At 33.4% G+C, this 140,551-nt stretch overlaps 15 protein-coding genes across 25 annotated transcripts; 9 read left to right on the forward strand and 6 right to left on the reverse strand.

The window, feature by feature from the left end:
• Positions 1 to 4,029: 4,029 nt before the first annotated feature.
• On the forward strand, positions 4,030 to 8,847 carry LOC25501054 (disease resistance protein RPV1). Its single transcript, XM_013589602.3, has 5 exons — positions 4,030 to 4,625; positions 4,720 to 5,782; positions 6,057 to 6,260; positions 6,362 to 6,973; positions 7,774 to 8,847. Exons 1-5 carry the CDS (start codon positions 4,132 to 4,134, stop codon positions 8,623 to 8,625), a joined length of 3,225 nt encoding a protein of 1,074 aa, XP_013445056.1. The 5' UTR covers positions 4,030 to 4,131; the 3' UTR covers positions 8,626 to 8,847.
• Positions 8,848 to 13,976: 5,129 nt separating this feature from the next.
• LOC112417320 (uncharacterized) lies at positions 13,977 to 14,456 on the reverse strand. Its single transcript, XM_024772884.1, has one exon. It carries the CDS (start codon positions 14,454 to 14,456, stop codon positions 13,977 to 13,979), a length of 480 nt encoding a protein of 159 aa, XP_024628652.1.
• Positions 14,457 to 18,947: 4,491 nt separating this feature from the next.
• LOC112417321 (uncharacterized) lies at positions 18,948 to 19,557 on the forward strand. The gene is made up of 2 exons (XM_024772885.1): positions 18,948 to 19,005; positions 19,091 to 19,557. Exons 1-2 carry the CDS (start codon positions 18,948 to 18,950, stop codon positions 19,555 to 19,557), a joined length of 525 nt encoding a protein of 174 aa, XP_024628653.1.
• Positions 19,558 to 20,240: 683 nt separating this feature from the next.
• LOC25501056 (cellulose synthase A catalytic subunit 3 [UDP-forming]) lies at positions 20,241 to 28,423 on the reverse strand. 4 transcript variants are annotated; one of them, XM_013589604.3, is made up of 15 exons: positions 28,214 to 28,423; positions 27,517 to 27,603; positions 27,151 to 27,346; positions 26,079 to 26,305; positions 25,880 to 25,994; positions 25,591 to 25,768; positions 24,636 to 24,902; positions 24,204 to 24,549; positions 23,950 to 24,087; positions 23,664 to 23,789; positions 23,362 to 23,574; positions 22,976 to 23,240; positions 22,550 to 22,752; positions 21,707 to 22,057; positions 20,488 to 21,072 (listed from the first exon to the last, which is right to left on the reverse strand). In XM_013589604.3, exons 2-15 carry the CDS (start codon positions 27,541 to 27,543, stop codon positions 20,488 to 20,490), a joined length of 3,237 nt encoding a protein of 1,078 aa, XP_013445058.1. In that variant the 5' UTR covers positions 27,544 to 27,603; positions 28,214 to 28,423. The 4 variants fall into 4 exon arrangements, with proteins under 4 accessions (XP_024628974.1, XP_013445058.1, XP_024628972.1 ...); XM_024773204.1 differs by lacking the exon at positions 28,214 to 28,423 and adding an exon at positions 28,022 to 28,087; XM_024773205.2 differs by lacking the exon at positions 28,214 to 28,423 and adding an exon at positions 27,822 to 27,974.
• A 4,480-nt stretch (positions 28,424 to 32,903) lies between these two features.
• Positions 32,904 to 39,399, forward strand: LOC25501057 (protein FRA10AC1). Its single transcript, XM_013589605.3, has 11 exons — positions 32,904 to 33,118; positions 33,201 to 33,268; positions 34,111 to 34,195; positions 34,800 to 34,883; positions 35,539 to 35,578; positions 35,769 to 35,814; positions 36,404 to 36,462; positions 37,006 to 37,073; positions 38,033 to 38,116; positions 38,201 to 38,268; positions 38,916 to 39,399. Exons 1-11 carry the CDS (start codon positions 33,063 to 33,065, stop codon positions 39,002 to 39,004), a joined length of 747 nt encoding a protein of 248 aa, XP_013445059.1. The 5' UTR covers positions 32,904 to 33,062; the 3' UTR covers positions 39,005 to 39,399.
• Positions 39,400 to 42,191: 2,792 nt separating this feature from the next.
• On the forward strand, positions 42,192 to 46,705 carry LOC25501058 (nuclear transcription factor Y subunit A-4). 2 transcript variants are annotated; one of them, XM_024771874.1, is made up of 7 exons: positions 42,192 to 42,303; positions 42,881 to 43,108; positions 43,786 to 43,901; positions 43,975 to 44,043; positions 45,349 to 45,513; positions 45,859 to 46,199; positions 46,367 to 46,705. In XM_024771874.1, exons 2-6 carry the CDS (start codon positions 42,898 to 42,900, stop codon positions 46,180 to 46,182), a joined length of 885 nt encoding a protein of 294 aa, XP_024627642.1. In that variant the 5' UTR covers positions 42,192 to 42,303; positions 42,881 to 42,897; the 3' UTR covers positions 46,183 to 46,199; positions 46,367 to 46,705. The 2 variants fall into 2 exon arrangements, with proteins under 2 accessions (XP_024627642.1, XP_013445060.1); XM_013589606.3 differs by lacking the exon at positions 42,192 to 42,303 and adding an exon at positions 42,705 to 42,781 and having other exon boundaries at positions 46,367 to 46,604.
• Positions 46,706 to 47,507: 802 nt separating this feature from the next.
• LOC25501059 (carotenoid 9,10(9',10')-cleavage dioxygenase 1) lies at positions 47,508 to 52,791 on the reverse strand. The gene is made up of 16 exons (XM_024772087.2): positions 52,652 to 52,791; positions 52,494 to 52,543; positions 51,775 to 52,093; positions 51,415 to 51,485; positions 51,216 to 51,230; positions 50,965 to 51,076; positions 50,787 to 50,886; positions 50,597 to 50,659; positions 50,353 to 50,463; positions 49,968 to 50,152; positions 49,725 to 49,863; positions 49,462 to 49,579; positions 49,260 to 49,361; positions 48,629 to 48,874; positions 48,420 to 48,531; positions 47,508 to 47,854 (listed from the first exon to the last, which is right to left on the reverse strand). Exons 2-16 carry the CDS (start codon positions 52,496 to 52,498, stop codon positions 47,825 to 47,827), a joined length of 1,728 nt encoding a protein of 575 aa, XP_024627855.2. The 5' UTR covers positions 52,499 to 52,543; positions 52,652 to 52,791; the 3' UTR covers positions 47,508 to 47,824.
• Positions 47,508 to 71,506, reverse strand: LOC25501062 (carotenoid 9,10(9',10')-cleavage dioxygenase 1). 5 transcript variants are annotated; one of them, XR_005643592.1, is made up of 17 exons: positions 71,371 to 71,506; positions 71,200 to 71,253; positions 70,624 to 70,942; positions 70,312 to 70,382; positions 70,112 to 70,126; positions 69,839 to 69,950; positions 69,659 to 69,758; positions 69,488 to 69,550; positions 69,210 to 69,320; positions 68,820 to 69,004; positions 68,569 to 68,707; positions 68,305 to 68,422; positions 68,104 to 68,205; positions 67,429 to 67,674; positions 67,219 to 67,330; positions 66,997 to 67,105; positions 47,508 to 47,656 (listed from the first exon to the last, which is right to left on the reverse strand). XR_005643592.1 is itself a non-coding variant. In XM_039829229.1 (16 exons), the coding sequence occupies exons 2-16, from the start codon at positions 71,202 to 71,204 to the stop codon at positions 67,076 to 67,078; spliced, it is 1,650 nt and encodes a 549-aa protein (XP_039685163.1). In that variant the 5' UTR covers positions 71,205 to 71,253; positions 71,371 to 71,506; the 3' UTR covers positions 66,886 to 67,075. The 5 variants fall into 5 exon arrangements, 4 of the variants coding, with proteins under 4 accessions (XP_039685163.1, XP_039685161.1, XP_039685162.1 ...); XM_039829229.1 differs by lacking the exon at positions 47,508 to 47,656 and having other exon boundaries at positions 66,886 to 67,105; positions 69,279 to 69,320; positions 69,488 to 69,541; XM_039829227.1 differs by lacking the exon at positions 47,508 to 47,656 and having other exon boundaries at positions 66,886 to 67,105; positions 69,488 to 69,541.
• Positions 71,507 to 74,422: 2,916 nt separating this feature from the next.
• Positions 74,423 to 75,163, forward strand: LOC112417322 (DNA-(apurinic or apyrimidinic site) endonuclease-like). The gene has a single exon (XM_024772886.1). It carries the CDS (start codon positions 74,423 to 74,425, stop codon positions 75,161 to 75,163), a length of 741 nt encoding a protein of 246 aa, XP_024628654.1.
• Positions 75,164 to 75,177: 14 nt separating this feature from the next.
• LOC112417323 (uncharacterized) lies at positions 75,178 to 78,114 on the forward strand. Its single transcript, XM_024772887.2, has 4 exons — positions 75,178 to 75,403; positions 75,746 to 76,877; positions 76,989 to 77,544; positions 77,617 to 78,114. The coding sequence occupies exons 1-4, from the start codon at positions 75,178 to 75,180 to the stop codon at positions 78,112 to 78,114; spliced, it is 2,412 nt and encodes an 803-aa protein (XP_024628655.2).
• Positions 78,115 to 88,721: 10,607 nt separating this feature from the next.
• On the reverse strand, positions 88,722 to 93,855 carry LOC25501064 (carotenoid 9,10(9',10')-cleavage dioxygenase 1). Its single transcript, XM_024772085.2, has 15 exons — positions 93,540 to 93,855; positions 93,099 to 93,420; positions 92,771 to 92,841; positions 92,633 to 92,647; positions 92,322 to 92,433; positions 92,121 to 92,220; positions 91,906 to 91,968; positions 91,595 to 91,705; positions 91,246 to 91,430; positions 91,018 to 91,156; positions 90,813 to 90,930; positions 90,622 to 90,723; positions 89,938 to 90,183; positions 89,725 to 89,836; positions 88,722 to 88,930 (listed from the first exon to the last, which is right to left on the reverse strand). Exons 1-15 carry the CDS (start codon positions 93,542 to 93,544, stop codon positions 88,901 to 88,903), a joined length of 1,731 nt encoding a protein of 576 aa, XP_024627853.1. The 5' UTR covers positions 93,545 to 93,855; the 3' UTR covers positions 88,722 to 88,900.
• Positions 93,856 to 94,713: 858 nt separating this feature from the next.
• LOC25501065 (carotenoid 9,10(9',10')-cleavage dioxygenase 1) lies at positions 94,714 to 101,181 on the reverse strand. The gene is made up of 14 exons (XM_013589613.3): positions 100,864 to 101,181; positions 99,983 to 100,053; positions 99,799 to 99,813; positions 99,600 to 99,711; positions 99,390 to 99,489; positions 98,924 to 98,986; positions 98,222 to 98,332; positions 97,951 to 98,135; positions 97,640 to 97,778; positions 97,239 to 97,356; positions 97,052 to 97,153; positions 96,214 to 96,465; positions 95,749 to 95,860; positions 94,714 to 95,025 (listed from the first exon to the last, which is right to left on the reverse strand). Exons 1-14 carry the CDS (start codon positions 101,074 to 101,076, stop codon positions 94,996 to 94,998), a joined length of 1,623 nt encoding a protein of 540 aa, XP_013445067.1. The 5' UTR covers positions 101,077 to 101,181; the 3' UTR covers positions 94,714 to 94,995.
• Positions 101,182 to 108,758: 7,577 nt separating this feature from the next.
• On the forward strand, positions 108,759 to 120,925 carry LOC25501067 (structural maintenance of chromosomes protein 2-1). 2 transcript variants are annotated; one of them, XM_024772791.2, is made up of 21 exons: positions 108,759 to 109,293; positions 110,811 to 111,491; positions 111,642 to 111,785; positions 111,895 to 112,185; positions 112,283 to 112,468; positions 112,583 to 112,747; positions 112,848 to 112,907; positions 113,148 to 113,210; positions 114,199 to 114,290; positions 114,898 to 114,994; positions 115,377 to 115,493; positions 115,610 to 115,828; positions 116,581 to 116,721; positions 116,797 to 116,964; positions 117,214 to 117,398; positions 117,514 to 117,607; positions 117,680 to 117,768; positions 118,165 to 118,213; positions 118,404 to 118,580; positions 120,097 to 120,171; positions 120,448 to 120,925. In XM_024772791.2, the coding sequence occupies exons 1-21, from the start codon at positions 108,976 to 108,978 to the stop codon at positions 120,562 to 120,564; spliced, it is 3,528 nt and encodes a 1,175-aa protein (XP_024628559.2). In that variant the 5' UTR covers positions 108,759 to 108,975; the 3' UTR covers positions 120,565 to 120,925. The 2 variants fall into 2 exon arrangements, with proteins under 2 accessions (XP_024628559.2, XP_013445069.1); XM_013589615.2 differs by lacking the exon at positions 118,165 to 118,213 and having other exon boundaries at positions 108,976 to 109,293; positions 118,355 to 118,580.
• Positions 120,926 to 127,554: 6,629 nt separating this feature from the next.
• Positions 127,555 to 129,678, forward strand: LOC120577682 (60S ribosomal protein L32-1). Of its 2 annotated transcripts, none has more exons than XM_039829466.1 (4): positions 127,555 to 127,703; positions 127,983 to 128,082; positions 129,055 to 129,236; positions 129,333 to 129,678. In XM_039829466.1, the coding sequence occupies exons 2-4, from the start codon at positions 127,993 to 127,995 to the stop codon at positions 129,460 to 129,462; spliced, it is 402 nt and encodes a 133-aa protein (XP_039685400.1). In that variant the 5' UTR covers positions 127,555 to 127,703; positions 127,983 to 127,992; the 3' UTR covers positions 129,463 to 129,678. The 2 variants fall into 2 exon arrangements, with proteins under 2 accessions (XP_039685400.1, XP_039685401.1); XM_039829467.1 differs by having other exon boundaries at positions 127,635 to 127,703; positions 127,988 to 128,082.
• Positions 129,679 to 132,024: 2,346 nt separating this feature from the next.
• LOC25501070 (WD repeat-containing protein 13) lies at positions 132,025 to 140,438 on the forward strand. The gene is made up of 12 exons (XM_013589618.3): positions 132,025 to 132,391; positions 133,882 to 133,994; positions 134,552 to 134,621; positions 135,654 to 135,807; positions 135,908 to 136,045; positions 137,174 to 137,313; positions 138,106 to 138,153; positions 138,920 to 139,030; positions 139,120 to 139,301; positions 139,398 to 139,519; positions 139,828 to 139,904; positions 139,977 to 140,438. Exons 1-12 carry the CDS (start codon positions 132,179 to 132,181, stop codon positions 140,100 to 140,102), a joined length of 1,494 nt encoding a protein of 497 aa, XP_013445072.1. The 5' UTR covers positions 132,025 to 132,178; the 3' UTR covers positions 140,103 to 140,438.
• Positions 140,439 to 140,551: the final 113 nt, after the last annotated feature.

Genomic DNA, 140,551 nt, shown 5'->3' on the forward strand with positions numbered 1-140,551 from the left:
TTTTCATATTCAACGATTCGAATAATTATATTTGATACCGTTGAGTCCGTTTTATTCGTCCGAATAATGTCATTCCATGATTCACTTTATAAAACAATAGACAATTAATTTAAATTTAAGCAATTGTACGATCAAATTCTTAAGAATATATATATATATATATATATTAATTGATCCCATTAGTGCTTGATTAAATTAACTAGTTAATATCTTAAAGCAACCTATCATAAAATTAATGATTTTTTTTGACAAATCATAAGATGATGATTGATTTTTTATGTTGGTTGTGAAAATAAGCCAAACGAATCAGTTCTGAAGACTTTGAAACAGTCAGGGTACTACAATTAAACTAATGTGATTAATTGTAATTTTTTTTAAATTAAGTAATTTAATATATTTTTAATTTTTGGGTTTTTTTTTCTTCTTTCTTTCTCATGAAGATGATGAATAAGTTGATGAAAATGATGAATGTATGATGAAGATGTTGTTAAAAATCTGGAAGAGAGAAAATATGTAAATAAAGAAAGAGAAATAAATATGAGAGAGATGAATAAGTGATAGGGTGGAGAGAGAATTGAAATTAGACAAAAAATTATGTGTAGATGGTGTACCATAATACGATAGAGACCAAACAAATCTAACCATTAAGATCATCAAGTAAATCTGTCTATGGTGGAACATATGGAGCAAGTGATCCATATTATAATTTGTCCTTACTTCTGACGTGTCATCACTTAAAATCTGATTGGTTCATTCAAACGACTTTACCGAAAAAGTCATTTTACTGACTTCTTCGTAGAAGCTCCCCCTAAAATAACGAATGAAATAAAACAAACTGCCTAATACTTAAGAAATCGCTAATCCTAAAAAAGAAAGACTAAAAACTGAAAATTAAAAACAATAAAAAGAAAAACTTGCCTATTTCTAATCCTAATTATTTACGAAAATAAGTTCCACCCCTTGTCGAAATATCAACAATCATCGATAATGGCGCTAAAAATTTGATGGACGAAATTGACAAGTGCATCAAATCGTAACAAGTAATAAAATAGTAACCTAGTTCCACCTAAATTGGTATCATAGTGGCAAGATCTTGCAAGTTCCACCTACCATTCTCCCACGCATCCTTCAAACACATAACTGAATCACTGATGTTAACAAATGGGACCAATTGGCAAAGGGGACTGAGTTATGTCCAGTCAATATTCCAAATCGATGAGTTTTCGGAGCCTACACGAAAACTATACCCTGCAGCAAAATTTGTAATGGCATGTTGAATATCACGCCAAGTAATTGATGGTTTGTTATGTTTCTTATTCATCCATAAAGATGTGCTGCCCATGTATTTATGGGAAAGAACTTTCACCGATAATTTATCTATATTATGAAGCATGTTCCACACTAACTCTAGATGGAGTAAAATGATCAGTTTTGACACCATTCCAAAGAACACTCAAATTGCTAGATCGAACACAACTCATGTTGAGAGATATAGTTGTTGAAGGGAAACCAAAACCATGGAGAGTGAGTTCCAAGAAGTCCCAATTATGTCTATCATATGCCTTTTCATGATCAATTTTCGACACAATACAACCCTTTTTTGCATGAGAATGATGTATGAAATGAACAACCTCCTGGGCCAGGATGGCATTATCAGTAATACCTCGACCGGGGATGAAGCTACTTTGAAGAGGGCTTATCATGTCAACAAGAAGCGGTCGCAAGCGACTAACCAAAAATTTTGTGATTAACTTAAAAATGACATTACAAAAACTGATGGGTCTAAAATTCTTTAACCTTTGGGGATTGCTCTTCTTAGGTATTAGAAAAATTAATGTCTTTGCAATTGAAGCATTAATAGAACCCATATTGAAAGTTGTATGCACGAGACGCCGTATGTCATCACCAATTCTTTCCCAAAAATGTTTAAAAAATATGGGTTGGAAGCCATCAGGGCCAGGAGCTTTATATGACTTCATACTAAACACGGTGCTCCCCACCTCATCCTTAAGGATCAGTGTTGTAAGAGAATCTCTGCATTGTTCACTTAAACGAGGCATATCATTAATTAATAAAGTATTTGGAGTAGTGGAGTGGTCTACCTCAAATAACTATTTAAAGTAATTTATGGCCTCTGCTTGGAGGATAACATCATCAGTACTCCATTGACCATTTTCAAGAAAGAGACCTTGGATCTTATTTTGTTTTCTCCTTACTAGTGTCTGAGTGTGGAAAAACCTCGTGTCACGGTCTCCCAATTTCACCCAACTCTCCCTCGACTTTTGATACCAAAGGATATCTTCATGTCTCAAAACATCATTATATTCTTTTTGGAGTGATGCTTCAGTCATAGTGAGGTGGGTTGAATCGACCGTTTCTAAATTGTGTTGTACCTGCATTAATTTCTCTGCAAGAGTACTCTTCCTTTTATTAATGTCACCAAACACCTCTTTGTTGAATGTAGTCGCATCTAACCGAACATGCTCAAGACTCGCGGGTACAATATGTTCACCTTTATCCCAAGCTTTATAGACTACCTCTGGAAAATCTTTATGGGTTAGCCATGCAGCTTGAAAGCAAAAAGGTCGCACGCGTTTAGCTGTAACAAATTCGACACCCTTAAGAGGATAGGGCGATGGTCGGAATAATTATGTGTCAAATTCTCTACATAAGCTTCTGGAAAAGTAGTACGCCACACACAATCACCAAGGGCCCTATCCAACCTTCAGAATCCCTCATTCCTTATGAGTCCAAGTATAAGCACTATCCGTAGCTCCAAGGTCAATAAGATTACATTGCTCCACCATATTCGAGAATTTCTCAGCTTGTCTAGCTGTAAAGATGCCCCCCTTTATCTAAGAGGGATGGAGCACTTCATTGAAATCTCCTGTTATAACCCAAGGACTCAAAATATCTTCGCGAATAGAAATAAGATAACTCTATATATTGTAGTGTGATCACAACAACATCCTCTCACAATGGGGAGAGAAAAACCAAAACTCTCACAAGAAGGAGATAAAAACCAAAGCTCTCACAACAGGAGAGAAAAACCAAAACTCTCACAATGATGAGAGAAAAACCGTGTTTAATAAAAGCAAAGTATTATCCTTACACTAACATCACCAGGAGAGAGAAATGCTTTTCATAGAAAGAGAAAAAATCGAACACTAATGCTAGGTTTATAGTGATATCAATTGAGGACGGAACAACAAGAAACACACGAGATTGAATTACCAAATAGAAAAGACACCGAGAACAATTTCAATCATGTTGCAACAAAAGAAAAATTGCTCACGGTTTCATATAATCATGGCAGAAATGGCAATTGGTGATAAAATAAACAAGCATAAAAAGAAAAAGGCAATCAATGGACAAAGGAATTCAATCGATTGGAATTTGGTCTATGGATTTATTATTGGAATCAATAGAAACAAGGGTTCATAGTAGATAAAACTTATTATATTATCTCAATTAGCAGATATGCTACTAGAAAACTACTACTACGTACTTAACAAAAACACATTAGAAAGATGCCGTTGTCAGTTTTTGTTATCATTATTAGTTTCATTTGTTATAACTATAGAGAAACAAACATTTTGTTTTTTTAATTTTAATAAAAATCAAAATTTCATAAAAAAAACACCATTCATAATTTTCAAACGTTTGTGCAATAAAAAGAACGGAAAGACGAGCACGTGAGATGATATATATAATAAATTTTATATAATTTTAATTTGGACAAAACTTAAATACAATATACTTGTTCTTATAGTCTCCCAGAGGTGATACTCCACGAGGTCCTTATTATAAGAAACAAAAGAAAAAAACATCAAAATCTATATTATCATTAATTATTGAAACTTTTTGAACAGTAAATACACTGTCTAATATTAAAAATAGAAGTAGTAAATGAGGGATAGAAGGAGTAAAATTTTATAATTCAAACTAAAATAAAATTGTAAAACTGGAGCGCGCAAGAGGCCAAAAGAGTGGGAAAAAAATAATATTGACAAGTGGACCAAACCAAACAATCCACATTAGTTATCCATATTCAGCATTCATACTCTGTTTTTCTTCTTACTTTCTAAGAGTTGACTTCAAATCCTGTCATCGATCGAACACGGTACGTCAATGGCTTCTTCTTCATCATCCTCCACTTCTCAATGGGTTTACGACGTGTTCCTCAGCTTCAGGGGGGAAGATACTCGTCGTAATTTTGTTGCTCATCTCAATGCAGCACTCTCTAATGCTGAAATCAACACTTACATCGATGATCGGATTCAAAAAGGGACAGATCTGGAACCCGAACTATTCCGAGCCATTGAAGACTCTCGTATTTCCATCGTCGTCTTCTCCGAAAACTACGTCCATTCTAGTTGGTGTCTTAAAGAGCTTGAACAAATCATGAAATGCCGCGTAAATTGTGGCCAGATTGTTGAGCCCGTTTTTTACCACGTTGAACCATCGGTTTTGCGTCATCAAGCAGGTGATTTTGGAAAAGCTCTGGAAGAAACTGCTAAAAGAAGTTCCTCAGAAGGGGAAAAGATGAATACTGTGTTGTCCACCTGGCAGATTGCACTAACTGAAGTTGCAAATATATCTGGTTGGGATACAAAAAATTTCAAGTTAGTTTACTGTTTCCTTTTTCTTTTATTACCATGCATACTTTTCAGCTTATAATAATAATTAATGCTGTGTGTCTTTTTTCTTTTATTAAAGGGATGACGTTGAACTAATTTCTCAAATTGTTAAAGACATTAAGAGAAAGCTAAAGAACAGATTATTGAATATTACCAAATTTCCAGTTGGATTAGATACCCATGTGCAACAAATTATTGCATTTATTAAAAATCAATCAAGCAAAGTTTGCTTGATAGGGATCTGGGGGATGGGTGGATCAGGTAAAACAACAACAGCCACAGCCTTCTACAACCAATTTCATGGGAAATTCGTGGTTCACAGATTCATTGAAAATATTAGAGAAGTTTGTGAAAAGGAAGGTAGAGGGAATATTCATTTAAAACAACAACTTCTTTTGGATAACATGAAAACAATTGAGAAGAGATTTATGAGGGAAAAGGCACTCGTTGTACTCGATGATGTGAGCGCATTAGAGCAAGTAAATGCCCTATGTGGAAAACATAAATGTTTTGGTACCGGGAGTGTATTGATTGTTACATCCAGGGATGTACGCATACTTAAGTTACTTGAAGTTGACCATGTCTATAGCATGACGGAAATGGACGAATATGAGTCCCTCGAGCTTTTCAATTTACATGCTTTTAGAAAGTCAAGTGCAAAAGAAGACTTCAATCAACTGTCAAGAAGCATAATTGATTATTGTGGAGGATTACCACTAGCTCTTGAAGAAATTGGATCTTACTTATTTGATAGGACAAAACAACAGTGGAAAAGTACACTATCAAACTTGAGGAGAATTCCTAATGATAAAGTGCAAAAAAAACTGAAAATAAGCTATGATGGTTTAGATTGTGATTCCGAAAGGGGTATATTTCTTGACATTTGTTGTTTCTTTATCGGAAAGAAGAGAGCCTATGTTTCAGAGATTCTAGATGGTTGTGGACTTAATGCTGATATGGGAATAACTATCCTCATAGAGCGGAGCCTTCTAAAAGTCGAAAAGAATGATAAACTTGGAATGCATGGTTTACTACGAGACATGGGAAGAGAGATTGTTTGTAAAAGATCAGAAGAGGAGCTTGGGAAGCGTAGTCGATTGTGGTCTGATGAGGATGTACATGATGTTTTGAATCAAAATTGTGTAAGAACTTTCTCTACTTCAAATTTGAATGAAACTTCTGATCTTCCTCCATCACCTTTTCAAGATTCTTTGTTTATTTGTAATTATATCACTCTTATTAATATATTGGCTGTAAATTGTTGGACACATGATCTGAGTGTGTTTGCATTGTCATGTTCATTTGTTCATTACAAGTACGTTTGAGATGCTCCTTTGCAGCATTTTGTATCATTTTCTAACAAGCAAACATAAAAGGGGTTTCCCCTTCTAATCTCGATCTTTTCTTTACATGTAGGGAACAAAATTTGTGGAAGGATTGGTTTTGAAGTCCCAAAGCACCGAAAATGTTAGCTTCAATGCTGATTCTTTCAAGAAGATGAACAATTTGAGACTTTTGCAACTTGATCATGTTGATCTTACTGGAGACTTTTATCAGGAAAATCTAGCTGTTTTTGAGTTAAAACACAGCAATATTAAACTGGTCTGGAATGAAACTAAGGTGTGATGTAAATATTTTCTTTAGAAACTAAAATTTGATGACTATAATAATTGTTGCAACCATTAATTTCATTTTTATTTTAAACATTTATCTTTTTGCAGTTGATGAATAAGCTGAAAATTCTCAATCTCAGTCATTCCAAGCACTTGACAAGCACCCCAGACTTTTCAAAATTACCAAATCTAGAAAAGCTCATTATGAAGAACTGTCCAAACTTGTCCAAGTTACACCACTCGATTGGGGATCTCAAGAATATTCTACTGCTCAATCTGAAGGACTGTACAAGTCTTGCCAGTCTCCCAGAGGTGATATATCAGTTGAAATCATTGAAAACTCTAATCTTTTCTGGTTGTTCAAAGATTGACAAGTTGGAAGAAGACATAGTCCAGATGGAATCCTTGACAACACTGATCGCAAAAGATACAGGTGTAAAAGAGATGCCATACTCAATACTAGGATTGAAAGGCATCGCATATATATCCCTATGTGGATGTGAAGGATTGTCATTTGAAGTTCTTCCTTCTGTCATTTGGTCTTGCGTGCCACCAACCATGAATTCTTCACCTCGTATTTCCCCATTTGATAACCAATACGATGTAGATTTTACTGAATCGGAAACATCACAAATCTCAAACCTTCCTTTGAGACCGCTTTTGATTGGAATAGGAAGTTGCCACATTGTCATTGATATTCTTAGCAGGAGCATATCACAGGTTCTTTCTCTATCCTCTTGGATTTTCTACCCTTTATATTATAGTATGCTAAAGCTCAATTGCATAACATATACAATCAATGTCTTACTTCTCTTTAGTTTTACTTTGTCAATATTTTAGATTATGAAACAATTTTTCTTGAAGTATCCTAATAGATGGCTACTATAACACAAGAACTAGATTTCTAGATTTCTAGATTATTCTTTACAACTAGTGAAAATTGAAACTGTCTCTCACTTTTAGTAGGAACCCAGAACCTTGCATTGTATGTTATTCTCTATTTTCATTTCCTAAAACAAGTCTTCATTTTAACTTGCTAATAAGATGTTAGACTCTTAAAAGTGAACTGTTATGATGGAGAGAAGATGAGATAACTGCTAGGAATGATGTAGTTTGTGAAATAGTGAAAACAAGTATTTTGCATTTTCATTGTTTCCAAAAAAGGCACACAGTTGTTCACTTCAAGAGTATATATCATCTCTTTATTAGCAAGTAAAACTAACACAAATTTTAGAAAATGTTTTACTAAGTAAATGTGGTCTAAGAGTTTTAAAACACAGAAGTCATGAAGTATAGGAGAAATCTAAGTATATTGAGGTTTAATAGAATAGAATATGCAAGCTTACGAGAAAACAATAGCTCAAAAGGGAAATAAACTTTTCAATCAATATATGATTTATGAGCATTGCCATGTATCTATTTATCTATAGATACATTACAGATGTATGGGCTGTTTTGTTTGGACTAGCTTCCTAGTTTGAGTAGCATAATTACATAATTAACATATACTTATCATACAGGGATTAACAAGCAATGATTCAGGCCATTTTTCTCTTCCGGTCGGTGACAATTATCCTTCTTGGTTAGCCTATAGATGTGATGGACCTTCAACACAATTTCACGTTCCTGAGAATATTGATTGTCACTTGAAGGGAATAATCTTATGTGTTGTTTATTCATCAGCACCTGAAAACATGGGAGCCGAATGTCTTATTAGTGTCTTGATTGTTAATTACACAAAATTCACCATCCAGATATACAAGCGAGGTACATTGAGGTCCTTTAATGATGAAGATTGGAAGAATGTAACATCAAATCTTGGACCAGGTGACAAAGTGGAGATTTTTGTACTTTTTGGGTGTGGATTGATTGTTAAGGAGACAGCTGTCTATCTACTTTATGGTCAGTCAATTACTACGGAATTCGAACAATCTATTTTCATGGAAGTTGAGCCATCAACTAACATGGAAATGGAGCCATCAGCGGAATTGAACGTGCAGCCGTCACCTAAAGTGAGCATGCAACCATCACCTAACGTGAAAGTGGAGGCATTAATTACTATGGAAATTGAACAATCAATTACTGTGGAAGTTGAGTCATTGACTAACATGGAAATGAAGACATCGGAGGAAGTGAACTTGCAACAGTCACCTAAAGTGGACGCGGAAGCATCAATTACTATGGAAATTGAACAGTCAATTACTATGGAAGTTGAGTCCTCAACTATCGTGGAAATGGTGCCGTTAGCCGAAGTAAACGTGCGTCCGCCACCTGAAGTGGACATGCAACCTTCACCAAAGCCGAATAATAGTAGCTTTACAAGACTTGCAAAAAGAATAGGTGCATGCTTATGCTTCAACCACCAGAGTTAAAGGTTTGAACAATTTTGATTGGGTATGCCTTTGTCTTACAATGGGATTCCCTTGTTTCATGTTTCTCAATATTTTTTCGGAGGGAGGAGGGATATCCCTTTCTTTTATAAGCATAAAAAGGGGAATTCGTGTGCTTGCTATTTGTTTCGATTAATGAGATTATAAAGCCATAATGAAATATTTACTTGAGCACGATAATTTTAGGTCCTTTCATTTCTTTTACATGTCATTGGTGGTATTCATTTTTCTTAAATCCAACTAATTTACTCTATCAAATCATAGACAAGACATGCTAAGTATTAGAAATCTTCATTATTATGCTGTATTTTAATTTTATTTCTAGTAAAAAACATTACAAAATAAATTGATATTATCCCTACAGTACTAACTCGTCGGTATTAAGCAAAGCTCGACATTTATAGAACGAAACGACGTCACAGATAGAGACAAAACTCACAAACATTTAACTTTCAACCCTTTACTCACAGTTGAATTATAATGAAAGATATTAAAGGTTAAGAAGAGGAAAACCAAGTTTGATATTGACAAAGAAATGAAGGTTAAGAAGAGGAAAAAGATGAAGAAGAAAATAGTGGAGAACCAAGTGCATATGATTTCTTTGGATGACATCCTTGAAAAGGAGCAACTGTAATAACACTATTACAAAGATGTTGTGGTTGTTCAAATATTGACAAATTAGAAAATATAGTACAAATGGAATCCTTGATCACTCTAATTTGGGAAAATATTGTTAATATGTCAAGTGTGAGTTCTACATTGAATGAAAAAGTAGATGTTGAGTAGTGACATATAATTGAGAATATCTATATATCTAATGTCTTAATGTTTTGAGTGAAGATGGTGTGCTCAAACTTACTTTTTTTTGAAGGAAAGATGCTTATAGCATTTCATTTATAATAATAGATTCAATACATTGTGGGATTACATAATAAATATCGGGACTAGCTAAGGAAGTGGCTTCTCTTGCTAAAGCATGAGCCGCCGCATTCGCTTGTCGCCTAATAAACTCAACCCTAGAGTTTGTGAAAGAGGAGAAAAATTGCACCCAACACTCATCAATAATATTGCCAAACTCTATAACATCTGTCTTACGGGAGTGGAAAGCATCCCTCGTAATCTTAGAATCTAGCTCAAAATCCACATTGTCGAAATGCATGTCTTGCATCCATTGAATGGCATGGTAAAGACCTAGTGCTTCGCCAACAGCTACCGGATAAACTTGATCATATTGCAGCACTTTAGTTAAAACAAACGTTCCATGATCATCCCTGAGACACACTCCAATACGTCCGTTGGAAAGTTTCCGAGAAAGCCGCGTCGATGTTGCATTTGAATCTCCCGCTGCTAGGTGGCACCCATTGCTGCACATCAGGACCAGATTGGGCATTTTGGGACTGCACACCAGTCTGTAGCGTGATGGCAGCCTGCTGCTGCTGTGCAGACTGCTGCATATGCCCAGCTTGGCTAGGCCGATTTGCATCCTTCCAGTCATCAATCAGCTGCCTTGCTCTATCCACAACTTGCGCACTACTCTCGATAGCATTCTCCCAAATTTTGAGGTTCCGATGCTTCCATAAACTCCAACAAATGGCTGCAATTCGCTGCTGAATATCCTTGGGCAGATTCTGCAGAATATGGAAAATGGAATTTGCAGCCGTATCCGTATAAATAGGCCTGTTGAACATCATTCCAAACACCAGCAGCATTCCAAACCTGGATAGAAAAAGGGCACTCAAAAAGCAAGTGATTTAAATCCTCATAATCAGAATCGCAACTTGCACAATTTGTCGGACATGAAACTCCTTTATCTTGCAAACGAACTCTAGTTGGAAGGCATCCCCTACACATTCGCCATAACAGATTTTTGACTTTCGGAGGAACCTTTAAACGCCAAATATCATTCCAATTACCTGGGCGATGGTGATGAGAAACATCCACTAATTCTTCCACACATAAGTGATAAGCACTCCTTACCGAATAACAACCATTCCTTTCCGCTTTCCAAATGAAACGATCATGCTGGACCTGCTCATACAGTGGTGTTTGCAGAATGGTATCGGCTATGTCAGAACTAAAAACCTGTCGAACAAGAGGCACATTCCATCGCTTACCCTGCTCAGATATTAAACTTTGCACTTTGAAATCACGGACATAAAAGCCTCCCGCAATACTGCCATCTATAATCCCACCATTCAACAACCATGGTGCATCAAGAATATGGATTGATGCACCCGAACCGATACTCCATCTTGCACCGCTGCGAACAATGAAACGAGCGTGTAAGATACTCCGCCACACATAGCTCGGGTTATGGCCTATTTTGGCATTGAGAAAGGATGTAGATGGAAAGTATTTAGCCTTAAAAATACGCGTGACAAGAGAATGAGGCTCCGAAAGGAATTTCCACCCTTGTTTTCCCAACATCGCAAGATTAAAGGCCGTAAGTTCTTTAAAACCCATTCCACCACGAGACTTATGCATGGAAAACTTTTCCCAACTCAACCAGTTAATACCTCTATGTGTAGTTCGACCATGCCCCCACCAAAACAAATTCATCATCCTTTCGATGGTGGTGATAAGCGTAGTGGGAAGCTGAAAAAGACTCATAACATAAGACGGAATAGCTTGTAAAAAGGAATTTATTCTTGCTGCTCCAAGAATTTATTCTTTGCCACACACGGTCCTTGATATAAGCAAAAGTGGCCGTCCTATCCCGTCCAATCATGGAAGGCATACCTAAATACTTACCCGTCCCTAGAATGGCTTGAACTCCCAAAATGTTGGTAATATTATTTTTCAGAGTATCGGGTACATTCCTACTATAAAAAATTTCAGACTTCGGTAAGATAATAGCTTGACCGGACGCCGCCTCATAAGTGTTAAGAATGTCTTTCATAACATGCACCTGACTTTCCTCCGCCTTGAAAAAAAGGAAACAATCGTCAGCAAAAAGAAGGTGTGATACAGGTGGAGCTCCACGACAAATACTAGTACCCGAGATAGCATTACGCTCTTCAGCATCCCTAATTAGAGAAGAGAGACCCTCTGCACAAATAATAAAGAGGTACGGGGAAAGAGGATCCCCCTATCGAAGACCTCGCCCTGGAATAACTGGTCCAACATGTTCCCCATTAACCAGAACGCTATAATCAACAGAGGAAATAATGTCGATTAGAAATTCAACCGACTTAAAAATTTAAAAAATTTCTTGATCAATATAAGATAGAGTGCTAGAGAGTGTTTAAAAATAAGTGTTATTAGCATTCCTCTTTGTTGAACAGTAAAAAATTGCGAATTCCGACATACTTGAGGGACATTTATTTTGTTTTTTTATATTGGCCCATTTATATTAAACATTTATCCATTTCAACTTTTAAGTGATAAATAATCTTCTCCCCTCCTACAAAAAAGTAAATTTTCTCAAAAAAAAGAAGTGATAAATAACTTTCCTCCAACAAAAGTGATAAATAATTTTAAATATATGTAAACTAACTGTAAACACAAGTTAAATAAATAAAATTATATTAAAATTTCTCTATTCTAGAAAATATTGGCCGATCCAACTTGTCCATAGCATGTGTAAAGCCAGGTTGCCCAACAATATGTTAAATGAATGAAATTGTTTATATAAGCTTGCATAAATGGAATTGTATCACAAACAACTTCTAAAATAAAAATGAAATTATTTTGTCAAAAAAGAAGGAAAGTAAAAAAAAAACACACACACACTCACATTTTCAACAACTATTGAGGTAAAATATTTTCAGTTTCAAAAGTCATTTCAAAATTTCTTAAATTTATGAACCAAAATGTCTAACAAACCATTTAAGGAACTAAATTACACAAATAAATAAATTATCTAGGGCATGTTTGGAATAGTTTATTTGAGCTTATATTTGGGAAAATTTACGAAAACAATTTATGACGGTATTCATAAGCTTTTTCAAGTTTTTTTTTTTTTTAAGAAAGCTTTTTTTAAAGTTATTTTCACAAGTTTTCCAATATAGTTTATAAAGACAACATATAACATGTACAAAAACTATTTAATGTTATTTTATCTTTTGCAAACAAAATAGCTTATGCATAAACACTTATTATGATAGGTGCTTGTGCTATTAGCTCCAATTAAGCTGTCTATCCAAACAGGTCCATATTCCGCTGCAGTGTACGTAATATAAGATCATCCCCAATGGTTTTTACTATTCAACACTACTTTTTCAATTTCCAACACTCCACATCATTTTCTCTCTCTTATTGCTTGTGCTATTAGCTCCAATTAAGCTGTCTATCCAAACAGGTCCATATTCCGCTGCAGTGTACGTAATATAAGATCATCCCCAATGGTTTTTACTATTCAACACTACTTTTTCAATTTCCAACACTCCACATCATTTTCTCTCTCTTATTCAACACTAATTCAACATTTACCCTCTCCAATGGTTTTTCATTCAACATTCTACCCCACCACTTTTTATTTCCTATTCTTATTTAATTTTTGTTTTTATAATTACATAAAATTATCGATTATAATTAAATTAAAATAATACAATTAACTATTTATTTTTTAGTATTTTTGGAAAATAAAAAATTATAAAATAATTTATTTTTATTTTCTTAATTTAAAATGCAAGTACAACAAACTAAGCACGCGGCACACAAATAACTTAAAATGCAATACAACAAACTAAGCATAAAACACACAAGTAATTTATTTAGTAGGATACAAATCATCTTCAATCACGATACATTTCAAACTTTGTCCATATGTGTTTCACTAGATCTGCTTGCAATTCGTGATGAACATCTGGATCACGCAACTCGGATCTAGCACGCACATGATTTGCAAAAGCTAGTAACACCTCGGTCGAGTATGATTGCGATGTACTTGATCCACTTCCCCCAGGTTGCTCAAAATCGGTCCAACGTTGAGCATATGTATCTCGTTCATCCTCAACAATCATATTATGTAATATGATGCATGACCTCATGATGATACCCAAATCGGCTATGTCCCACAAGTGAGCTGGTTCACGGATGATTTTAAATCGAGTTTGAAGCACTCCAAAAGCACATTCGATGTCTTTCCGACACCCCTCTTGATGTTTTGCAAATAACTTATCAGGTTCACTTTGAGGAAGTCTGATTGATTTGACGAAAGTTGGATACGAAGGGTAGATACCATCAACTAGATAGTATGTCATATTATAGGGACGTTGATTCACAAAGTAATTCACCCTCGGAGCCTTTCCCTGTTCCACATCATCAAACACTGGTGACCGGTCTAGAACGTTTATATCGTTCAACGTTCCCGGACATCCAAAAAATGCATGCTAGATCCATAGATCATGAGATGCAACTGCTTCCAGAATAACTGTGGTGGTTCCCTTATCCCCCTTGGTAAATTGACCTTCCCATGCTTTAGGACAATTTTTCCACTCCCAGTGCATGCAGTCAATACTGCCGATCATCCCTGGGAACCCCCGCATTTCACTAACATGTAGTATTCTTTGCAGGTCATCTTGGGTTGGTGCTCGCAAATACACTTCCTCATAGAGTCGTATGATTCCTTTGCAGAATCTAAGTATGCATTCCAATGATGTACTACTTCCTATTTTGATGTATGCATCGACCGCATCTGCTGCCACACCATATGCTAACATTCGCATTGTTGTGGTACATTTTGCTAACGGTGATATACCTTCTTTATTGGCTGCATCAATTCGTTGGGTGAAGTAGTTATCACTACATGAAAGGTCTCCAACGATTCGAAGGAAAACATGTTTTTGCATCCGGTACCGACGACGAAACATTGCATCATCGTATGTAGGCTCATTGGCAAAGTAGTCGTCAATTAGTCTTTGGTTTGCCGCTGCATGATCTCTATTGAAATATTTTCTAGTACGAGATGCACTACCTTCCTTTAGTTTTTCCTACAGAGTCCTCGTGAGATCTCTTAGATCCACTACTTCCTGACCCAACATTTCCTCCCATCTGACTACCATAACGTGGTTGATCACAGAGAGCGTGCCATTTTTCATTTAAAGTAAATTGAATATTCTTCCCACATGCAAATAATTCCTGCACTTTTGTCAAAACATCATCTTCCGACCAACCGCTTCCTTGCATTCGCTTAGCGCTTTCATAAGCACCAATCCATTTATTTATTATTTTGCTCATATAATTAAAACGGTTTCGGCATGCAACTAGATCGCGGGGAGAATCGAATGAGCAATACTCATTACAATACTCAGCAATTTTACCCAAATATGTTTCTCCTCTCTGGTTTCTCCCGACAACACTGCTTGTTCCATATTTAATCCATGCACTAATTAGAACCAAATTATGTTGAGTGTTCCATGCTGGTTCCTTACTTCTCTTGCTCTTAGGAGTTGAATCTTCTGGAGTGACTTCATTAGCAACTGCCATGCCACCAGGAGTTATTTGTGTTGAAAATTCAGGATATTGAGTTGCACCAACACTAGGAAAATTTTCATTCTCCATTGGCATATAACCATTAAATTGGGGTGTTTGAGATGCATATCTCATCATAGATCCATAATATGGATGAAAGTTTGGAACAGAGGATGACTGGTTGAAATTTGGTGGAAACCTAAAATTAGGTACGTTTTGATGTATGTTTTGAGGACGTTGGTTGAAAAATTGATTTGGATTTGGATAATTGTTGGGATTTTCATAGTTATATGGATAATTAGAAAAATTTTGGGTGTTGAAATGGTTATTATTGGGATCCATTTCACAAAAAATAAGATTAAAACTTCACTTAGTTTGCTAATAGAAAGATAATAATAAGATGAAGATAGTGAAAAACTTGGTTTTTTTTTCTGTGTCCAAATCAAATGATCCAAGTCTCTATTTATAGAGAAAAAAAAATCATGAATTTTGGTTTTTTTTTTTTAAATTAATTTACAACGAAATAATTGAGGTCAAATTATTAAAATGATAAGAATTCGGACAACCAATTAAAACGCGCCACATGTCCTTATCTATCCAAAAACCGTTTCTCTCTCCGACCCTCTGACCGTTCACGCGCCTTGTCAGCGCGTGTGATGCACGCGCCCGTTTTGGGCCAATTTGCTTGCGCCGCGTGGCATCCGTGGCAGGATTAATTGGTGTTGAATGTATTCATCTTCTCTCTCTCCTATTCCCCCATTCAACACACATTAAACAAACCATTGGAGACAAAGAAGGAGTTGAATGGCCCGTTAAACATACCATTGGAGATGGTAACAAGTTTACAACTTCATTAATTTGAGTTCTCATGTATATACTATAAACTGCAACTGCACATGACTTGAAAGACACATGCAAATAAAAAACCTACCATAATTATATAATTACAATCCCTAACTTACATAGTTTATTGCTTATAAACAGAAGTTGATACTAATTAATTAGATGATTGGTACATTTAAATACATAAATCTAGTTAAATTCCATGACCTGAGAAACATGCAGGTAGAAATAGCCATAATAACAAAGTTCCAATACAAAAACTTTTCTTTTCTTTCTTATGATAAAAGTTTCGACAATTTTGGTCCCGGAGCTCACTAGAGTTGGGAAAAGCTTCAAGGCTCAATGAACACTAACAAATTTACATATTACTTGCTAACGAAGTTCTTATATCAACGGCGGAATTTAAACTTAAGTCCGTATACGATTTGAGTTGAATCCTTACTAACTAAATCGTTAACATGTCCTAACTTTTTTTTCAAAGGGTGGGTGGCTCTTCCCTATCATATTTTTTAGTGAATCTTATTATGCAAAACATACAATTACCTAAACTAATTTCTCTACTCTCATCTTATCCATGGTTAGAGTAACATCCACGAGGTTAGAGTAATATACACGTTTTAAGAAAATCGTCAACTATATTAATTGTAAAATAAAATAATTTTGAGTAATATACTTGTTCCATCTCTAATCTTTAGTCTTTTTATGTTTTGACATATAAATTAAGAAACAATCAATTTATACAAACATAAACTAATTTATTCTTAAGGAACTATCCTAAAAATAAAAAATCAAACACAAAAATCCACGATCAAACCCAAGAAATTGCAAAATCAAACACAAAACAATGATAGATATTTAGGCTCTCTAGACATTTTATCGAGCATTCAATTTTTAGATTGGTATTTTTCTCACTCTATGAGTTTCTTGCACGATCTATTTGGATTTTAAAATTCAAAATATTTCAACGTGTTTTGGTGGTTTATATGGGGTGTTTATGAAGTTTGGATTCTATAATCCGAACTACATAGAACGCGCGAGAAACTCATATAATGGGGAAAGAAGCAGCTCAACTCCTAACGAATTGATTTATAGCAAACCAATTTTCCACTCGACCGTGCATATAACGAATTCAAAAGCCAAAGAGGACGAAAAAGGAATTATCTTGTCTTAAATAATGAGGAGGAATAAGAATTGGGTCTATTTGCAATTAGGGTTCATGTTCCTCAATTTGATTTCATTCCTTTTTATGTTTCAATTTTTTTTAATAATTAATCAATAAGTTTTCACTATGTATATAAATTAATTATTATTATAAATGACATAGAAAATGAAAAAAGCAACACATATATATATGGAACGTTATTAAGTGACAAAACACCAAAAATGAAATATAAGACAAAACCAAATTAGTGGCTTCAGAAATAATGGGACTAAAATTTGAGTTAAATTAAAATAAAGAAACCAAAAATACATTTAAGCTTGTATATAATACATAAATAATAAAAGCTTATATAGAAAGAAAAAAAAAATAGAAAACGAAAGTAACACTAGCTTGAGCCCAGCTTTCCGTAAACATTAGGGGCAGTTAAAATAATAACAAGCTTACACAAATTAAAATAACAATTAACAATAATCTAAGGTCCTATCTTTAAAAAAAAAATAATCGAAGGCCCTATATCATTTAAGACATTGAAAGCTTAGCTTCGTAGTGCAGAAACATGATGAAATAGAGGAGAAAGAAAGATGGCTATGAGATAAGAACTAAGGAAGAAAAATTATTGTAGAAACAAAGGAGGAAGAAAGAGGGAACCTTAACCAATAGATAATTTCTCCTCTTTTTCCATTTTGTTCCTATTTATACTAAAAAACTAAATACTATGATCCTTGTTGGACAAACAAGATGCCAAAATTGAAAAGTTGATGGGGCCAAAGATCAAAATTGTAGTAAAATAATATAAGGTAGTTGGTATCTGCATCATTATGAAGCATGGTGGAAAAAGTAAAAAGTAAATGATAAATAAGAATTGGGATGATACTCAAAATATCAAAATAGTTGTTAGGGCACATGCTTATTGTTTTTCTTTTGATTGTCATTTGGTGAAAGAGGGAACATAGACATACAACCTTGCATTGGAAAAAGTGTTACGATAGATTGGTTAATTCATTACGTAAACTTGAGATGTTCTTGAAGTGTGGGTGTCTAAAATTTCTTACCGTTCTGAATTGGTGCACATATTGTAGACTAGATACTTGTGCATTGAATATCCATATGTTAATAGAATGTCTATGTTTAGTTCATTTTATGTAGAGAAAGACTAAGGACTGTATATATATTTTTTTCGATAGTTAAAATTTTATTGATAAAGGTTCAAACTTAGCATCAAAGCAAGCAAAACTCTACCCGCCTTTTTGTGAAGGGTTGTAGAGAGCTCACAGAATCATGTGCTTGTAAGTTGGACAAAATATCATACAAATATTTTGATACACCAAAATTGTCACAGTCCTAAAGGCTACACTTAGCCAACAAGATAAATAACAATTAAGCCAAAGACACCGAAGGCACCAAGATGTTTGGTCTGATAAATTACAGATAGCAAAACTCAAGTGACTACCCTATGGCACACATGGTACAACCTGTTAGAAATGAGAAGTAATTAATCACCAAGCCAAAGCCACACCTTATAATTAAGAGTTTAAGGATGATTATATTTGGCCTCATCAAAAAAAGGGTATTTATTCTACTAAAAACGGATACAATTGGCTAATCTCTCATCACAATCTTGATACTCAAGTTACTGATTCATGGAGCTGGATTTGGAGATTAAAAGTACTTGAAAAATTCAAATTCTTGATTTGGTTGGCATGTCACAACACTGTCCCCACTTTATCATTGCTCCATCACCAGAACATGGTAAATTCAGCAATTTACTCTAGATGCGGTGTCCATGAAGAAACTTTATTTCACTGTTTAAGGGAGTGTATTTTTTCTGCTGCAATTTTGGAACAAAATCGGTTTCTCCTACCATCCTTTCTTCTTCTCCATTTCGATGTCAGATTGGTTGAGGGAAGGATCCAGCTGCACGCGTTCAACGGTTTTTCTTGCTGGTTTATGGTGGATTTGGCGGCACCGTAACAACATGTGTCTCGGCAATAGAATTCTAGCTCAGCAATAACATCTTCAATTTGGCAGATTCCATCACTAATGCTTTCCGTAAAGCTGAAGTCACTGCCCCTTCACCTAGGCTGATCTGCTGGAACAATAACAACTGTCAGTGTACTATTTTGAATGTTGATGGCAGTTGTCTCGATGTTCCCATTCGCACAGGTTTTGGAGGTGTCTTTCGTGACAACACAGGAACATACATAGCAGGTTATTCGAGCTACATCAGTCATTCTCAGGAATTTGCAGAGCTCACAGCTCTTTATCAATGGTTAAGGTTGGCGATCAACTTAAATTGTGAGGAATTGACGTGCTATTCAGACTCCCTTCTTGCAGTCAACCTCATCAAAGATGATTTAAATCATTTTCATGTTTATGTTGTTCTCATACAAAGCATCATGGTTTCTCGTAATTTCAACCTTCATCAATCACTCATAGAGGGAAATCAGTGTGCGAACTTTATGGCTAAATTGGAGCATCGAATGATGTTGAATTGACTCTCCACTCTTCTCCGAGAGGACCTGCTGCCTCTGCTTAGGACGAATGAATTAGGAGTCATCTTTATGAGACGCTAGCCTCTTTTCTTTTGTCTGTTTTTTTTTTTTTCATGTTCTATTTTTAGCCTTGTAGCCAAAAAAATAAATATCCATAGTGATAATTGGCCGATCCAAATAGTCCATAGCATGTATAACGCCAGGTTGCATAACAATCTGTTAACTGAATGAAGTTTTTTTTTTGAAAGAAACTGAATGAAGCTTATATAAACTTGAATAAATTGAGTTGCATCACAAGTTATATATAAAATTGAAAAAAACATTTTCTATAACTTTCAATTACAAAATTTCTTTAAATTTATGAACCAAATTGTCTAACAAACCAGGTAAGGAACTAATTAATTTACTCAACACCTAATAAGTACAAAAATAAATTATCTAGGACATGTTTGGATTGGATTATTTTAGCTTATCTAGTCACATAAGTTATTATCTAGTGACATAAGTTTTGTGAGACTGTTTGAGAAAATTTATAAAAAATGAAATAAAAATTATGACAATATTCATATGCTTTTTTCAAGTTATTATCATAAGTTTTTCAATTAGTTTACAAAAACAACTTATATACAAAAACTATTTAAAGTTAGTTTATCTTTTGCTATTGAAATAGCTTATGCAAGCGCTTATAATGATAAGTGTTTGTGCTATAAGTTCCAGTTAAGTTGTTTATCCTAACGGGACCCTAATAAACAAGTTTACAACTAAAACAACTTCAATTGTCAATAAAAAAAACTAAAACAACTTCACTAATTTTAGTTCTCATGTATCTACAATAAACTGCACATGACTTGAAAGACACATGCAAATATAAAACCTACCACAATTATATAATTACAATCCCAAACACCAAAGCCTATGCTTTTTTATTTCGGTCTAGCAGTTAATTCCACACTCCTCAGCTTTAGGACCAGTGACTCTTGTAGTAAACGGATCAACTCGAACCCATAATAGAGAGAAAATGGATGCAAGAAGAATCGACCAGACCACAACAATGGTTGGCGTTCGATTCTGGCGTCCCATAAGACCTTTAAGGAAAGGGTAGAGATGAACGATAACCCAAAATGCAAAGAAAAGTTTACCAAAGAGTGGACCCCATGATTGGTAACCACTATTGATAGCATAAGATATACCAGCAACAACTCCTACCAAGTTTATTATAAGAAGCGTTGTTGGAGGAATGAGAAGTGTTGTCCATTTAATCATGTAAAGTTCTGCGGAGTCTCCGTCTTCATCTGATGCTTTGGAGGTGACGGTGAAGTTTGTGTCGATTCCAGCAAGTACTTTTAGTAGACCTTGGAACACGGCGAAAAGATGTGCTGACACACCACCGATAACCCAAAACTGTTCGTTTCTCCACCACTCATCAATTCCAACACCACTCCATCTCATCTCTAGGATTCCAGTTGCGAAGATGGAAAGAAAGAGAGAGATAAACCATATACTAGCTAAGTTGCTAATCTGCAAGCAAAATAAAATTAGGTTAGATTGTTAAGTTCTGTTTTACATAAGATAAGAAGACGGATTTAGATTCTTGTCTCGCATTCGCACAGTTGTTGAGCCCGACCATTGGAATAAGATCAGACCGCTCATATTTCGGAATGTATTTTAGTCAAGATGCAAGTAGTCCAATCATCATCCAAAGGTCAGGAACTCTAGATTTTGTGACTGCGTCTTTTCTTTGAGCTCAGCAGTCAAGGCAAGTCTACTAAGCACTGACACAAACACGAACATCTGACTGCCACTAACACATAGGCACCCGTAATAATTTAGAAGTGATTGGATGTAACCACATGTGTCAGTGTCATGTCGGTGCTACATAGATCTGAGTCCATAAAACGACAGTTTCAGTTCACAAAGTCATGTTGGTTATGAAAATATTTTCTTGGAGTCCATAAAATATTTTCTTCAAAATTTCTCAATTACTTCATCCAAACACACTCTAAGGATATCCTACTTAATGCATTTCAATTTTAGGATAAATTCAACAAAAAAATTATTTACTAACTATAGTAACATTAACTATATCTGATTGTTTGTCCTTAATCACTTGTTTAGTTGCTGGATTTTGCGTATGAAGAAAGAAAAAACAAACCTGAGGGATGATGAACTTGTTTGTGAGAAGACAGACAGCTGGCAAGGTACAATACATGAGAAGGGGAATGGCAGTGACTGGATAGATCGTGGTGTTAATGTATGCAAACCTTTCAAGCCACTTTAGTCTTCCACCATAACCATACCAGATGGGACAATGTCGGCTAAAAAGAATTTCAACAGAACCTAAAGCCCATCGAAGCACTTGGTTTAGACGATCAGAAAGATTGATGGGTGCAGAACCTTTAAATGCTGGCCGCTTAGGCATGCAGTATATAGACCGCCAACCACGGGCGTGCATCTTGAATCCAGTAAGAATATCTTCTGTGACGGAACCGTAAATCCATCCTATCTGTAGAACAGAAAACAAATAGTGATTTACCATTTCAAAACATTGCTAGTTTATAGTTTAATTTTTTTTTTTTTTTTTTGGTAGAGGTTTATAGTTTAATTTATTGGATCAGTAATCACTAAATGAACTAGAAAACAAATAGTGATTTACCATTTGAAAACATTGCTAGTTTATAGTTTAATTTATTGGATCAGTAATCACTAAATGAACTATATGTTAGAAATAATCTGCTCAGTTGATAGTATTAGAATGTGGCTGAGAACAAAAGCAAACATCAAATATTATCTATGAATCAATGTCAAAGACATGAACACTGAACAAGACATGACCCTCCTTTGGTTTTTTTTATTCATTCGTGCAGACACCGATAAAAATTTAAGAAAGTGGAAGTGATTGAATGTAATCGCATTGTCGATCCCCAGACACACTTTCGATCTGAAGTGTCGTGCTACATAAAATATTATTTAACATAATGATAAGATAACAACGCACCTCTGTTCCCCATTCTGATTTATCCTCATAACCACAGCTGATAACATGAATAGCCTCCTTCAGAAGAGTTTCTGGAGTAGCACTCTGAGGAACACCACCATTCTCCATCAGCGTAGAGTCAACAAAAACAGTTGATTGGCCAAATCTTTTCTCATGGTCCTCTCGTGACATACGTTGTGCTCTCTCATCATCAAATCCAGAACCTGAAAAAATATCCATATCAATTGCTAAAATAAAATACCTAAATCATATTTTAGGAAAACTGTACATGTATGATTAGGTTAACATGATTTTAACATGAGATACAACACTCCAAAGAAGCAAGAAAGCAAGCTACATTTCTTTTCAGCAACTGGAAATGACAACGATAAATATGGCAAAAATAGTTTGAACTATGGAACTATTATGCAACGGATGCAGGCCTACCTTCTACTCCTTCTTCAATATCCTCCAGACTGAAGATCGGCACAGTTGGATCGACGTGCTTGTTATAATTTTTCTTGTCTGATCCTTTCTTACTAGATTTTGAACTCTTCTTTCTACTTCCACCACAGAGTGATGACAGAAACCCAGGCTTTTTATGTTTCAGTTTAAGAGGAGGTTCTTCGCCGTATAAAGCCGTCCTATTGAAGACACATCCAGTACCGACATAAACAGGACCTTGAATGCCATCCAAACCTCTCAGATTTATCTGTTCAAGAAGTGTAAAGTTTGATGAAAACAAGTTCTCAGAAAAGGAAAAAAAAAGGTTAAGAAAACATCAAAAATAGAAAACAGTCACAGAAATCATACAACATGGTTAAGATGCTTACGTCAAAGAAAACAGTATTACGATTGGCATATCGATCGTTCCTATCAATACCATCAAACCTCTGTGGAAACTGGACATAGCAAACATGTTTACCGAGGTTAGGATCCATCATAAAGCACATAGCCTCCCTCAAGGCCTTGCTGTTGTTTATGTAGTGATCACAATCAAGATTCAATAAGAAAGGTCCATTAGTAAGGACAGCAGATACTCGAACCTGCACAAATTAGATTAACCACAACCAGTGAGATAACTATGTCCAGATACCGAATTCCATGTTGTCTATTGAATGGAAATGATACTCACAAGTGCATTCATGGCACCAGCTTTCTTGTGATGTTGGAAACCTGGACGCTTTTCACGAGAAACATAGACTAAACGTGGAAGTTCGTTGCCATCAGTGTCAAGTCCTCCACTTTGGCCTAAGAAAACCTGCAGGAGATATCGAATGTAACATTAGTAAATGACATGTTTGCACTTCTGTTTACTCATATGCAATCCGGTACAAATTAGAAATTTACACAATTGGTTCGAAAGGTCAAGGGTAAATGTAGAAATAATTTGCGCCACTCATCAAAAAAATTCAACCAACCTGGATCATTCCCGGATGGTCTCTGACATTATTTCCAGGCCACGGTGTACCATCTTGCATTACCCACCCTTCTTCCGGAACTTTTGTTGCCTTCGCAACAAGTCCATTAATACGAATTTTAAATTCTTCGTATTCTCTCTGTGAAAAGTAAAAGGGAAGTAAAATAGATACACTTATAAAATCCAATACTTGTGCAAGTAGCATAGACGAATGTCGAGCCAGCAGAATAATATATTTGTATGTCAACCTCTTACCTTCATTGCTCTACGATCCTTGACAAATGATGTCTGAACCTTATCCTTCAAGTAATCAATCTTCTGTGCAAAGTACCACTCGGGTGCGCGGGGTTCAATATTATACTTCTTGGTGAATGGAACCCATTTTCTTGCAAACTCTGATGTTTCAGCAAGAGCTTCAAATGTCAACATAGCGGCGCCGTCATCAGAAACATAGCAGGAAACCTTATCCACTGGATAGTCAACTGAAAGAATAGAAAGTACAGTATTGGCAGTCACGAGTGGAGGCTCCTTTAACGGGTCAACGGTACTGACAAAAATGTCGACAGCCGCTAGTTGAGATGGTTCTCCTTCCCGATCATATCTGTACATGACACAGATTGTGTATCAAAAAAATATCAGAATGAATGAGAAAGAATACAAATTGTGATGATGTTTAAAAGGCTGTACCTCAGTGCAAGTCTGTCGAGATATGTTTCGCGGTTGACAGGAAGCCACTTAGGGAATTGATCCAATATCCAGGATATGGCAAACCAAATCTCGCATATAACTGATACCAACCATAATGCATATGCATTGCGGACCGGATTTGTTAATCGATAATGCAAGAAAATGCAAAGGACAACCAGTCGCAGAACAATGACCAATCGATAAGGATTTATCCTAGATGATGGAATAGAAACCTTCCTGGAAAGAGGCTGCCGAGCTTCATCATTCCTGCATAACAAAGAAAACTGAGCTCACGCATGAAATTTTAATTGAAAGATTTTGGTTAAAGAACAACGAAAAACTAAAGTTTCTACAAGACTACATCTGGTCACTATTATAAGCAAAAAAACCATTTTTTAGGTTCAATAAATAACTGATGTATTTGGTCAATATTGACCAGATACATCAATTCTTCATTGAACCTAAGTGACTTTTTGCTTATAATAGTGATGGGACGGTGTATAACAGTGTCGATTACCAAACCTTCCTGGAATGAGTCATGAATATGATATAATATTACAACAGATTACTAACAACAGAAGAATAATCAATAGTCTCAGTCACACATGCCGTTGAAATAGGCACTTGATGCCAATAGACCAATGGGTCAGGAAGAGGCTGCCAATAGTGATAGACCATCATGGTTTCTAGCGATTAAATGCTACCTCTGTCCCTAAATCTAAGCACTCTTTGGGAAAAAATTGTCCCTAAATACAAGTCCTACTTCAAATTACTAGATAGTAGATACTAATAACTTGGGAGACAAGAAGTTAGAGTTGAACACATCATCTGTATATAAATGAGCCTCTATATATGAAATGGACACATTGAATACATTATCTACTTTTCTTGATATATGTGAAAATTGGAAAAGGGGCATATAATAAATAACAGAGATAGTAAAGGAAATACTCACAACAATGAATCATCAGCAAGGACATCAGATCTGCCATCAATATCTCCAGCCCCTCTTTCAGAAGCAGCTTGGCCTGTGCTCATCGGAGCAGCATTCTTTTCTGGCTTCATCTTCCAGCCGTCAACTCTTTCTCTCCATGCTACATTGCCCAATTTTGCGTCGACAATCCTTGTATTTGCTGCACAAGAATATAACCAAACATCTCAAATCACAATCATACAGCTAAAGAAAGAAAAACAGCTATCATAAGAAATGAAAATGAGCATAGTAAGAAGGGGTAGAAAGATACGAGATTGATTAACATCAGACGAATATGGAAGACTATGGACACGCTTCCCCCCACCAGCTACGGGTGATGACATTGAGAGCCTCTCAGGGGAGCCTGCAGAAAATTCTCCAGACACCTGAAATTGAAAACATGCCAAATTTCATTCAGAGGCCCGTAGTTGAAGGAGAAAGACTGTCATTTAGGAAACTAATTGAATGACCTCTTGTCCACTTGTCAGTCTAGGAATGTGATTGTGAGAAACTTCCTTATCGTAATTTAGGGTGCCAAGCTCTCCTGATCGCCCGAGTGTTAACTGCCACCCCAACATGCGCTCTGAAATCTTCTGCTTTTGTTTTTGGTTTAGGTTTTCCAAATCATAATTGAATTCAAGAGCAACATCATCACCGCCTACCTCCTCTTCACTATCTCCAATAACTGCAGGACTACCTGTAACAATAAGTGAACTAATTACCAACGGAAATATCACACGAGTATATAAATGACATCTTCTGCAAATCATCTAGTAATTAGTAATCCTTTCCAAAAAAAAATCTAGTAATTAGTAACAATAGCACTGCTGTGATCTACTCCTAACCAACAACTCTCCTTCACATGTTCATTTGTTGAGTCAAATAAAGCGTATACGCTATCTTTGTCTGGTCTCTAGAAATGGTCTATAGAGATAGAATATCCTTTTCGGTGGTTCATTGAGTAAATAGCCTTAAAGCTAAAAGGATATATTCTCTCATCTGGTTTCCTGGAAATTGGTCAATTAGATTACAAGCAAAGGTCATATTTTTCAAATGTATTTACAATGTTCCTTTGTTTTTGTAAAATATGAACTCATACAGAAGATAACTACGATTACAAAGAATTGGATAATAAGGAATCCTCCTTCTCATAACTACTTCATTCTTCAACATGTTTATAAGGGAAAGCCCCTTTAAAAGACATTGTACTGCACACCAACTAAAAGCTTAACACCTGATTAATATCTAACCATACTCTGCCATAGTCTTTTGCAGCTTCCCCATATGAAGAATGGTGAGAGCTAACACAAGAATATATGACAGATAATACGTTTCGGATTTAATTCAGATACACTGCCGCTGTAAAGATTTTTACACCATCAATCAATCATAACTATTAAATCGTTAAAAACGTTTTAATTACAACTACTTCTAAAATCACAAATACCATTGTATGTGATTTGCTGACTGCGTAAAACTTTTTACACTGACAAACTAAGGTGTATATCAAAATTAAACTAAAACATTTAAGGTTTCGTTTACCTTTATGCTTCTTGTATCGGGTTTTACACTGAAGGCAAGATTGCTTCCCATCTTTCCTTTCATACTCATAGCAAAGCCGACAAACAGGAAAAGCACAAGCATCACATGCAATGAATGGTTCACCATCAACCGTCTTCCCAATATTTTCCCCACAAATCTTGCATACTTGATCACCCAATGTTGTCATTGGCTTTCCCTAAGTAATTAGAAATGACATTAAAAAAACTTCGCAAAGAGATCAAATAGTACAATTCAAATCATTCATCAATAACTACACCTTAATAGCATAGCAACATCAAACATTTGCAAGAAATCAAAATCATCAAATAAAATAAAAAGATTCTTGCTTTACTAATAATTACTCACCCCAGCTTCCCCTTCTGGCTCCATCATGGTGATGAACTCTACTTAAACTTTTGATACACTCCCACTTCAGAAACAGCTCCCTATTCTCTGTATAATTTGAAGCCATATCAATCCAATATAAGAAGAAGAAAAAAACACTTTCATCATCAAAGACAATAAAAATAATCTAAAAAAAAAAAAGTTTCTTAATATCATCGCATTATAATTAATTTAGAAACAATAGTCATTGATAAGGTCTTAACATTGATAATATAAGTGTATGTTTGGTACACTGTATTTAGAATGCAGCTTTGTAGAATGCTCACCGTCATTCTGACATATCCACCGCGATTTCAAACATACAAAAAAAAAGAGTCATTTCTCATTTTTCTTCACGGTGACCGAAACACGATGGTTCACAGAACATATCTACAGTGATACCAACCATGCATTTAAAAATAGACCCATTTTTTCGTTCTTTTTTCACAGCAACCAAAAAAAATTGCACGTGCAAACACAACTTTACCTTAAAAAAAACAACCTTTTTCAGAAGTTTTCCTTGAAAGTTGAAAACAAACAGATTACTCAAAATCTAAAAAAAAAAAAAAAAAAAAACCCAGATGGGTTTTTGAGTTGTTGAGTAATGAAACCAAATAAACACAATAAAAATCTAAACTTTACACCTCCCAGAAGGAAATAGATAAAGAAAGTGACTCACCCGAGGAACAACACAGTAATGATGATGATGATGTTTATGTGTGAGTGTGTGAATGAATAATGAGAGAGAGAGAGAAGAAGAAGCTTTGTGAAGAAGGAAGAGACAAATGTCACTCATCCGGAGTTCACAACTGACAGGTTTCAGGTACACATAGAGAGACACACTTGTGTTGAAACGGCTTTGTTGTGTTGTGAATGTGTAACGCACACACATCACACATAAAACTTTTTTATTTATTTATCCCCAACATTTATTCTCCAAAATCTTACATTAATTATTAAAAAATAAAACTATATATATTTCTGACTTTTCTGACAAAAAATAAATAAATAAATAATGCTTATTTCATATATTTCTTATATTTTGTTCGATTTGGTTCATCAGTTTGAAAATACAATTAAAAATTATTTTTCACATATATTCAGATATTACATGAAACTTTATATTTTATATTTTGTTTTTTATGTTCTTAGTTTTTCAAACAACTTCGTAGAACTAAAAGCACGTTGAATCGAATGGATATCTCTACAAAGGGATATTTTGTAGGTTCTATTAACACGTCATTTTGAAGCACTCGCTCATTTTTTAACTTTAATCGTGAACTCTAAAGAACTAATAATATTAGATGAGATGAATAATTGAATAAACGGTATTGTGAAAAGAAGACCAAAGTGATGAAAATGTGAGTTAAAACTATGAGAGACAAATTGTGTGTAAAAATAAGAGCAAAGAGACAAATTTGTGAGAAAAGATTGAGTGTAGTTTATTACTCGATCAATCATTTATTTTTAGTTATTTATGTAAGTGTAAAAAAAAAAAAAAAAAGTAGCACTGTCATCTTAATTTTACTTTTTGGCTTTCATAACGGTTTCCAACCTACCAAAGATGGGTGACTAATCCGACTTATGTGTAGAGGCATGCGCATTGGTCAAACGTTGTTTTCCTGAAAATCGAACCTGATATTCTCTGGGTGCGTTCTTGGAGGAACTTCTTGCCCTTTGAAAGGAACTAATATTTAAACAATTAATAAAGATAGAAATTTCAAAATTTGAAGTTAAGATAACGTCCGTAGTAAAGTCAAGTGCTGCAGTGCCAAAGAGGTGTTGTACACTTGTGTTGTACTTTGGAATACTTGTGTTGTTGTGTTCGATTAAACCAGTAAAACATACCCTCCCAGGTTGCTTTTCGTTACTTCTTCTGTCTTATACTTCCTCCGATCCTATTTATAAGAAACAATTTTATTTTTATTCATTAAATAATTGATGTATTCGGTCTATTTTTAGACTAAATACATCAATTATTTAATGAATCTAAAAAGTCAATTTTTTTCTTATAAATAGGACTGGAGGGAGTACTATGTAACTTGTATGATGTATTTTGGAATCCCCTAAAAAAAATACTCACTTTGTCTAATTTTAGTAGTCGTTTTAAAATTGTACGCAATTTTTAAAGAAATGATTAGTTGATTTTAATGGTAAAATTAATATTATTTATTAAAATACCTTTTATAGTGGAGTGGAATTCATCAAATTAAGATATATATAGTAAAAATAATGATAAATGTTGCATTGATATTCTAAAGTGACAGTTCTTTTGAGATATGAAAAAAATAATATTAAAATGACAATCAAAACGAGACAATGGAGTGACTATTTTAAAATATGCATAGGTAAGTAATCAACTTTCTAAATATAAAAATACTCCCTCCTTTTTTAAATACTCCCTTCGGTCCTTATTATAAGAAACAATTAACTTTTTTGGTTCATTGTATAAGTGATGTATATAGTCTATATTTACAATAAGATACATTAATTATTCTATGAACCTAAAAAGTCAACTTTTTCTTATAATAAGGACCGGAGGGAGTATAAACAAATTTGACTTTTTTGATTCATTCAATTAATGATGTATGTGGTCCATAATATGAACCACATATATCATTAATTGAATGAATTTAAGAAGTCAAATTTATTTATATTTAAAAACGGAGGAAGCAGTTATTTTCAATACAAAATTTACTTATGTGGTTTCATTAACTATGGTCCAAAACCATTAGTCAGTATTACTCATTTAATATAAGAATAATTCTTAGTTATCTTAGGAGTTAGGATGACTCGTTTAATATAGCAAGAATTCTTACTACGACTCATTCAAAATTTGATTTTATTATTAAACAAATTAATAGAAAAATGGGACATTATAAATTGGATGATTGGAACCGTTGATGGGATAAGAATTTAGTCGAGGTTGGACTAAATGTCATCAATTGTGATTTCAATCGATTTGGCCACCAACCACCATGTCCATATTCATACTCCCTCCGTTTCAAAATATAAGTAAAATTTATTTTTTAGATTCATTCATTCAAAGATGTATGTGGTTCATATTCTGAACCACATACATCATTAAATAAATAAACCTAAAAAGTGAATTTTACTTATATTTTGAAATGGATGGAGTATTTCTTCTATCATATTTTCCTCGGAAAACATTGCACCAGAGAGATTGCTCCCCGCTTCTTAATTTCCATTCTATCTTTAATAAACAAACTTCATTCATTTCCTCGAGTCTTATCTCATAACAATTCTGAGCCCTCTCAGCTAGGCTTTTTACCACCGTACAATTTATCTCATAACAATTTTGAGCCCTCCCAACTAGGCTTTTTACCACTGTACAATTATTATTAAAAAAAATATATACCAACCTACCACTCTTTCAAGATTATGTACACTACTACCATTTTTTTTTTATGACTTGACAAGCCTTCTACTAAATGTATGACGACTTAAACTACGATGCATGATCTCTTTAGATCTCCTACCGTATGAGACTTTCCAAACACGGGAAATACAACTTTTGGTCTCTTAAAAAAATGTCGTATCTTGAAAATGAAAAGATAAATAGTTCTACTTAGTATCCATCTTGTTTGATTCAAGGAAGAAGGGTTTGTAACACTTCAATGTTTAGTAGGAATCCTTAGGTTGATAATCTAACTCCAAGTTTATATGTTAGTCTACTATCTCAAATATATGCCACCTTACCCTAAGCCACGTTACAACCCTGAAAGACCTCAAAGTGTGTATATAGTATGATCTTGATTGTCTGTTTAGAATTGTTTCAAATTTACAATAAGGTACATTCATGTGACGATTGGATTGGGCAAATGTTGTGACCAACCCTACTAGCTTTAGGAGATACATACACGTATCCTTTAGGAGATAGATACATGTATCATAGAAAAGAGTGTGGTTGAGAGTATGAGCTATCTTCTCTAAGCATGTCCCGTTTGGATGGAAATTGGTAAGTAAGTAAGTATGTAAATAGGTCAAGATGACGATCTGAGCAAACTCTTGAGAAAGGTATGTTTTTCTGAAGAAAAAATGCAAAGAATAAAATTTATTTTCTTTCGTTACCTGAGGACAGGCAACAATTTAAGTTTGGCATTGTGATGACAAGTAATCTTACGTTATTCTTTGCATGTTTTTCAGTCATTTTCAGTATGCTTTTCATCCATAATAGTGGAGTATTAGAGCAATTGCTTATGATTTCGGGACATTTGTAATGTTTTCTATATTTTAGTCATATAATTATACTTTTCCCAAAACATAACAATTCTAAGGTGTTTTGATGTAATTCACAAATAAATCATGCAACTCGATAAAGCAAGACATCTGAAGACTTGCGAAGACGTTGGGAAGAGCATGATTGAAGATTCAAGAGGCCTCATAAGACTTTACAAATGGATGAATTTTGTTTTCAAGTCCTAACACATTTTATATGGAAGCAAAAACCCACTGGGGCGCACGTGGACCATGCGCCCAAGCATGCCCATGCACCCCAAGTCTGGAAAGATTAATACTTGAGCTTCTCAAGTGTGGCAAATGTGAGTAAAAACTGCTTTTTGCTACTTTGAAGTGGAAAAAGCCCAATTATTAAGCCGAACTCATATTGGGTAATTTTCACACTCATTGTGTCTCCTAGCATAACCTTAGGAGGAAGGTGGCTCAGAGGAAAGTCATATGCTTGAGAAACAGTTTGTTCAAAGGTTTTACTTGAAGAAGACCTTGACAAACCATGACAAACATGCTTGAGAACCAATTTATGTAAAGGTTCGACGCCGACGATCCTAGAAAGGTACAAGGATAAATCATGACACCATACGAGACTTCGAAGCCACCGAGAAACGTAAGATAACGCTACCAAAGACCAAGTTAGCGAAAGGCACCTAAGGAACTTCAGTGAAGAAAGAACCATATCGGTGAGAAAACGGAAAAACCCAATGAGAAAGCTCAGTAGATGATGAATCAAATTAAATGAGTTGCGAAAAGCTCCTAGAATCGAGAAAAATGCCTGAAACCACAACGCCGGAGAGCCATCGATATAATGATTTTGTTACCGAAAATATACGATTATAGAGAAAGAAGATATCATTTTTGCTAAAAAAATCTCAGATTTCGTAGATACTCTAAATATACCATACCATCTTGTGTTGATATAAATAAGTGAACAATTGAATATTTTAACTTCAACTTCTACATATATTACAATACATTATCTCTATTGACAAGAAGAAATCAACTCCTTATAACACCACTAGTTTAAGTAGTGATTTTTTTTTTTTAAGCACGCTAAAATAAAATAGTTGAAAAATTGAAAATAAGACAAGGGTATTTTCGTTAATCCCTTACTTGTATGTATAACCAGCAGAAAAATCTAATTTTTTTGGTAGAATCGAAGAGAGGAATGAAAAAATGAACACCATTTAATCGTGTTCTTTCCCAATCAATTCACAAACCCTAGTTCCCAAAATCTGATCGTAGCTCCTTCTTCTTCTTCTTCTTCATTCAGCATGACATCGTTGGGATCTCTGAAATCAACGATATTCGACAGAGAAGAGAGAAAACAGTGCGTTCCGTTCCTTTTCATTCACCCCTTCTTCATTCTTCGTTAAAACCTAACTTTTTTCTCATTCTAATTCTTATTGCAGGCAGTATCAAGCACATATTCTTGGCCTCAATGCATATGATCGCCACAAAAAGTTTATCAATGATTACGGTGAATATCATTTACCTCTTTCTTTTCAAATGCAAAATGTGCTTTAGATTGTTTTTGAACCGATTTCATTGGTTACTGTAATCTCAGAAAGAAAGAAAAAAATGCTTAATTGTTTCAGACATGTTTCAAATGATGTCATTCTAACTGTTTTTTCGGATGCCATTTTTTATTTTTTATTTTTTCATTGTTTGGGAATGGACAATAAGGATTAATCAAATTTTGAGCTATTGATTTGGTTAGTCTTAATGTCCTAAAGTAAATGGATGATGAACAGTCTTCTCCATTAAGGAAAAGGAAGGAGGCTACAGTCATCCGGAAATTCAAACAACCCCTTGCTATTAAACATGCATGTGATTTTTTTTATTTTTTTATTTATTTTTTATTTTTTTTATCTAGTTCCACCAATTCAAGAACAAAAAGATTGGTTAATAATAGATACAATTTGGTAATGGGTTTGTGATGGGATGCTTAAATTACTTTCCTTGGGCTTGGTATTTTGTTTTTCATTTTTTGTGATCTGTCAGAAGTCTGATGGAGAGATAATATACTGAGATTTGATTCAAATGGCCTTCAGGATTTGGTTGTCCACATTGAAAAAGGACTTTTATTGTTCATGCCGTTGTCATTCATGTCTTGTTTTGACCGAAGTTTTTATCATATTGTAGTTGATTGCAATAATGCTCAGTTAAAAATGCTTCAAGTTCCTTTTACCATCTTGGTACTGTTAGAAAATATCTCAGAATCAGATTTCCATGATATTTCAGCTTACTGTGAATTTCGTTTAGCTGTACTATTATATTCAACCGATCAATTCTTCTAAGATTAATTTATCGTGCCTACAGTTACTTTCTATGGGAAAGAAGAAAAACCTTCAACCTTAAAGTTGCCCATTAAAACAGATAAAGACACGCTAAGAGAGGGATATAGGTAAGCTTGTTATCTCGCCGTATTGTAGGATAACCCTGGTGCCAATTTCATGCACTATATTCCTTAATTTTGTCTTATTTTTCCTCTTTTGTAACACAAAACTTATCATATGTAAGATAAGCATGTCATAATTTTCTTTTATATTTTAATTATCATCCTCACTTTCCATTTTCATTATTGATACCATTAGCCATCTCTTGTAGCCTGTTGGGTTTTCCTTTGGTATATAGTACAATTTCATGCATTCTGCAAACTTTGTATGAGACGTTTGACCTTGCTATAAGAGAAAAATCGGGATCTTTTGAGTATTTTATTTGGCACACTTGTGAATATAGCTTTGCGTAGAAATAGAAAAACACGCTTATGTGTGTGTGTGTGTGTAAGAAAGAAAGAAAGAAAAAAAAAACCAGAACCCCATGGCATGACTATTGAAATCACGAATATGAGTAAATTGTCCACCCTACTCAGGATCCCTTTGGAGCTTCCATATGAATATCTTTTATTATTGGAAAAATACTTTGCCTTTCTTCCTTGCCATCTTTTCTATCAACTTGTCTGTTTCTGTGTCAGAATTTTAATGTTGTTTATCCAAACGTTTTGCAAGATTTATACGTTCAGAGGAAGATGATATGGATCCATCATGGGAGCAAAGGCTGGTGAAGCGTTATTATGCTAAGCTTTTTAAGGAGTATCCTTTGCACAATTCATTTTTTTACTAAAAATATTTATATCGAGGAGTATTGATTTCTTTATTCCTTTGTTAGTGTTACCAGTATTTTTAGTTCCTAGAAATTGGGCAAACGTTGATTTTGGTGTTATAAACAATTTATTCATTTAATCCATGTTTTTAACAAAAATAGTGTTTATAGCCTATTATTAGGAGATTTAAAACACAACTTTTGTATTTTTTTCAGGACTGAAGACACTATCTGGTTAAAGGCACAAACTAAAAATTTATAATTTTTTATAGTGATCAGAATCAACATTTGCCTAATTTTGATCATTGGGACCAAAAATATCACCCTGTTTTTATACTTATGTGATATTGGCATTGGGTTTTTATTATAGATTTGGTTTAATTAGTTGGAGGAGTCCACATGTAAGAGCTAATGCATTGCAACGCAAATTTAGAAAGCTCTGTTTACTAGATTTTGCTTTCCATTCACTGAATTTGTTCGTACATAAAATATTTTATCTAAAATGGCTTATATGAAAGGTCAGAAAGGATATATAAAGTTGTCATTGAAATTGCTTTTGATACACAAATATAGGGGATGTATTCTAATTATACTCTATCAAAATTTAGTATTACTTATTTTCTGGTTGCCTTAAATCCTTTTAAGATACTGTCTTGCTGACATGTCGCAGTACAAGAGTGGTAAGGTAGTCACTCGTTGCATTTAGAATTTTTTTTTTTGGTCGTTAGCTAAATATTGCACCTTTAAGTAATTTTGAACCTTGTGATTTTTCAATTTCCCCATACCTTTTTTTTTTTTTTTTGTAGTCTGAGATCTCATTTTATGCAGATTATATCTTTCACGGTTTTATGCTGATAAATTGCTTAATTTTGTAGATTGGTCTCAGATGGAGAACAGAGAAGGAAGTCATGTCTGGCAAGGGTATTGGTTATTCTTTCACTGACTAGTTTTGCTTAATTATGACTCGCTTGCCTCCATTCCATGTTTAACTAGAACTATTTCATAAAACAAATGCTTTTTAGATTTGTTCTCTCTGTAGTCTAAATTAAACTGTTACGCAAAGAAGTTCATCCATTAAACTCATAGTTAACATCTGTTTTAGTAAAATTTATGTTGAGTTGACCTATTTTTCATATGCAAATAGAATTTAACGGAAAGAACTTCTTAATATCATCCATCCACATGAATCCCATGGTTTACATCTATTTCCTTGTCATTTCCTATGAGGGTCACCCAAGATACTTAAGTGTTGAACTTGTACAAATTATTCCAATTCCAATTTTTAATTTTCTTCATAAACATTGTCTACAGACAATTTAAAACTTAACTCTGGAGGGACATATAGACTTTTGCTGTAGATCATGCTTGCACAAGCTAGAATCCTATATTTTTCATTGACCTGTCCTATTCTAACTGCATAGTTGCAGAGGTAGTGCGAGCTGTCTTTAATTTGTTATATGATTTAGAATCCTATTCAATTGTAAAGTTAACGTATCACATAATTTTGCAGGCCAATTTTTATGCGGTAACAAGCATTGCAATGAGAAAGATGGATTAGCAAGCTATGAGGTAAGGTATTCTTTTCATTACCATTAATTTATCTATTTGACTAGTCTGGTGGAGAGGGAGATGGATTGAAGATAACCCAATCAAAAGGGAAGGTGAAGAATGTAGCAAACATTAGGAAAAACCACTAGGAAGAACCCTTATTATTTCTGAAGATCAGGCTTTAGATATAATGTAAACTACAGTGGTTAATCCATGAAGCTGTCCCTATTTAGTGGGTAAGGGCATCATTGTTGTTTTCCCTGTTTTTTGAATGCATTATGTTATTTATTAGGAAACATATGTTTACGTCTCTGTCTATAGTTCCAGTTTGTCATGTAAATTCATAATTAGATAAAAATGATCTTTGCTACAATATTTATTGATTTAGTTTGTGATATAGTTCATGCACGATATTCAGCATATATGCTTCTCTTTTTTCTCTCTCTCAAACACTACTCTTGATTGATCATTCTATGACTAACTTCAGCTCTACTTGAGGGCCAAGGATTCATAATTTGTATATATGTCGTTACATGTTTCCACTTTATTTGCTTCACGTTACAGGTGAACTTTTGTTACTTTGAAGCTGGAGAGAACAAACAAGCTCTAGTTAAATTGGTAGCATGTGAGAGGTGAGTTAGTATGAAACATTACCGGTTTTGTTGCCCATGTCATTGTTTTCTTATGAATCCATATCCTCTAGTAAAGTGACTAATATCAATTATCAATCATTTGATGATGAAATTAAGCATTGGTATCATAAATGTGTATAACAAATTATGGGTTATTCAAATATCAATCCTTCTCTTCTATACTGAATTTCTTTGTTTACATTCTACAATTTTCCTGCTGGATACTGGTTCCCCGTCATATTTGTCAAATGCTTGGTCCTCTTTTGGTTATTGTATATAACACGACTTGTTTATATGAAATTGGAACACATTTAAGGTCATGACTTGGGAAACATCAGTATCTGCTGGACTTTGGAAATGTATTATTCTTAAAACATTTCTGCTGTAAGATTCCATAAAAAAATGAATCTCTCGTTGGCTTCTTAAATTACCTTCAATCAAAATTAAAAATATGATAATGCAAGTCCATGGGATCGGATCTAGAAATAGTGTAAGATTTCCTGTATTAGTTGAATTAAATTGGTTTTGAAACTCGCTGACGTAGGTACCTCAAGAATATTACAAGTTGTTTTGTTATCTTATCATTATTTATTGAAAAACAAACCATTTCCATATACTGTTGTTGTAATTTGACACCATTAATTTGTTTCTATAACAATACCTGAAGAAGTAATTTTACCTGGGCAGTTGACATATCACTCCCAAACTTGAGGCTGATTCTTTTGAAAGTGATTCTTTCAGTAATAATTGTCTTCGATTTGATTTATAATAAACTGCCAATATGCTTATTTAGGAGAATCCTTTTTAAAAAGTTGAGGTTATTCATCTCTTTGATTGAGAGTGTCTCCTTTCAAGTCATTATCGAGGGTTTTACATGTTTTCAGTTTTTCAATAATTTAAGGTTGTCTGGTAGTAAATCAAATTTCTGTTCTATTTATTTATTGGTTATTTTTCAATAGATGTGCAGGGAAACTTAACTACAAGAGGCAGAAAGAGAAGGAGCAATTAGAAAAAAGACAACAAAAGCATGATAGAAGAAAGAGGTGAGAATCGAGAACATTGCTGCCCCCAACCCCTTCTTTCACTTATTGAATGAAAATACATAAATTGAATCCTTTCAATTGTAGGAGCCGTTCAAAGAGTGATGATGATGATCTAGATGAGAGCCAAGAAAGTGAAGAGAGAAGACGAAAAGGTTCGGAGTTGTCACATTTTTATGGCTATTTTACATCAGGATATGAAAAACTCTATTTTTGGTTCATCATTTCTTTTTGTTGCAGGAAACTCATTGTTTTGCAATTGATTTTTTTTTTTCCTTCATGAAAATATATATGCAAAGCATTAATAATAACACATCAATTTTTGCGCTTGATGAAGTAATTAATCCATTCAACGCAGTGTATGCCGTTTCTTTTAGCAAGAAGTAGGAAGGCCTAGATTTAGAATGACCAGTGCTTGTTTTCTTCGTGAAATTATTTGTTGTTGTGATTGACTTTGGCATATGAGGTTGTTGTCTCTTCTAGTTTTGCAACTATATTGGTTTTATTGGCTTTATCTTTTGTTGCTGTATTTGCATCTTTTGTAATGCTTTGCCAAACTTCCATGGTTATTTTTGTTGTCACTTACAATATTGTCTAATGGGAAGCGAGTTTGGTTAGAAAAGTAAAATCTTTCCTATTATGACGTGAAACGGTGTCTACCAATACAGGAAAGCACATTTTGCCTGCTCGGCTTGCTTTTTAATAGTTAACTTAAATGTTTGGAAATCCTTTTTCTACTCTGAAAATTTTGTTCTGACATTTGCTGCTATGAGCTTAAACTTTATTTAACATGTATTTTCAGGAAAGAGGGCGTTGGTGTCATCCAGTGATCATAAAATTGACGAGGATGATGATAACATAGACGAGTTTCTCGAGGGGATGTTTCCCTGATTTTTTACTCTGATTCATTGCTATATCTGAAAAGTATATCTTGAGACCAAAGCTGGGAAAGATGGAAAAAGGTTAGACAGTGCTGGGAGCAAGTGGGTACTGCAGGTGGATGCCTATAATATAGGAATATGGTGAGACCATTGATGCTTGAGACAAAACTCTGTTTAGCCTATGGAGTCCTTCGAAATTGTGCACACTATAATTGCTTAACATATGCTGGATGCTTAGGAGCTTGTATTCTGTACAGTTTACTATATATTATATTTATATCTCCTTGTAATCGCAGTTATAAATATGCGAAGTAGAAGGATCTGTTCCATGTTCTGGGCTTTGTTTTAAAATTATCCATTTATTGAGCTTTAATAAAATATGGTGAAAAATGACCATTCATCAAATGTTTGATGCCGGGGTTTGTTGTTTCTTGTACCCTCTTTGAGGGTATTTTTTTGTAGTTTCAACTTTTGAAATGATTTACATACACGTAGTTTGGACATTCCCAAGTTGTGTTCAAAGTCACTTTGTCACAAAATTGCAAGTTAAAATCAATTCAAAATCATGATTGCAATGACTGGCGATTGCAGTTGATTAGAAGAGAAGTCTACCACGTACTGTTTTAACTTTTAATTCCTTTCCTTCATTCTATGCTTGTTTGTTGGCTTGTCGCTGAACTACATGACCATACTACTAGTACTGTACTATTAATAACTTTTTTGAATGCCAAGATAACTCTTAAGAAATGTGCCATCGTTCCACCAAATTCTTATTTTGATCATTCTTTTGGTGCCATTTGTAATAATACATCAGTGACTTTGAAGGGTACGGGTTATCATAGTAATGAATGATGCATCCCCTTGGTGGCCACATTGACAATAGCCACGTATAAACTTTCTTTGCTACTCCATTCGGTCACTATTATAAGCAAAAATTTACTTTTTAAATTCATTCAATAAATGATGTATTTAGTCTACATATAAACTACATACATCATTTATTGAATGAACCTAAAAAGGTCAATATTTATTTATAATAGTGACCGTAGGGAGTATTACGGGTGATTTTTCAGCAACTTGTTAGATTTGTGGCGTCAAGACAAAACCTTTAAATAGATTAAATTTATATTGCCACATCATCTTGAATCCTATAGTCTAATTAATAATAAGGTCCATATCAATATCCATATGATGCTTTAGTTTCCAATTCAACCAATATGAACAAAAGTGTGACCAGTATCACAAGAAGTCATGGCTTGAGACAAGAAATTGAAGAATAAGTTTGACCTTATTTTTTGATTAAAAAAACTCTAACTTAACATGTTAATAAGGTCAGATTAGGTTTACAAAGATCTTTATTAAGTGTAGTAGTTAACATTTCTAGCTAAAGACTCAGCTTTTAGAATACATCAGACATGTTAAACGAAAGTCTTATTAAACTCAACTTACTTCCACATCTTGCCATAGCCTCTAGTGTAGTCTCCCACCCGTCAAACTCAATATTGCATTATAACATTAGAGCAATTTTTCAACATACACTCTTTTAGACATATTTCTAATTATGACGCCATTTTGAGCAATCTATTGTTACACGAAGTTCAACATGCATCATTTATATGTAAGAATTTAATGAAATGATGTCTTAATAGATAACTCCAAATGCAATGTAAAACTTATACTTTTTTAGAAAATTAATCACAAGTGACAACCATCCTTTTGGCACCATTAAAAAAAATCCTTTTGGCAGCTAAACCCCACTTCTAATAACAAAATTCTTAGTTTACTTTTTCACTATAACATAACTTTCTTAATATTTAGATTAGATTAGATTAGAAGCATGACACAACACAAGTGACATTAACTTAGTGCTAATAGATTAAACATAGTTGTCGTTTCTTATTTAACTCAATTTTTAAAACAAAAAGATGGTTAAACGAAATAAGCAAGTATATTAATTAATGATAACGGCGTAAAACTTACATCTAAGACAACACATTAAAAATAAAAAATGAATTTTAAAATATCATTATTTATTTATTGTTATCCATGTGATGCATTCGTCATATTCCATATATATTTTATGTTGTACTAGGAAACACAAGGATAAGGATTGACAAACTTGTTAAACAATGTTTCTGTTGAGGTCACATTCTAAAGTAAAGTAAAGTAAAGAAAATGAGATAAGAGGGACCATTTTTGTCAACACATCATTGTTCTTACATTACACTCAATTAAATTAGGTAATTAAGGTTACATATTTTATTTTGGTTTTCTCCGACAAGGACAAAGACCTTTGCGTGAAGTAGAAAATAATAAAATATATTTCTTGCATTTTCATTTTCTCAAAACAAAACAAAACCAACCAACTAAGATTATTCATACAAGCAAGTGTGGATGAAAAACAAATAATACGAGAGAAGAAAATATTGCAAACAAAATACATACATAATGTAAAACCAAGAGAAATTAGAACATGAGGTTAATCAAAGATCATGAGGTTTTTTTTTTTTTGACAATCAAAGATCATGAGGTTGAATTCAGCTATAATAATATAACAATATTGAATCTTTTAACGAGAATTTTATCATCTATTATGATCATATATACTAAGCTAAAAGAATTAGTCTTTGTTGTAGCACACAAAAACACTCTATTTGAAGAAAAAAAATACATAATATAAGACTATAAGACTGATTGTACCTAATTTAATTGACAATATTATGTATTTTTTTTAAAGCTGATTGTTCTATTAGAAATTAGAAATTTAATTAAAGTTTATATTGTTAGGTCTAGCACCTTTAAGATGCAGTTGTTTGTGCATTTCAATAAAAAAATGTTATTTGGACAACAATTTAGTTCTTCAACAGCGTATTTATATACTGTATAGATACAATTTCATTTTTATATATATATATTTTTTATCTTTTCTTGAATCAAATCAACAATTATAAATAATATTTTTTTATATAGTTGTCAAATAAATTGTAAATTTTGATTGTTCAAATATTATTTCTCTTAGCTAAAACCAACCTTTTGAAAAATGATTTAAAATGCTCATTCATATATCACTTAAATTAATACTCATTTCCTAATTTTTATAAAAAAATTAAAAATCTAAGTTTTTATTAAATAAAATAATATAATTTGTTTTTTGATTCCTTGTTATTCTTATATTCTCTTCAATTCAAATTCAATGTAATGATGCTTCATTGTCTCTGCTAATAATAACATAGAAAGAGAGAGAGAGAGAGAGAGAGAAATAGTCTGACCTCAATGCAACTCAGCTTCTGAAAACCAAACCTTCCAATAGTAAGTTCTTCTAAAGTTTCTAACTTTATGCTTTTAAATCACCAAATCTATAGTTTTGATTCAAATTTGACCACAATTTTGTAAATGGTGTTTCTCTGTTTGCATGTTTTTGTTTTCCTTTATGAAAAAATGAGAATTTTCTGTTAAGTATGTATATTTGGTTTGCATCAAAGTGATAGAAAAATAAAATTTGAGTTTTGAGTTTTCATTCAAGTAAATGAAAAAGGGCTGTGTAGTAATCACTTTGTTTTCATACTTTGGTATTCAATTTCTAAGCTTAAGAACACAGAGCTTGATCAAGCTCAAGCTATGAAGCACGGACACTTCTTATATTAGCCGACAAGTGTCCGACACCGACACATATAATTACACTCAATTATGTGATTTTCTCAAATTATTAGCAGTGTCGGCGTGTCCGTGTCGTGTCTGTATTCGTGCTTCACAGAGCTCAAGTGTTTTTGAGCTTATCTGAGTAAGGGTAAATGTTCAAACAATTATTTATTTTTATTTATTTTTAATATAATTTGATTATGTTTCTTGTGATTTGGAATTTGTTGTATCTTTGTTTGGTTCAAAGGAAAAAGCTGTGAAAGGATGCCAGGGAAACCAGAAACTGATGATTGGAGAATAGAGCATAGTGAGCAGGTTCAGTTGCCATCTTCCATTTACTCTCATCATCAGCCTTGGTGGCTTGAAAATGGCTCCAAACCATCTTCAGCTGATCAGCTAAATGGTTCAATCATGAATGATGTCACACATTCAGAGCCTTTGGTTTCTCCTTCACTTTCTTTAACTGATAACTCAGGTGTCTGTATTTTTATGCCTCTTCAAACTTTTTCTTGTTTATAAATCATAATGTATTTTTGTTATTACTTCCTTTTGCACACACATCTTTTTTAATTCTAACTATTTGCATCAGCCAGCATGCTTGTGTAAGCTGTAGTAATTTATCTGTTTTGATCTATGAAGCACGGACACCGAACACCGACACAAATAATAATTTGAGAAAATGATATAATTTAGAGTAATCATAGGTGTCGTGTCTGTGTCGGTGTCGGACACTGACGCGTGTCCGGTGTCGGACACGCCTAATCCTAGGAGTATCAGTACTTCATAGGTTTTGATAGATTACGTTGACATAATTTTAGGCCATTTGCATTTTGGTATCTAGATTTGTCATTTGTCAAACCAATTGGACTTTTTCATCTTAATGAACATATAACATTAAGCATTTTACCCCCTTATTTACTATGATTGTTTATAATCAATGGAAGCTTATAGATGACACAAGTAACTTTTCGAAGGAAATTTCCCTCTAAATGATATTCTAGTTGTGTTCAAAGTGAGAGAATTGTGTCTTCAATGATGAATTTTGAATGATAGATTGAGAATTCACAATCACAAACTTAATGTGTCTCTTTACATGTATTGTCATTGTATATGCATTTAATATTCATGAAAAAAATGTCTTATTGGTCTCAGGCGGGGACGTTGCCAAGGAGCACCGAAACATCAAACACACCCTGTCCTCAACCACAGCTAGCATGGACAAACACCTTTATCCAAATTCGCAGAGGGAACTTGTTGGTCATTCGATTGTAAGACCTTTAACATTACATTTTTCCAAGATATGTACACATCATGGTGAACTTTTGTCATATCTGGTTACAGGTTTTAACATCTCCTTATTCAAACGCACAATTCGGTCAAATCTTGAATGCGTATGGACAACAAGCTATGGTATGCTATTAAAATATTGCTATGTCGATGTGATTGAAAATCAAACTTACTTGATTTAGTCTCTTTTTTAATCTATAGACCGGAACTTACCTTCTTTTCATTCATTGGAAAGATAATTTGTTTACTTCTTGTGTTTGGTGTCTAGGATAGATATTGTGTGCATCTATATCTGCGCATGATAGGCTTATTCACAACATAAAATACAATCAGCTTATTCATCTATTCCTTGCAAGGATATGGCATATTAATATTTATAATTATTACAAATACTCTCAGCAAATATGTTTGTTTGAAAAAAAACTTACAAATATGTTGTAATGATAAAATAGTTCATAAAGTGAATATGTGTGTAATCTATGAAGCCCAGATGCTTCAGAAATAGAAGATTATCGGTGTCCGGCACATATTCAATACTGATGCACATCTGATACTATCCGTTACATACCGAAAAAATATCCGATAAAAAATTACATTACTTTTAAAGATACTTTCATCGATATTTCTCAGATAATTTTTTTGTACTTCTTACTAACTAAAGAAACAATTGTCATCTAGATATGAATCATGATACATGTTTGATATGTCTTACTAACTAAAAACAAACAATTGTATGTTTTTTCTGACCGATTCATAGTATAAGAATATGTGCTGATATAGGTAGGTAGAAATTATGTAGCTATGCGTACTTGTTATGATTACAGTTTTAAAAAAATTGTAATCATCATATATTGACTACTGATAGTATTTGTTTATTAGTAACTTGAGCAATAAATAATGTGAATGTCTCTGTACAATCATTATGTATCTGTACTCTACTATGCACCTGGGTTTCTTAGTGTGTAATATGAATTCTTATTTTGGTAATAAAAAAATATTATGTATTGATTGATTGCATGTTCTTAATTGTGTGTAGATTAATGTTCATAGTAATATTTGTAGTTAGTTTTTTCGGACTATAATTTATATATATTTATGTATATTTTTTTGTTTTATGAACTAAACTATTGAGAATATACAACTAGTCACTCATTCAGTTTGAAGTAATTTGACCATGTTTGTACTTAGTTGTAACAATAAGCTTGAATGTATCTTTAGCTGTAAGCTTTGTCTCTCTTGTTTCCCTCATTACCTTGTTTCCCTCTCTGTGGACTTTCACATCTAAATTTAAATTATACCTCTCTTCCTTTTTTTGTCCAAGACGTTTTTTTATTTTTATGGGCCTATCAGTCTTTTAATGTTCTTAATAGTTAATACTGCTCTGTTGCTAATTTACTCGAGTCCTAACAGCTATTGGCATTATGCTAGATGAATCCTCAGCTATACCAAATGCATCATGCTAGAATGCTTTTGCCACTTAAAATGGAAGAGGAGCCTGTGTATGTCAATGCAAAGCAGTATCATGGTATTTTGAGACGAAGACAGTCGCGCGCTAAGGCTGAACTTGAAAAGAAAGTTATTAAAGTTAGAAAGGTATGACTGATATCTACAGCATCATCACTGATATGATGAAAAAATGGCTGTAAAGTTAAAATTCATTGTGTTTAATACTTGACTATCATATTTGTGCATCTGTTGGTATCCAAAACCTACTTCTCTAAAAGATTAAGCAGTTTGGAAAAGGCACCTCAGTCCTCAAGAGTTTATATTAAGAAATATGTAAAATATATCCCTTAGGAATGGTTTCTATATTTTATCGTTATTTGTTTTCTTATTTAATGAAGATTAGGACTCTAGTACTAGTATAAATATGTATTACTGCTTTTCCATTTGTGTAGAATTGATCATAATCACAGCTGTATCATTCATTTATAACAGCCATATCTTCATGAATCCCGTCACCAACATGCTTTGAGAAGGGCAAGGGGAAATGGCGGCCGTTTTCTCAATACAAAAAAGCCCGAACACAACGATTCTAATGCCGCTCTAGAAAAAGGCAACAATACTGGCACAACATCGGGTACCAACAATGAGAATCAAGGCTCATCTAATGTGTCGCAGCACATGCACAAAATGCAGGGTTTCAACATCGGTTACCATGATGGAAATGGCTTTACAGCACTATGTCATTCACAGGCAAATGGAAAACAGGAGGGTGACTTCTTTGGTAAAAAGAGGGAATCAAATGGTGCTATTAAATGACCCTCATACCGCACGAGGTAGATATTATAAACTTGATACTAGAAAATAGTAATTATTCTCGTCTGCTCCATTTTCTAACAACTAAATACTACTTAAAAGGGAAATAATATGAGATGGGGGAGTACATGACAGTAAGGTTTAGTTGAATATATTTCAATTCTTACACGTCTCACATGTATTGCAGGTGAAGATGAAGGGCTTTGCCTCATCCAACTCATGATGCTGTAATTCGAAGGCAACTCATTCTTGGCTAAATTAGATAGACTACAGTGGTGAAACCAGTGGCATGGTACACGTCATGCCTCGTTCAGTCTCCCCTTACTTGTGTTTCTCTTTACATTCCATTTGCAAAATGAGTGAGACAAATAAAAGAAAAATCACTTTGGTTTGTGAACTTTACAACAAGAATCACTTGTGTGTCATATACTCATATATACTCCTCAAAATCTTAAACCTTTGTTTTATCCTATTTATCCTTCCACACATTATCTTTGAATGGAAAGTTAGACTTTTGTTCCATAAATTGTTGACTTATTGTTATTCATGGCGTGTGCATCATCCCTGATGTAAGATTTTTACATGTCATAAAACTATTTACAAGTGAGTATAATAGGATCGTTTCCGCAGGGAGTTGCGTATATCTTAAGCAATTCAACATCATTTATCATATTAAGTGTTTGGGTATAAAAGTTTGTTTGTGTAAAACTATTTTAACTATTTGACATAAAAGTAAATCGAGTAGAGATAGGGCTATTTCGCTTGGGGTCAGAGACACTCAACCAAGCGTAACAACTGCAACCTCTCGATCAAATAACGGATTCTAGCTTTTTAAGTGATATTATCACAATCACTCAACAATACCATTCATGTTCAAATGATAGCGTTATTTCTAAGGGATTGTTTAAATGTCGATTTTCCAAACTATTTAAATGATCACAAAATCGATTGGATCATTTAATCGATGATTTCCCAATCTATTAATTGATCTAAAAGCATTAAGTTCTAGATTAAAAGTGATTATCAAAGATTAACATCTATGTATAGAATGAAAACTTAGATAGATTGTTATTCTACTCCTAGATTCAAAAGTATTTGTCAATATCATTTCAAATCTCAATAAAGCTTTAAATACAAGAATAATAACAATATTGAGTATACATTTGGAGAGCAAAAAGACATAGTTTTTTTGGAAAGTATACTTTCAAAATCACATCAAGATGCAATCAACTAAGTAAAGAAAAACAATATTATCTAATAGAGCAACCACTAACTAATATTACCATTCTTGATAAAAGTCACAAATAAGAGAATATGATAGAGAAAAGTAAAATGTAAATTATATATGAATAATGAGAATAAATTTACATCAAGAGTACACAAGACTTGTATTTGAGAAACTGTTTTAACTAACTAACTAACTAGTATAACTTTGGTAAAAAGAAAAGCTAATCAGTATAACTAACTGTTAGATCTAACAACTTGCTCCCCCTTACGATGTTATCTACTCGAGCAATCATTTCTCAAATAATAGAATAATGAGACCTTTATTCTATAATCAAATATTCAAAAAATATCCTACAAATATGTGTAAACAGATCGACGCAGCGTTGTACGGTGAAGTACGGTGAAGCTGTCAACATAGTTATAGTTTGGCTTGTTCTTGCAGTTGGTCCTGTGAAGAGAGTCATGAAGAAACAATTAACAGAATGCACTTGATTTATGTAGTATCAAATGAATGAATGTTCAAATATATCTAACTTTCTGATTTCTACACTATCTGATATAGGACAGAATAAACTATACTCATGAACTCATCTTTTCTAAAGAGAAAGACAAGAGTTAAGATAAAATGAAAGCAAATTACTTCTTTTTTAGCTATATATTTTCATATAATGTGCTTATTGTACTACATTTTGCATTTTCAAGATATGGTTTTCGAAAATTTCAAATCAGTCAAGTGACCAACTCTAATAAACTTGCATTCCATTGTTCATATTTTAGTGATGAAATGGGAAAGTACAAAAATAAATGTTCTATGCTGTTCCGCCCAAATCAATGCAAAAGAAAAGGGAGAGGATTGGATGGAATGGAATGCATTCTATCACGTCCCGATCTTTTCTGTTCTATTTGAAATGAATCAAATAATATAACCTTTTTATGATCCATTACATCTCTTTCAGCCAATCTAAACATAGTCTAAATAGAGAGGAAGAAATGCAAGGTGAAATAACACAAACCTCTGTCATAAAGAAGGAATGGAAACCATATGGAACTCTTTGAGGCAATTCTACAACTGCAACAGGATCTGCTGACATTGTTTTTGCATCTATGACATGTACGAACGATTTCCTGTGGTATTGTTGTTTAAACTCACTCTATTAGGGGAAAAAATCTAAAAAGAAACTAAAATTAAATCATTTCATAGTAAATATAGAGAATTTGGTACCTAGTATTCTCATCATGTACAAAAAAGATCAAGTATCCATCATCTTCATCGGAATCAGTTCCAGGGACGCGTGGGACATAAATAGGATCAGAGCAAAATGTTCCTTGTCCCAAGTCATAGATACCATGAACATTTCCTCCAATTTCAAGCTTTGTTTTGCCGAAATCAGGTTTGGCACTCAAATCAAATTTTACAATCCCAGTTGGAATGCTGTCTAATATGGTTCCATAAACATACTTCTGTTTCCTGATGAAATGATTATAGTAAAATACATGTTATGGACTTTTGGTAGACATGCATAAACATGTTATTATTCTGACTGTCTTAAAACATAATTAGAAAAGCGCATATCAGTGTTGTCGATCACAGATTGCGCAAAATAGGGTTAGTTTAATTTTCATTATGCAACAAAAATGCCATAGCACCTCTATTGCCACTATTTGATAACATTTTGTACTAAATAGTATATCACAAAAATAGCAACTTGCTCAAATTCCTCTACGCTATTCAACAATATTGAAATACGCACATAAGAAAAAAGAATATGACAATTAATATAGCAAATATCAAACTCACATCAGTATTATGCCTACCCTAATTTTCAACATGGAAAGTATAATCGTAATCTTACCTTCCGGTATATCTTTCATTCACCCTCGGAAAATCTACAGAAAATGCTGATAGTTTCTTTTGAGAAGCTTTACCGGTTTTCATGTTAAACCTCATTTCATACCTGGAAAGATTTCATTCAAATTATTCAATATGTGTAGACATAGAATAACATCTATCAAAATTTTGCTACATAAATTACAAATAAGAACAAGTCTTTTTACAATTGAGTTGAGAAACTTTCAAGTTTATCCTTGACATCCTCGCTGACCATATCCAAATCTAGATTATTCAGTCGGCACGTGATCAAAACAACTTGATCCTCCTCCTCCCAAGCATTAGCTAGTGAAAAAAAGTCATAGAAAAGGTTACAATTAACAAGTCAATCAGAATTAATGAATTTAAAGTACAAATAATACACTGCTCCTATTCTGTCTTGCATCAATCATCATATTATATAAGAGGAACTAAAAGCAAATAAACACACCATTATGGAATATGAAGCAATTTGGCAATTCAAACCATCTTATGAGCTTATCATCTTTAGCATATCGAGGTAGGACACCAAAACGAGCTTTCTTGGTTGAATCAAAAGAGAATATGAGTTTATTATTCTTCACCATTTCCTGAAAAATGGAATTCAATTCAAGATTCATTTGATTTCCATCAAGTGATATAATTAACAAATTAGTCTTTAGTCAGATTACATCAACAGAAAAACTTGACATACCTTTGGCCTAAAGTACACAGGAAGATCCATAAAAATTGCGTAATTTTCGGTTATGGCAAAGTCATGCACCATGATGGGATCTGATATTGTTATTGGAACAGGATCATACATATAACCATCTTTTGAAATTACTCTGTATGTGATATATGGTGGTGTTTGTGAATATCCAAATGTAAACATCTCCCCTGCACAAAAGATATTTATTTGCTCGAATGAGAACAAGTATGATGCACATACACCCCTAATAGTTTAAGAAAATGAAATTAATTGAATATGTGCCAATCTCAAAAATCAGACATGACATCAATCTGAGGTGCCGGAGCTACATATGAATTTTCCATTACATCAGTCAAGTTAATCACTTATGCGAAGATGATGGATTTACCAGTAAAAGGATCAACTTTTGGATGAGCGGTGAAATAATGGTCAAGTCTCTTTTCATAATCTAACATACCAAGTGTATGCAAATCACCATCTTCAAAAACTTTAATAGCATCTGCAAACTTCAAAACAACACTACTTGAGTTCTATAGCACATGTAGTAAATACACACTGCAAAATTTAGAATACATACTGAGTTCTATGTAATCCACGGCATTTCAGATATAATAGAAACGAAAAGTACTAACATGGTTTGTCTCGTTCTGAGAGCGCTAGAAGCTTCCCATTGTGATATACAAGACCTGTATTTGCTGAAATGGGACATACATTAAGAAACATTATGAAACACTATTTGATTGTACTGAAAAAAGTGCAGAATGTAAAAAAAAGTTCTAGGATTTTGAATTTGACAAAAAATTACCTAGTTGAACAAGTTACCTGTTCCAGTTCCATAAGAAACATCAAGTATTTTCAACTTTTCTCTCAACGTTTGTATGGTAACCATTAAAAGTCCAAGTAGACCCTTGACATCTCCAATCTGAAAAGGACATACAAGAAGTAATATCTTTAGTATATTCATCACTAAGCTTCTATATTTTTCACTTTCTTTTCATACCTTCATAAATTTACAGCCTCCAAAGTATTCTTCTTGTTTAAGGCGAGAAGTTCTCACAAAATGGGAAACATATGTAGCTTTTCCATCTTTGATACGCAAACCATGAATCATTCTGCAATTCATTGATACCAAAATTGTAAGGTATTCTGCATTAAATTTTTATACCGTGCTTAATCAAGCATCAAATATTGCTAACTTATTGATATGAAAAATCCATTAATAACAAACTTGAAAGGAAGAGAATCACGCACCCATCTCCATCAAACCTGCAAAAAATAGAAATGGAAAGCTTGATATGAGTCCAGATAAACTTAAATACCAAACCTTCCTAAAAGTAACTATATGTAAATGAAAATCAACTTACACCTAGATCTGTGCAAGTTCTCATGCTATGCTGTTGAATTTAAATCATATAACTATACAAGGAAAAAAAGACAAGACAAAGTTTACCAATGATATCCAGCAACGGGAGAAAACTTCGGATTAGGTCCCACCCTAACAAACTCTCCATTCAAGCAATCCTGCAATAGACTTCAAATGGTTAGTGATGAGTGACAGGACCTGATATTGTTCTAAATGTCAGATTGCATTACAGGTAAACATTAATCTGATTCACAAGAATAAAGATATACAATAAACACAAACAATGATTCCACGATATATATTTGAACATCTAAAAATCGTGATTAATGAGTTGCGACACTTTATATACTCATTAACCACATATTTGAACTATATCAACCATTTAATTTGTTGTCAAAGAAACACATCTCCAACAACATTAACAAAACAACCAATTATGTCACTAACCGGAAGGTGTCCCTTAACAGGAAGATCCTTAATAGGAGGTGTCTCATCTTGAACAGGTGCAAAATTACCAGCAAGCCAATGATGACAAAGTGAAGAATCATAAAAGAATTTCACAACAAGCTTTTCCAACAAGTCAACAGCTTTTGAACTGAAACATTTTCTTGGTTTTGGTTCCACTTTCACAATCCCTCGTCTAAGTGAAAATGATTTGATCTTTACACAAATGGGTTTGTGAGAATGGATAGTAGTAGTGCTAAACTTGAAGACTTGGCTACCACGGTAACTTCTCAAGGTGTTTAACATGTTACTACTTATGTTACTGCATGTTAAAATAAACTTACTTTATTTACAGTTCAGTCCATTAAACTCTAAAAAATATGGAAAATGGGCATTGGAAATTGTGTGTATTTATTTCTTAAAAAGTTAGAAATTAATTTTTCATAATAAATATTTGCTATTAATAGAATTCTTAACATGTGCCTTAAGGGCACCAAGTTAGTATGACCCAAAAAATATTTAATAAACTAAATTTTTTAATTGATTTACACTCTTGGTGTACACATGCATTCGATCGCAACTTATCATATTCATATAGATATTAGTAGAGATATTTTACGTAATAATAAAGTAAATGACATAATTGTAAGATATGACGGAATGTATGTGTAAAAGTTTTTTTTATCAACAGCGAGTACGAATTAAATTCCAAGCAAAATTACCTCATGAGCCTGTTATCTTAATTTTCAATTTTATATTTGGCATTGTTTACCTACAAATTCATGTAAAAACATAATAGGATTAAGTTGAAATAAGATAAAATAGAGGAGCTAGTAACTTGAAATGAAAAATTTAGATATGTGGAGGAAGGTTTGCCAACCTAGATGTAAAGGGGGCCTCGGTGTTAGAGATATTAGATTGGTTAATGTTAGCCTCTTAGCTAAGTGGTGGTGGCGGCTCCTACAAGATCAATCGTCTTTGTGGAAAGAGGTGCTTGAAGATATTTATGGACCTAGGGTGAGTTCTAGGACCATGATGGTGGGGAGAATTGGCCGGCTTATGCTTCAAGATGGTGGAAAGATTTGATGAGTTTGGAGGAGGTGGGTAGGGTTAGGTGGTTTCCAAGGGAGTTGATTAGGAAGGTGGGTGATGGTAGGAGCTCGTTTTTTTGGAAGGACGCTTGGGACTCTAGTGTGCCTTTAAGGGAGTCTTTTCCGCGCGCCTTTTTTCCCTATCGCTTGCTCAAGATGGGATGCGGGGATTTGTGGGATATGAATGCGGAGGGGGTGAGATGGAGGTTGTATTGGCGTAGACTAGAGTTGTTTGAGTGGGAAAAGGAGAGGCTCCTTGAGCTTTTGGGACGGTTGGAAGGGGTGGTCCTAAGGTACTGGGCGGATATTTGGGTGTGGAAACCGGATAAAGAGGGAGTTTTTTCTGTTAATTCTTGCTATTTTCTACTTCAAAATTTGAGGCTTTTAGAAGATCGGTTGAGCTATGAGGAGGAAGTTATTTTCCGTGAGTTATGGAAGAGTAAGGCGCCGGCAAAGGTATTGGCTTTTTCGTGGACTTTATTTCTAGATAGGATCCCGACTATGGTGAACCTTGGGAAGAGAAGGCTACTGAGGGTGGAAGATTCTAAGAGGTGTGTGTTTTGTGGGTGTCAAGACGAAACGGTGGTGCACCTATTCCTTCATTGCGATGTCATTTCTAAAGTTTAGAGGGAGGTGATGAGGTGGTTGAATTTTAATCTTATTTCTCCTCCAAATCTATTAATTCATGCGATTTGTTGGTCTAGAGAAGTAAGAGCTAAGAAGCTTAGACAAGGGGCGTGGTTGATTAGGCATGCGGTGGTTTGGTTGTCTCGTAATAGTTGTATTTTTAATAATAAGATTATTGAGGTGGAGGAAATGGTGGATCAAATCAAAGTGTTGTCGTGACAATGGAGTTTGGCTAGATTGAACATTGCGACGTGTTTATTCTATGAGTGGTGTTGGAATCCTCATTTTTGCCTTGGTGGGTGATTCGCGGCTGTGGTTTTGGTCCGGACAGAACTGTATAGGTTCTGCTGTATTTTCTAGTTTTTTGGTTTTGCTGGGTGCTGATAGCAGCAGTTCCTGCGGCAGTTTTGGTCCGGACAGAAGTGTTAGTTTTTTCGTTCCCTGTTTGTTTGTTCAGGTGCAGGGCCTGGCTTTGGTTCCTTTTTGCCCGGTGTTCTCTTCCTGAGAATGCTTTGTTGTTGGCCTAATAAATTTATCAGCTGTTTAAAAAAAAAATAATGAAAATAATTTTACCTATAATACAATATTGGAAGAAACAAAACAGTGGAAAAATCTAATTAATCTTGGAATACTATATGAAAATATTAATATTGATAAAGTACATTGCATGGTTTGCATCATTTTATGAAGATGCAAATGTTTGCTTGTCCTTGGCATTCAAATGTTCGGTCTCATTTATAGAGATATATAAGCAATTTGATGATTTGATTTGAAGTCAGTGTCATTTAATGCCTAGCTGGCCTATCTTCAACACTTGGCAACTCGACATAATAATTTTGGAACTATTTGGCAGCTTAAAACCTAATTCCTTACAAAAAAAAATTTATCTTTTTTATTTTTATTTTTTTTATTTTTATAAATAAGTCAGTTATTAGGGAACCGAAGATATATAATATATCAAAGGATGTTTATTGGTTTGAGTATCTTGTTTAACCTGTTGAACCAAACTAATTCAATATGAGTAATGTTAACAACACTTTTTTTTGAACATTTACTCACTTTCTTATTGGTTTACATTGATTTCATCCAATAAAAGAGTGGGTGTTAGAGAGAGTGTTGAGAAGTGGATGTTACTAGCATTCCTCAACTCAATATATATTTCATTTGAATCCGTTCAATTTAAGATTTGACCCGAATCAACTTGCATTAGAGATATAGATTAGTGGCATATTAGTCCTAGTAGAGAGTAGTATAAATAACTTGTAACCACCCCATTAGAGGGTTACTTTCACTCATTTGTAGTATTCCATTTCTATCAATACAAAGTGTTCGTTAGTTTTCTCTCCTTCTTTCCATGGATGTCATGTTTCATAACATGGTATCAGAGCGCTATGGAGATAGCGATTTTGATCCAGTTTCTAATGAAGAAGATGATTATGATGGTGATGACGAAGAAGATCTTGAAGCTCCCGCATCAGCAACCTCGCATTCTTCAGCTTCGCAAGTTTTAGTTATTTTCAATAGTTCTGGTAATTCAGTTTCTACTCCTCCTCCTTCACCATGGATCGCACCAGTCATTGAAGGATTCACCATCAAGGTCGGTGACATCCCTAGTTTTCTGGATGATTCGTGTTGCATCGATCACGAATCCGCGTTTGATGCTTCAGATAAAAACCAGAAGATGCAAGATCGTGATTCAAAGTTAATTGTTTCTGCCAAATCCAAAAATTCGACAAATCGCGACTCTGAGTTCACAGTTTCTGAACCCGCGATCAGGAATTTGAAGCATCTCATCATCGATACCTTTATCATATGCTTTACACTTGTTTACGGTGTTTTCTGCTTTGCCGGAAAATAGGAACCAATTGCTTCTGCCGTCAACAACAAGATTCAAATTTTTCAGTTACATGACAAATTTATTGTCGATTTCGATCCAGAAGGAAATCTTTGTGGTTCGTTGCCCTCTTCTCTGTCAATTTCAATTTTATTCTTGCCCTTTGTTGCTTGCAAAGCCTCTACACGGATTCGATTGTGGTGGTTTCCCTGGGATAGAGGAAAGAAAAGCTTCTTTTCGATCGATTTAACACAAGCATTTGTTCAACAAGCTCCTTTTTGGTTCAGAATTTCGATGCCTAAGGTTTATGTTAGAATGATGATCGAGTTTTGGATGCAATCACTTGTGTAGAAAGTTGTTTGCAGAATCATGTTACAAAAGCTTTACAACATCACGTTTTCGTTTCCCTTGCAGAAGCGCGTTTTGACGCGATTTTTTGTTCCGTCTTCGTTTGTGTTTTGTTCTGTTCAGAATCGTGTTTGGATTTTCTTCACAGAAGTGTGTTTCAGAATTTTGTTTTCAATAAGTTGATTTTGGAAAAAGCGTGTTTCAATTAAGTTGTTTCAGAAAAGCTCGTTTTGCAAAAGTGCTTCTAGAGAGGCTGTTTGAAGAAGTTCGGGATCGAGAAGGAGAAGAAGCGTGTTGTGGTCTCAGTTTCAGATTCTCAGGCTTCTTCTCACTGCTTGGGCTTGGGCCTCCTGAAGATCGGGGTTCTGTTACCGCATTGTTTCTTACTTGGTTTACCCTTTTTTCTTATTGTTTAACATGTTCAAATCTAAATTGGTTTGGTTTGGGTAACATGTTCATGAATTCAAATTTGAGTATATGTGAACCCGATCCGTTCAGAAAGAATGTGACTTTAGACTATTATATGTTGATTTGAAAGTGTTTCAAATTAATTCAAATGTAAAAATTTGAAATTGTAAAAGTTATTCTAAATATTGAAATTTTCATAAGAAAAAATATTGGATAGATTTAGTGGAAGCACACTTCGAATAGTGTATTGTGATAGATTTGAACGTATAAGAGATGGATTGAGAAGCCATACAAATAATCTCATGAATCCTGTTGTAAATTCGATGAAAAATCACACCAATAAGAAACTTGATGTGTGGAGCAAGTGATAATCAAGCAACCAAAACAAAGTGTATGGAAGTTATAAACACAAGCCAAAAGTAGAAAACAGTGAGAGAAAGAAAGGGAGAACACAAAGAATTTGTTTACCCAGTTCTGTCCAAATTGACCTAGTCTGGGGGAGAGAGCAGCCCTCTGTTTCACTATAATGATGAGTAACTTTACAAAAGAGATATAATGGGCTGCAAGAATAAGTCTCCCGCTTAATTCTACCCAAAGCCCCAATCTCTTCCCGTAACCAAGAAACTCAATCCTAATAGTGTTTCCCAAGGTGAATCAACCCTCAAACCCTAGTGTTTGTTGTCAAGAGACAAACTCTATACAAACCCTAGTTTTGTTGTTGCCTTTCTAAACCCTTGTTTCATCCCCCTCTATCTCAAGGTTTACTCTGATACAAAGTCTATATTTATAGTAAAAGTATCCCTCATAAATTGGAACAAAATCTCAGCCCAAAAATATGTTTATGTATATTTTCTGCTGGCAAATTCGGGTCCCGAATTCCTCCATTCAGCCACCGATTTTTTCCGAACCAACAGACAAAAAACATCACTCAAATTCAGGCCCCGATTTTGACAGATTCAACAAACTTTAATTTCTCCAATTTTTAGTCATTTTCACAACAAATCCAATGATCCAAGTCAAATCAACTCGCTCATCACTGGATTGGATAGGGTTGGGGTTTAATGGAGAAAATATTAGTTATTTTGACCCAACCTAAATTTTATTAAAATTGATCGAACCCGACTTGTGAACATCTATAAATAAATCACAGTGATAGATCTTTTTTTATAGGACATGTTAAGAATTCCACAAATAACAAGTATTTATTGATTTTTTTTTAATCTTTAAAAAAATAGATTGACACAATTTTCAATATATAAATTATATTTTCCATATAACTAAAGTGTATTTTTTTTGTTGATGTAATAGTAAAAGCCTATTTTAACTAATGTTATAATCTTGTCAAAAATAAAACTAATGTTATAATGAAGATATATATGACAGAAAGGAATACGTTACAGGGTTACAGCAAACACATGCTCCCTCTAATCTCAAAAATGAAAAAAAAAAAAACTAAACTCACATTGATTAAATGTTAATTAACCTTAAATTAGTTGAAAGTTACTATTATTCTAGATCTTAAACATGATATTTTTTTTATGGAGAACATGAGATTTTGTTACTTGTATTTAAGACCTAAATAGTAGTGGTATATTAATTTATGGTGATTTTGAATACACAATTGACCACCTGAAGGCTATCTAGAATATAATTTAGTTTTAAAAATATTTGATTCCTTCTAGAATATTTCCACTCAAAATATCAAGTAAGATTAGCTACTGTAAGAAGTTTGAAAAAATGAGCCTTTATATTTTTGGGAAAAGACAAAATGATTGTGAATTATCTTAATAAGTTGGCAACTTCAATTACATCAAAATAAAGAAAACTTTAAAATAGGGGAAATGAATTGAAAAGAAATTAAAATGACAAGATGAACATAAAGTGAGAAAAATCCATAGAATTTAAGACAAGAACATGAATAATTGAATTAAAATAGTTGGGAATGAATTTGGATTCTCTCCTCTTTTCTTTAATTATCATTATCAATTGTGCATTGATTTGTTGGTCCGTTTATGGTTAGAATGATTAGACTTTAGAGCAACCTTTTTTTTTTTTTTTTGAAGGAGACTTTAGAGCAACCTATAGACAAAAGAAAGAAAATTGCAATTTTGGTTTTCCTATTTGATAAAATCTTGATTTTTTAGTCTCTATTTTTGATTGCACAATTACGGTCTCTCATTATAAAAATTTGTCCAACTCATGATTTTTACCTTTTAATTTCATGAAGCAACGATATATGATTTAACATGAAAACAAATGGCTTAATCGCTAAGAGTCTTAAAAAACAGAGCGATAAATTAAGTTTTGATCAAGTATATGACGTCAAAAGAAGTTCAGTGTAATGATATAAGGGGTTAACATTGAACAATTTATTGTTTGTGTCATCAAATTGAAAGGTTAAAATTGTAGATTGAGCAAAATTTTGAAATTTAGGATCAAAATTGCATTTGATTAAATATGAGGAATAATATTTGTACAATTATTTTTTAGGCAATATTTTTTTCCCTCTTCATTTGAGACAAAAACGATAGAGAGAGTAATTTTCTATAACATCTTTGTATCATTCAATTTATAGTAGGTGGATTAGAGAGCTGCTCTCTATATGTAGGTTAAATTTGTCAAATGGAATAAATAAACTAGTACGTCTACCCGTGCGGTCAAAAATAGTAAAAAACGTAAGTTGAATCAGTCACAAATGGTAAATGTGGTAATTGTTTGTTTTTGCTAAAATATAGTTTATGTAATATGGTAAATTTGGTGAATACATGTAATATAAGTTTGGTAATATCTGGTTTACTTCGCCACGGAATTGATAACACAACTCTTTGTTATAGAACCGTAACGGAATATAATAACTTAAAACGACAGTTAATAATACTGTAAATGTGGCTACGACAATATAGCATAACAACTTGGATTAAAAATTTAATTCTATAGACTTGAAATATATGTATAAAAGAATTAGGCAAAAAATTGCATTGATATCAAAGCAAGGAGAATTAGCGGTCAAGAATATTCTCATCAGTTAACTCAATAACAGTTTTCCAATGAATTTACCAAGACTGAAGCATATAATATTGCAGCTATAGTTCCATCAAAATAAAATTTCAAAACATCAAATAAGTTCATATGTATATATTAAAACAACTTAACGCGATCCATCCAATTTAAGGGGAATGTGTCTTACATGATAGGGGTATTGATGGACCAAGCAGCACCATTCTATGTTATCAGAATCGTTCACGGTGGTCTATTGATTCGTTAGGAGCTGCGGTGAGATGGCGGCTCAACCGCTTCCTGGTTTTGAACCCAAGTACCTCTTTTTTGTTGCTCAGCCCCACCATTCAACTTCATTTGGTTCCACTTTATGCTGTTAATAACAATTTTATAAGAAATTCAGAATAAATATATAAAATTTCATCTATAAGTTAGAAAACAATGTGAATTAGTCATATAAAAGAATGATTTTGAATAGAGGAGGGATATATTGTCGCTGGTGCGCCGGAGACATTGGATTAATGTTGCTTAACTACATCATCTTGTCACCGGAAAATACATAATCAAACGTGGAGAAGAAATTTAACGCATAGATGGAAGTCTCAATCTAAATCTCAGATGTCAAAAACTGATCAATCTACAATTTTAAAGATACACTGTGCATGAAGTAAAAAGAAAGAAACACAGGAATTCAAGTCACAAAATAAAGTTGTGTTTGAGCAGTGTGTATAATAATGGCCTGATTACACATAATTAGAAAAGAGTAATTCAATCGTACAGTGATAGTTTTGTAAGCAATTCAGTCTAACCACTTAAAACGCATCTTTAAAGGAAAAATCATAGGAATTCAGATCCAATTTGAGCTGGGAACACATCCAGTAATATCATAGTGATAGAGTTTTAAGATTTTGACAGACATACATAAAGCGACAGAATTATTCAGGAATCTTAAAATTCCAAAGTTTTATTGATGTGTACATTCAAAGCTAAGCTAAACTACCTTGGATAAAAAGAAGTTATAATGGGAAAGCTACCCCAAGGAACTACATGTGGCGGAAACATGGCCTAAATGAGACTGGCATAAGATTGTATTAGTGAAATGAGGTTTTTCTTATAGAAAGTGAAATGAATTCACATACACTCTTATGATTTTTCCTTTAAAATGCGTTTTAAGTGGTTAGAATAATAATGCATCCTTTATTTTGCAACATCAAAGAGGCGTCCATGAAGAATTTACAGATAATTAGACATTATACAATTACAGATCAGCCAATGACATGTTGGTATTAAGCATAAGTACAGTATTAATTTATACAGTTCTCAATTTGGTGATGCATTTTCAAGAGCATCAATTGCTTTACTCAATCAAATTACATATATAGAACTCAATCAAATCTTAAGATAAAATCCTACAACAGCAAATCATTCTCTATTTTAAAATAAAGCAAATTAAATGGCAATAAACCTTACAACAATTTCTTAAAATAAATCAACCAAATAGAGAACTGTCCAAAAATCAAGAGCATGTTGGCATTAAGCTCATATCCAATTCATTGTATACACATGAATCATTACCATTAACAAAATAATACACATCTATATAAAACTCTCACCTACATTTCAGATATCAAAGTCTACATGATATGGACACAGCTTCACCATTTTTTTTACATAGACAATTTGTAGTCATCTTCAATATTCGTTGGCATCTCGCAAGAAGCAGTTATCCAGTCATAAATGTGATCAACAAACATAAAAACATAAAGATTAAACAATTTCAAAATCCCAAATCAAAGTAACTATTCAGTAACCTTGTTAGAGAAAGTAATGAAATAGAAATTTTGGACTTGTTTGGTTGAAAGGGAGGCCACAACAGGGGAAACCCAAATATATCAAACATTAGTGTTTCAAAATTTCTCTGAGTACCCTCTTACAGTAAAATCCTAGAAAACCAAATTGCACAATCATATTCAAAAACAATAAGGAGAAAACCAAGGTTTCAATTGCTGGAAATAAAAATTGATATGTGAATAGGATAAAATAGCATTAAATTCAATGGCGCAACACAACACAACACAACAGGAAGAACAAAACAAAAAACCCTAAAAAATTAGAAATGGTTAAAGGAAGAACAAAACAAACCTATCACTGGGATACCGTCGAAGAGGTGTTTGATTTTTCAACGGAGAGGACATGGTGGGAATGGTGTGGTTGATTTCTGATTTGCAACAGGGGTGTTTCTGATTATGATTCATCCAATCACGTGACCCTCCACATCCACATCTTCGTAAACAAAAAGTACCTTAAGCCCAAAATTCTCCTTAGCAAGCATTCTCACGGTGGTCGCAGTTTCTCGCAGCTTCTCGCCGCTTCACCGAATCATCTTCCTCATGCAAATCCTTCACATGCCGCTTCAGTTCCTCCGATGCTTCTTCCTTCTTCTCCGCCTCCGCCATGTTCAGAAGATCGGAAAGCTTCTCCAATTTCACATTCGGTTTCGAGATTTGATTCGGTTTCACATTCGCATTTGGGTACCAGAGAGAGTAGATGGGAAGGAAACGTGGATTGGGAAATTGAGAAGGGGAAAAAAATGACAATTGAGAATGATTAAGATTTTTTTTTTTTTTTTGAAGAAGAAGAAAGAAGGATGAATGATGGAAAGGGTTTCAAGGAAAGGAGTATTTTACGATCTGTGTTACAATGCTTTCTTTTTCCAGTGTTAGAAGATAGTGGAATGCATCATTGGAAATAGCTCATAATGGAAATGTGGGATTTGAATTTCAAATTTTTGGAGCCAATTTTTTAGGTTTAGGGTTATGGAATTAGGGTTTGTATGTTTCCTAGGATTAGATATAAAGGATATTGATTCAGTTATGCATGTGGTGTTGCTTAGATTTAAGTCTCTTTGTTGTTATTGTTGTTGTTGTTGTTTGAGACTACTTTACTCTTTTATTAAAATTTTCTTTGCTCCAAACATCTAAGTTTCGTTGGTCTGATTTTATTGTTCAAATTCACAACAACTATTTATTTTAATATAATATTATATATAAATTATTGTTGTATTATCAATATGTAAATTATATCCCAAATAATATATACTCACACATGTACATACATTTCTTAGAGAGAGAAAAAAAAACATATACATGCAAACAACCAAATCTCTTCGAGTAGAAGGTCTAATAGTTTAGAGACGAGAATTTCACATGTTATACATGATCTCTCTCTCTCTCTCTCTCTCTCTCTCTCTCTCTCTCTCTCTCTCTCTCTCTCTCTCTCGTGAATCGTTACCAAAACCCTAGTTTCTTCTCCTTCATTTATCAAAGAGGGGTGATTTAAGGTCAACTTTTGAGCCAAAATCACCTATGTAACTCGTTTTTTTATTTCCCTTTTATTGAAATAAGTGATTTTCACATCTATTTCGTTTTTTCGTTCGTGATTCTGTCGCCTTAGTGCGACGTTGTTTTGTTCTTTATCTTTCTGCGGCGTTGTTTGTCTTTCTTGTTTTATGCAGGTATTTCTTCAGTTCAGATTGTCAGATCAGCTTCGATACAGTGCATATTCAATCCATGACTTTGGTGTCGTCAATATTGCAAATCTAAATACATGAATATTCTGAAGACTTGAATATAATCATATACGTAGACTTTTAGTATCAAGAGTTCTTATTCGAAGACTACAATAAAAAAGAAGGTTTACTATCATCTATTATTTATTATTTTGGCCCCGTATAATATGTTTTTGGATTTGTCCCTAAGTCCAAGATAATGACATTTGTCCTAAATTAAAATAACTAATCTTATCATTAAGTAAGGTCCGCCGTAAGAATTAAGCTGCTTCATAATTTTCTTTTAAATAAATGTAAAAGTAATATAACCCTTAATCTTAGGCTTTGTTTGAAAGTTTGGATGGGAAAGGAGGGGAGGGCTTTAGAGGGTTGGAAATATATAGATAAATGAATAAAAAATTCACATTTTTTGAAAGAACAGTTTTTTAGAAAATGATAAATTAATACTTATGATTAATATACTTTTAATTTTAAGAATATTATAACAACATAGATTAAATTTGAAAAATTCATATAAACCCTTCATAACCCCCCAAAACCCTCCCCCAATACAATTTTTGAGTTCCCCAAATAAGGGGGATTTTTTATTATGAGTAAAAAATTAACCTTCAAAGTCCTTTCCTCCGAATGTCTTCTATTTCTTCCACTTGCTCCTTCATTTTTTCCAAAATCCTCCCCTCCAAACTCCCAAACAACGCATTAATCTTTAAACGGTGACTTTAAAAATAAGTTTAAAAATTTACAGGCATAGCACATAAAAGTTTAGTTGTAAGAGATAAAAAAAAGGATATAGGAAAATGCACAGTTCATCTTGTTCCGTTCACTTTGCAAATCACAAATTGGAAACTCTACTCCATCGTATAATTGTAGAATATGTACGCAGATTATGGTAGTGCAGGTGCAATGAGGTTGTCAACAAGTTCTTGAAGTTGATCCTGTCAAGAGAGCCAGAAGAAGAAGAAAATTAACACCATGCATTTAAATGTAAATTTAATTTATATTTACTGTGTGTGTAAATATGTTTTACACTAACATTCGGATCATTGAAAATATTTGACTTTTATTGTAACTTCTTTTAAAGTCGCATATTGATTGGTTGTGATTTATTGAGAGTATAATAACTTTTTATGGTAGTGTGTACAACCTCCAATCTCATATATACGTAAAGATTTTTTTTTTCATATTTACCGAATAATTAATGTATTGACTTTATAATATAGATCAAATACAATAGTTATTCAATGAATCAGAAGAAGAAAAAAAACATAGTGAAGAAAAGTGTTTGTTTACAGCTTTCTAAACTCAAAGATAACACACCAAGACTAAAATATACATGGAACATTTAGGTTTTGTTTGAAAGTTAAGAGGGATTGGAAGAAACAGAAGCGAACGAAATGGAGAGGAAGGTAGCATACCTAACTCCCAAACTTGCATGGAGGTTGATTTTTCTACCTAGGATTAAAAAACCTCCCTAATTTGATGGAACTCAATAAATTGGAAGAAGACTTGGTTTTGGTTTTGGAGGGCTTCAAAAAATTGTTTAAATTCTTTCGGTTTTTTAGGTAAAAGACTAATGTAATATTAGGGCAAGGATTCTCTAAAGTGAATAAAGTGTAAAGTCAGAAAATCAAGGGTTGTTATTTTAAACAACTCAGATTTGTTGTTATCATGTACCAACAATATGTACTTTTAATTTATTAATTAACGGTTGATATTGCTCAATTTACACTTTAAAGTGAGTTGCTCACTTTAAAGGAGTTGAATCAATGATAAAATGAAAGGGAAAAAAAATTGTTTCGGTCTATTTTATAGAATAGGCAAAAAATTTTTCTCTTCATGGCAATAATACATGCACAAGGCAACCCGTAGCTTGTCTTTTGCACACAACCACAATCTTCTTTAGCAAAGCCGAATGTCATGGAGCGTGTTAATTCGTCATTGATAAAATCCAATGCGGCTTTAGATACATAACCCTCCAACTCAGAGAATAAAAAGTGTCTTTTGTATTTGTGTTCCATGACAATTATGTTCCTCCCAAAACTTCCTTGTATTGCACCTAACTGGATAGCCAACATTTTGTCTATTTCGTCCCAACATGATGCTAAATCTCCCACACTACTCCTCAAATATTTTTTCAACTTTCCATGAGCCGATTCAACAATGTTGATGTTTCTACACCCTAGATGCAAAACTTTATTCCACCATGCCCTCACAAATTTCTTCTTAACGACATTCAAAATTGTAGTTTTAACATATGCAAGGAACTTTGGAAATGGTTCACATACATCTTTGAATTTCAATAATGCACTTGCATATGAATCCTCCGTAGGAGATTCGACCACATCTTTCCAAACCCTCATGATTTTTTTCAACAACATAACAATGCTTCTCCTCCTTCGTTTCCTTCACTTCTTTCTCAACAACTTTTGCATCCTTAGGCTTCACTTTGACTCTACAATCCGTGATGCACTTAACTTTTACATTCTTCTCAATATGAAAATAATAAAGTATAACTCTTGTTTCAGGGAGAACTTTGACAACAACATTCTTCAAAGGGTTGTGCCTATCGGTGACAACCACCTTAGGCATGTTTAGTTTTGAGGTCAAAAGACCAACCAACATTTCAAGTGCCCAAGTAAAGTTGTCCTCTGGTCAAAGGAAAGAAAGTCAAAACCAACTGAATATGTCATTTTGGTAGAGGTGACACCAATAATCTCAAATAGCGGCATTCGGTAGAAATCGGTGTTGTAAGTGGAGTCCATGACCAAAACGGTCGAAAAAGTGTTAAACATATCAACCGACTCCGGATGAGCAAAAAATATATCTTTAAGAGTGGTTTCATCACTATTTGATCTTGTGAAATAGACATATTAATGCTCCTCCAACATTGAAATCAAGTATTGCATCTCTGTCTTGTCACCTCTTATCCCCTTGCGCCATCTAGTTCGCGTATTGTACACTTGTTTGATGGTCGTCAAACCTTCTTTGTTTTCTCCTTCAAATCATTGAGAATATTCCTAGGCACTGCCAAGCTCTTTGTCATGTCGATAATTCTTTTCTTCTCCTCCTCTTTTATTCTACCCGCAAGAAGGTGGCCGACTAACTTTGACGCCAACTCATGGTTGTGAATTCCACAAAGCATTGCAATCCATCAATCATTTGTATCCTTTTTAAAGAAACCACACAACCTAAACAAACATTCACATTTCCTTGAGCCCGTGCCTTGAAGGTTTGGTTTCTTCCTCATCTTTGGTGGTTTGTATTCACCATTCCTTTCACATTGCATCGTCAAAGTTGACCTTTTTAAACTAGATTTATCTATAGATATAGTAAATCCAGCATTTGCCGCTTGTCGAAGAACCTAACCAAGTAAATCATCTCGCTCTCGCCATATTTCATTTGTTAAAAAAAATGAGGCGGTGTCTACTTCAATACCGCGAACTTTGGCAACACCGGTAGGTACCGGTTTAGGTTTTTCTTCAATGTGAGCTTGAAAGGGAATTTTGACTTTCAACTTCACATTTACGGTTGGTTTGACATCACCCGAAGCTTCGCCCGAAACTTCAGAAACCAACAAAATCAAATGAGTTTAGATGATACATTACCTAATATTTGATGCTTGATGAGTGTAGAAACTTACTTCCCCACGATTTGCAATGATTTGAAATGAAGAATTTGACCCAAAAATTTGCACTTTTTGAGTTTTTGGAGGTGGAGAGGGAAAGAAAATGGTGCTTAGAGTTTGGACTGATGGGTTTTGTACCAAAATAGTACAAACCCGTAGCGTGAGTTAAGTCACGCTGGGTCTATAACTTGCGTGAGTTAACCCACGCAACATGACTTAACTCACGTTAAAAGTACCAAGTATGACTTAACTTACACGGGGATATTTCGTCCGTTCAGTTGAGAGTGAGTGTTATTTAATGAGAGAAGAGCAATTTTCGAAGAATGGTGGCTAAACCTAATAGAAGGCCAAATGCCGCATAATAAGAGATCCTCAAAATTTCACGAAGATACAATCAACTAAGTAAAGAAAAACAATATTATCTAATAGAGCAACCACTAACGTAATATTACCATTCTTGATAAAAGTCACTAATAAGAGAATATGATAGATTCTTCAAAAAAAAAAGAGAATATGATAGAGAAAAGTAAAATGCAAATTATATATGAATAATGAGAGAATAAATTTACATCAAAAGTACACAAGACTTGTATAGCCAATGAGAATAACGACTAACTAATGTAACTAACTAACTAGTATAACTTTGGGTAAAAAAATAATAATCAATATAACTAACTTTTACATCTAACAACTTGCTCCCCTATAAGATGTTATCTACTTTATTCTATTATCAAATATTCAAAAAATATCCTACAAAGATGTGTTAACAGATCGACGCAGCGTTGTACGGTGAAGCTGTCAACAAATTATAGTTTGGCTTGTTCTTGCAGTTGGTCCTGTGAAGAGAATCATGAAGAAACAATTAACAGAATGCACTTGAACAAAATGAGCATAGAAAATAGAGAGGAAGAAATGCAATTAGAAATAAGAAATATGAAGTAACACAAACCTCTGTAAGAAAGAAGGCATGGAAACCATATGGAACTCTTTGAGGCAATTCTACAACTGCAACAGGATCTGCTGACATTGTTTTTGCATCTATGACATGGACGAACGATTTCCTGTGGTATTGTTGTTTAAACTCACTCTATTAGGGTGAAAAATCTTAAAAATCTAAAACTAAACCATGTCATAGTCATAAATATAGAGAATTTGGTACCTAATATTCTCATCATGTACAAAAAAGATCAAGTATCCATCATCTTCTTCAGAATCGGTTCCAGGGACGCGTGGGACATAAATAGGATCAGAGCAAAAAGTTCCTCGTCCCAAGTCATAGATACCATGAACATTTCCTCCAACTTCAAGCTTTGTTTTGCCGAAATCAGGTTTGGCACTCAAATCAAATTTAACAATCCCAGTTGTAATGCTGTCTAATATGGTTCCATATACATACTTCTGTTTCCTGATGAAATGTATATAGTAAAATATATGTTATGGACTTCTGGTAGTCATGCATAAACATGTTACTTTTCTGACTCCATCTCAAAACACGATTAGGAAAGCGTGTATGGTAGCATGTAATGCTCTTTTACAAATACGTCAATGTTATCAATCGCAGATTGCACAAAATAGCAGTTGGTTTAAATCTCGCTATGCAACAAAGGTGCTATAGCACCTCTATTGCCACTGTTTGACAACATTTTGTACTAAATAGCATATCACAAAAATAGCAACTTGCGTATCGTGAACAATGTGTATACCAGCTATTCAACAACATAGAAATAATCACATAAGAAAAAAGAATATGACAATTAAAATAGCAAATATAAAACTGACATCAGTATTACGCCTACCCTAATTTTCGACATGGAAAGTATAATAGTAATCTTACCTTCCAGTGTATCTTTCATTCACCCTAGGAAAATCTATAGAAAATGCTGAGAGTTTCTTTTGAGAAGCTTTACCGGTTTTCATGTTAAACCTCATTTCATACCTGGAAAGATTTCGTTCAAATTATTCAATATGTGTAGACATAGAATGACATCCAGTAAAATTTGCTTCATAAATTACAAATAAGAACAAGTCTTTTTACAATTCATTTGAGAAACTTTCAAGCTTATCCTTGACATCCTCGCTGACCATGTCCAAATCTAGATTCTTCAGTCGGCACGTGATCATAACAACTTCATCCTCCTCCTCCCAAGCATTAGCTAGTGAAAGGAAGACATATAAAAGGTTACAGTGAACAGGTCAATCAGAATTAATGAATTTAAAGCACAAAATATACACTGCTCCTATTCTATCTTGCATCAATCATCATATTATATTAAGAGGAACTAAAAGCAAATAAACACACCATTATGGAATATGAAGCAATTTGGCAATTCAAACCATCTTATAAGCTTATCATCTTTAGCATATCGAGGTAGGACACCAAAACGAGCTTTCTTGGTCGAATCAAAAGAGAATATGAGTTTATTATTCTTCACCATTTCCTGAAAAATGGAATTCAAATCAACAATTCATGATTCATTTGATTTCCATCAAGTGATATAACTAACAAATTAATCTTTAGTCAGATTACATTAACAGAAAAACTTGTCATACCTTTGGTCTAAAGTACACGGGAAGATCCATAAAAATTGCGTAATTTTCAGTTATGGCAAAGTCATGTACCATGATGGGATCTGAAATCGTTATTGGAACAGGATCATACATATAACCATCTTTTGAAATGACTCTGTATGTGATATATGGCGGTGTTTGTGCATATCCAAATGTAAACATCTCCCCTGCACAAAAGATATTTATTTGCTCGAATGAGAACAAGTATGAAGCACATACACCCCTAATAGTTTAAGAAAATGAAAGTAATTGAATATAACATGTGTCAATGTCAAAAATCAGACATGACATCAATCTGAAGTGTCGGAGCTACATATGACTATTCGATCACATCATTCAAGTTAATCACTTATGCGAAGATGATAGATTTACCGGTATAGGGATCAAGTTTTGGATGAGAAGTGAAATAATGGTCCAATCTTTTGTCATAATCTAGTATACCAAGTGTATGCAAATCACCATCTTCAAAAACTTTAATAGCATCTGCAAAATTCAAAATAACAACACTTGAGTTGTATAGCAGAAGTGGTAAATACACAGGTCACATGAATCTTTTTAACCACTTTGTTCTATTTAGTCGACGACATTTCAAATATAATCAACAAGTTTATATCTTTCATCAAAGTATAATAGAAAGGAAAAGTACTAACAAGGTTTGTCTCGTTCTGATAGCGCTAGAAGCTTCCCATTGTGATATACAAGACCTGTATTAGCTGAAATGGGACATACATTATGAAACAGTATTTGATTGTACTGAAAAAAGTGCAGAATGTAAAACGGATTTTGAATTTGACAAAAAATTACTTAGTTGCACGAGTTACCTGTTCCAGTTCCATAAGAAACATCAAGTATTTTCAATTTCTCTCTCAAAGTTTGTATGGTAACCATTAAAAGTCCAAGTAGACCCTTGACATCTCCAATCTGAAAAGGACATACAAGAAGTATTATATCATTAGTATACTCTTCACTAGGCTTCTATATTTTTCACTTTCTTTTCATACCTTCATAAATTTACAGCCTCCAAAGTATTCTTCTTGTTTAAGGCGAGAAGTTCTCACGAAATGGGAAACATATGTTGCTTTTCCATCTTTGATGCGCAAACCATGAATCATTCTGCAATTCATTGATACCAAAATTGTAAGGTATTCCGCATTAAATTTTTATACCGTGCTTAATCAAGCATCAAATATTGCTGACTTATTGATATGAAAAATCCATTAATAACAAACTTGAAAGAAATATATATATTTGATTAAAGGAAGAGAATCGCGCACCCATCTCCATCAAACCTGCAAAAAATAGAAATGGAAAGCTTGATTTGAGTCCAGATAAACTTAAATACCAAACCTTCCTAAAAGTAACTATATGTAAATGAAAATCAACTTACACCTAGATCTGTGCAAATTCTCATGCTATACTGTTGAATTGAAACCATATAACTATACAAGGAAAAAGAAGACAAGAAAAAGTTTACCAATGATATCCAGCAACGGGAGAAAACTTCGGATTAGGTCCCACCCTAACAAACTCTCCATTCAAGCAATCCTGCAATAGACTTCAAATGGTTAGTGATGAGTGACAGGACCTGATATTGTTCTAAATGTCAGATTGCATTACAGGTAAACATTAATCTGATTCACAAGAATAAAGATATACAATAAACACAAACAATGATTCCACGATATATATTTGAACATCTAAAAATCGTGATTAATGAGTTGCGACACTTTATATATTCATTAACCATCTATGATCTATTATCAAAACAACCACTTATGTCACTAACCGGAAGGTGTCCTTTAACAGGAAGATCCTTTGTAGGAGGTGTCTCATCTTTGACAGGAGCAAAATTACCAGCAATCCAGTGATGAGAAAGTGAAGAATCATAAAAGAACTTCACAACAAGATTCTCCAACAAATCAACAGCTTTTGAAGTGAAACATTTTCTTGGTTTTGGTTCCACTTTCACAATCCCTCCTCCGATTGAACATGATTTGATCTTTACACAAGTGGGCTTGTGAGAATGGATAGTAGTAGTGCTGATGTTGAACACTTGGGTACCACGGTAACTTCTCAAGGAGTTTAACCTGCTACTACTTATGTTACTGCATGTTAAAATAAACTTACTTTATTTACATTTCAGTCCATTAAACTCAAAAATATTTCATAAACCAAAAAATTTAATTGATTTACACTCTTGGTGTACACATGCATTCGATCACAACTTATCATATAGATATCATTAGAGATATTTTATGTAATAATAAAGTAAAGTGACATAATATTAAGATATGACCGAATGTATGTGTAAAAGTTTTTTTTTTTTACTAACGGCGAATACGAATTAAATTCCAAGCAATACCTCATGAGTCTGTTATTTTATGTAATTTCCAATTTTATATTTGGCCTTGTTTACCTACAAATTCATGTAAAAAAAATAATAGGATTAAATTGAAATATGATAAAATAGAGGAGCTAGTAACTTGAAATTAAAAATTTAGATATAGTAAAAGACAAATAAAAATAATTTTACCTATAATACAATATTCGAAGAAACAAAAACAGTGGAAAAGATCTAATTAATCTTGGAATACAATAATACTATATGAAAATATTGATATTTGTAAAGTTCATTGCATTGTTTGCATCACTTTATGAAGATGCAAATGTTCGCTTGTCCTTAGCCTTCAAATGTTGGTTCTCATTTATATAGATCTTGGTTGATAGAGATAAGCAATTTGATATTTGATGATTTGATTTGAAGTCAAATACTTATTTTGGTGATTGAAGTCAGTGTCGTTTAATGCCTAGCTGGTCTATCTTCAACACTGGCAACTCAGACATTAATTTTGGATCTATTTGTCAGCTTAAAACCTTTTTTTACAAACAAGGAGAATTCTAACTAATGCCTATTGGTTAAACATTCAAAACAATTAAGTTTTTATGAAAAAATTATGCAATCATTACTTAATTAAAAATAACATCTTATATTTCTAAGACAAAAATTTTATTTATAGATTCCTTAATCATTGCCCTGAGGAAACTGGTTAACAAGACCCATAAATCAATTGTTAAGGATGACAGAAGTAATATATATATATATATATATATATATATATATATATATATATATATCAACGGATGTTTATTGGTTTGGGTATCTATTTAATCCGTTGACCAAACTAACTCAACCTATATTTGAATCCGTTCAACTTAAGATCTAACTCAAATCAACTTGTTCAAATCTAAATTTGTTTGGTTTGGATAACAGGTTTATGATTCTGAATTTGAGTACATGTGAATTCGATCCCGTTCAAAAGAAATGTGACTTTAAGACTATTATATGTAGATTTGAAAGTGTTTCAAATTAATTCAAATGTAAAAAATTTAAATTGTAGAAGTTATTCTAAATATTGGAATTTTCATACGAAAAAATATTGGATAGATTTAGTGGAAGCACGCTTCCAATGGTGTATTGTGATAGATTTTGAACGAATAAGAGATGGATCGAGAAACCATACAAATAATCTCATGATTCCAATGATCCAAGTCAAATCAACTCGCTCATCACCGGATTGGATTGGGTTGGGGTTTAATGGAAAAAATATGAGTTTTTCGACTCAACTTAAACTTGGTCAAAATTGATTAAACCTGGCTTGTGAACATCTATAAATAGATCACAATGATAGATCTTTTTTTATAGGACATGTTAAGGAATCCACAAATAACAAGTATATTTATTGAAAAAATTAATTTTTAATCTTTTAGAAGGTGTTAAGCAATCGGAAAAGGGAGGAAATATTGGGTCTGAGGATGCTGGGAAGAAGCAAATTGATGTGGGACCCAAAACTGGGATGGTGGGGGACGTATCTGTTGAGGTGAGGGATGGCAAGGGGATTGGCGGGCAAGATAATGGTAATGGGAAGATGGTGCGGGAGGGTGGTAGGACGGGGGTGGATTGGGAGTGTGTTCTTCACAAGAAGCAACCTGTCGCAACGAAGTTGACAAGAATGTACAGGTCTAATAGTGACGACTTACAGTGGGCGCGGAAGGGAGTGCTAGCCAATGTGGTGAATGGCGAGGCGATCACGGTGGTTCAGAATCGAGTGGAGGATGCCGGTTTTGCGGATTTGGATGTTTTTCCTTTGGGAGCGGATAGAGTTTTTTTACGGAGTAAATCAGATAAGGATATAATGTCTATGTTGGGGTAAGCTGAGGAGTTTTTTAATCATTGTTTTACAAATGTTATCCGTTGGGAAAAAGAAGTGGTCCCCTTTCGAAGGGGTGTGTGGCTGAGACTGTATGGTATTCCTCTACACGCGTGGAATGAGAAATTTTTTAAATTATGTGTCATGGATTGTGGGTCCTTTCTCCGCACGGATGACGTGTCTTTGGATAGGGGAAGATTCGATTATGCTCGAGTTCTAATATCAACGTCATCTTTAGAAATTGTGTCACGCGTGGAACGACTGTCGATTGATGGACAATTGGTGGACATAAAAATTATTGAGGAGTGGGGTTTCAACATTGGAGAAGATGCATGCCTTTTTCAAGATGGAGAAGATCAACGGTCACTATTGGATAATGAGGATGTTCAGGGTGACATGGAAGTTGGTAAAAATATGGATACCTTAATTGACAAAATCGTTAAGGAGCTTGTGGAGGAAAATATGGGCTCAGAGTTAAAAGGAGGGGACGATGTCAGAGAGGAGGTTGTCAAGGATACATTGCATCCTGAGGTGGTAGCTGAAGGTGTAGATTTGGTGACACCACAAGGTTCTTCATCACCGACGGTGTTACGATTTGAGCATGGGAATGAGTCAGAGATTCACGATGGTGGAGTACGGGTACAGGGCGACAGAGGTACTAAAGTGGTGGATAAAGGTGACACGGGGTGCTTTGAGGAGGGTGAGCAACGAACGAATTCCGTGTTACATAACAAAGGAGACGGGAGAGTTTCGCCATTATCAGACCCTCTTAATGCAGGTAAGCTGACTATGTCGGGACCATGGAGTACGGAATGGTTGAAGGATCACCATGGGGGTGCTGGTATTATTTTTTCCGCTAAAAGAAAATTTGTAAAGATGGGGAAACGCAAAGTGAAAAATGTTCCTGAAGGAGCTGATGGGTCAAAACGTAGGAAGATTGGAGGTGAATTGCGCCATCCGGTTTATACTTTAAAAAAGGTGGCGCGTTTATCTAGTAAAGATAGAAGGGCAGTGTTAAATACTTTGAGGAAAAGATCTCGCAAGAGGAGGGACACCAATAACTCTGAACATGCTAATGAAGAGGTTCCTTCTGATTCTTCTGACACTATATCTTCCTCAGCTTCAGTGAATAAGGATTGGAATAATTGGGTGGTTTTACATGGGAAGGAGAAGGAGGCGGCAGAGGATGTATGGGGGATAGGTAAAGCTATAGGCTTGCAGTTTGAAGGGGTCACTCATAATATGTTTAATATGCTTTCTAGAGCAGGGAACGAGAAGAGGGAGTTACCTTCTTGCGTTGCTGGAGAGAGAGGAAGTTCGGAGGCCGAAGAGAGTTAGGTTTGAGTGGTAGAGGGCAGCGGGGTGAGAGTGTGTGCGATGAGGGTTGTGTCGTGGAATGTGCGGGGATTAGGTGGGTTGGAGAAGAGAAAGGAGGTCAAGGAGCTGGTAAAGGAAAAGGCGCCTTTCGTGTTGTGTATTCAAGAAACAAAGTTGCAATTAATAGATGATTTTGTATGTACGTCGATATGGGGACCCATGTGTCATGATTATTCTTTTAGTCCGTCGGTGGGGGCGTCAGGAGGTCTGGTTACGATTTGGGATACTGCAGAGGTCGAGGTGTGGACGTCTTGTCGAGGGGACAACTTTTTGTTGATTCATGGCAGGTTTATTAAGTCTAATGAAGAGTTTTACCTATTCAATGTGTATGCCCCGTGTGATAGATTTGCTAAACAGGCTTTGTGGACCTCGCTGTCTTCGAGGTTGCTTTCTTTGGGCAGTCTTAATGTGTGTTTGTGTGGTGACTTTAACTCAGTCCGAAGCGCGGATGAAAGGCGCTCGGTTAGGGGTACTCAGACGCTAGACGATTTTTCTCATTTCAATGAGTTTATAGATGAATGTGTGTTGATTGATTTACCTTTATGTGGCCGAAAGTTTACCTGGTTTAAGGGGGATGGTCGATCTATGAGTAGGTTGGACAGGTTTTTGTTATCCGAAGCGTGGTGCTTGTTGTGGCCAAATTGTATTCAGGTTGGTCACTTAAGGGGTCTTTCAGATCATTGTCCTATTGTGTTGTCGGTAGATGAGGAAAACTGGGGGCCGAGACGTTGCGATTATTGAAATGTTGGCAAGATATGCCTGGTTACCAGAATTTCGTTCGTGAAAATTGGAGTACTCTTCAGGTGGACGGGTGGGGTGGTTATGTTCTTAAAGAAAATTTGAAATTAATCAAAATAGCTCTTAAGGATTGGCATGCTTCCAATACTCAGAATTTGCCGGCAAAGGTGGCTTCATTAAAGAACAGACAAGCGGCTCTTGACAGTAAAGGGGAGGAAGTGGATTTGTCGGAGGATGAGCTCGGTGAATTACATGGCATTTCAACGGATATCCACTCTTTGTCTCGTATTAATACTAGCATCTGCTGGCAATAGTCGCGGTTAAACTGGTTACGTGTTGGTGACACAAATTCCAAAAATTTTCATTCTGTTTTGGCTAATAGGAGACGTCGCAATTCTTTGTCTACAATCATGGTTAATGGGATGGTGGTTGAGGGTGTTTAGCCTATTCGGCAAGCTGTGTGTTCGCACTTCAAAAATCATTTTATCTCTCAAAGAGTGGTGCGACCCACTGTGGGCAATCTTCAGTTCAAAAAACTCGCTAGAGCGGATATAAGTAATTTGATTAAACCTTTTTCTGTGGAAGAGATTAAGGCAACGGTGTGGGACTGTGACAGTTTTAAGAGTCCGGGGCCAGATGGTATCAATTTTGGATTTATCAAGGATTTTTGGACTGAGATGAAGGATGATATTGTGAGTTTTATAACTGAATTCCATAGGAATGGGAGGTTGTCGAAAGGTATTAATTCTACGTTCATTGCTCTTATTCCTAAAGTTGAGAGTCCACAATCCTTGAATGAGTTCCGACCTATATCGTTGGTGGGGGGGAGTCTTTATAAAATATTGGCAAAAATTCTGGCAAATAGGCTGAGACAGGTCATTGGGAGCGTGGTGTCGGATGCTCAATATGCGTTTGTAAAAGACATGCAAATTCTTGATGGTATTCTGATCGCTAATGAGGTGGTTGATGAGGCTCGTAAATCCAAGAAGGATATGTTGTTGTTTAAAGTGGATTTTGAAAAGGCGTATGACTCTGTTGATTGGGGGTACTTGGAGGAGGTGATGGTTTCTATGTCGTTTCCAACGCTTTGGATAAAGTGGATTAAGGAATGTGTTTGTACTGCCACAGCTTCAGTTTTAGTGAATGGCAGTCCTACGGATGAGTTCCCTCTTGAGCGGGGTTTACGGCAGGGTGATCCTCTTTCTCCCTTCTTGTTCTTGTTAGCAGCTGAAGGTCTGAATGTGCTGATGAAAGCCTTGGTTACTGCAGATGTTTTCACGGGGTACAGTGTGGGGGGTGCTAATCCGGTAGTGGTGTCCCATTTACAATTTGTGGATGATACGCTCTTGATAGGGAAGAAAAGCTGGGCAAATGTTCGCGCTTTGAGGGCTGGTTTGGTTTTGTTTGAGGCTATGTCGGGTTTGAAGGTAAATTTCCACAAAAGCTCTCTGGTGGGGGTGAATATTAATGCCTCTTGGTTGTCTGAAGCAGCTTCGGTGTTGGGTTGCAAAGTGGGAAAAATTCCGTTCCTCTATTTGGGCCTTCCGATTGGGGGTGATCCGCGCCGGTTATTATTTTGGGAGCCTGTTGTTAATCGTATTAAAACTCGATTGTCTGGTTGGCATAGTCGGTTCCTTTCTTTTGGTGGTCGTCTAATTCTTCTCAAATTCGTCCTGACTGCACTTCCTGTCTATGCACTTTCCTTTTTCAAAGCTCCGTCAGGTATAATCTCTTCCATTGAATCTTTGTTAAATAAATTTTTTTAGGGGGGTTGTGAGGAAAAAAGAAAAATATCGTGGGTTGGTTGGCATTCTTTGTGTTTGAGGAGGGAGTATGGGGGGTTGGGTGTTCGGAGATTGAGCGAGTTTAACATTGCTTTGCTAGGGAAATGGTGTTGGCGGTTGTTAGTTGATAGAGAGGGGTTATGGCGTAGGGTGTTGGTGGCTAGGTATGGTGTGGCGGATGGTGGTTTGGAGGATGGGGGCCAGAGTTGTTCTTCGTGGTGGAGGGAGATAGTCAAGATTAGAGATGGGATAGGCGAGGGTGGAGAGGGTTGGTTTGTGGATTGTGTTAGGAGGAGGGTGGGGGATGAAGCTGATACTGATTTTTGGCGAGATTGTTGGTGTGGTAGTGTTCCGTTGTGTGAGCGCTTTAGGCGTCTTTATGACTTAGCTATCGATAAATCAATCACGGTGAGGAACATGTTCTTGTTCGGGGTGGAGGATGGTGGGGGAGCGTGGCAGTGGCGTCGCCGGTTATGGGTGTGGGAGGAGGACTTGGTAGAGGAGTGTAGGGCTTTATTACTAACAGTCTCTTTGCAGGAATCCGTTACTGATAGATGGGTGTGGTTATTGGACCCGATTGGTGGCTATTCTGTTCGTGGGGTATATGACTTATTGACATCGCATGAACAACCTCAGATTCATCAAAGTATGGAGTTAGTCTGGCACAAATAGGTACCTCTCAAAGTTACAGTCTTTGCTTGGCGGTTGTTGAGGGATCGTTTACCTACTAAAGCCAATTTGGCAAATCGTGGCATTTTACCGTTGGAGGCTAGGCTTTGTGTCACGGGATGTGGGCATGTTGAAGATGTGTCTCATCTGTTTTTGTCTTGTCCTTTCTTTGGTGCTTTGTGGCCTATGGTGCGGGATTGGCTTGGTGTAGTAGGGGTAGATTCTCATGCTCCCTTGGATCATTTTATGCAATTTATTCAATATGCTGGAGTCTTGAAATCGCGTCGGTCTCTCTTTCACTTGATTTGGCTTCAGTGTGTTTGGGTTATTTGGAATGAACGGAATGATAGGTTGTTTCGTGGCCGTAATAGTTCTCTATCACAGTTGTTAGATAAAGTAAAATCAAATACCCTGTGGTGGCTGAAAGCTCGTAATGTGGTCTTTACATTTGGTACTCATAATTGGTGGTCGAGTCCGCTTGTATGTATGGGTATCGATTGACCTTGTTGTAATCTTACTTGGTTGTTGTTGTTTTTTGTGATTGTTTTGGCACGCCTTGTGCTATAACAATTACGATGTTATTGGTAATATAATTCATTTTAGTTTTTTCAAAAAAAAAAAATCTTTTAAAAAATGGGTCAAGTTAACTTATATCCTAAGAACACATGTTAAACAACCCAAAAATAAAAATATCTCTTAATATTTGTGCAAACAAATTAAATTCAAATCACGAATTCCAAAAAAAAAAAAATTACATTAAACTCATTAAATTATGCTTAAGGGAGTACTCCAAGTTAACAACATTTCTCAAATGTTAGTAAGAGATGCACTAATAATGGTTATGGTCGGCTGGTGTTTTAGTTAAAGACAAATCAAATGGAAGTATCCAAGTTTAATTTTAGACTCTAGCTGGAATAACAATCGATCAAACTTTGTTTCATAGAACTATATGAACCAAAGAGTTAGTTTTTTTTTTCTTTTTAAGAGAAAATAATTTATATCATTTCATTAAAAATTAATTCAGTAATACAAATTGGAATTTTATCAAAAGTACGAAAGTTAGAACTAGATGTGGCTGCTTTAGCTAAACCAAAGAATTAGTTATAAATCAGATAAAAATAAGACATGCATTAGTAAAGTGTATTTTGACAAATATTATTATAATGAAGATATATAACAGAAAGGAATTTGTTACAGGAAAAGTTTTCTAAAAAAAATAAAAAAATGTTACAGCTAAAGCTACTCCCTCTAATCTAAAAAATGAGCAAAAATAACTAAACTCACATTGATTAATGTTAACTAACCCTAAATTAACTGAAAATTACTATTATTCTAGATCATTAAATATGATTTTTTTTCCAATGGAGAAATTTTGTTGCTTATATTTAAGATCTAAATAAATAGTAGTAGTATGTTGTTTCCGTTTCACAATATTTGCGCTTTTGGTGAATAATTTTGTTTCAAATTACTTGTCACTTTCAAGTTTCAATGCAATATTAATTATTGATTTGTTAATAATAATCTTACTAATTTATTGTAGAGAGAGAACTAATATAATGAAATAATAAATGATTAAGGGTATTATAGAAAAAAACGCACACAATTTCATCAAAAATAACAAAATTTATTTGATTTTTTTGTATTTATAAATTCCTCAAAAGTGAGAAGTATTGTAATGAGTCAAGGAGTTAAAAGGAGCAATATAGAAAATGTGAATGTGGACTCTTATAAATAAGAGAAGGCCATCATCTTTTCTATCTGAACTCTCTTCTCTCAAATTCTTCCTTCTTTATTGTAATCATTCAAATTTATACATTAGCGATGAAACTTATTTTACTTCAACAAATCAGTTTAAGAATTCTACTTCATTTTAAGGTCCCTTACATATAAATTCCTTAAAAATGATAAGTACTGTGAAAGTATCAATTTACAGTGATTTTGAATACACAATTGATCACATGAAGGCTATGTAAAATATAATTTAACTTTAAAAAAATATTTGATTCCTTCTAGAATATTTCAACTCAAAAAAATGAGGCGGTATGAAGACAATTTTATATTAATTTTTGGGAAAAGACAATCTGTATTATTACTGACAGAAGTTGGACATTGTTGACGATGATTTTTTTTATCAAAATAAAAATTAATGAAAATCAAAATGATTGTGAATTCTCTTAATAAATTGGCAACTTCAATTACAACTCTGAAAGAAATAGTAAGATTTCATATGATTTGAAAGACTGCGTGACTGATAGAAGAAAATGAATTCATAAATTTAAAGAAAAACATCTATATAGAACATGAAAATTAAAAGAAAGCTTTGAAATGGCTGAAAATAAAGAAAACTTTAAAAATAGCGGAAATAAATTGAAAAGAAATTAAAATGACAAGATGAACATAAAAATCCTTGGATTTCAAGACAAGAACGTAAATAATTGAATTAAAATAGTTGAAAATGGATTTGAATTCTCTCCACTTTTCTTTAACTATCATTATCAACTGTCGACTCATTGGTCTGTTTATGATTAGGATGTTTAAAGTGTACTACCTCCGGTCCTTTTTATTAGAAATAAAAGTGAGAATTTTTTTGGTCCTTTTTATAAGAAGATTGATCAAGTTTCAAATATGTTTGAAGCTAAATTTCATTTGTGCCCTTATTGATTATGAGAGAGAATATTAAAGTAAGTAAGTTGATGGAATAAAGAGTAATTAATTTAAGGGTATTCATAGAATTATTTTAAATGTAGAAGTGTATTAAATGAAGATGACTATTTTCAATGTAATTTCTTGGTGTTGATGTTTTATGTTTTTTGTTTCTTGTATAAAAGACCGGAGGGAGTATAATTTTGATCTTTCATTTTAAAAATTTGATCAACTCATGATTTTTACCTTTCAATTTGATGATGTGTTAATTTATGTTTTAACATGAAAACGAAGGGTTTAATCGCTAAGAGTCTTCAAAAATAGAGTGATAAATTAAGTTCGGTCAGGCATTCAAAGCCAAAAGAGGTTCGATAAGGGGGTTGGTAATGAACAATTTATGCTTGTGATATTGCTTAGACTTAGGTTTCTTTGTTGTTGCTACTGCTTAAAACTACTTTATTTTTTTTAGGCTAAACTACAATTTTGATCTCCTAAGTTTGCCAATGTTGTAATTTTGACCCCCTAATAAAAAAAATGAATATTTTGCCCCCTATGTTTTAGCCCCTTTGCAAGAGTGACATTTTGGTCAATTTTAACCAAGTCAACGCCTAAGTGGCATGCCACCTGTGTAATTACTAAATTAAAAAAATAAAAAATCCACATAATCATTTTCTAAATTAAATAAATTAAAAAAGAAATTGAAAATTAAAAAAAATAGAAAAGATAAAAAATAAAAAAAAATAAAAAACCAATAGTTCATCCTCAACTCTTCAACACTCACAAAATTGATCCAAATCAAGATAAATCATCAACACTAAATTTTTTGAAACTATGCTATAACAACTACTGCTACTGTTACAAAGAAGAGAGAAGATGAAGCAACAGTGGCTATGGCGGAAAGTCAAACAAGAAAGGCTCAGCAGAATACATCTACGACGATTTCAAGGCTCATCAAAAAAAATTTGGAAGGAATGTTTCATCTCCCTTCTTTCACTATTTCGTGGATCTCTCAAAATTCATTCTCCATTTCAAAGATTCCCTCTTTCACATGGAACCGATTCAATCCAACGAATTTCACAATGGCCGACAAACCCTTATCCCAAAGCAACAAGAAGATTCAGTAATGGAAGATTCAAACGATTCTTTGTTCGATTCCACACATTTAAATTTACACAGGTCCATTTTTTTCTTAGCGTTTACATATCTTCTTCATCTATATCGTGTTCTTCAGCAAAACCATGGATAAAGGGTTTGTGAATCTAAGGGTTTGAATCTAGAGATTTTCTGGGTTTTTTCTTAATCTTCATGATTTGAAAGTTGTGAATCGATAGAGAAGATGATAAGAAGCTGAAACGAAAAACTGGAATTTACAAGAATTTGAAGCTTTGATGAAAGTGATAAAAGTGGAACGAATCTGAGGATTTTTTTTTTTTTTTTTTGGTTACGAGGGTTTGGTTTTTCAATGTAGATGAACCACATTTTTTTTCCTTTTCTATTTTTTTTTATTTTTCAATTTCTTTTTTAATTATTTAATTTAGAAAATGATTATGTAGATTTTTAATTCAGTATTTACACATGTGGCATGCCACATAAGCGTTGACTGGATCAAAATTGACCAAAATGTCACTTTTGCAAAGGGGCTAAAACATAGGGGCAAAATATTCATTTTTTTTATTAGGGATCAAAATCGCAACATTGACAAACTTAAGGGGTCAAAACTGTAGTTTAGCCTTTTTTTATTACTATTTCTTTGCTCCACATATTTAATTTCTATAAGGATTCTTACTCGAAGATTACGATAAAAAAAAGTTTTTACTATCATCTATTATTTATTATTTTGGCCCTGTATAATATATTTTTGGATTTGTCCCTAAGTCCAAGATATTGACATTTATCCTAAATTATTAAATAACTAGTCATATCCATTAAGTTTTAAGTAAGGTCCACCGTAAGAATTAAGCTGCTTCATAATGTGAGTATGAGAGAGAAAGTTGTCACAAAGTTGTCAAAAAATGATTGTACAAATATCATTTCTCAAAATATAACCCTTTAATCTTAATCTTTAAACTGTGACTTTAAAAATAAGTTTAAAAATTTACAGACATAACACATAAAAGTTTGAGAAAAGATATTTGTACAACGATTTTGTAACAACTTTTGAATAACTTTTTCTCTCATACTTACATGATGTTCTTATCATCTCTCTTCCTTTTTCTCTCTCCATTGTTTTTGATCAATAAGAAGAGAGAAAAACAAAATTGTCACTAAAGTTGTCATGTAATAGATGTATAAAGGCTTATTCAATCACCCGGTCCCTTAACTTAATTGATTGTCTCAATTTGGTCCCCTAACTATAATTTGTACCAATTTGGCCCCCTATGTTTTGCTTCGTTACTAGTTTTAGTCTTTTCTGGTAGTTTCTCTCAAAAAAACGTTAACTTATGTACCAATTTGATCTCTTATGTTTTGCTCCGTTCCTAGTTTTAGTCCTTTTTGTTCACGTTTTTTGTGAGAAACTAACAAAAAGGACTAAAACCAGTAACGAAGCAAAACATAGAGGACCAAATTGGTACAAATTATAGTTAGGGGACTAAATTGAGACAATCAATTAAGTTAAGGGACCGGGTGATTGAATAAGCCATGTATAAATATCATTGCTCTAAGGGTGTGTTTGGTTTGGAGGAGAAGTTATGAAGAGAGAAATAAGCGAGAGTGTGGGAAGAGAGAAAAAAAGTGAGAAATAGAGTGGATTTGATGGATTATTTGGTAGAAGAGAAAGATTTGAGAAATAGAAGAGAAAGAAATGCATTTATTTTTGAAAGGACAAAAATACCCTTTAACCCAATAAACAAATACATAATTTAATGTTGTTTTGAAACACATTTTCTATCAATATTAATTTAATTAAACAATTAATTTTAATAATTAATATATGTTATTTGTTCTTATTAATTTAAATATTTCGTCAAATAGTAATTGATAAGATTGTGCCATACATAAAAAGACAAAAACTAATTGTGTCCAAAAATAAAACAGTATCCATTTCACAAATTAAAAAACCTATTTCATTGAAATACTTATTCTCTCATGTACACACACTTACACAGCCATGCACAAACGATTCCCAGGCTTCTGTGTATTTTTTTTTTTTGTCTTTTATGATGCTGTGAAAGGGTAGAATTGTAAACTTATTAAAAAATGGAACTCTGGCCAGTTTCTTCGCTGATGTGCGAAGACTGAAAAACATGTGGGCCCTATATGTTTAATCTCTCTCTTCCCTATTTCTCACCGCAACCAAATTAGAGAAATGCTTATTCTCTCTTCTATCTCTCTGTCTTCAACTTCTCTCTCCTTTTTCTCTTCTTCCAAACACAGTGTAAAAGTTTAGTTGAAAGAGATAAAGAAGATATAAGAACATGCAGAGTTCATTTTGTTCCGTTCACTTTGCAAATAAACAAATTGGAAACTCTACTTCATCATATAATATCCAAACAAATATTCTAGGATTTGTAGAAAGGTGTATACATAGATTAAAATAGTTGGAAACTCAACAACTTAGGAACAAGCACATAAGAAAAAGAGAAATGATATTTGTATAACCAATTTTTGACAACTTAGAAAGGTGTATCCCAAGAAAGGAGAAGACCTAAGAAAAAGGTGTCAAAGACCACCATAGTACAGAGAAACTAACAACTGTTACAAAACTATACTCTCTATGACAATTTGAACAAAAGTGTTGATCTACGCAGTTATATTGTTGCCTTCAAACATGTTTTATATAGTATAAATATTTCTACACAAATTCCACGTCTTAACTATCAATATAAAATGTGTCTAGAGATATTATTTCTTCTACATATGTGTCTATTAATTTAAAATGCTCAAAATATCAATTTATTTTATCTATGTGTATTGGTTAGGCTATCCATTTTGTGTCAACGGTTGATTTTATTTCCAGATATCATGCATATAAATTTTTTGGCATCCCTAATTACCAATAATATTACATTATTTTTTCCCTTCATAAGTCTATCATTATTCTTTTGATCTTTTTATTTATTTATATACTTTGTGTTCTTTTTTTTTTTTTAAGGATACTTTGTGTTCTTTTTTAACAACTAATTGCAAAAATTTATCATTCAAAAAATCCTTTATTTTAAGAACAAAGCTTAGGTATATTTTCTTTACATGTTTTTCGTATGGTTCTTCACATGATTAAAATTCATTTTTTGTGGTTATAACAAACTTTAAAAAAATTGTGGATATGAGAAATTATAGGTAGTTGTGAGTATTTCATGTGAAGTACCATACGAAAATTGTATCTTTATTTTAATTCTAGCAAAAAACTTAGGTTCATTTCCTTAGGTGTTTTTCATATGGTCCTAAATAAACTACTCATGGAAAATGTAATTTTTGCTAACAATCATATGAAAAACGCATAAACAAATTCACATGAATTTTATCCTTATTTCAAACTATTTATTTGTTTCTTGGTCTTCACCTTCATTAAATTATATTTCATTTAGCATAGATTTTGTCAAATTTAATAGATAATTCATTCATTTTTTAAATATTAAATTAATAGAGAAAGTTTTAGATGGTTATTTGATTAAATTATTTATTTTAATCAATTTTATATATTTATAAGGAAGTGATTTTGTTTGCCTACATGTGCTCATTATTTTCATTCTAAACACGCATTTTTGATAATTTTTCAACTTAGATAACTAGGATTTATTTATTTTATACTTTAATAGGTTTTGTGAAAGAAAAAAAAAACTTGAAAAAAACTAATCCGAGTGGTCCACCACCGTCCTTTTGCAGGACCCGTTTAAATCCATATTTTAGGTACATATTAATAGTTTACTTAAATTATGGGTTATATTCTTTCAAAAAAAAATTATGAGTTATATCATCACAAAAAACAAAAAAAAAATTACGTGTGTTATATAATATGAGTAATATTTTTTCTTTTATTACTTTTGAATTATATGGATTTTCAATAAATATTATACATTCCTTCAAAAAAAATATTATACATATAAAACAAACAATAATGTTATTGATAATTTTTTTCAATTTAGATAACTACAGTTCATTTATTATTTGTCAAAAAAAACTAGAATTTATTTATGTTATATTTTAGACGGGTATTAAAATTTTATTCAATAAAATATGGATTATAATATGAGTAATCTTTTTTCTTTTATTTTTGAAGGAAATCTTTTTTCTTTTATAACTTCCGAATTATACGGACATTTTATAATAAATATTATACATAAAATACAAACATTAATATTATGTATATAACCCAAAAAACGCCGAAAATATACACTAATATTCATATACAACAAAGATGCTCCCTTCATCCCTTATTATAAGCATTCTTTGAGGAAGAAAATAATTGTCCTAATTTTTTTTTTTAAACAATCAAACCAACTCAGAACAACAACATAGTTATTATATAAAAGTCAAGACAGAAGTATAAAAAGCAGAGTTAAATCTGCTAACCATCGACGAAAGTACAATGAATTAAAAACAGTGTCAAAGTGTTAGCACAAAATTATTTAAAACTCAAACTCAACCTAGTTGTCTACAGAGTCAAACAAGCTTGTCCGCAGCGATCAACATATTAGCCCAAAAGTCACGACGATCCTGAATGACAAGGCGACGAGTGATATGATTGGATGAATATGAATAAATTCCTGTTGAAATGTAGGGTAGCTCTTAAAGGCATCTTGAAACAACTCATATTTTGATCCCAAAACGAGACAGAATTTCCTTACTCCTGGTTTCAGCATTATTATCGGACTTCTGTCCAGACTCAGTTTTCTGTCCAATGTCGACAATGCTTGCAGATTCCGGCTCAACAATCTTCTTCCCAGGCTCTATTTTCGACTCAGTCTCAGCAATCTTCTTCCTAGGCGGCTCAAGTACAGACTCAGTCTCAGCAATCATATTCTCAGGCTCTATTTCCGATTCAGCAGGGATTGGAGCTAAAGTAGTCTTCCCATGCATAATTAAAAATATAAACAAAATTATATTTTTAAATTAGGGTTTGTTCAATCAAACCCTACAAATTGAAAGAACAAACCCTAAAAATTCTATTTTTAAATTAGGATTTGTTCAATCACGAGCTTATAAACTATTTTTCAGACGCTATTCCAAGTAGCGTTTAAGCTTATAGCTTATAACACTATAATATTAGTGCTACTTCAAATATATATATATATATACTCCCTCCGTCCCATATAAAGTGACACGGTTGATCTCGTCACACATACCAATGCACAATTTTGATCTTAAATAACTTTACTAATCTATTAGAAAAAATTATAATAATTTGATATTTTGAAAATATTCATCGTGACGGATGCAACGACATCTTATATGATATTATTTATCTTTGTATATTAGTAGAAAAATACGGTCAAAGTATGTTAAATCAATAGCGCACATTTTCAAATAGGTTATCTATTGTAGGACGGAGGGAGTACAATATATTCTTTGACGGAAAAATATATATATTATCAGTGTTATTTTTTTTTATTCTCTGGCCTTTCGTTGTAATTTGTTTATACAATATACATTCAAAAAAAAAAAATGACGGAACAATATATTTTCAATGTAATGTTATTTCTTGATTGTTCTTTAGAAAATATAATATCAGTTGTGTTACATTTTAATGAAATTATACCTTTTATTATTTTGAACTAAATGAAATTATTTTACGTCCATTTATCATGCATATAATAACTTATATAGTTTTTTTTTTAAGAAGATATTTTACGTCCATTTTATTGTTGTTAATAATAAATATTTCACGGGAAAAATGCAGAATGTTCAAGACCTTGTGAAGAAGACTAGTAGGATGCTAGCTGGAAGAGGTGGTGGCAAGGAGAAAGATGTCCACTCTCGTCTGGTCGTACATCTAATCGACGAGGACCATGCCGAGGCGATAGTCGGTGAATCTGCCAATAGGAAAACGGTGGAGCCAGCCGAAAAGGGGAAGGGTGTGTCGTCAAAGGCGTTCCTCTCCAATCTGAAGATGGTGACTTACTTCAGTTGCCTAATGTGTGGTCCGACCCTGATCGGTATGGTCCTCATTTGACCCTTTGCCTGAGTGACCCAGAGTTGAAGGTTACTCAGGACCTAGGGACCGCCGGTCGGAGCAGAGCAATGACCGAAGGGATCATTGATGCGATGAAAGCTTTGGAAATAGCGGTGGTCGTAAATAATACCTCGATCGAGGGTGAGGTCAAGGCGGATGTGTTGGGGAAGGAGAGGGACACATTGGCCGCTAAAATGACCAAGTTGGAGGAGGGGTTCGCTACCTCGAAGACTGTTGTAGAAGGAAAAGACTGTTGCATCATTTTGTTAGAGAAGCAGGTGGCAGATGCTCAATCTGCTTTAGAGCAGGTGGTCAAGGCCCAAAATAAGCTTTATGGGGAGAAGAAAGCCCTCGAGGAAGCTCTGCGCAAGGCCACCCTCCTCGGTGTAGATGAGCTTGAGGTACCTCCAGTCAAGATAGTTTTGGTTTGGTTGACAAAATTGGAGAGCTTGATAACATTTTATGAGCGCAGGTATGCATGGCTTTGATAATACAATCACGCAATTGAAGTTGGTGAACACTGGCGTCGAGCTGTGTGTCGAGGGGATTAACTATCTTAAGTTCGTGGAGAATGGAGTGCTTATAACCCCCTCTTGCGGAGGAAGAAGAACGTGGGCATGTTGAGAACGCACAGGCTGAGATGGCCTTGTAATTCTTATTCTTTTCAAACAATGTTCCCTTTTGCTGTGACCGGCCTTCGTACCAATGAGAATGTGCGCCCTTCGCGGTTAGCACCCCAAAATCGTTTCTTTATTATGCTTTGTATGAAAATGTATGTTTTATTTTCTATGTATGATGTGCGACCCAAGTGCTCGTTGTGTGAGACTTTTATATCGAAATCTGTTTTAATTTCAAGTCGTTAGAGCGCGATCGATATCCTTGTATGTTTTTAAGAATAACCGACCTATATGCTCGTAATTTAGCTTCTGATTTAGATGTATGCTTGCAGGGTTAATTTGTAAATAATCCAAGCATTAAAAAGTAGATTTGGTTGCCGGATTCAGTAGGCCGGAGATGAGGTCCTGCCCCCCGATAGTCATTGCTTGGTGAAATAAAGTGACAACTGGGGATTTATCGATGGCTGAGATCGCCAAATGGATCAATTCTTTAAACAGTGACTTTAAAAATATCCAAGACTACAATAAAAAAAGGTTTTACTCTCATCTATTATTTATTATTTTGGGCTCCCGTATATTATATTTTTGGATTTGTCCCTAAGTCCAAGATAATGACATTTGTCCTAAATTAAAATAACTAATCTTATCCATTAAGTTAGATTCACCGTAAGAATGAAGCTGCTTCATAATTCTCTTTCAAATAAATGTAAAAATAATATAACCCTTTAATCTTAATCTTTAAACAGTGACTTTAAAATTAAGTTTAAAAATTTACAAGCATAACACATAAAAGTTTAGTTGTAAGAGATAAAGAAGATATAGGAACATGCACAGTTCATTTTGTTCCGTTCACTTTTGCAAATACTAACAAACTGGAAACTCTACTCCATATCGTGCAATGAGGTTATCCACAAGTTTACAATTTAGCTTGTTCTTGAAGTTGATCCTGTCAAGAGAGCCAGGAAAAAAAACAATTAACACCATGCATTTAAATGTAAATTTAATTTATATTTACTATCGGTGTAAATATGTTTTACACTAATTGTCATATCATTGAAAATATTTGACTTTTATTGTAACAACTTTTAAGTCATGTATATATTGGTTGTGATTTAGTGAGAGTATAATAACTTTCTATCGGTAATGCAAACGACCTCCGTCTCGTATATACATAAAAAAAAAAAATCTTCATTATGCCGAAAGTGCAAGGCCAAACACCGTGACTCGGGTTCGAACCTAGGACCTCACAGTTGTGTGTGAGTTTATTTTCAGTGGTTTACCACTTCATCTAAGACAAAAAAAAAATTAATAATGTATCGATTTTAAATTATAGATCAGATACATGATACATCAGTTATTCAATGAATTAGAAAAAAAATACAAAATAAAAAGAAAAAATACCTAATGAAGAAAAATATTTTTTACGGCTTTCCAAAGTCAAAAATAACAAACCAAGACTAAAATATACATGGAACATTTATGTTTTGTTTGAAAGTTAAGAGGGATGGGAAGAAACATAATTGAACGAAATGGAGGGGAAGGAAGTATAACTAACTCCCAAACTTGCATGGAGGTTGATTTTTCCACCTAGGATTAAAATTTAAAACCTCCATAATTTGATGGAACTCAAAAAATAAATTGGAAGAAGACTTGGTTTTGAAGGGCTTCAAAAAATTCTTCAGATTCTTTCATTTTTTGAGGTAAAAGACTAAGGTGATATTAGGGCAAGGATTCTCTAACCTCTGTCACAAAGAAAGCATGGAAACCATATGGAACTCTTTGAGGCAATTCTACAACTGCAACTGGATCTGCTGACATTGTTTTGGCATCTATGACGTGCACAGACGATTTCCTGTGGTAGTATATATATTTTAAACTCACTCAATAATGAAAAAAATCTCAACAAACTAAAACTAAGCCATGTCATAGCCATAAATATAGAGAATTTGGTACCTAGTATTCTCATCATGTACAAAAAAGATCAAGTATCCATCATCTTCATCGGAATCAGTTCCAGGGACGCGTGGGACATAAATAGCATCAGAACAAAACGTTCCTGGTCCCAAGTCATAGAGACCATGAATATTTCCTCCAACTTCAAGCTTTGTTTTTCCAAAATTAGGTTCGGCATTCAAATCAAATTTTATAATCCCAGTTGCATTGCTGCCTAATATGGTCCCATATACATACTTCTGTTTCCTGATGAAATGAATATAGTAAAATACATGTTATGGACTTTTGGCAGACATGCATAAACATGTTACTTTTCTGACTCCGTCTCAAAACACGATTATGAAAGCGCGTATGGTAGCATATAACGCTCTTTTACAAATAAGTCAGTGTTATCAATCGCAGATTGCACAAAATAGCAGTTGGTTTAAATCTCGCTATGCAACAAAAGTGCTATAGCACCTCTACTGCTACTATTTGACAACATTTTGTACTAAAGAGTATATTGTGAAAGAATGGTACGTATACGAGCTATTCAACAACATAGAAATAAGCACATAATTAAGAGAAAAAAAATGTGACTATTAAAATAACAAATATCAAATTGAAAGATCAAGTAGACTAACTTACAAGTTCAGTATTATGCCTACCATAATTTAAACATGGAAAGAATAAGAATAATCTTACCTGCCGGTGTATCTTTCGTTCACCCTAGGAAAATCTACAGAATATGTTGATAGTTTCTTTTGAGCAGCTTTACCGGTTTTCATGTTAAATCTCATTTCATACCTGGAAATAGTTCAATAACCGATAAATAATATAAAATAACATCAAGTAAACTTTGCATCATAAATTTCAAATAAGAACAAGTATTTTACAGCTCATTTGAGAAATTTTTAAGTTTATCCTTGATATCCTCAGCGACCATGTCCAAATCTAGATTCTTCAGGCGGCACGTGATCAAAACAACTTCATCCTCCTCCTCCCAAGCATTAGCTAGTGAAAAGAAGACATACAAAAGGTTACGTTGTAGAATCTCAATCATCATATATTATATTAAGATACAAAAGCAAACAAACACACCATTATGGAATATGAAGCAGTTTGGTAATTCAAACCATCTTATGTGTTTATCATCCTTAGCATACCGAGGTAGGACGCCAAAACGAGCTTTCTTGGTTGAATCAAAAGAGAATACTAGTCTCTTATTCTTCACCATTTCCTGAAAAATGAAATTCAAATAAACAATTGCGGGAAAAACTAATAAAGTAATCTTTAGTCAGATTACATGAATAGGAAAAACGGCAATACCTTTGGCCTAAAGTACACAGGAAGATCCATAAAAATTGCATAATTTTCGGTTATGGCAAAGTCGTGCACCATAATGGGATTTGATATTGTAATTGGAACAGGATCATGCATATAACCATCTTTTGAAATTACTCTGTATGTGATATATGGTGGTGTTTGTGAATATCCAAATGTGAACATGTCCCCTGCACAAAAGATATTTACATCTTGGAATGAGCATGAGTACGAAGCTCTGACACTGACACACGTCGTGCACAAGATATGCAATCAATTTGAAGTGTCGGTGCTTCATAAGACTATTTCACTAAACCGATCAACTTAATCACTTATTTGAAGATGATGGATTTACCAGTAAAAGGATCAACTTTTGGATGAGCAGTGAAATAATGGTCTAGTCTTTTGTCATAATCTAGCATACCAAGTGTATGCAAATCACCATCTTCAAAAACTTTAATAGCATCTGCAAATTTCAAAATAACACTACTTGAGTTCAAAAGCACATGTGGTAAATACACATTGAAAAATTTAGAATGCACAGCTCACTAGTTGGACTAAGGTTGCTTTCTTCATAAGATATGAAGAAAAAAAAAACCTTTCTGCTTAAGATCATAATTAATTTCTTAAGGACATTAAAGTAAAAAAGAAAGGAAAAATACTCACAAGGTTTGTCTCGTTCCGAGAGTGCTAGAAGCATCGCATTATGATATACAAGACCTGTATTGGCTGGTAGGAATTAGAGTATGAGCACAAGTTAATATTATCAGTTCTGACAAAATTATGAAACACTATTTGAATTGTACTGAAAAAATTGCAGAATGAAAAAAAAAAATCCTAGGATTTTGAATTTGACAAAAAGTTACATTTGCATAATTTACCTGTTCCAGTTCCATAAGACACATCAAGTATTTTCAATTTTTCTCTCAATATTTGTATGGTTACCATTAAAACTCCAAGTAGACCCTTGATATCTCCAACCTGGAAATGACATACAAGAATTATAAAACCAAGATCTATATATCAATGGTATATTCCTCAATCCTCACTAGGCTTTTATATTTTTCACTTCATTGTCATACCTTCATAAATTTAGACCCTCCAAAGTATTCTTCTTGTTTAAGGCGAGAAGTTCTCACAAAACGGGAAACATATGTAGCTTTTCCATCTTTGATGCGCAAACCATGAATCATTCTGCAATTCATTGATACTAAAATTATAACCTTCTGTTAAAACTATAACAGTAATGAAGAAGAAAGAACAAAGCAACAGGAGATACAAAAGGAAAGGAAAAAGAGAAGGGGGAAACTGTAAAAATCAAATATTTTTTCATTAACAACAAACTTGAAAGCAATATATGTATTTTCATAAAGGAAGAGAATCGCGCACGCACCCATCTCCATCAAACCTGCAAAAATAGAAATGAAAGTCAATGTACTGATAAGCAAATGCAAGTTCTCGTGATATACTGTTGAAATTGAAACCAGACAAGATAAAAAAAAATAAAAAAAAAAGACAAGAAAAAGTTCACCAATGATATCCAGCGACAGGAGAAAACTTCGGATTAGGTCCCACCCTGACAAACTCTCCATTCAAGCAATCCTACAATAGACTTCAAATGGTTAGTGATGAGTGATAGGACCTGATATTGTTCTAATAGTTAGTGTATTGCAGGAAAATGTTATGTTAGAAAAGCAATACTCAACATTACCCCTGCGCACTTATCGGTAACTATGAGCCCGCCGTACTCTACATGTGAGTAAGTACCAACAGAAAGTAAAAAGCCAACAGATCACTCAACGCGGTTTTCAACGTCATTAACCACATATAAAAATGTGTTACAACTCATTTTCACTTACCGGAAGGTAGCCTTTAACAGGAAGGTCCTTAGTAGGAGGTGTCTCATCCTTAACAGGTGCAAAATTACCGGCAAGCCAATGATGAGGAAGTGATGAATCATAAAACAACTTCACCACAAGCTTCTCCAACAAATCAACAGCTTTTGAACTGAAACATTTTCTTGGTTTTGGTTCCACTTTCACAATCCCTCGTCTAAGTGAAAATGATTTGATCTTTACACAAATGGGTTTGTGAGAATGGATAGTAGCAGTGCTAAACTTGAAGACTTGGCTACCACGGTAACTTCTCAAGGTGTTTAACCTGCTACTACTTATGTTACTACTGCATGGTAAAACAATTTTTTTTTTTTTAATGATTAGAACAAAATATAATGTGTTCATTATAAAAAAATAAAAAAAAATTGAAGGAGTATTCATTATTAAAAATAGTAAACAAATTACCTCATTAGTTTCCAATCAATTATTGTTGGCTTTACTGGGATGTTTTCTATTTTCTGGGCCAAATTTTTGAGTTCTTATTCGTGGTACAGCAGCAACTGTTTGCTGCTTGGCCTTAACATTGAAATATACTATGTGATAAGACAAGCAATTGATGATTTGATTTGAAGTCAGAAATTTACTTTGCCGCCAATTGAAGTCGGTGTCATTTAATGCTTCAACAGTGGCAACTAGACATACTACAATTTTTTAGGCATTTAGACAAACATTTTTTTTTAGTATTGCAAAAAATAATAGACCACTAATAAGTGAGTTTATAGCTGATGAACTAATTATGGATGACTTATAAATTAATTTATAGCTAATAAACTAGGTGATTGAATAATTTATAAATATGAAATGACATAAAAAAATATACATATTTAATTAATATTTAATTTTTTCAATAAAAATTATATGGATAAAATTGAGATAAAAAGTGATAAATTTTGAGTTATAAGTTACTTGAATTAACTTATCAAAAACAACTATAAACTCATGAAAATAAGTTATAAGCTCATTTAATAATGACAGTTAACAAACATGTCTTTTTTTTGTTAAGTAGCCTAGTCGATAGAATTCACTTAAGTGGGGTGTCCGGAGTTTGTACCCCGACCCCTGCATATAACAACTTATGTCCCTATGAACTGAGCTATGTTTATGGGAACACAAACATGTCTTTTTAATTATACCAGTTTACAAACTATAAATTATTAATTGTAACAAAAAAATACTATAAATTATTAACTCAAATTTCGTCTTACCAAAGAGATCTTATGAGTAAAAAAAAAATTACTAAACGTTACGAGTACATGTTGATATTTGCCTTTTAATGTTTGCAACTAATTTTAACTTAAATCTCTTGTCAAAAAAAAAAAAAAACTTAAATCTACAACTAATAATATCACAATTAATGTTTTGACAATAAATAATAATATCACAATGATAGATATGGTTTCTTTAGATCTGGGTTTGTTTACCCACTATGTACATGTCAATTTGAGTCCACCTTTGTATATGGTCATTGTCATTGACAATTATGTTTAAAGTTATAATTTTGTATTCCTCGTGCTTATGAATGTTCAAAGAAACATATCTGAAGACTAAAGTGATATGATCTTATATAACAAAGATATAATAAGCAAAAACAAAATCAATCTTATTATATAAATAAGTATAATATAATCCTTTAATCTTAATCTTTAGACAGTATTTTGAAGGCATGATAAATAAAATATTATCAAAGACAAAAGAAGATATAGGAAGAATAAACATATTCATTCTGTTTTGTTCGAATTTGCAAATAATATAAAATAGAAACTCTACTGCATTGTAGAATATCCACACAAATGCTATACGATTTGTAGAAAGATGTGTACACAGATTGAGGTAGTGCAGTGCAATGAGGTTATCCACATGTTTACAGTTTAGCTTGTTCTTGCAGTTGCTCCTGTGAAGAGAGTCACAAAAAACACCTGGTTACTACAAATATGTTCTTGCAGTTTAAGAGCATGCATTTAAATGTAGAATTTTTCTAGTCACATCCAAAAAACCTGGTTACCGACTAAAATACCCTTATGTTAAATAAATCATCCATCGTATTATTCAAGTAAGTCATGTAAATTGAGTTTACATGCACTACGGTAGACCTAGTTTACATACACTATCCTGTAAAACGAAGAAAAAAATATGTGTCTACGAGTTTACGTAAGTCATGCAAATTGAGTTTACAGTAGTGTACGTAAACTGAGTTTACATTATACCTTTAAAACAGAAGAAAAAACGTGAATCGAAGAGAATGGAAGAACAGTTTCCAAGTACAAAATGACAAAAACATTGAAAAAAAACATTAAAAGAATGCTCAAATATGACTGAATGAACCATACTCAGTTACTATTTTTCTAAAGAGAAAGGCATCAATGATTCAAATACTGATCTATCTATATTCCTTTAATCCGTCTATAATTGAGAGTTAAGATAAAATGAAAACATATTTCTTTGATGAAATGCATTTCATCATGTACTGTTATGTTCCATCTTATTTTGACCAATTCAAATAATAGAACGATTCATTCCATCCGTTTTCATCAGTCTAAATAAACATTCCTGGTATGTGAAGGAAATAGAGAGGAGAAATGTAAGGTAGGTATAAGCAATATGAAGTAACACAAACCTCTGTGACAAAGAAAGCATGGAAACCATATGGAACTCTTTGAGGCAATTCTACAACTGCAACAGGATCTGCTGACATTGTTTTTGCATCTAAGACGTGCACGAATGATTTCCTGCAACATTCATAATACTCAGCCATGCCATAATGATTAACATAGAGAATTGACCGTGATTTACATGGGTCATAATACTCATAAACAGTGATTTTGAATATTAAAACTTGTACATATAAAAATAAGAGATTACGGGATATGCATTGTCAATGTATAGTTATTTTACATTGAAATCCAATCACAACTCTTCAATTTGCCACATCATATTTTACAGTTTTAAAATAGAAGCGGTTAATTATTTGTTGTCTTGGCGAGTTTTGATTGGTTGTCAATGTAAAATAATTTTATTTACACTGACAGTGCATATCCTTTAATTTTATACAAGTCGTTGTGTGTACAGAGGAAGGTGATACCCGGTATTCTCGTCATGTACAAAAAAGATCAAGTATCCATCATCTTCTTCAGAATCGGTGCCAGGGACACGCGGAACATAAACAGCCTCAGAGCCAAACCTTCCTGGTCCCAAGTCATAGTGACCCACGACATTTCCTCCAACTTCAAGCTTCGTTTTTCCAGAATCCGGTTTGGCGTGCAAATCAAATTTAACAATCCCAGTAACTTTAGCAATGCTGTCTAATTCAGTCCCATATACATATCGTTGTTTCCTGATGAAATGAAAATAATAAAAATAAGCTATGATAGATAGACATGCATAGACTTAATTATGGTTCTGAGTGATTCCATCTTAAAATACAATTAGACAGGAAAGTACATATGGTACACTGTAATACTCATTTTCACATAAGCACGTTAGAAAAATAAGGTGACAATGAAAATAACAGCTTGAACTATCGAATTGATAGATGATTATTTTGCATACTCAAGTGTTGTATCATTATTTATTTTCCAACATCATATATAAAAGAGTGAAAGGACATAGCATATCAGGAAATATTTACTATTTGCATGAACTATGTTTCTTTCGTGTATTGATATATGATTGTCATATAATATTATTTAGCTTATGCTTCGGGTCTACTTGATCTCGTCCTACTTAGAGTCAGACTCGGTTTAATCAGACAATACCATTCGGTCTTTTCGGGTTCTGCTCTAAAGATTTTGGTGTGGTCAACATTTACACTCAAGTGTGGGACAAGTTTGAGCCATCCTACTTTAGAACATGCTCAACCCTAATTTTCAAGTTTAGTATTTGTCCTACCCTAATTTTCAACATGAGGAGAAAAATATTACCTGCCAGTGTAGCTTTCATTCACCCTAGGGAAATCTACAGCAGATGCTGATAGCTTCTTTTGAGAAGCTTCACCGGTTTTCATGTTAAATCTCATTTCATACCTGGAAAGAATTCAATACTGTAAATATAGAATAACGTCCAGTGAAATTTGCTCCAAAAATTGCATATAAGAACGAGTCACTTTACAGCTCATTTGCAAAATTATCAAGTTTTTCCTTGACAGCTCCGCCGACCATGTCCAAATTTGGATTCTCCAGGCGGCATGTGATCAAAACAATTTCGTCCTCCTCCTCCCAAGCATTGGCTAAGGTAAAAAAAGATCATATAAAAGATGAAAATGAGCAGGTCCATGAGAGTTAAAGAATTTAGAGCACAAATTGAAGCTTGGTTTGCATGTAACTGAAAGGTATGTTCAACTTTGACATTATTATGTATTAAAATCAAATGAACAAGGAAATGTACTAGCCTCTCTACTCAAAAAAATTCTTTGGACTCTTCAATTTCACGGATCATTGAATTTTACATATCATTATTAGAATATCAATCAACATATTATATTAAGGAGAAGAAAAAGTAAACAAACATACCATTGTGGAATATGAAGCAGTTTGGTAGTTCGAACCATCTAATATGTTTTTCATCCTTAGCATAGCGGGGTAGAACACCGAAACGAGCTTTCTTGGTCGAATCAAAAGAGAATATCAGTGTCTTATTCTTCACCATTTCCTGAAGAGTTTCAAAAACAAACAAGATTCATTTAATTTCCATCAAGTGATACGACTAACAAAAATAAACAAGATCAGTTTCAGAGTTTCAAAATCAAGCTTGGTATAGTTGAACGATATAATTAACAAGCTAATCTTTAGTTAGATCATATGAACAGAAACGCCAACAATACCTTTGGCCTAAAGTACAGAGGAAGATCCATAAATATTGAATAGTTCTCTGTGATGGCAAAGTCATGCATCATGATTGGCTCTGATATTGTTATGGGAACAGGATCATGCATAAAACCGTCCTTTGAAATTACTCTGTATGTGATATATGGGGGTGTATGTGAATATCCAAATGTAAACATCTCTCCTGCAAATAGAAAAATTATTTGTTGGATTGGAATTACAATTTCATTACATCACTCAACTTAATCATTAATTTAAAGATGGCTTCACCAGTAAATGGATCAACTTTTGGATGAGCGGTGAAGTTATGGCCCAATCTCTTGTCATAATCTAGCATGCCAAGTGTCTGCAAATCACCGTCTTCAAATACTTTAATAGCATCTGCAAAATTTAAAATGAGACCACTTCAGTATCATAGAAGAAGAGGTAAATAGAAGAATTATTGCTAGTCGAATATTGTGATTCAATTATCAATTAACAGTGTTTTAAAAACCTGATCGGAGATCAAACCAGTGAGACCTGGTGATGGTTCAATTGATTAAAGTTGGTTCAAACACGGTTGAATCGTGTGTCAAATAAATAAAAAGAATTAAAAATAAAGTAAAACTGAAAACTGGTTGAACCAACCGTGATTCAACTCCGACTCAAACTAGTTCAAGAATCAAACTGCAATGTAACCGATATCAGACCAACCAGCGAACTGACCGGTTTTCGGTTTGACCAGTTGAACAGCCTGATTCGTTCTGGTTTTCAAAACATTGCAATTAAGTCACTAATTGAAGTATTGAACTGAAGTTGATTTCTCCATGAGATGGGAAAAAAATGCTGCTTAAGATCATATAATGGCTGAAGGATGCACCTGAACTTGATGAATCTTTTTGACCCTTATGTTCTATTCAGTTGATGGCATTTCAGATATAATCAATAAGTTTATATCTTTCATATAAGTTAAAAGAAAGGAAAAGTACTCACAAGGTTTGTCTCCTTCTGAGAGTGCTAGAAGCTTCTGATGGTGATATACAAGAGCTGTGTTAGCTGGTAGGCGTGAGAGTATGAGCACAAGTTAGTTTCATATCTTCAAGTCATATACAAGAGCTTATTGTTCCTAGTTAAAAGCTGAGACTTCGCCAAAACAGGTATCATTAACCATTAAGGAATTGTATCATCATGTAACAAATACTCCATTCATCTTAGAGAAGAAAATGAAGGGCTAATTTAAAAATTGAGAGAGGAATAAAAATCATGTTTGTCTTATAGGACGCAAATTGCAAAGATTGAATGAAAGCCAATAATTAATAGAACACAAATGTAATCTTCAAATTGCACATGATATACAACACATTATGAAATATACTTCAGTTGTACTGAGAAAGTTGCTAAATATAAAAGAAAATCCTAGGAGCTTGAATTTGACAAAAAACTACATAGCAAAAGTTACCTGTTCCATGTCCATAAGAAACGTCCACTACTTTCAATTTAGCTCGCAACATTTGCATGTTAACCATTAACAGTCCAAATAGACCTTTCATATCTCCAATCTGAAAATGGCATACAAGAAGACGCATTTATCTTCCAAGTATAAAACAAACATTTCTATTCACTAATATATTCTTCACTAAGCTTCTTTACTTTTACTTTCTTTATATACCTTCATAAATTTAGAGCCTCCAAAGTATTCTTCTTGTTTAAGACGAGAAGTTTTCACGAAGCGGGAAACATATGTAGCTTTTCCATCTTTGATACGCAAACCATGAATCATTCTGCAATTAATTGACGCATACATCAATATTCACAGACTAGATACCAAAATTATGAATTTTTAGTTTTTGAAAACCAATATCACGCACCCATCTCCATCAAACCTGCAAAAACATAGAGGGAAAGCACCGTATGAGCATAAAAATTCACTTTATGAAACCTTTCCATAAAAAAACTAAATACAAAAAAAGAAAAATCAATATACGGATAACATCGGTGCAAGGTCTCATAATATATTGTTCAAAGCATACAAAAAAATGAGGCAGGCTTTACCAGTGATATCCAGCCACCGGAGCAAACTTCGAATTTGGTCCCACCCTAACAAACTCTCCATTCAAGCAATCCTGCAATACACGTGAAATGGTAAGTGGTGAGCAGCAAGACCTGATATTGCTGAAAAGGTGCCCAAATTTAGTGCATGCAACTCCTCAAATAGAATTACTCAGTTGTTTGAGTTCACAAAAGAAACTATAATAATCGAAGAACTTGCTGAAAGATAAGCATGGACTATTTTTACAATATCTGTATATGAGGAAAGTCTACTGGCTGTAAGTTTTCTTATAATCACAATTCACAAGACCTTTTCATGAAATCTACAGACACTGACTGAAGGGGAAAATGTGTATTGTTTTTATAGCTGGCTATATTTCTAGTTTTCGCCTTTCAATTTTCAATCTGAATGACCTTTTCGATGCTTGTGATTAAGACTTGCTTAAACCTTATATTCATAGCCTTGCACAAATTACTTGAAAATTTCCAAACTTATAAAATCTTTTACATATTTGAAGTAAATTTCCAATATTTCAGCTTCTTCAATTTTTTAGACTCAATTCAATCCCTCCCAATTTCCGCGTGGTCCAATTCAGTAAAAAAAAAAAAACACAAATTAGTCCCTGACATTTTTATACTCAAAAAAATTAATCCCTAACTCACTATCATCCAAGGGCCAAATTTAAGTTTACTTTTTAATTAAAAACTGAGTTTAACAAAATCAATTATTACTACCGCATAACCAAACACACACTTAATTACTTACTGCACCAAAATTATCATTTTTTTTATCTGATCATCCACTTCAAACTCATAACAAAAAAAAAGACAAGAACACCCTAACAATCATACTCAACAGAAAACAACCAATTACTATCACTAACCGGAAGGTGTCCTTTAATAGGAAGATCCTTAATAGGAGGTGTTTCATCCTTAACAGGTGCAAAATTACCAGCAAGCCAATGATGAGGAAGCGAAGAATCATAAAACAACTTCACAATAATCTTCTCCAATAAATCAACAGCTTTTGAAGTGAAACCATTACTGGGTTTTGGTTCCACTTTCACAATTCCTCCTCCTATTTTCTCAGACTCCATTTTTTTCAGTTTGTGTTAGAAATTGTTGAGATTTACGTAAATAAATGGAGGATTTGTTTGTGGAAATGTTGTGTTTTGTATGGTTTAACTTCCATAGTGGCATAGCTGGCCTAGCAACTGCCACGTAAGTATCAAGATTCTAACCTGTGCATTGAAATGTCCTCCTCTTTGTGCTTTCTTGTCATTCTCTGTGGCAACCACAATTAATAATTGAAATTGTTTTTTTTTTTTTTTCGAACGGGTGTATTAGTTGAAGGGTAATGATTAATTTCTCGAGTCTGATAAAATTAAAATGGATGTTAAATCTCTTCTAAAAAAAATTAACATTGATACATTTTCAGAAGACAATTTCTTCTTCAACTTTATGAGTTTCTTCTTCATACTATGTATGTTGTTCAGATTATAAAATTCAAAATGCATAAAAATCCTATAAAAATCTTTTAAAATAAGTTAAATATTTTAAATTTTAGAATCTGAATAGGGCACGAAAAACCCATGAGATAGAAAAAAGTAATGGCCTTTTCAAAATGATTTCGAACTATGATCTCTAGTTAATCGATAAGAAATCACTAACTATTTCCTATCTAAATGTTCTTGAGTTGCTCGACTATTTGTATTGCATTGTATTACTTTTAGTTAGTTTAATGACGAAAATCACACGCCTTTTTTACATCAAAGTCGCATAAATTTAAGGTTGAAAATGAAAAAATTAGAAGCCATTGTCATGTCTAGGCATATCAAATATTTCCGCAATCTTTTAGGCTTTGTTTGGATGATCAAAGAAAGGAAGAGGAAAGAAAGTAAAAGGAAAGATTGTGATAGGAAGAAATGAGAGTAGAAAGTGAGATGATTGTATTAGTTGTTTGGTATAAGAGAAAGAGAAAGGAATGAAAGATAATAAATTAAAGATAACAAAATGTTTGAGTTAGTAAGTTACATAACTACCCATATATTAAATTGATATGTTTTTACTTATATTAATATTTATAGGGTTTTGTTAACCGGTGCCCCGGGGCACTGGTTAAGGAATCCAAAAGAAAAAAATTGTCTTGAAAATATAAACTGTTATTTTTGACCAACTAATTATTACGAATTTTTTTTTTTTGACCCTTTTGTCCAAAAATAATTCAGGTCTGACCCCCTTTGAAAAAAAAAATCCAAAATGACACACTTTTGGTTTTTTTTTTTTTTGTCCTTTTGTGCGTTCCCGCCATTTGAAACGGCGGAACTGGCCGCCGGTCTGACACGTGTCACATCGTGACTGGGCAATTTTTTTTTTTTAATTTATTTGTGAAAAAATTTCAATTTTGCTCCCAGGGGGAGTCGAACCAGGCGCATATGGGACATTGTCATTCTATGTTGCCACTAAGCCAATGTACATTTGATGTTAATTTTCGCATCTAATAATATATATACCCTTTTTAAAACCAGTTTCACACACCACAAACCATCCAGTTTTTCATTTTTGTTTTTTTTTATTGGATAATTTAGGATCTCCGACGAATATATATATAATTTATCGGTGAAAAATTATCCGAAAAAATAATTTTTTTCACCGATAAATTATATATATATATATATATATATATTATTATTGTAACACCCCGTTACCCAAAAGCAATTAAATAACATTTATACATCAGAGTAATCCACAACGGGCATGCTACACGTCATTTCAAAATTTCTTAAATAGAAAATAAAACTATTTAATCAAGCAACTTATTATTTATGAAAACATAGCAGCGGAATAGTTTTCAAATCCATAACCTCATAACATCCAACAACAGTCTATGGCATTAAAGGCCTTAGCATAATTCAACAACATTGTTCAAAAGACAATAAAGGCTCCACATCACAATGAATATATATAAATGCATATTCAACATCAACATCATCCATCAGATAATAACTGAAATCAACAACCAAGACTCATGCAAATGACATGACCACTGCTAAGACACCATCGTAGACTTCTTAATGAAATGCAATATGCATGTGGTACCAACAGGACCGAAGCCCTCACCGCTTTTGAATGGTTAAAGCATTCATCAGGACCGAAGCCCTCACCGCTGTTGAGCAACTAGTACTCCAGGACCGAAGCCCTCACCGCTGTTTTATGCATATGCAATGGACCTACTTGTGTATATCTACATACAACTGATCATGCAATGCAACTCCATGCGACTCCACTATAATAATATGTATGATTCAATAAATAACATACATTCAACCATCATCAATAATCATCAATCCAGCAATTCAATCGACCAAAATAATGCATAATTATATATAACCATGCTCAAATACAACAACATTAACCTCCACTATTCAAGCTAGCAAAATAACACTCAGGAACTGTGCAGTTCGCCTCGCGAGCACATCTGCTCGCCATGGCGAGTTCACAAAAACACTAGCTCGCCGCGGCGAGTTCAAGGCGGACTCGAGGCGAGTGAAAATCAGGTGCTCTCGGGAAAAATGTCATTTTCTCACTCAAAACTCATTTCTAAGTTCCCTATTCATCTTTTTAACCTAAAAATTCCACCATTCATCATTAAAATCATCTAGGTACCTTAAACCATCCCCAAAACATCTTATAACAACTTTTCAAAAATCAAGTTTTAATCTGGGCTACTCGCCATGGCGAGTTGGACTGCTCGCGAGGCGAGCTATGAAGTTGCTCACTCGCCATGGCGAGCACAGCTACTCGCGAGGCGAGCGATGAACTTCTGTACGGGCAGAAAACTGGTTTTACCCAAAAATCCCATTTTTCTTCCAATCACTCCCCAAATCAGTTTACAGATACATAATTAAGTGTTCTATGCAACCAGAAACCAATGCTAACATAAAAAACATGCTTACAACTTCAAAATCCTCATTCTATCATAAAACCCCAAATTCCCAATTCCTCACCAAAACCTGTTAAATACAAAATCAGAATTTAATAACTACATTCTTGAAGTAAACCTCACCCTTACCTTAGAAATTGCAGAAAATGTACAGCAGAAATGATTCTTGGCTCTAACTTGCTCTTCTCTCCCTCTTCTCCCAAAGGTTGGTTTTTCACGTAAAACTGCTTCTGATACTATTTCTCAACTTCCCTCTTACTTAACTCCCTAATATTTCCATTAATTCCCCATTAATTTTAATAATTATTAAATAACTCCCCAAACTCCAAAATAATTATTATTTCATACTTATTCTAATTATTATTAAATAAACCATATAATAAATAATACATCACATAACTCACCCAAAATCACATATATATATACATCTACTCCGCATAAATCACCAAACATCATATATAAATATATATATATACTCCACATAATTCAAATTAATTAAATATAACAACTAGGGCGTTACAATTATTATCCGACGAAATATATATTTTTCACCAATAAATTATCCGACGAAATGATATATATATTATTTCAAGATATATATATATATATATATATATATATATATATATATATATATATATTCAAAATAAAATCTAGAATTTGTTCATATTGGAGTAATTTTTCAAAGTAAAATCTAGAATCCAATTAAAATTATAAAATCTCCTATATTTTTTTTTTGTCAAATAGCCTAGTGGCTAGAGAAATTCACCTTAAAATGAATAAGTGAGGTGTCCGTGCCCGGGGTTCGAACCCCGGCCCCTGCACATATTGTGCATTATCCCTTACCAAATGAGCTAAGCTCATGGGGACCCTATATTTTTTTTTTTATAAGACTTATATTAAAAAAACAAAAATGAATTTAAAAAATGGTATATATATTATTGGATGCAAAAATTTACATCAAATGTACATTGGCTTAGTGGTAACACAGAATGGCAATGACCCATATGCACCTGGTTCGATTCCCCAAGGGAGCAAAATTGAAATTTTTTCACAAATAAATTAATATGTATTTATAATGTACAATGTTGCCCAAAAAAGCAAAAAATGAAAAGAAAAAAAAAAATCGGTCCCGCCATTAATGGCAAGAATGACAAAAAAAAAAATTTAAAAAAAAGTTGCCCAGTCACGATGTGACACGTGTCAGACCGGCGGCCAGTCCCGCCCTTTGACATGGGAGCAAAATTGAAATTTTTTCACAAATAAATTAATATGTATTTATAATGTACAATGTTGCCCAAAAAAGCAAAAAATGAAAGAAAAAAAAAATTCGGTCCCGCCATTAATGGCAAGAATGACAAAAAAAAGTTGCCCAGTCACGATGTGACACGTGTCAGACCGGCGGCCAGTCCCGCCCTTTCAAAGGGCGGGAACGCACAAAAGGACAAAAAAAAAAACCAAAAGTGGGTCATTTTGGAATTTTTTTTTCAAAGGGGGTCAGACCTGAAATTTTTTTGGAGAAAAGGGTCAGAAAAAAAAATTCAATTATTACACCATCTTTTAATAAAATCTTACTTCTTTTGACTGTTTAACCAATGTCCGAGGACGCCGGTTAACCTCCTCCATGTTTATAATATCCCTAAGAAAAAAATATTCATAATATAATATAAAAAGTAGAACATGATGTCAAAAGAAAAATACAAAAACTAGAACATAGAAATGGAAATGGTAATCGATGACAACCTGACACAAAAAGAAAAACGCTACTTACGTTAAAGGAAAAAGAAAAAGTGTTGGAAACAATTTGAATGCGAGGGTATTTGTGACTTTTCAACATAAGAATGAGCTTTCTACTCTCTTTCTGCACAAATCAGCGCGGAAACAATTTTGTGTGTGGGCCCATCAATATGCTTCTTTTCCATGTTTTTTTATGTTGCTTCAAACAATGGAAACCTTTCCTTTCCGGTGTCTTTCTCTCATCCCACAATCTTTCCAACCTCTATGTGGAAACAAACACACCCTTAGCGTATAAGTTAGTATAACTTACCAAACTTATTTTGTATTATTTATTACTAACATTTAGAAGAAGAAAAAAATATATTGGTCATTTCACTCTCAAAATATGCATATGTGTATGTTATATATGTGAACAGTGACATGACTTAAACGGATATGAAGTGGATTAGATTTGAAGAATCACGAAATATGACAAAACACTGGAAGAAAATTCTAGGGTGTAGAAATTTGTGGTAAGTTAATGTGTTTTAAGTTTCTAAAGTCAAATGTTTTTTGACTGTATGTTCCTTGATGTAATTTGTGTGAATATGTAGTGCCCTAACATTGAATGTGAATCTGAAGTGCCCTAACATTTAAATTGTTTTGTAAACGGAAAAGTTATTTTGATACGGTTCTCATTCGGTTTAACAATAATTCTCTCTCTAATCAAATTAACTATTGCTTTTGGTGTAGTTTTATATGATGTCATTATACCATGTTAAATTAATGATGTTTAAATATCATTACTCTTTTGTAAGTTAGAGATCGTGGTGTATGAGCAAGGTTTTGTATAAGTTGAAGTTTACGTAAAGTGATATTATTATTTTTAATATCACTTTAAATTTTAATGAAGAATGACATTTTTGGATAATGTGTATTTTTTTATACAAAAAGAGAAAAGAAAAAACATAAGAAAAAAATTAATAGAAGCAGCAAACAAAAAAGTTTAAAGTAGGATAATGTCTAACAAAAGATACGTCTGGTACATTAGCAAGTAGTATGAAAGATACACCGTATCTAACGTGATTAAACTCTCAAAGTTTTTAGCACCTAATTTACCCAAACAATCAACAACGAAGTTGCATTTCCAATGAAAATGAAACACATTAAGGATCCAATCTTGACTCAAGAGCTTCTTAATCCAACTAATCCAGTTACCAAATCTATGAAACACATTAAGGGAACACCCAAACTTTGCAAGAAAAATAATTGGTGAAAGTCGCAAAATACTTGAAACCACTCATGGATGAGTCTTTGGTAGGCCCTACACATCATAATAACATAGTTTAAGATTCCTTTTTTTTAGTGATTTTCGGTTTTGAACCGAACACGAAACTATTTTTCCTAACCATGGAATATATCTAACATCATTCATCGCTCACATACCACCATTGTTTATAGTAGTTTAATTTCCCTCATTTTGGTGATAGAACATGATTTTTCATCCCTTTTTTTTTTTTGAACAATCAAAAATGAAATTATATTAACAACAAGAGCCTTATTAGCACAAGGCGTGCCTCAAAGACTCATCAAGAAACACCGAAATGTAGAAGTCAGTACAACAACAAAACCAACTCAGCCAATACCCAAACATTGTAAAGGGCTTGACCACCAACTATTAGTACCAAACATATGATTTAGGGATGATTTTTCATCCCTAAATTAAATAAATTGAAAACTTCTTGACCTAACTGTAGTGAACCACTATCGGTGCGACATCATGTGGTAAGAACAACAAAAGTGAAGAATCCATGCATTTGTTCACTTGCTAGACAAAGCATAAGTTTTTATCTTTCATTACTAGAATCGTCGGTTTGAACCACATTTGCATAATTGGATGAGCTCAATTTTGTTTGGACAATCCATCTTTCAATGGTCGAACAGTTTGAAACCAAAGCACTAAATTGTTCTCACATTCTTTGATTTAGACCTCTTTTTTCCATATTCAGCTTTAACCGAATTTTACCCACGATCTTAAATCGCCTTCACATACATACCATTGCCTTGAGTTCCTTACGTAATAACATCAAGTCTAATAATGTTTTCTCCTTGCGTAATAACAGTCACCAAGTGGTCTAAAACTCTTTTATAATAACTAAGTTGCCTACTAAACTGACTCAAAAACATACTAAAAATAACGAAGACGACCTGTTATCACAACCTCAAACTGTTAGTTTCCTCAAGTAACACAATAGCTAAAATTAAAATTTACAGAGAACATGCCTTTGTAGATAAGGTGCTTAGATCGTCGTTCATTCCATTTTTAGACTTTGACTAACTTACCACTTCCATGTAAGCGAGACAAACTTATAAAAGATAGTTTATACTTTCAAACACACTCTTTTTCAACGTATCATTCTAAAACCAGTAAGGTTGGTCATGACTATCTGTCCACTTAAGTCGGCATTTTAATGCACCTGGCTATAAGCTTGAAGAAATTCTAAACAGTCATTCAAAATCAACATTATATACACACTCTAGAGGTTTTTTAGGGTTATAATGTGGTATATGTTAAAAGCGACAAATATTTATTCTATTTTCTTTCTTTCTATCAGACTATTTAAAGGTGAACAAACAAGTGTAGAAATTCAAGGGTTAAACACCGACCTCAACATATATAAACAATATTCCCACCAACTGAATTTTGCTCACGGAGACGCAAACTATTATTTTGCTTCTTCTATTAATTAGTGGTGTAATAGTCATTTTAGTCTCTCAATGCTGACATTAACTTTTTTTATATTGGTACCGTTACAACAGTAAATACTTTTTTTTTTTTGAAGGACAACAGTAAGTATTTGTAGAGGCTAATATGACAATAAACAATTATATTGATGGACTAACATGATAATATTAACGCCAAATCATTTTAACACAAGAGACCGTTTTGAGTAATCAATGACAATTTTAAAATTTTGATACATTAAAGAATTACAATAGTTATTTGTTCTACATTCAAGAACTAAAACCACCGTCATCTCGTTAATTAATTTAAAAAAAAAAATCAAAATTCAAAACACTAATATGGACCGTTTTTGGCCAACTTTCACGTTCACTTCCAGTTGACCAGTTCATTTCATTTCTGCACAAGCTCACCCAAACGTAGTCGTTTTGAAATTGGCGAAAATTTCCCGCCTTTCACGATTTTTGAATTTAATAAACTCACCAAAACTTCAAACTCTCCATTATCACTCTCTCTCTCTCTCTCTCTGCAACACAACGGTCACCGTCAAAACGCTACCGTTTAGGGTTTCCATCTCCAAAACCCTAACACACGATGTACATCAAGGAAATCTGCCTCGAAGGATTCAAATCCTACGCAACACGCACCGTCGTTCCTGGATTCGACCGATTCTTCAACGCAATCACCGGTTTAAATGGTTCCGGTAAATCGAATATTCTCGATTCGATTTGCTTCGTTCTTGGAATCACCAATTTGACACAGGTTCGTTGTTCCAATCTTCAAGAGCTTGTGTATAAACAAGGTCAAGCGGGAATTACCAAAGCTACTGTTTCAATTGTGTTTGATAATTCTGAAAGGGGTCGCAGTCCGCTTGGTTATGAAGCTCATTCTGAAATTACCGTCACTAGACAGGTAATCTTTGAATTTATAGTTTAATTCTGGTTCTTATGGTTAAAGTTTGAATTTTTATGTTGTTTTGATGATTTTTTATTTTTTGAAAGAGTGTTGTATTGATGAAATTGAATTGCGGGTTTTTAGTTTAGTAGCTGTTTGAATTGCTTATATGTTACTTTTTGGTCAATTTGTTACAGATTATAAAAAAAAGGTGATTTTTTTTTTTTGGTTACAAAGCTAACGGGAAAACAAAGAACAAAAACAAACAGTAAAAAAAGGTGATTTTGATTTTCTATAATTTAGTAAGAGATTAATTTTTATTATAGATTTAGTGATTTTCTGTCACCCCGTAGGAAGCACTGGCAAAAACTCGATCACCAAAAATGACATTGGTAATAGTTTAAGAAAATAAATGTGATCAAATGTAATTACATGTGTTGGTGTAAGATGTAGGACATGCCTTTGATCTGAAGTTTCGGTGCTAGGTCACTGCCGAGTGTCCCTTTCAAGTGAGATTAAGGGTTGGTTTGTTCCAAATTATTATATAAAAATATTTTTGATGCTCAATAAATTAGAGATTAATTTTTAGAGATTTTTACGAAAAGCAGAAATTGTTGTGTTTGTTGCGATTGGATATGAAGGCCATTCCGAGATTGCGGTTACTAGACGGGTTTTCGTTTTATTTTTTATTTTTTATTTATCTTTGAATTTATAGTTCAGTTAGGTTTGTTATTGTTTTGAAATTTCAAGTTTTATGTTATTTTGATTTTGATGAAATGGAATTGTGGGTTTTGAGTTTAGTAGCTGTTTGGATTGATTTTAGGTCACTTTCTATGAAGCACTGTCAAGTACACGTCACCGGATACGACAACGGTAATAGTTTAAGAAAATTAAAGCTATTAAATGTAACTACATGCGTAAGTGACTCAATGTCGTCTTGTGGTATCTGACAGACTGACACTAATATAAATTGAACATGTGTCAGACACGTGACACACCTTTGATTGTCAGGGCTACATAGGTCATTGCTCGAGTGTCATTTTTGAAGTGAAATTAAGGACTGTTTGTTACAAATTATAAAAAAAAATGATTTTTATGCTCTATAATTTAGAGATTTTTTTAAAAAAAAAGCATAAGCTGTTGTGTTTGTTTACCAAAACAAAAATCATATATATATATATATATGTGTGTGTGTGTGTGTGTGTGTGTTTTTTTTTGAAATCAATCATTAAAGAGAATGATTTTTAAGAGAAGCTACTTAAAACAGCTTCTCTTTGAAGCAGTTTTGAGATTATTTTAGATTCTCATTGTTTTAAGAATCTGGGACAAACGGGATCTAAGTTATGTTTGCAATTTTTTGTTCTAATTTTACCTACAAACATATATTTAGATTGCTTCATTGAACGGTTACATAGATAGTTTAAAATAAAATAATAAAATTATAAGCGTTGAGTTTTAGGTTTAGCTTATGCTTGGATTGGTTTACTGGTTCATTTTCTATGTTATGTGATGTAATGTGATGGGCTGCAATGCAGATTGTGGTTGGAGGTAGGAACAAGTATTTGATAAATGGGAAACTTGCGCAGCCTAGTCAAGTTCAAAACCTTTTCCATTCGGTACAACTAAATGTGAACAATCCACATTTCCTCATAATGCAAGGGAGGATTACCAAGGTTTTAAATATGAAACCCCCAGAGATATTGTCTATGCTTGAGGAAGCTGCGGGGACAAGAATGTACGAGACAAAGAAAGAGGCTGCTCTAAAAACTCTCGAGAAGAAGCAGAGTAAGGTTGATGAGATCAACAAGCTTCTTGATCAGGAGATACTTCCAGCTTTGGAGAAGTTAAGGAAAGAAAGGACGCAGTACATGCAATGGGCTAATTGTAACGCTGAGTTAGATAGGCTGAGAAGATTCTGTATTGCTTTTGAGTATGTTCAAGCAGAGACTATTAAAGACAATGCTATTTCTGAGGTGGAACAAGTAAAAGCCAAGATAACTGAGATTGACGACATGGCTAAGACAACTATGGTGGATGTTAAAGAAATGGAGACTAAAATAGCTCAGTTAACTGCTGAGAAGGAAGCAAGCATGGGCGGAGAAATGAAATCTCTGTCGGACAAGGTAGATGAACTTTCCCAGAATCTTGTGAAGGAAACGTCTGTACTAAATAATAAAGAAGACACTCTGAGGAGCGAAGAAGTCAACAAAGGAAAAGTATGTTAGCGATGTTATGCATTCAATCTTGTTCAATTTCAAGAATATTGCTGTTTTTTTTTTTTTAAAAAACGTTTGTGCTAATTATGTTTAAAACTTTTCCATTTTTGTGAACCTGATATTTGGACTTCAAACCTTGATATTTTGAAGATTGTTAAAAACATTGAAGAATTGAAGCAATCTGTAGAAAAGAAGGCCTCTGCCATTAGAAAGGCTGAAGAAGGAGCAGCTGATTTAAAAAGTAGAGTTGAGGAGCTCTCAAAGAGCCTGGAGGAGCATGAAATAGAATATCAGGTAAAAGAAGCATGTGCTGGTTTAATTATATTAGGATCTATGTTGTCTATTTGTGTGTCTCTGTTATATTGGTGTGTTTATTTATTCAATTGCTCAACACTATTGATAGGGTGTTTTAGTTGGCAAGAGCAGTGGCAACGAGGAGAAATGCTTAGAGGATCAACTAGGTGATGCAAAGATAGCAGTTGGGAGTGCTGAAACAGAATTGAAACAGCTGAAAACCAAAATTAGCCATTGCGAGAAGGAACTGAAAGAGAAAAAGAATCAATTAAAGTCAAAACAGGATGAAGCTACTTCTGTGGAAAATGAGCTCAAAGCTAGAAGGAAGGATGTTGAAAATATCAAAACAGGATTGGAATCTCTTCCTTACAAAGAGGATGAAATGGAAGCTTTGCAAAAGGTTTGATTGCTTTTTCTTATGTTAGTTTCTTTTGAATCTAAAGAGGTTCACAAGTCTCATTTAAGTACTGGAAATTTTTCCTTAAAATGATTTCCAGGAGCGCGAATCTGAGAGGGATTGTGTGCAAAAGTTGAAGGATGAAATACGCAATCTTTCAGCATACTTGTCCAATGTTGAATTTTCATACATTGATCCTGTCAAGAACTTTGATAGGTCAAAGGTGAAGGGTGTTGTAGCAAAACTCATCAAAGTGAAAGATAGGTCCACCGTGACTGCCCTAGAGGTTGACAACGTGACAACTTATCCGAATTAATAAATGAAAATTCTGACGTTATTGACTTGAATTTGACCATTTTCAGGTTTCTGACGTTAATGACTTGAATTTGACCAATTTCAGGTTACAGCTGGTGGAAAGTTGTACAATGTTGTAGTTGACACAGAAAGTACTGGAAAACAGCTACTACAGAATGGCAAACTTAGAAAAAGAGTTACAATTATACCTCTGAACAAAATACAATCCTATACTGTTCCCTCAAGAGTTCAACAAGCTGCCGTTAGATTGGTAGGTGATTGCAATTTTATATCTGAATTTTTTAATTTTATTTTACCATGTCTTGATTATTAATTAGCTTTACTGAGGACCTTGGCTAATTTCATTGCAGGTGGGCAAGGAGAATGCCGAAATTGCACTTTCTTTGGTTGGTTATCAAGAGGAATTGAAGGTTTGCTTCTTTGAATTTCAATTATTTATTTTATAATAACATTTACTGCACACATTTTTAAAGTTTTAAATTATTTATTTATTTTCCATGCTTACATGGCATTTCCCATGTCGTTTAATTTTTTTTAATAATCTTTTCCATGGAAAATTTGATTAATTTTAATGTTTGTAGTTTTATTTAATTTAATTTAAATTAATTTTAAACTTGCTTTTAGCTAACTAAGTATCCTATTTGATCTAGAATGCAATGGAATACGTCTTTGGCTCAACCTTTGTTTGCAAAACTGTCGATGCTGCAAAGGAGGTAACAAGCTACACCTGATTTTCCTGCTGAGTTATGTATCCTTAATTTTACATTGAGGCATAAACCCTTCACTAATGTTATCTACATGTTGCACTTTAGATGCATTTCTTCACATTATGTAATTATAATTTAATAGCTTGATGGTCCAACAATAACTGAATAAATTAATTACAAGATAAGGCGGCCTACAATAGACCTATAATGAGTTCAATTCATCCCTAGATCTTGCCATGGTAGGAGTTTTATAGCACTTGGTTGCCCTCTTTATAATTGGTTACTTTTATGTAGAAATATGGGGTGACTGTTGGATGAAAGAGTTGAATAAAGTATAGTTAGTTAGGAATAAGGGGTGGTTATGGTTAGTTAGTTGAAGAGGTCCAAATGAATAAGTGAATATAAATGTGTAGAATGGCATTCAGATTTGCTTGTTTGGAAAAATAGAGTAGTGACTTAGTTATAGAAGGGGAAACCCTTGGAGGAGAGGTCTCTGTATTCTGATTTACTCATTCATTAAGCTTTTTCTTTCTTTTCTTTTTTTCAGTTTCCACTTTTGCTTTCTGGGTTTGTGCTTTCTGGGTTTGTCGTAACAGTTACTTTATGCATATCTTGTTTAATGTTTTCATCATGTCATGTCTTGTATTTTCTTACTGTATATTTTTTATATATACAGTTTCCACTTTTGCTTTCTAGGTTCGTAACAATGACTTTATGCATATCTCGTTTAATGTTTTCATCATGTCATGTCCGGATATTCTTAATGTATATATACCCAATGCAAAATATATCATGTCCGGATATTCTTAATGTATATCTACCTAATGCAAAATATAATAAAATTGTCACTTAAATGCTTTATTTAAATAGGTGATTGCAAATTGTTTCCACTGTGACACTTCATGTTTTTTGTTGTCTATTTTTGCATATCATCAATTCTCACCCACCTATATAGATGCTTAATTTGAATTGCATTTTGTTGGATGTCTGATAGGTGGCATTTAGTCGGGAGGTTCACACCACAAGCGTCACTCTTGAAGGAGATATATTTCAGCCAAGTGGTCTTCTGACTGGGGGAAGCCGGAAGTATGATTCTACCTTCTTTTCATCGTTACAATTATTACTGCAATATGCATGTATCTCTTATTCTCCGACTAATAGACTGACTGAGATCCCAAATTATTTTGACAACTTATATTTTACTTTACAGGTTTTGTTCTTTACTAAGTGATGCAATCACTTAGTTATTGAATGTTTGTATCAGATAACCGTTTGTTACGGATTAAAATAAAAGTTGACATAAAATAATTTAGAGTTTATATTTTAGAGATTTTATGAAAAGTCAAAATCTATTTTGCGTTTGTTTACCATAATAAAAATCACGTTTTTTAAACAAATAATTTAGTTTGTTTGGATACAACTATATAAAAGGGATTTTTTGTTACAAAATTAGTTCAATCTTTTAAAACATATTTTTTCTCCTCTAAAAAAAAATCTATTTTTTGAGAAGCTGTTTTTAGATTTTTTTTAGATTATGATTTTTTTAAAAAGCTGTAACAAATGGATACAAAACTCTTAAAAGTGATTATTTTTATAAAAAAAGTGATCTTTTCCTTAAACAAGCTATAACAAACGGGCTCAATGTTATGTTGTATATGCTTTTCGGTATGTTTTGATGGGTTGGTTATAACAGGGGAAGCGGTGATCTATTGAGGCAACTTCATGCTGTGGCTGAAGCAGAGTCAAAACTTTCAGTGCATCAAAGTAGGTTATCAGAGATTGAGGCAAAGGTAGCCCCTGAACACCTGTTTTTTTACTTCCATAATGACATGTAGACTTACATTTAGAAAAGCCTGTAAGATATGGAATTGACATTGTTAAACAAGATGCAGATTGATTTTTGTAACAGCTTTTGTTCTAATTGTTCTCTTTCTTTTAAATTGCATATTATCTTTGTTACTGCCATTGTTTGGTTTGGTTTGCAAAACTGATTTTAAATCATGTGTGGTTCATTAACTGCCCCATGCACATGCCTAGTCAGATTTGCTATTTTTACTTGTAGAGCCTAGTCAATTTCTATGTCAATTTCTTGTGTCTAAAGCACAGGGTTTCAAACTTTTAGCATAATCTCAATCTTATATGTCTGTTTTGTCTTCCTATCTTGACTTGCAGATCACACAGCTTCTTCCTCTTCAGAAAAATTTTAAAGACCTCAAAACACAATTAGAACTCAAGTCATACGATCTTTCATTGTTTCAGAGCAGAGCTGAGGAAAACGAGCATCATAAGGTATTTAAATTCTTTCTCCTTGAGTTTGTGTAGTTGCAGTTTTGTTTTTCTCCATGTTTTTGTGATTTACCTCTCTTTGCTTTCTCCCATTTACCCCATCTTTTTTCTCTTTGTAGCTTGGTGAATTAGTTAAGAAGATTGAGCAAGAACTTGAAGAAGCAAAATCTGCAGTCAAAGAAAAGCAACTTTTATATGAGAACTGTGTCAAGACTGTTTTATCACTTGAGAAAACAATCAAAGAACATGACAATAATCGAGAAAGTAGACTAAAAGGTTTGGAGAAAAAGATAAAGTCGATTAAATCCCAAATGCAGTCATCTTCAAAAGACCTAAAGGTACACTTGAATATTATAATTTATTTGTTATCATTTTGACATATCATGATTCATTCAAACTTATTTATAACAATTGAATAATTTCCGATTCTAACGTTAGGATGTTCAGTGGTTTGGGTAATCCCAACCCAACCCGCGGCCTGATATAAATCGTGGTGTTTGATTTGAGAATTTTATGTGAAAGGGTCCAATCCAGTAATGGATTTTGAATCTCAAACATGTGATCCCGATCTAAACCGTTTAATTTTCTTATTCTCATATCATTACATCTAAGTTTAGTAAAGAACATTATATTTGAGAATTATTCTGTTTATTTAATCATTTAAATTTTTATTACGTTTTTGGCTATATAAAATGTTGCAATGTTAATAAAGAAATAACAATTTGTATAATGTGTCAAACTTGTGGTTTAACTTGTAAACATGCTTGAGTTTTTGTGCAAACCAACATATTAAAGATTGCTGATCTAGATCGTGGAATCAACTATCAAGTAATAACTTCCTTAAAAATAAAAGTGATAACTATTAAGCAAAAAAATTCACGCTGTCCTGAACTTAAGACAAAAATAGTGGGAGATATGGTTTGCAATTTTTTGTTGAAGAAAAAATTATTGGGATGGAATTTCACGATTTAAATGCTTGTAATTAAATAGCAATATAAAGGAAATTAAATAATAATCTAAAGGAAACAAGGTAAAAAGATAAGTAAATAGTCACTGCTTAAGATACTTAATTGGTTGTTCGCTGGTTTAGGGACATGATAATGAAAAGGAGAGGCTTGTAATGGAAATGGAAGCTGTTATCCAGGAGCAAGCTTCCTTGGAGAATCAATTAGCATCAATGAGTACACAGATTAGTAATCTTGCCTCAGAAGTAGAAGAACAAAAATCTACAGTAAGTCAGATAACTATTTTGATTTTGTCTCTTTCTCTAAAGCAAGAATTGCGTCCTCAAATCTCCAAGGTGTAGGTTGCTGCTGTGAGGAATAATCTTGATGAAGTTCGGTCAGAGCTGAATGCAGTTCGTCAGAAAATGAAGCAGTGTGATAAGGAAATCAGTGGCATTGTTAAAGAGCAAACAAAGCTTGAACATAAACTTAGTGAGAGTAATCTTGAAAGGAAGAGGATGGAAAACGAGGTAATAATTTCCATACCCTTAGAACTTGTTGAATAAGAGAGAAAAGAGAAACATGTGCTGAAACCATGTGTCTGAATAGCACTACGGAAGGTCTATTATATAGGAGATTATTGACTTAATTATAACAGGAAATTTCTACATAATATTCTAGAATATATTTACAACGTAAATATAATTATTTACTATTTATTTAAATCTCAACAGAACTTGTGTGCTAAAGAACATTATCCTCATTCCATTTTGTTCCAGGTAAAACGAATGGAAATGGAACAGAAAGACTGTTCTGTGAGGGTGGATAAATTGATAGAGAAGCATGCATGGATTGCTTCTGAAAAACAGTTGTTTGGTAAAAATGGGACTGACTATGATTTCTCTTCCCGTGATCCTCGTAAAGCAAGGGAAGAACTCGAGAAACTTCAGGCTGAACAATCGGGGTGTGTTGCTTTAGAGATAGATTTCTTTATTGGTGCCATTTTGTGTGCAACTATAAATAGATGTCTTCCTTATTTACTATGCTCACTCCTTTCTGTTTTGCTTTGCGCAATCAAGGCTTGAGAAAAGGGTGAATAAGAAAGTAATGGCAATGTTTGAGAAGGCAGAGGACGAGTACAATGACTTGATGTCAAAGAAAAATATAATTGAGGTGAATTTCAATCTATTTCAACATTTTCTATCTTTCTTGCTAAAAGGCTTAATCTATTCTTCTTTTGCCTAGAATGACAAGTCTAAGATCAAGAAGGTGATTGAAGAGTTAGATGAGAAAAAGAAAGAGACGCTAAATGTTACCTGGACCAAAGTGAACACGTAAGTTTATTTTTTCCATGTATTTTGGTCTCTTAATATATATGCTGAGCTGTTAAAACCATTAATAAGCGTTCACCTAAAAGTTTAATCATTTTTGGTAGTTGAATTGGTTCTTAGTATAGTATGAGAGCCTTTGTGAAAAATTGGTCAAGTGGTCGAATCTTGAAACCAACCCACCCTTTTAAGTAAAAAATTGAATTTCAGCATGTTGAACTTTGTGAAATGTCCACACTTTCAGCCTTAAGGGTTCTTGCATTAAAGGACTTGTTTTTTTAGATATAAAACTACATTTAGCAGCCGCCATCTGACAGTTTAAGCTTTTGGAGAGTTGGTTCTTAACAATGTAATTCATTGATTTTTCTATTTTTGATTTATGATATTGTATTGTTCCTTTAGTGACTTTGGATCCATATTTTCTACACTATTACCGGGCACAATGGCCAAGTTAGAGGACTTGTTTTTTTAGATATAAAACTACATTTAGCAGCCGCCATCTAACAGTTTAAGCTTTTGGAGAGTTGGTTCTTAACAATGTAATTCATTGATTTTTCTATTTTTGATTTATGATATTGTATTGTTTCTTTAGTGACTTTGGATCCATATTTTCTACACTATTACCGGGCACAATGGCCAAGTTAGAACCTCCAGAAGGATTCAGTTTTCTAGATGGTCTTGAGGTTAAAGTTGCATTTGGAAGTGTATGGAAACAGTCCTTGTCTGAACTGAGTGGAGGTCAGCGATCATTGCTTGCACTTTCTCTGATTCTGGCACTGCTTCTTTTCAAACCTGCTCCACTTTACATCTTGGACGAGGTAAGTTTTACATGATTTTCATTGTAATTTTTTCAGAGAATCTTAGTTATATTGGAAAATGGTATTTTGATTAAATTGTCCTTTTTGTTAAGAATTATATATTGCAGAAAATTTGACTGGCATTGTATTCATTTTTTTTTTAATATCCAGTCTCTTTAATCATAAGTTCGGTAAAACTATTTATTACCTTACGTACAATGAGCAAAGATATACAAAATTGATTGAAAATTTATCCAAGCAACTTTTGATAGGCTGGAGTGGTTGGAAGTTATACAAAAAGTTTTAGAGATGAAGAATAATACTCCCTCTGGTTCCATATATAATTAAAAGTTTGGCATTTTTGGGGTACTGATTATAAGAAAAAGTCACAAATTTTAAGATGAATTAATTGTTAAAATTACTTTGATATCCTTCCATGTATACTGGAAAAGCATCTATTCCCATGTGTAAGTGGATGTAAAAACATTAAATTTCATTATTATATTTGGAATGAACTTATAAAATCTGTTTACTTTGTGAAAACATTTTCTAAATTGTGTTAACCTTGCTAAAAAGGAGATAATAGACTATTGAAGTGAACTATTGCGTGCATTTTTTTGAAGGCTTTGTCTAACATGCACAAGTAAATTGCTCTTGCACCATGCACAAGTAAATTGCTCTTGCACCATGCACAAGTCTCTTTTCTACCAATGGTGGAAACAACCTTGTACATGGTGCAAGACTTATCATCCTTGTGCACCTTAAACCTGGCCTTCCTTGAAACAATGAAAATGCCAATAAATGATTTCGTTATTTTCTGAAATGAATCATCTCTAGCTAGCAATTCTCATTCTCTCCATCAGAATGGTTCACTTCTAGAGTCTCACATCTTCTGTTATCAAGTTAAAATAAACATATTTTAGAAAATAAAAATAGGAAATGTTTTCGCAAAGTAAACGAGCCCCTCTTGATGATTTTTCTTCTTATATATGGGACTAGAAGTAGTATTACTATTGGGTTGTGTATGAACACTGATTGGTTCAATAACCTAGGAGTGGTGGAAATGACAAAATTTGTTTAAGAAACATGATCTTTTGGCTTGTTGACAACAATTATGGAAATTTTTAAATTTGTCTCAAAATTTTGAAACGTGTGATCTTCTGGCCTGTTTACCTGTGTGAATGCTTGTGTATAATTTGTTTTTCGCAACCAAACTTAATAAGGGCCTTTAGCATTCTTGCAGTTTTGCAAAATGTCCTCATATGCTTCGACTCTTTGAATGAGATCAGTCCTCAACCATGGCTTAGTTACATTTAGTGCTCTTCATCCCCTCAAAGATGTGTTTTTTAGGGATCAAACTTGGTTCTTCTCCATTCATGACTTTATTCATTTGCTGCTAACTGAGTCATATCTATTGGATTTTGGAATAAAATTATTACAATGCATTAACTGTTATTATTACATAATTTACATGTTTATACTTTTGAAGCAATGATTATTGGTTCAGCCAAATGTTAACTGCTATCATCTGTTGCAGGTCGATGCAGCTCTTGATTTGAGCCACACACAAAACATAGGGAAGATGATAAAAAATCACTTTCCACACTCCCAGGTAGAGGGTCATTTTTGTTACTTGATATGGCTTACTTTATTTCATGCAATCTTGATTTTTCAATTCCAAAAATAAAAACCATCAAACTTTAATTGTAGAATATCAACAAGATACAAATATTTCATGTGTAAATTCAAGTTATGTCTTTCTTTAGGGTGTGCAACTGTTTTTGAATCAATTTTCTTACTGTTCAAATTTCGTGTAAGTCCACCCACTGACAGTTCTACACCCAATAAGATGAATAATCTAATTTCTTTTGGTTCTTTTCAATTGCAGTTTATTGTGGTGTCACTAAAGGAAGGCATGTTCAATAATGCAAATGTTCTTTTCCGTACAAAATTTGTAGATGGTGTTTCAACTGTTCAGCGAACTGTAGCTAAGCAAAACAAGTGATATATTTTGAACATCCTTGTTCTTGTTTCTGTATATGTTTGAAGTCTTAGAAATGTGTTCATCTTCTGGGAAAACAGATATGAAGATAGAATCTGCAATTGAATGCTTATGTATTTTGAAACATCCTTGTCATGGTATTTTGCTTACTTATAGTAGCATGAACATTGTCTAATATTAATAATTAGGTCCAAATTTCTGCCAACTCGAGAAGATAGCCTAATTTGTAAGTTATTTTGTAATTTTCTATTTTTAGTGTGGTATATATTTGTAACGGAACAAATGCATGTTGCTACCCTAATTTTTAGGTTCGTTTGGACGACCATTCACCCTGATTTTCAAAATTGATAATTTTGCTCTATAATTTAAAATTTGTTATTTTGTACCCAAAAAAATTTGTTATTGCAACTTTCATTTTTAATATATTTCCCTGTTAAAGACAGGCATAGGTTTTTAGTAATAAATTATCCAAATTGAATAGTTTTTCAAACTCTTTCATCCGAATGACAAACCAAGGCTTGATATTTTTTATAATTTGGTAAATGAAAATGAGATTGATTTGGTAAGTATTGTAACGATTATAAGCTGTTTGTATCAATTAAGGAATGTCTGAACTGAAACATCAGACTGGATGTCATTATTATTATAAACAAATTGAGAGTAATTCAAATGTGCAATTGCAAGGTTGATATTTAAAGGTGGAGTCATTATTGTCCCTTATTAAGTTTGTACTCTTTCGTGATTTTTTTTTGTTTTGTACAAATGTTTTTCGTGATTTCTTTTGTATGTAATAACTAAATTGTTTAATGGAATAAAGTTTGTTTGAAGATTGAAAAGATTTATAATATTTGAAAAGCGTCTTCATTCTCTTCCTCGCTTTCTCAATTGCAGCGGTAATTGTAAAAGTTCAGGTGAAAGAGCTCACTCCATTTGCTGTAGCTTCTTTAGTCTATTGATTGAGTAACTTGTATGTTTTTTTTATTGAGAGGATTTGGTAACTTGTATGTTCGCACGGGTTTGTAACTAGTATGTTAAAAAAAACTAACCACTCAAATTCTTCGTCATGTAGTTTAACTGCGAGAATCTCATACATTAATTGTGGATTTTAATATGCACTTCAACATATCAAATGTCCAGTTCTTTTTTTTTTTATTTAATTAACCCTCCAATTTTCATGAAGGAAGTCTTGATAATTCGAAGCTCGTCTTTTAGATAGTATAGTCTGATTAAGAATTGTTCCACCTAAAAATTGAATTTAAGTTTTTCGAACGATTCGTCCTTTGATCGAGTTTATTAACCACTTGAGCTGGTTTGGTTATTTCTCTTCTGTTATTGTTAAACCGTGAATGTACTTAGCAAATTTAATGTTCATAGATTTTTCGGAAATACCATTTTTTATATTAATCTCTATCTCAAATTATACTAGTATGTCACTATGTAGGATATATATTTAGGGACACAACATTTTTCAAATGGGACATATATTAGGAGCAAAAGGGCATTGTTTTATTACAATTAGAAAAGAGAAATGATATTTGTACAACCATTTTTGTACAACTTTCTCTCTCATGCTTACATTATCTTCTTATTCTCTCTTCTTTTTTCTCTCTATTGGTTTTAACCAATGAGAAGAGAGGACAACAAGATTGTCACAAAAATTGTACCAAAAGAGTTGTTCAAATATCATTACTCATTAGAAAAATGGTGTACATGTAAATTAACTAGCAAAAATCAGTTATCGATAATTAAACTGTCTTTGAAGTATTTTCTTCACTTTAGGGTGGTTGAGAGTAAATCTAGAGTGTCTAAAGAGCAATTTTCCAGTCCCTGTACAAAAATTCTGTCAGCATTTTTAGTCCCTGAATATGATAAAGGAAAAAGTTAAAAAGACTAAAAAATGTAATTTTTTTTAAGGATTAAAACTGAAATTTTGGATATTTATAGGGATCATTTATCAAATTAACCCATTTAATTATTGTGCGTGGTTACTTTGAAACTTTTTCGCACAAAATTTCATTCCATTCATGTCAGTCAAATATAATTGAATGTACTATCGGGGTTGGTCTAGCAGAATAGGCTAGACTCTTGAAACGTAGGGAATCAATATTCAAATTCTCACTAAGAGAGATGTTCATAATTAATATTTGATACTACCTTTAATTCATTTGATGTTAACATATTACATGTTTTGTGAAAGAATATTTTATAAGATTTTAATCATGTCTACAAAAAGTCATTCAAAAATTTAAAATTTTAATGATAATTATATAAATTTAAGCTTAATAGAGACTAAAACTTCATGCTGAAAAATTTTATATGGACTAAAACTTGCAACTTTTTTCGGGTGCAACGTTTTTTATGCGTTCTAAAAGCAAAATTTGATATATTTGTAGGGGAAAAAACTTATTCAACCTATAAAGAAATTAATTGAACGCTTTGATAATAATAATTAATATCCTCTTAAAAAAATTAATATGAAAGATAAAGTAAGCTAAAATCATTTTGGAATCACAATCAAACTATAATAATACTGGGAATGGGTGTCTAACAATGAAAAATAACAACACAACATCATCTATGTATGGAAGAAATAGCAGACAATTCTCATTTACACCTCCCCGGAAATTGGTATGGTATTTGGAGGTTTAAGGTGCCTCCGAAAGTGAAGAATCTGATTTGGATAGTGTGTCGGGGGTGCTTACCAACGCGAGCAAGATTGCTGGATAGAGAGGTAAATTGCTCACAAGTACAAGTTGAGCAGTTTGTAACGATTTTGTGGAGCTTATGGAAAAGCCGCAACATACTCGTATGGCAAAATGGTACCGAAACATGTCAATCTATTCTTGAGCGCGGGAGGCAGCTGTTGATTGTTTGGAAAATAGTGAACAGTAGCATGCAACAGAGTGGGGTTGTTGGGAATGGAGTTGGTACACATATACCTGAACATATGTTAGCTGTCAGAGAGGGTACCATGCAGCCAGTACAGCCCCCAGCGAAAAAAACCAGCGTTAGGAAGGCTGAAGTCTAATGTAGATGCGTAGTTTTCGGATGCATTAATTGTGTTGGTTATGGCATGTGTATTCGGGATGATACCTGGAACTTTGTTATGGCTAAAATGATGTGGTCGAATCCGGTGTGCTCGTCGGATATTGGCTATTCATTGGGTGCGCGATCTACAACTTACAAATGTGGACTTTGAATTAGATGCAAAGAAGGTTGTAGATTATTATAATAGAGGAAGCAATGACATCTCCGAGTTTGGAGCAATTATCAATGAGTGTAGGAGGAAACAGAGAGCTTTTGAGGAAAAAGAGAGACCATACAACAATCACCTAAAGTCCTTATCTTGATGGGCTTGGTCTGGCCTTGTATAGAAAAGCACATGAGTTTAGCCTAATGGCCAAATATATGAAGGTTAAACTTTGCAAAGTAGTGTTGTTTATAACCTTGTAGAGCAACCTAGAAATCAAGGAGAAAATAATTTATTGATGCTAAGAGCTACTAACATGTTCTGTTGTTTATGAGAAAAGAGAATAACAGAACCTTAATACATTTCCAGGCATGCTGAAAAACAAGGACTTGGTTGAGTGTTGAGATATTTTCCTCATTAGGATCAATGGTTTACACATTTTGTGCAACATAATAGAGAAACATGAAGAAAAAGGAGAATGGCAAAATCTTCAAAAGGCTACAGAATGGAAGATACAAACAATTCAACTACTTTGAAAGTTAATTTACACACCAATGTTTATGATTATGAGTAAAAAAATCCAATAGAACTTCAGAAACTCTAAATAACCCAAAAATATATAGAAGATATATGATTCCATCACCTATATCACCCCCCCTACAATTGCCATCCACTACTTCCTCCTCTCTGTAACACCATTTCACAATATTAAATGGTGTTTTAGCAAAGACTTTCCATGCATCTATACATTCCATGTTATAACCATTAGCCTCTTTGTTTTCCATTTCTTCCACTGTGTTTTCCCATAAAACATTGCCAACAGAAACAACTCATGCAACAACTTGGTCTTGAACATTTAGGGTAGCAACAAGGCAATGAACATTTTGGACAACAACAACCAGGCATTGAGCATTTTGTTAACGTTAATTGTTAGGGAAATCAAAATAACAAATCGCTCCTAATTTTTCTCCTTAATTTTACTAAACAAATTATATTAACCCTAGATTTAATTTATGCAAAATGTCAGCTCATTTATAAACGTTAACCCGTGACGCAATATTAACCCTAGATTTACCCTAATTTTTTCGTGTGACTTTACTAAATTAACCCTAGATTTAATTTCTGCAAAATGTCATCTCTTATCTCTTATTTTTAAATGTTAACCCGTGACGCAATATTAACCGTAGATTTAACCTAATTTTTTGTGTGACTTTACTATATTAACCCTAGATTTAATTTATGCAAAATGTCATCTCTTATTTCTAAATGTTAACCCGTGATGCAATATTAACCCTAGATTTAACCTATTTTTTCGGGTGACTTTACTATATTAATCCTAGATTTAATTTATGCAAAATGTCATCTCTAATTTTAACCTAATTTTTCCCTCCACACTTTTGCATTTAATGTTTATCTAAAGTAAAATAAAAGTATGTACCTAATTATATGTTGTTTTTTTGGAAAGGAATAACCGTTAACCCGTCTCGCTATACTTAATTTAATCTCTTACTTATAAATGTTAACCCGTCTTGCCATACTTAACCTATTTTATTTCTTAAAGTTAACCCGAACGCAAAATTTTGCCCTAGATTTAACCTTATTTCTTTGCTTAATTTTACTGTATTAACCCTATTTAATTAACCCTGTTTAATTTAATCAAAATGTTAACGTTAATTGTTAGGGAAATCAAAATAAACAAATCGCTCCTAATTTTTCTCTTTAATTTTATTAAACATATTATATTAACCCTAGATTTAATTTATGCAAAATGGCATATCTTATTTCTAAATGTTAACATGTGACGCAATATTAACCTTAGATTTAACCTAATTTTTTCGTGTGACTTTACTATATTAACCCTTGATTTAATTTATGCAAAATGTCATCTCTTATTTCTAAATTTTAACCTCTGACGCAATATTAACCCTAGATTTAACCTATTTTTCGCGTGACTTTACCATATTAACCCTAGATTTAATTTATTCAAAAAGTCATCTCTAATTTTAACCTAATTTTTCCATCCACACTTTTGCATTTAATGTTTATCTAAAGTAAAATAAAAGTATGTTCCCAATTATATGCTGTTTTTTTGGAAAGGAATAACCGATAACCCGCCTCCCTATGCTTAACTTAATCTCTTATTTATAAATGTTAACCCGTCTTGCTATACTTAGCCTATTTTATTTCTTAAAGTTAACCCGAACGCAAAATTTTGCCCTAGATTTAACCTAACTTCTTTGCTTAATCTTACTGTATTAACCATATTTAATTAACACTGTTTAATTTAATCAAAATGTTAACGTTAATTGTTAGGGAAATCAAAATAAACAAATCGCTCCTAATTTTTCTCTTTAATTTTACTAAACAAATTATATTAACCCTAGATTTAATTTATGCAAAATGACATCTCTTATTTCTAAATGTTAACCTATGACGCAATATTAACCCTAGATTTAACCTAATTTTTTCGTGTGACTTTACTATACTAACCCTAGATTGAATTTAAGCAAAATGTCATCTCTTATTTCTAAATGTTAACCCGTGACGCAATATTAACCCTAGATTTAACCTATTTTTTCGCGTGACTTTACTATAGTAACTCTAGATTTAATTTATGCAAAATGTCAGCTCTAATTTTAACCTAATTTTTTCCTCCACACTTTTACATTTAATATTTATCTAAGGTAAAATAATAACCTTAGATAATCACTGCATAAAAAAAATTCTTCGAAAGAATGTAGAAGCAACTGAATTTGGAAGAAAAAATTAAAAAATAGTTAAAAATATAAAAATTGAAAAATAATTAAAAGTTAATTAGAAAATAATTAAAAAAATTGGTTAGGGGCAAAAATGGAAATTCATAGGCCATGGTTCAAAAAAAAAAAAAACTTAACCAATAAGTAGATTACCAAATTGCCCCTTATAGGGGCAAAATGGTAAATTCATGGGACATTAACTTTCCTATATAGTATAGTAGATTTTATTTTTAAGTGTTACTCTTCTATTGATTTATTAAATATTGGTTGAATATTGTTTGGACGGATCCTGGAATATTCATCTTGTGATCTATGAATTCTGGACATCGCATGATGAGTGCGTATGAATAGTGTAGCCTATAGTTGAATGAATTCACGATGGATGAACCATTCAACTCTTTATGAAAGGGTATGGTTTGATACCTTATGACTATTCAAAAAAGAATTTGTAGAATCATTGCAATCCTGATGAAAGGGTAGGTCCTCTCTCCACTTTCTCAATAAATATATGTCTTGGGACATATAAACTATGACTTGATTACTTAACTAGAGTAACTTTATGACATATCCCTAATGAGAGGTTTGATATGTAATTGTATGTCTACCCATTGAAGTGTGAGAAGAGAAAGATCCTATCCTATAATCATTTAAGAGAGACATTCAATAGCACCAAATCAACATTAAAAAGATGTCTACAAGAAATAAGTGTTCTTGCTCCTTCTCATCTATATGTACGGTGTCCTTAATCATCCAACTAGATTGGGCTAATTGATCATGACATGATACATTATGATATATAAATTTCCGCTATTGTCATGAATCATGATATGCAATTTATTCTAATATGTTACATTAGTGTATTTCAATTTATTATCATATATTTTTTAACAGATTCTTTTCTCACGCGTCTTATAAATTTTTTATATTAAACACTTTCATAAATCCTTCATATTTTTGGATGTTATAATCCAAAATAAGGGGTGTTGAAAGAAAGGAGGTGAGAAAAGCAATTACCTTATTTAGTTGGATGGATAGTTTTTGTATTGAAAATAGCCCATGAATGAATTAAGCCCAGAATGAAATACCAAACCCAATTCATATTCACATTCACTACAAAACCCTAGTTCTCTCTAGTGCCTCCTTCCTTCCTTGTTACATCTCTCAGAAAGAAAGAAAACTGCGCATTGTTCAACCAGGTATGCTGCTACTCTTCGTTAACATTCTTTGTCGATTCTGTATTAGCTCCATGTTTTTCATTTATGTTTGTGAAACCTTTTTTGTTTTTGTTTACTCAAAAAATTTCGATCTCTTCTGTTAAATTTAAGGACCCCAATAAGTTTTTTTTGTTGAATTTAAATTTTTATGCCTTTGTTCAATGTTCTTAGGGTGTTTCATGTTTAGATCTCCACTATTTTTTATTTTTTTTATATAGTTGGTTGGTTAGGATTTTTATGTATGTTTTTTTATATGTTAAGGTAAGGTAAGATGGCCGTTCCTCTGCTAACTAAGAAGATTATCAAGAAGCGTGTGAAGAGGTTCATCAGGCCTCAAAGTGACAGGAAAATATGTGTCAAGGTATGTGTTTCTTTCAATTTTATATTTGCAATGCAAACTATGTTTTATCCAGTGATTTATTGTGTGTTTGAAAGTTGTTAAAGAGACCTCAATGGTATGCATGTGATTTCTTGTATGTTTTGTGGTTTCTCATATAGATTCCTAAATACACTATAACTAGATTGAATGTTATAATATATGTCTTTCAGGGTTTGTAGAAATGCTTTTCATTTCTTAGGTTTTGTTTGATTGCTGTTTTTGGAGGGGATGGCTTATTTTACATATGTTCATTTAGTTCAAATTTTTTAGAATTGGAAGGGAGTGGAGAATATAGTCAAAAATTTTGTCAGTTTTTTTTTTTTTGGGAGGGGAGTGGATCGATGCTGAGATATGAGATAATTCTAATTCTGAAACAAGGGTTATGTGAATAATCACCATTAAAATGCATTGGGTTCTACAACTTATAAAAGTAATTAGTCGGGTCCAATGCATTTTAATGGTGAGAACATTCACCTAAACCTCTCAAGTTTCTTCACATTGTTTTGTTGCTTATTGTTTAGTTTCACATCAGTTCAAATTTTTTCCACTATTTTGATTCGTTAATTTCGTTTTGGTGCATACTTTATTGTGTTATATAATAAAGACAATGTTGTAAGGATAATAAGGTAAATTGGTTTTAAAATTCCTCCCCTCTTCTGTTGAACCAAACAGGCTCTCATACTCACATAGCTTATTTTTCATAACAATTTAATATCAGATTTCAAGCTAAGCTCTTAAATTTATTGTGTCATTTCCCTGTTTTATCCTTGCACCATTTTTCCTATTGCATTTTGTAATACAAAAACCTCTTCTCTGATGTTCCTATTGCTACCTGTTACCTATTATTTTTACTCTCATTCTATTTGCTCTTCTGAATGCACAGTTTGTATATGTTTTGCAAATTGTATCCATAGGTTTATAATATTTTAACATCGTTACTGTTATGATATGCAGCAAAGCTGGCGTAGGCCAAAGGGTATTGATTCTCGTGTTAGGAGAAAGTTTAAGGGAGTTACTTTGATGCCAAACATTGGATATGGGTCAGACAAGAAGACCCGCCACCATCTGCCAAATGGATTCAAGAAGTTTGTTGTGCACAATGTCCAGGATTTGGAACTTTTGATGATGCACAACAGGTAACTGGTTTTAGATTTGCATTTTGATTCTTAATTTCTCATTGACCCTTAGTAGCCACATTTCTGACTTTGTTTATTTACATGAAATAACTTCAGGACATACTGTGCTGAGATCGCACACAATGTTTCAACCAGGAAACGAAAGGATATCGTTGAACGTGCAGCTCAATTGGATGTTGTTGTCACCAACAAGCTCGCTAGGTTGCGCAGTCAAGAAGACGAGTGATTGTTTTTGCAATGTCAAATTATTTTTGCTTTTGTTGTTTATGGGATGAACATGGCACAAAATCGTTCTTTAGAATTGTTGTCTAATGGATTACTGTGTTTGAATCCTGGAGATTTTTGTGTTGACTACTTTAGTAATACTTTGTTAAGAGTATTTTGGCACATTGGTATTGATAGTCATCTAATCTTATGCTCTCTTATTAGATTCTTGCTCTGATGTTTGATTGTTTTTTTGTGCTGCTTGTTTTTCATTTGTGATTGTGGTATAATGCTATCTATTAAAAAATAGTCATTGATATGAATGGTTTCTTTGGTAGAGCCCAGCCTTTACCTATCAAAGTTGTTAATACTTTACTGTAGTTTAAGAAGTCAATTATTGAATCTACCTTTGAAGGATAAACATGTTTTTTACTTGAGATTACATACACTTTTCTATAAAGGTCTCTCAGAATGATTTGCAGTGGTAATATGTTCAAATGGTTCTTTGAGATGTCACCATTTATTCTAAGTCAGTATGGTTGGAGTTGTGTTATTTTTACACATTAAGGAGTCTGGCAGAGAATTGAAATTGTGTTCTCCAACATACTTGGATATAACATTTTTGCAATGAATGTTTTCATGGAAATTTTATGTGTGCGCTACATAGTGTACAAGAAATGGTGTGCACATATGGATCTAATGTAAACAATGTTCACAAATGATTTAAATTCTATGGTGCATATGTTAAGCTGGCTGGGTAGATGTTAGATTGTATAGCATCTTTTGTGTGCAAACCTGGCGTGTTAACACATTCTTACAATATTCATCAAACTAGTCTTGGAAATGTAGGGAGTCCTCGCTCGTACTACCTCCGTTCCTTTTTAGACATATTACACAAACTAAAACATTCAATTCCTTTTTAGACATTATACAAACTAGGTGGGGTTTAGCATGAGAAAGGGGAATTGTTTCCCACCATGGGAAAGTCAATTTGAACCATTAGATCTACAATCTTATCATACACTCTCAACACTATATTTTTGTCACTATCTTCCACTACCATCTCTCTCCTTCATCCCCACCAACCCACCACCAGCAACACCATGAGAACTATAGTTTTTACCAATCAGATTCAAAATTTTAACAATCAATATTCCATGAACTTACTTTTTGCAATTCAAAGTAATCAATCCTTGCAGGACACTATATAGGAACATATTGTTTGATTTGAGGAAAATATATTCTCAACCTCTGGCTGACGGAACAGTTGGGTCTTGAATAATAGAAGGAAGATATAAAAATTTACACAAGTTAGCATACAAATTCACACACTATTGTGACTAATTTCTTTTGGAAGAAAAAAATATGTATTCGTGCAGTCAGGTTAGGTTAGTTGCCTCAGCACTCAACACAAATACAAATGCAGAGGTTAGATTTGTGGTCTAATAATGGAAGGGAAGCTTAGATTGCTCCAAATCTGATATCCACTTCATATATAATAATAAACAATCAAAACCATGAGCAATGTTTTAGATTTGGATTAATACATTGCATCAAAGAAAATAAAATAAGGATGAAGGAGAGACAAGGGAAATTAAATAAATTAACAATAAAGAGTTGGGACGGTGGTTTTGATGAGTTGCTGGTTATGGGTTTGTGGAGGATGAATGAAAGAGATGGTAGTGGAAGATAGTGACAAAAATATAGTGTTGAGAGTGTATGACAAGATTGTAGATCTAATGGTTAAAAGTGACTTTCCTATGGTGGAAAACAACTTTCCTTTCCCATGCTAAATGCCACCTACAAACTAAGACATTCTATAAATATTACTACTATTGATAGAACAATACATACTTTTACTATGATTACCTTGTTTATTTAATCACCAACTTTATATATTTCTCTCTCCATAATAAATAAGTAGGGATAATATTGGTAAAATAATATTTAATGTTGTATTGAACTTCGAAAGTAACAGTTAAATATGAACAAAATTATTCACCAAAAGAAACACTTAAAAAGGAACGGAGGGAGTACAAATCATCGTTGTGTTAGGGTGTTAAATAAGAAGAATCTAGTATTTTTTGTACCAACAATAAATTGTATATTGTATTTGAATCTTTAGGGTGTTAAATGCACTTATTCTTATTTATTGTGTTAAATAAGAAGAATCTAGTAATTTTTGTACCAACAATAAACTAGTTTCAATTTAGAAGAATCTAAATTATAGTTCTCGATCATGGAAGAGGAAGAAATATCCAATAAAAATATTTCAATTGAAACTTTTTTTTGTTTTGTTTTTGCTAATAACATTATTGTACTTTTATTTTCAAAACTTTGATAATAGAAAAAATTGTCTCTCAAAAATACATAAATCTGATAGTGTCCTTTTTTTTTTTACCGAGTAACCTAGCGGCTGGAGTTCACACGTTTTAAATGTGGAGAAATGGAGTATCCGGTTCGAACCCTGCCCTACTTTCTTTCTAATTAAAAAAGAAAAAAGGAAAAAAAAAAAAAAACTGAAGCGAAAGAAATTCGCAATTCACATTTCCATTTTAATATATTAATATAATATAATTTGATTTAATAAATTTTCCCCCGATTTCTGCACCGATCATCACCGGTTGGTAATTTCTGAATACAGCTTCAACTTCTCTCTCATTTCGAACCTTAACCAAGTTCACCGGAGATTCAGGTCCAACCACCACTCTCCGATGAACGCTTCTTAATCCTACACCATGGCGGAGCACAGTACTGCCACCGTCAACCACCAACAAAACAACAACAACAACATCAACGACGACGACGACAAGAAGAAAGATAAGACTTCAGATCCAGACTTATTCTGCTGTCTTCTTCAACCTCTCACCTCCGACGCTGATCCTGAGTACACCGGCATTCGTCGCCTCCTTCTTCACCAAAAAGCCGAAGCTGGAATTCTCCGCCGTAAGGTATACTCCGCATCTGACATTTGCAGTTATCACTACGTTTAGGATTTTCGTCGTTTCAATCATAAAATTCAGATCGTTTTTTGAATATGCATTTTTTCTTAGATTAGATCAATTTTACTGTGCAATTTCATTTTCAGTTTTGGATCATAAGCTTGTTCATTTGACTTTTTAGCCAAGTAATCTTCAATTCTTCATAACTATGTTGAATTTTTTTAACTTTCTACGGTGTCTTTTTCAGATCAATCAATCATATTAAACCATATTATTCTCTTATGTAATTAGTGAGATTAATTTTCATGCTCTGTTAGTGTAAAAAGGTTTACACTGTCAGCACATCACAATCCATCAATCGTATATCTGACTTTAGCAGTGGTTATAATCTTTGTAGCACATGTCACTCTCCGACGCTGAACACATGTCATTGTTCGATATCCGTGGCAAATGTATTTGATTCAGTAGTTTATAATGAAGGCTTAATTGCACTTTTCCCCCTATCTTTTACCAATTGTGCGATTTTGCACCCCATATTTTTAAACGAGCGATTTTGCACCCCATCTTTTTCCCCTTTCTGATTTGAAGGCTCCATATGTTTTAGTGATGAAATTGAGGATTTGATTTGTTGGAGAATAAACCCATGGAACTGGAGATGAAACTGTGTTGTGATGTAATAAATCGATGTAATAATTATGGATTTATTAATATCTGATAACAAATTATGTGTAACAAGATTTCAAGAATATCATACACATCATACAGTTAAAATTCAAAAGGGCAAAAAGATTTTCTGGAATGTTTAAAATAGACATCCAATCAAGCATCTAAGAAGAGAGATGGACCAAAGAAGCTTACTGCTTCAAAGAAGAAATGGAAACTTGAAGATGAACTCTTGCTTGACAAACTTGAACAAGATGAAGAAATAATTCCTAATTCCTGCACTTCAAAAGCTAATGAAACACCATTGTTGTTAGCCTCACGTGACTATCTTTCCAAAAAAATCCATTTTTTGTTTTTAAAAAATATCATTTACACACATGGCAAAATTTTTGATGAAGACACATCATCACTAAAACACATGGGGGCCTTCAAACCAGAAAGGGGGAAAAGGATGAGGTGCAAAATCACTCGTTTAAAAACATGGGGTGCAAATTCGCACAATTGACAAAAAATAGGGGGGAAAAGTGCAATTAAGCCTATAATGAATTGTGTTAGTTCGGCATCTGTGTTTGCGGCAAAATTTTATCAATGTCGACATGCCAGTGTCCGATGTCAGTTTGGTATCTGTGGCCGTGCTTCATAGGTTATGATTGAGTGACATGGTAAAAACTCTTTACACAAATAAATCCTGAATTAATTATGTTGAGTGGTGGAAATCTTTTATAAAAAATAATTATAGTAATCGTGTCACCTTATGTTTCGTGTAATGTGTTGTTGCCTTTTTGCTTATGGTGTGAGGTTTTGAGCTTTTTGACATTGTGATGACTGTGTTGAAGGATTGGAGATGCAATGGGAAAACTTACGTGGCATACCGGAATTATATAAACAGGCCGAGGAACTGGGAGAGTTTAGGACGAGCCCCAAGTCTTCGAAGTACTCCGGGAAACAGGTTGCTGATTTTTTTTTACTTGAAGTAATGTCCAAATATATGTTAAAGTTTGCATCAATTGATTTCATAATGGTCACACAAAACGCTTATAAAAAATGCATAGAGTAAAGATTTAAAAGCATGTATGGTTGGACTTTGTTCTTTGAAATGATTTGGGATGTGTTGTTAGACTTTAATCAAAAAATTTCATCTGCATGAAAAAAAAAAATTTACACAATGATTATTATTTAAGTTTGAATGCAAATTTCTTTTACTGTTTTGCCTGGACATCTGGAAGTTCTGTTGAGCAGATGTTTTAGGTTAATGGCTGTGGATAAAATGTTCTTGTAATCAAAATGACTCAAGTTTCTACATACTTTATTACCTCAATCACTATAATTTCATCTTTAAATCTGAATTTCATGTACTTATTTGTGGTTTAGTTCTTCAATTTCAGCAACTCTTTGTAACTATAACCACATTTTATGTTGATGCAGCTTTCTTATTTATGATGCTAGTTTAAATTTATGTTTCCATACAATTCTGACATCAGGATAATTTACTGGTTGATGCATCAGTGGCCGCTGGTTTCCATCTCCAAGTCCACTCTCCCGTTGGTCTGAGGTGGACAGCTGGAGTTCTGGGAGGGTAAGTAATTCCTTGTAGATTTTGTTCTAATATATTTCCAATTCTTTTTGCAGTGTTTGGAACATAACAATGCATTATTCTTAAATGAGTAGTAATTGCGGTAGATAGATTTTTCATCAAACATATTGACAAATTCTATAATCTATTATTGGGATTTATACCTTTAAAATCAAGCACAATGGTTGCTATCATAGTGTAACAAAAAAACTGATAGGGAGAGCAAGCAGTTAGTGCTTTGGTTGCTTTTGAGCACGCTGGCATCGAAGTACTGCAGGTAGTGCTTTGGCAGGCACTCAGATCCAGTCATTTAGGATGCATATTTAGTTATTTTTTTCTTTTTGGAACGAAGGGTTTTTAGAAAAGTGCTAAACAATGAATCAGGTATAACCGTATAAGTCAGGATAAGAAGTTGGTTCGTCCAAAAGAATAAATCAAAATCTAGGAATTTGATAAAGAGACTAGAGGGTATACACAGTTAGTGCAAACTAGTTTTATACTGACGTCCAATGAGAATCCAATATTCTGCAGCTACTTTTCAAATGCAATTACTAAGTGAATGTATGTGCCAATATGGCGAGTTTTCATTTGATGGCAGTGGCAAACAAAGTTACACCGACAATGCATCTCCATTAAACTCTTTGATAAATGTGCAATTTGTTTTTATATTAAAAAATAAAAAAATCTGGAGAGATGCTTCTGTGTTCTTCTCTAGTAATTGACTGTCAACTAAACCTTTATTTTCTATGTAGAATTGGATATAACTAAGTTTCCTTGAGTCATAGCTTCTCTTTCTGAAACTGCAATTGCAAAAGTCCAAGTTTCATTCAGATTAATACACCCTAACATACTTGGTGTGTTTTACTGCTAAGGAATTTTGGTTATGCCATTATAGTTTGGAGTTTTGTATATGCTGTGCATGTTTGTGTGAGAATACTATTTTTTGGTTCAGTTGGTATTAATTAGTTCAGTTATAGATATAGTTCAATTTCTTGATAATTCCTTATGTCAAAATTGTGTTTATTTTCATCATAGGATGTCCAAGTTGCAAATTCAGTATCTAATCATAGAGCAAGTTTTGGCTCTGGGTCAAATGCAAGTGATTCTGATCGTCCACGAATTCGTGGTGTTGAGCCTGCCTATTCCTTCGTAGGAATGCATTGCATCTTCGACCAGTGCAAAGCCTCTGGTAGTATCTAGAGTCCAAACTAGATTTGTCATCTTGGTAACATATCTCTGGTATGTTTGCTTTTCTTAGTGAAACTAATTTTGAAGAGCTTGATGTGTAGTTACGGTGATAAAGTTTGGGCACATGAGTTCTGACCTACTTGCTTATGGGGCATCAGATGGAACCTTGACTGTGTGCAGTGTTTCAGAGAAACCTTCAGTCATCAAACAATTAAACGGCCATTCGAAAGACATTACAGGTAGGATTTGTTGGTCTTTATTTAATCTTGCACAACATACATGTCCATGAGTGCTCAAAGTCAATATCATCTAATATACTAATCTTTAAGGGGGAATTTACATCAATAAATTTTGGGTGCATATCCAATTTCCATTTTTTAATAAGACACCATATCAGACTTGATCTGCACTATATTGGTTGTCTGGACTGATCCTTTCCCTCTTTTCCCCCGATCCGGGGATTTCAATACTGTTTACAATATGAAAGTGAAACTGAGTTTCATGTCAAATATGACTATAGAAACCTAGAGATTTGACAAACAAATATAAATCTGTTATGAATTATGATTCTTCAAACAATCCATTTGTACATAGCTTTTAACCCATATTTTACTATATTTTTATGGAAAATGCTAACAATTGCCAAGACAAAGTAATTTGACAATTAGGGCACTTGTTAGCCTGACTCTATTTTTGTAAGCTTAATTTTACTTTTACTCTTCTACACTTTATGCGTCATTTTGTTTTGTCCATAATTTTTTGTGCAAATTCAGACCCTCAACTTTTTCAATTGTTAAAATAAAGTTCTTACCTTTCATTTATTTAAAACTCTAAATTATCATAATCTGTTCTAAATTTTTATAAAGTGAATTAATCAAATTATTTCATACCTTTTCCTATTCAAAACTCACCAATGAAAATATAAAATTTCACTAAAAAATAAATAACTAAAATATGAATCACCTCCCTTCAAACCCTAACTTTATCTTTCAAAATCCTTTTAAAGTTTATCAAGATTTTACTAAATTTTTAAGTTCTAAACTTTAAATTTATTCTTTTAAATCTCAAGTCCATCATAAACCCCCATTTTTTCATAAAAATCGGAATTTAAAGGGTTTATCTAAATAGATTGAAGTAGCAGGTCCATGTTTACTTAATTTTACAGCGGAGGGACTTGATTCACTTGAAAAAGATTGAAGGACTAAAATCAGAGTACAAACTATACGAACCAAGCATATAATTAAGTCATTTTTATATCCAGTAGGATGTCGGCGCCAAATTTTAGTAACAAATCTGATGTCAGTGTTGAACTTTCTTTTATCTACTCTGTTTCATGAACACTTCCTTTTTTGATGATTTATTTTCAGATTTCGATTTTACATCAAACAATCAGTACATTGCTTCTGCTTCGTTGGATAAAACTGTAAGAGTATGGGAGATAGAAAAAGGAAATTGCATGCGGGTGATATATGGAGTTTCTTCACAGTTGTGTATCCGTTTCCACCCTGTGAGTACAAAATATAGCGCTTGTGTGTGTGTAAATAGAATGCTAACTTCTTGACTCTATTTGGAGGATAGTATTTTCATCATTGGTTGTTGGAAAATTTCTTAGATTTGATTCTTTTTATTCATATATTCTGGTAATGTTATCATTATTGTTATTAGAACAATAGCAACATACTCTGAATTGTGTTTCGGTTGATCAGATTCTCACTGTCATCAGGCTATCTTCTCAAATTCAAAAAGTCATCATTCTCTAACTAGAGTGGTGACAAAGTTGAGTTTCCTAAATTTTTTAGGGAGTTTTTGAATCTCTCGTACATTTTCTGAAATGAATGAACTTGTTTTCAAAAGGAGAAAATGATATGGCAAGCCCAACACATATCAATGTGGTCCATGTTAAAAAGAATTTGAGACATTGATATATGTTTAGTTTATTTAGGATTGCTTGTAATTGAGGCTTTAACAAGTGATGGGCTGGGAATAGTTTGTAGAGCGTGTCCTTCTCTTCTCCGTCACATCTGGTGAAACTTGACTGTTTTTCGCTAAATGAGGTCAAGAGCATGAGAGTGGGAAACTTGCCATTGATCAAACCATGGGAAAGCGAGAAAAGATTGCTGAATATGTCTTCTCCATCATACTTGGTGAAAATAAATAATCCTCAGTTACTTGTTTGATTTTTCCATAATGCATGCAATATTCTTATGTAGATTTTGGTACTTTATATAGGTAAATAGATTTTTTTTTGCATTCACCTTTGGTTGCTACTAAATAATGTATTTTTCTGTATTTGGTGCAGGTAAATAACAACTTCCTTTCTGTTGGCAATGCAAACAAAGAAATCAATGTAAGTATGTTGCCTATTTCTATTTCTTCATTGACAAGTAACATATTTGATGGTTCCCTTGCTGAACTTGTTTGTTGGAGTTAATTTTGGGCATTCTCATTTTTAATCAGTAAGAGTTGACATATCACATATTGTTAACGTGACATCCGTAAAGACTGAAATGTCATCGAAGCGGCGTTGTGTTCTTTCTTTATTTCTGAAGTATATAAAACACTTTATGGCTTGCAACTAGGTGGCACCACCTTGCAACTAAGGTCATGTTTCAAAGTTTAGAGAGAATCAGATGAAATTGAAAGGGGAATAAAATGGAAAAGAAATGGATGGAATGGAAAATATCACCTCCCATATCGGGATGATTAATTAGGGAAGAAATGGGAAGGTAATGTGGGTAATAAGTGTTGCATTTGTAAAATATCATTATTACCCTTTTAAACTTTTTTTGTTTTGTTAAAACCTTTTATACATATTTAACACAATTTGTGGGTGTAAAATAATGAATAACTAGTTTTTCAAATAAAAGTAACCCTTTCTGTCCAGAAAATCTGCCTCGTCCAGGCACATTCTTAGCTGAACTCATGCCGCTCATACTTCCATATATGTTATGCAAAAATTTCGCTACCTTTAACTATTAGTGTCTTAGTGTCTGTGCTACTTACTCCCTCTATTTTCTCCCCTATACAATCCCATGTTTTCCTGTCTTAACATCTCTTGTCGTTATAGCAATCTTATTTGAATTTATTTTTCTAATTTTTTCACAATGTACCAGGTGTTCAATTTTAGCACTGGGAGGACAATTAACAAGTCGGTATTTGACGCCGAAGTTACCTCTATGGACCACGACCATACGGGCCATCTCATATTTTGTGGAGATGCGCAGGTGTGCTGCTCTATACAGCATACATACACATGTATATCCTAATCATTAGATTTATCTCATTTTCTTTACTAACTGGATATCATACACAGGGATGTATATACTCTGTAAATATGAACTCCCACACAGGTATATTATCCCGCTCACATCGTCATCGAAGTAGCAGCAAACACAGATCTCCAGTCACAACAATGCAGTATAGGAGTTTCTCTCTGCTAGCTCGAGGACCTGTGTTGCTGACCTGTACTCAGGATGGAAATCTATCTTTTTTCAGGTTCAAAAACAATTAGCCATGACTCCCATATGCATTCTGTTATCCTAATTGAACCTTTTTATTTTTCTTTGGAGCACTAAAGTTGGCATATTACAGTGTGGCTTTGGAGATAAAAGGTTATTTAACTCTTCGTTGCTCGCTCAAGTTAACTCCTCGGATACACAAAATTCAAGCTTCTTTCTGCCCCCTTCTTTCTCTTGAAAAAGGAGAATTCATTGGTATGTTGATATCCTGATACCATCGTTGCTCATCTTGTTTATTTTTTCCATCCATCTCTTGAAGCACTTGTAAATTCTATCTAATAATGATTTTATAAATTAGATTAAATCTCTGGCTCTGTCAAACCAGAAAATAATCTCTTGGTGTGCGTCGCATGCAGTTATATCTCGAGAATTGTATAATCTTATGTCCATAATTTTATTTGTTTATCAATGTAAAACGATTTACTGCAAAAAAAATCTGACATTTCTTTGACTACATGGACATCACTGCTGCTGTATTTCTAACTTTCCTCTGTTATTTGCAGTTGCTGGAAGTGAGGACTCAAACGTCTATTTTTATGATTTAACAAAGCCAAAGCATACATGTGTGAACAAGCTACAGGTTGGTTTTACATCCATTGAAGATACTGATGTAAAAATGATGCACAAATTGACAAGATATTTTGTGATGCAGGGTCATCGGTTTCCTGTGATGGGGATTGCTTGGAACCATGGAGAAAACTTTTTGGCTTCATCTGATTTTTACGGCATAGTAATTGTTTGGAAGAGAGAAAGAACAAATCAGAACATGAATACATAGCAATAGAAGTTTAAAAGCATATAGTTTTGAGTTGAGGGCTTGTGAAGATAGCTTCCTTAACATTTCTTCTTTCTCTTTCGCGTTCACCGTTGTCCTTTTGTATCTTTTGTGCTATTATTTTTCTATTTTTGCGACAAAGTTCATTTTGTACCTTGTATGTATGTTGAGGAAGAAAGTTTATTCTTAGTGAGCCATGATTAGCGATTTTGTAAACAAATTCTGAGAGGTATGTTTTGTTTTGACATTGCTCACATTGTAATTTTACACCATCAAAGAATAAGGTTATGTATCTGAATCAACACTTTATTGGTTGAATGTACAAAGTACTCCTGCAAATCCCTTGTAGTCTGGTTGGTCAATGTTAGTCATATACTCATTTATCAGGATTTCTGATTGTTTCTCCAAAGCAGCACATGATTTTTTTTTCCTTCCTGGGTTGAGGCTCCGCT

Source organism: Medicago truncatula, chromosome 8, assembly GCF_003473485.1.
Source record: "Medicago truncatula cultivar Jemalong A17 chromosome 8, MtrunA17r5.0-ANR, whole genome shotgun sequence".
Classification (NCBI taxonomy): Eukaryota; Viridiplantae; Streptophyta; class Magnoliopsida; order Fabales; family Fabaceae; genus Medicago; species Medicago truncatula.

What these genes read in the sequence shown, in the direction of transcription:
- LOC112417321 (XM_024772885.1), top strand. Translation starts at nt 18,948, where the DNA reads ATGTCAGATTGGTTGAGGGAAGGATCCAGCTGCACGCGTTCAACGGTT. An exon ending in TTCAACGGTTTTTCTTGCTG is followed by an intron (nt 19,006 to 19,090) that starts GTTTATGGTGGA and finishes TCAATTTGGCAG; the next exon opens with ATTCCATCACTAATGCTTTC.
- LOC25501065 (XM_013589613.3), bottom strand. Translation starts at nt 101,076, where the DNA reads ATGGAGTCTGAGAAAATAGGAGGAGGAATTGTGAAAGTGGAACCAAAA. An exon ending in CTCAGAAGGAGACAAACCTT is followed by an intron (nt 98,333 to 98,923) that starts GTGAGTACTTTT and finishes TAAATTTTGCAG; the next exon opens with ATGCTATTAAAGTATTTGAA. An exon ending in CTGCTTCATATTCCACAATG is followed by an intron (nt 97,357 to 97,639) that starts GTATGTTTGTTT and finishes TTTTTACCTTAG; the next exon opens with CCAATGCTTGGGAGGAGGAG.
- LOC25501054 (XM_013589602.3), top strand. Translation starts at nt 4,132, where the DNA reads ATGGCTTCTTCTTCATCATCCTCCACTTCTCAATGGGTTTACGACGTG. An exon ending in ATGTTTTGAATCAAAATTGT is followed by an intron (nt 5,783 to 6,056) that starts GTAAGAACTTTC and finishes CTTTACATGTAG; the next exon opens with GGAACAAAATTTGTGGAAGG. An exon ending in TTAGCAGGAGCATATCACAG is followed by an intron (nt 6,974 to 7,773) that starts GTTCTTTCTCTA and finishes CTTATCATACAG; the next exon opens with GGATTAACAAGCAATGATTC.
- LOC112417320 (XM_024772884.1), bottom strand. Translation starts at nt 14,456, where the DNA reads ATGTTTCGTCGTCGGTACCGGATGCAAAAACATGTTTTCCTTCGAATC.
- LOC25501070 (XM_013589618.3), top strand. Translation starts at nt 132,179, where the DNA reads ATGGCGGAGCACAGTACTGCCACCGTCAACCACCAACAAAACAACAAC. An exon ending in CGACCAGTGCAAAGCCTCTG is followed by an intron (nt 135,808 to 135,907) that starts GTAGTATCTAGA and finishes CTTGATGTGTAG; the next exon opens with TTACGGTGATAAAGTTTGGG. An exon ending in CCATTCGAAAGACATTACAG is followed by an intron (nt 136,046 to 137,173) that starts GTAGGATTTGTT and finishes ATTTATTTTCAG; the next exon opens with ATTTCGATTTTACATCAAAC.
- LOC25501064 (XM_024772085.2), bottom strand. An exon ending in AAAAGTTGATCCTTTTACTG is followed by an intron (nt 91,431 to 91,594) that starts GTAAATCCATCA and finishes TCTTTTGTGCAG; the next exon opens with GGGACATGTTCACATTTGGA. An exon ending in ATGCTTTCTTTGTGACAGAG is followed by an intron (nt 88,931 to 89,724) that starts GTTAGAGAATCC and finishes CTCTCTTGACAG; the next exon opens with GATCAACTTCAAGAACAAGC.
- LOC120577682 (XM_039829466.1), top strand. Translation starts at nt 127,993, where the DNA reads ATGGCCGTTCCTCTGCTAACTAAGAAGATTATCAAGAAGCGTGTGAAG. An exon ending in ACAGGAAAATATGTGTCAAG is followed by an intron (nt 128,083 to 129,054) that starts GTATGTGTTTCT and finishes TATGATATGCAG; the next exon opens with CAAAGCTGGCGTAGGCCAAA. An exon ending in CTTTTGATGATGCACAACAG is followed by an intron (nt 129,237 to 129,332) that starts GTAACTGGTTTT and finishes AAATAACTTCAG; the next exon opens with GACATACTGTGCTGAGATCG.
- LOC112417322 (XM_024772886.1), top strand. Translation starts at nt 74,423, where the DNA reads ATGAGGGTTGTGTCGTGGAATGTGCGGGGATTAGGTGGGTTGGAGAAG.
- LOC25501059 (XM_024772087.2), bottom strand. An exon ending in CTCAGAACGAGACAAACCAT is followed by an intron (nt 50,464 to 50,596) that starts GTTAGTACTTTT and finishes TGAAGTTTGCAG; the next exon opens with ATGCTATTAAAGTTTTTGAA. An exon ending in CTGTGTACTTTAGGCCAAAG is followed by an intron (nt 49,864 to 49,967) that starts GTATGTCAAGTT and finishes TCCATTTTTCAG; the next exon opens with GAAATGGTGAAGAATAATAA.
- LOC25501057 (XM_013589605.3), top strand. Translation starts at nt 33,063, where the DNA reads ATGACATCGTTGGGATCTCTGAAATCAACGATATTCGACAGAGAAGAG. An exon ending in CGCAGTACAAGAGTGGTAAG is followed by an intron (nt 35,579 to 35,768) that starts GTAGTCACTCGT and finishes TTAATTTTGTAG; the next exon opens with ATTGGTCTCAGATGGAGAAC. An exon ending in AAATTGGTAGCATGTGAGAG is followed by an intron (nt 37,074 to 38,032) that starts GTGAGTTAGTAT and finishes ATTTTTCAATAG; the next exon opens with ATGTGCAGGGAAACTTAACT.
- LOC112417323 (XM_024772887.2), top strand. Translation starts at nt 75,178, where the DNA reads ATGCCTGGTTACCAGAATTTCGTTCGTGAAAATTGGAGTACTCTTCAG. An exon ending in TTTGTCGGAGGATGAGCTCG is followed by an intron (nt 75,404 to 75,745) that starts GTGAATTACATG and finishes TTTCTGTGGAAG; the next exon opens with AGATTAAGGCAACGGTGTGG. An exon ending in GTGGCTATTCTGTTCGTGGG is followed by an intron (nt 77,545 to 77,616) that starts GTATATGACTTA and finishes TGGCACAAATAG; the next exon opens with GTACCTCTCAAAGTTACAGT.
- LOC25501056 (XM_024773206.2), bottom strand. Translation starts at nt 27,543, where the DNA reads ATGATGGAGCCAGAAGGGGAAGCTGGG. An exon ending in AGCCAGAAGGGGAAGCTGGG is followed by an intron (nt 27,347 to 27,516) that starts GTGAGTAATTAT and finishes CTAATTACTTAG; the next exon opens with GGAAAGCCAATGACAACATT. An exon ending in CTGGTGCCATGAATGCACTT is followed by an intron (nt 23,575 to 23,663) that starts GTGAGTATCATT and finishes TAATTTGTGCAG; the next exon opens with GTTCGAGTATCTGCTGTCCT.
- LOC25501062 (XM_013589610.3), bottom strand. An exon ending in TTCTTATGGAACTGGAACAG is followed by an intron (nt 69,551 to 69,658) that starts GTAACTCGTGCA and finishes GTCCCATTTCAG; the next exon opens with CTAATACAGGTCTTGTATAT. An exon ending in TTGCTTCATATTCCATAATG is followed by an intron (nt 68,423 to 68,568) that starts GTGTGTTTATTT and finishes TCCTTTCACTAG; the next exon opens with CTAATGCTTGGGAGGAGGAG.
- LOC25501058 (XM_024771874.1), top strand. Translation starts at nt 42,898, where the DNA reads ATGCCAGGGAAACCAGAAACTGATGATTGGAGAATAGAGCATAGTGAG. An exon ending in TTCTTTAACTGATAACTCAG is followed by an intron (nt 43,109 to 43,785) that starts GTGTCTGTATTT and finishes TATTGGTCTCAG; the next exon opens with GCGGGGACGTTGCCAAGGAG. An exon ending in CGTATGGACAACAAGCTATG is followed by an intron (nt 44,044 to 45,348) that starts GTATGCTATTAA and finishes GCATTATGCTAG; the next exon opens with ATGAATCCTCAGCTATACCA.
- LOC25501067 (XM_024772791.2), top strand. Translation starts at nt 108,976, where the DNA reads ATGTACATCAAGGAAATCTGCCTCGAAGGATTCAAATCCTACGCAACA. An exon ending in CATCTTCAAAAGACCTAAAG is followed by an intron (nt 115,829 to 116,580) that starts GTACACTTGAAT and finishes TCGCTGGTTTAG; the next exon opens with GGACATGATAATGAAAAGGA. An exon ending in CTTCAGGCTGAACAATCGGG is followed by an intron (nt 117,399 to 117,513) that starts GTGTGTTGCTTT and finishes TGCGCAATCAAG; the next exon opens with GCTTGAGAAAAGGGTGAATA.